Consider the following 144,179-nt stretch of genomic DNA (forward strand, 5'->3'; position numbering starts at 1 on the left):
TTTAAATAAAACCTATAAAATAAAAGCCTACCTAATGAAGAACTATATACAAGAAGTTGGGGCATTGTCCAAGCGTACCAAAAAAAAAAGAAAACTAAAGGAAACTTAACACTAAAGAACTATTTACAAGGGCAGCGGGCTAGTCAGACGGCTCACTTCTGGATGTTCTGGGCCAGGGCATCATCGAACTCCTGCTCAATGTCCCAGAGGCGGTCCTCTTCCATGGCCCCGAGGGTCCGCAGGGATGATGACATGTTCTCCTCCAACTCCCTGCGGATTGCCTTGAGGCACTCGGCCCGCCTCAGGGCCCTCCGCATGGAGTTCTCTGCCCTGACCATCGTGAGCCGTGCCTCTTCCGCCCGCTGCCGCTCCGATGGCGTGGCCCAACCGCTGCCACACGGAAGACACTTCCCGTCCTGGATCCTCCTGCCCTCTGGCCGATGCCTGCCCCTCCGATGTCAAAGGCCCTGAGCCATCATGGCTCCCACCTCGTTGCTGCTGCTGTGCCTGTGCCCTGGCTCCTGCTGCCTGCACATACTCCACCGGCCGAGGTGCAGTCGATGTGGCCACCACTGCTGGACGTCCGACTCCCGACTGTGGCAGGGATGTGTCCTCCACCAGCCTGGCCCCACCGTCAGAGGCAGCTCCACAGGGCACCCAGGTGACAAATGGGTGGAAAGATGGCACGGAGGATGACTGGCGCATAAAGTGTTCAGTTGAGGAGGGGGTCGGAACAAGCTCCAGCAAACGGAGGAATCCGGCCTGGGTGACCTGTCCCAGTAGGCTAACGCTGTCAACGAGCCATTCGAGATGACGTGCAGTCTCCTCATGAAAAGACTGCAGGTCACCTCGCATGGCCCGTTGAGGCAACGCCACACCAGTCAGGACAGGCTCAACCCGTACCTGGATAGCCACGTCCGCAGGCAGAGGAAGGCCAGTTGTAAGCTCATCCCCTGCCTGAAAACGGGTCTGGACGTAGGCATCCCTGCTGGTGCAAGATGATGCAGTGACAGGATCAGGGACAGGATTGCACACAGGTACCTCCGCGGCGGCCTGTGCTGTCTCCTGTCCCTGGTCCTGCACTGCACCGCTAGCACCAGTGGAATCCCCACCTCCAGACCCAGTCTCTGTCCCTTGCACGGCGGCCTCCTCCACCAAACCCCCCACCAACCTGGATAACTCCGTGCCATCTTCCCCCGTTGGGCCCTGTGGGGTCCCAGCTGCCCCTTCTGCTGCTGAGGAGTCCAACGCTGACCTCCGCCTCTTGGACCTCCCCCCGGCAGCTGCGGCCTGGGACGCAGCACCGGACTCCTCACTCCCCGACGAGATGACAACCTGGGAGGGGAGCCGGGCCTTGCGTCTCCGGCTGGCGGTGCGATCCCTGCCGCTGTGCTCCACAGCACCTTCTCCGCCCTCTTCATCAGTTGACGCTGCAGACAGGGAGAAATAAAACACAGGCATCAGGGCACTGTACAATTGACACATACACACATGACAGTTGTACATGAGTGGCATTTGCAAACCTCAGACATGGCATCACAATTGCCAACACATATGTCAGTTCAACTTGCACACATGAGCCATACCACAGCCATATCGCAACAGCCAGCACCATCCATACACATACAACAGCATGAGCAGGCAAAGGTGAGCCAGACATCACATGCAACACAGGGAGTGCACTACACATGCACACACACCACCACACTTCCATGCATGTGTACACCTCTGCCAACTGTTGCAGTGTTGAGATCGGCATCCATGTCACATCTGCCAATCCGTCTTCCACATCCCGGTTTCACATGCATCCATGTTGCATCACTGTTGCACCCTTGTCAAATACATGCACATGTACACAGTGCAGATACATACAGCTGAAAACCAACATCCATGTGTGACATCACGAACATGCCTACTTACATACACATTCAAACATGTGTGCCCACACATCTGCATTTGGCATGCAAGCCTACACACAAGCACCATCCATGTCTCACACATGAGAGCCCTCGCATGTGTTAGCCTCACGGCCCTGTACACCCCCCCCCCCCATACTTGGCCCCATAAAAACATGTGCAACCTGCACACTACTGGCACACCACCACACGCACAGCTTACAATCAGGATGCATGTACACTTACTGCTCGACTCCAGACGGGTCTGCCTCTCAAGGACCTGGACGTGGAGCGCTGGGAATATGCGTTCCAGGACCCTCATCTGATCTTCCGACAAGTGGCCCAGCGCCCCTTAGCATCCTCTGCCTTCAAGAGGCGCCGGGCCTTGAGGGTCCTGGACCTGAAGTCCTCCCAGTGCTTCTTGACATGATGGAATAGTCAGACTGCAACCCCCTCCGCGTTGATGGCAGTCACGATGTCCGTCCAGATCCGAGTCCGTCCTTCCTTGTCGGCGCGCAAACTTCCGAAGAGGGCATTATACTGCCCCAGGACTTGCTCCACCAGGACACCAACTTCGGTGGCAGTGAAGCTGGTGCCCCGGTGCCTCTCTGGCCGGGGGTTGCCAGTGGTGCCAGATGTTGCAGTGCCCGACATGACAACCCCAGAGGCAGGAGTGGGTGGGCAACTGGGTCCTGGGGCTGGTCTGTGGAGCGATGGAATCCCAGTCGGGAGTCTTCGGTTCCAGCAGGGGTGGTCACAGCAACAGCACCCCTGGCTGATGTGCAGGCAGCAAATGGCAGGGCACGTGGGCAGCAGCAGATGGCAGGTGGGAGCGTGCTCGGGACTCTGGGGGGCAGTAATTCGGCCTTCTGGGCAGGAGCATGGTCTTCCGTGTGCTTATGCGTGGCCAGCTTGTTATGGAGTGATTTGGCACGTGAAAATCCAGCACGTCTGCGTGTAATTCGAGGAAAGGACCTTAGCGCGTAAGCGCGTCAGCACACGTACGAGAATTCATTGGCCCAAAGGCCCACAGCGTGTAGGCGCGTCTATGACGTTACACGCACATGCGTTTTCCATGGCGCGTAGAAAAAATAAGCACGTCAGAGTGTCATAGCGTGTAATTGGTGGAAAGGGCCTCAGCGCGTATGCACGTCTGTGACGTGCGCGGGCATTTCCCTGTACACGGGTGCATGTTACACGTCCAATGACTGCACGTCAGAGTGTCAGCTCGTGTAATTGGAGGATAGGGTCTTAGCGTGTACACGCGGTAATGACGGTGGACGTGTGGGCATGTTTAAAAGGTACGTGTAGAACGCCATTTCCTTGTACGTGCTTTTCGTGGAGAGCGAGTGGGTGAAATCTGTACTTCTTGTTGGTTCACACGCGATTTACTTCACGGCGTTCCAAGTTCGTACTCCGTTACCTCTGACAGCTTTTTGTCTTTTTCCTGGGCCTGTTTTCTCAAACAGCGTTCACTTCTTCTTTTGTCCTGTCTCCTCAGACAGCATACAATTCTTCTTTTGGCGGGGGTGTTGCGAACACGCGCGTCTTTTTCACGCTATTTTTCCCGGGTGACTGAGTCGCGCACGTATTTAACATCTGTGCTTGCCCCGTGTGTCGCGTACCCGTTCAGAGGTCCTTCTAGGCTGCGTGTGACCCGCATACGTTCATTTTTGTGTTTCTGGGTGCCACAGCGTAGTGCAGGTTTATTTTTCCACGCACGTCGTCTAGGAGGGGTTGCATGCATATTATCTCCCTTTTTTGGGGTGCCTGTGCGTTGCGTGACCCGTCATCTTCCCCCAGGTGTCACATACAGCCTTTCTAGAGCACTAGAGTACGGATTCCATCTAGTACCCTACCCCTTTGACCCCCAATTGCCCAGGACAATAGTTTACTGCAACTCCCATACGCACAACAACATCAGTGCCATGGTTGGGAGGTGAGCACGCGGTAAGGGTGGCAAAGGAGGCCGAGCCTCAAGAGGTGGGCGTGGTGGATACGGTAGGGGACGTGGCCGGGACTTGCAGGGTATCCCTAGCCCCCCATGTGTGGATGACCAGTCGGACACCCATGCCTCCCCACCCCCTGGTTGAGGGTAACGTGGCTGACACCATCCCTGCTCAGCCCTTGTTGGACCAGCCCATTGTGACACCAGACCTGGCACAGGGTGACTCCATGGCTGACTTCCAGGTCAGCAGCTCTAGGCCACGTGTGGCGGTGCACGTTGGTGTCACCAGGCCACGTGGATCAGGGGCAGCTATGTCATCTGCTGCCCCGAGTAGGCAGGGTGGGGAGGCTGCAGGGGGAGCTGTGGCTCCATCCACCCCAGCTCTGAGTCTCCCAGCCAGGACAGTGTTGGTCCCAGTCCATCCTGCTGATGTTCCCCCTGACTACATCACACTTCAGCTAATGCCTGCACTAAGTCCCATGGTGAGTGTTCATTCCCACACTCCTAGTACACAGTCCACCGGGGCTCCTGCCCCTAGTGTCCAGAGCGGCGTAGGACACTCAGGATCCCCAAAACCTTCCAAGCGGAAGAGGAAGAGTGCTCGTCCAGTACAGGCTGATGCCCCAGACACGGATACACAGTCCGGCCCGCCAAGGAAGCCCAGCTTCAATCAGGCCAAACTTGATGCACTTGTGGAGTATGTGTCCGCACATGACAGCGAAATGGTGATTACTGCAGGATGCAAGACCACACCTGCACAACGTCTGGCACACTGGCAGACCATCGCAGACATAAGTGCCCTTGGATTCGTGAGGCGCACAGCTAATGATTGCTACAAGCGCTGGAATGACCTGAAGCGCAGGGCAAAGAAAAAGCTGGCCTCAAGTCATGCCGCTACTCTAGTGACTGGAGGTGGGTCTCCAGCAGAGGACATTGAACTCACTCCACATGAGTATGTTTTGCTCGGACCTACGTCACAGAGGGACAGATCCAAGGCATGGGAGACCTGCCAGATTACGAGGCATTGTCCGGTGAGTGCACATGCATGTGTGTGTCATCCATGTGCATGGTGTGTGTGAGGGCTTCTGATTGAGTGCCAGGTGAGGGTGTGTGTGCCCGAGTGGTTTGGGTCACCCATGTGCTTCATCCAATACATTCTGCGCACCAGGATTTTGGTATTGCAGTATCCCTTCTGGCAACAGTAGACATTCAGCCCAACCTCACGCCAGTTGCCCTTGAAGTGTCATCTTGCCACAACATTGTTGCATATTATTCTGTGTTCATTCAGGCTGATTGTTCGATTCCACCACTTTCACTAGGCATTTCTCAGTCCTATTGTCACATGTGTGACATGGCTATGGTACAAGCCATCTGTGTGATGGCATGTGTCATGTATGTGTATTGGACATGCCAATCACCGGCCAATGTGTGATGGCACTGCTAGCCAGCCTGCAGCAAATGTGTTGGTCTTCCATCTTGGTGTCATCAATGTGTGCCATTTGCCTCCCCTTCATACGCAGTGACGGTGCATGCATGGGAGAGTTATAGTCATGTGGGACATGCGTCAATGAAGTACTGGTTCTGTTGCTTCTCAGCCCTGATTGTGTGCCATGGTGCTAATGCCTGTTCCCATTTCTTTTCTTTCATGTCGTTGCAGGGGATGACGCACTTGATACTGCTGGGGTTGTGGAGCTGGTGCAGACCCAGGAGGGGTCTCAGGCCCGACCGGGCACCAGTGAGGGACGTGGTGTGGTGGTGGGTGAGAACCCACACTTGGGGTAGACCATTCTCTCAAGGGGTGTCTCTGGGTGCACCTCCCCCGAGCTCTATTCAGGTGTTGATTCGGATGATGAGACCTATGTGCTGTCGCAGGTAAGTGTTTCTGGGAGGGATTCTGTACCGTCCAACCCACCTGCACCAGGGGTAGAACCCTCAATGGGGATGTCAGTGTTGGCAGGTACGCCTTTGGTGGTTACGGATGCAGGGTCACACTCCGCAACATCTGATCCTGTTCCTGGGCCAGCAGACCAGAGGGGGAATGCAGTCCTGCAGCCTCAGGCAGTGCCGGCACAGCAAGGCGCAGTTCGCCTTGCCCCAGACAGGTGTGGTGCCCGCCGACGCGGTGGCCGTACGCCACCTGGCAATACTGCATGGGAGCAATCCATATACGGTATGGCAAACCAACAGGCAGCATCATCTGAGATGATGGCTCAGGCCATGGATAGGGTGGACACTTCCATTGTCCCCCAAGAAAGGCTGATGGAACAACTACAGCCGGCAACAGACTCCATTTGCCAGTCACACAGGGAGGACATGTTGGCGTCCAACAGGGACAGACGGGCGGCACTGGAAACTCTGCGGGAAGCCATTTCTATTGAGTCCCAGGGAAGCCCCGAGGGTGGAACTCCGTCAGCTCAGGGTGACTTGTTGAGCTTGAGGCTTCAACTGACACAAGGACAGAACAGCAGCTGGAGCGGCTCACACGTACGCTCTCAGCTGAGATGCAGGCAACTCGGGAGGAGGTCCGGGCATCCCGTGAGTTGTTTCATGGGGACCTCCGCACGATTATCCTCCAGAACCAGACCTTCCACACCCGCATGCTTGCTGCCATGGAGGACCAGACTAGGGCTTTGTGTGGGCTGCCTCCCATAGTACCACCACCTCCTGATGCAGCTGCAGAGGGTGAGGAGAGCGACAGCAGCGATTCTCTCACAATAGGGTAGCAGTGCAGGCCATGAGCCCATGGAGGTTTTTTTTTTTGCAAAATCCACACAGGTGGGTTTTGGTGTGCACCCTGTCCTCGGACCTCCTGGGTGGCCTCCCCATCCCCCCCTGGCCCATACATGGCCATTTTTGATTTTTTTTTTACAGTGTTGCCTTGTGTGGCTCCCGTGGGCATATGCTGTATTGTGGCTGGGCACATGCAGGCTTGTCCTGTATTTGGGTTAGATGCTTGGGTTTGTGTGACATACCCCTCCTGCTTCCCATTTCCATGGGCTTGCAAAGGGTGTGCCCAAGTGACTTTGACTTACACAGTGACGTTGGACTCCCATTTGCTGTGTGGGCAGTCTGTAGTCAATACTGTGTATACATTCCTAGTGCATATTGTTGTTGTATTGTACACTGCATGGTGTATTGATATGTGCCTCTGCATCCATCTCATCCTCCTAATTTGCAGGTCCATTCCTCAGGTCTTCACAAGGCGGTCTACTTTGGATATGGAATCCATGTTGTAAGCAGTGCACCTACACTTTTGCGTGGCGCTAACACTGTACAGTTGGAAGTGGTCGAAGTGCTGGCATTATCAGGTAGTGAGACTATTAATTTTTTAAATCCGTACTTTCATGTTTATGGTAGGTTTCAAGTTGTGTAGGTGATTTGTATTATTGCTAAATATTTGGTAATGTGTGTTGTTGGTCCTGCATTACTGTGAGCATTTCATGTGTGGCCAGTTTCCATTAGGGCCACTGTACTTTGTGACACTTGTGTCATGTTGTGGGGATTACTTTGTTTGCTCTCACATAGCATGACATGGTGTGTTGTGTGGCAGTGCCGTGGAGGGGTTGGGTGACATGGCACTGTTCTCATGTTGTATTTTGCAAGTGGGTATTCATTTTTGCTGCATAGAAGTGTGTCTTTTGATGACAATGCATTGGTGGTGTTTGTGTAGGTAGGGATGCACACATTGTGACATTTCCAGGTGAACAATCTCAGGCTGCTATGGTTCTGACAGTTGACTGTCCCTTCATTCATCATAATTGTCAGATTGAGTCATCATTGATTGTCAGATGGTATGTGCCAGGGCTGTGTGCACTCCACAGGGGTGTGATTTCTATGTGAAGTAATTAGCCACCAGCTGAGTATGAGCTGCCTCACCCCGTGCCCTTTCCCCTCCCATGCGCAGCGGTCGTGCATGTGGTTGGGGAAGTGGGGGCACCACCATGTCCACAGCCAGGCCCCAGCGTGTTGCAACATTGTGCAGGACACATGCTGCCACTATGATCCTGCACACTACTGGGGGAGCGTATAACAGCTGCCGGCCAGAACGGTCAAGGGAGCGAAAGCGTGACTTGAGCACTCCGAATGTGCGCTCCACTATGCCCCGGGTTGCAATATGGGCTGTGTTGTATCTTACCTGGGGAGGCGTGATGGGGTTCCGAATTGGCATCATGTGGGTGCTCAGAGGGTAGGCACTGTCCCCTGGGGAGGTGGTGAGTATCATTAGTGGGGTAGTGACATTACTCTGTATCTGACATGCATGCGTGTGCTGTGGCATTTATACTCACCAAGCAGCCATGCATCGCCATGCCGCCCAGCTTCCATGTCCCGGTTTAGGGTTGACATCCTGTAAATGAAGCTGTCGTGGGTGGACCCTGGATAGTTGGCATATACTGAGGTGATGATTAACTTGGCATCACATACTACCTGGACGTTGATGGAATGCCAGTGCTTGCGGTTTCTATAGATGTGCTCAGATGCCCTGGGGGGACGTAGAGCCACATGGGTGCAATCAATGGCACCTAGCACTTTGGGGAATTGTGCCACCCCGTAGAAATCCCGGATGACAGCCTGCCTTTCTGCAGGTGTTCTGGGCAGGTATATGTGCCTGCGGACTGATGGGCATGCAGTGATGATGGCCAACACCTGGTGTAGGCACCATGACTGCGTGGCCTGTGACACCCCCCCCCCCCCCACTATGGCACTTGTCCGCTGAAATGATCCGGTAGCCAAGAAGTGCAGTACATTGAGGACCTTCTCCAGGGGGGCTGAGTGCTTGGGAGCACAGGGTGGGTGATGTGAGGTCATCCTCCCACTCACTGACCAGGTCGAGTATTATGTGAGGTGGAAACCTGTACCTCCCATACACATGGTCATCAGGCATCCCAAAAAGGCTGGTTCTGGGTGTAAAGATTCTGTGCCCCGACTATCCTCCTCTTCCTGCGGTATCCCACGGCCACTGCTGCTAGGAACGGTATATTCATCCTGGCGTCTGAGCTGGTTTGTTGTTTGCCCACACTTTTATGCTGCGCGTGTCGAAGTGCGCCTGCTTCATGCTGGCGTACGTGTTTCCGGATTGGACCGTCTTTTTTGGCGCGTTATATGCGACCGTGTAAATCTTCCCGCCCACCCCAGGAATACACATACCCCACTCTCCCAGGCCCAGTGGCGTGTGGAAGTTCATGCGAGCCCCGTAATACACGTACCCTGCTGATATTGCGTGTGGAAGTTCACGAGAACCCGTAATACACGTACCCTGCTGAAATCTCGTGTAAAACTACCTGCGCACCCCTGAAATACACGTACCCAGGCCAATCGCACTTCTGGGGGGTGGGGGTGCTGGGAGACATGAGTGGGGGCCTGGTGGAGGGTGCCCCTGGATGCTGGGGGGGTGGGGGTGCAGGGGGACATGAGTGGGGGCCTGGTGGAGGGTGCCCCTGGATGCTGGGGGTGCAGGGGGACATGGGTGGGGGCCTGCTGGCAGGTGCCCTGCACTGCTGGGGGGTGGGGGTGCTGGGAGACATGAGTTGGACATGAGTGGGGGCCTGGTGGAGGGTGCCCCTGACTGCTGGGGGGTGGGGGTGCAGGGGGACATGAGTTGGACATGAGTGGGGGCCTGCTGGCAGGTGCCCTGCACTGCTGGGGGGTGGGGGTGCTGGGAGACATGAGTTGGACATGAGTGGGGGCCTGGTGGAGGGTGCCCCTGACTGCTGGGGGGTGGGGGTGCAGGGGGACATGAGTGGGGGCCTGCTGGCAGGTGCCCTGCACTGCTGGGGGGTGGAGGTGCTGGGAGACATGAGTGGGGGCCTGGTGGAGGGTGCCCCTGACTGCTGGGGGGTGGGGGTGCTGGGAGACATGCATTGGTGGGCAGTGGTGCAAGGTGACATGTGGGTTGGCTGGGGGGCATGGCCATGGTGGATGGGCTGCCTGCGGGACATGTGCAGGGGTGCAGGGTAGTCCCCTGTGGTGTGGGCTGCCTGCAGGGGCCATGGAGGGTGTAAAGGGAACACCTGGGAGGACCCACACGGCCAATTCACGTGTAGTACTCCCCGGCACCCCCGAAATTCACGTACCCTGCTGAAATTGCGTGTGGAACTTCACGCGCACCCCAAAATACACGCACATGCTATTTTTCACACAGCGGGTGTCGTCGCGCACCCCTTTGCACCTAATTTGTCCTAGAGGGCCACAGTATGGATCATTCATCATAGCTGTATATAGGTGCTTTGTAAGCGCACATTTTGGCGCACATTTATTTCAGGCACAGGGACGCTACCGCCTGCTTTCTTGTGGTGGACTTGTTTGGCCCTGTGCGCGTCTTTGCCCGTGCGCTGGTTTGCCCTATTCGATTCCATGAATACGAGTTGTAGGTGAGCGTGTGGGCGTGTGGGCGTTCCGCGCACTTGCCTCTTGTACTTCCCCCCCGTGACGCCCATATTTTCACGCGTTGTTCCCCATTCCGAGTGTTACGCCCCGTGTTCCGCCTACTTTTGTTATGTGCACCGCGCTATGTGCGATTTCGCTGTGGCCGTGGCGCACGCCGTTGGATGACCTGTGCGCGGCGCACTTTTTCAGCGCACATCCAATATTTTTCTCGCACACGAACTTCCATGAATCGATGTGCGCTGGTTTCCCTGCGATTTTCACACTTGCACTGCGATTCGCACGTTTTGGCACCTCTGCGCCGGAATTTTCAGCGCACATTAATTCCATGAATCGGCCTGAAAGTGTTTCAAGGCAAGGGAGGGAACAAGGGAAAAAACAATGACATTCTTACAAGCCATGAACAGTAAGGATGTGAAATTAACTATTGTACTCGGCCTGACGACATTTCAGATAGTGCAAGAGCTAAGACATAGATAAGGAAGGGAGGGGGAGAGTGGGAAGGAAATGGAAACAGACTGGCGACTACCGTACTAGGCCCAACGACATTTCTGGTAGAGCCGGAAAAAAAGGTTCGAACTGCTTCCAACCTTTAGTAGGATAGGTGCCTTGGAAGAGTGTCCCTTTCGAAAACAGGCTGTGTTGACTGTAAAAATGAAATTTAAACATCTAGACACTTGCTGATATGCTGTTTTGACCATCAAATATGTACATAAAGGGATATGACGGGACATTATGTATAGATTTTTTAGAGTGATCAAACGTGGTATTACATTTATTCTGGAGAGAACCATGTTTTAATTTCTTATTTTTTTATATGGCAGGAAATTACTTTTAAGATCAATGAACTAGGATAAATTGCCTTGAATATGAATGGTTTTAGATTGGTATTCGGTGATGTGTTTGACTGGTAATTGTGATATTTACAAATTATGTATTATTTGTATGATGTATAATGAAATCTGTAATGTGCGTTTGTATGTATTGCACTGGAAATGTTTAGGACTATTGCTTACTTTTCTCTTTTGTGTAGTGTTTAAAAGGTTCATATGTAACCAAGAACACTTAGCTTTCTTTTTTTTTATAAATATGTTTTAGTTGACAAGATTAGAAATTTGGGTCAGGACTATCAGCACTTTGTTGTGGCAGGTTGCAAATTGAATACATTGTCCAAAGTAAAAACATTGGGCCTCTATATTTATCAGAACATGGCCATGAAAGTTTGCATCAATTATTTGACTTCTTCAGCTGCTTACTATATCACACTTCTTACTCAGATTGGGCCATTTATTTCTAGGGAAAACTGATTATTGCTGGAGCAGTTATCAGCACACATATTACTGAAGTAGCTTACTATAGGGCTTTGCTGCTGGTGATTTGAAGAAGCTTCAAGTGCTGCAGAACAATTCAGTTTGTGCAGTGGTAGGGTTGGCCATGCATGATCACGTGTACTGTTGCCAACAGGATTTCTTTCCAAATGACTACCATAACACAGATATTTATATGGCTCTAGCCCTGCTTATCTTTCAGAAAGCCTGGTTAGACTGCCAAATCCAAGAACACTCCATTGAAATAGCAATCTCTTGATGGTGCCTAGAACCAAACTAGCACAAGTTACTAAAAGGAGTTTTCTTTTCTATTGCCTCTTCATTGTTGTACTCTTTGTGCCAGATTTAAGGAACATTGCATCTTTGGATACCTTTAAACAATCTCTGAAAACCTTTGTCCTCTCCCAGTGGATATGCCTGGTATCTATTTTTTTTCTCTGCACTCTGATTTGCTGCCTTGGTAGCGCCCTTACGCCTACAAGCCTTATTTGGCACTTTATAAATAATTTAACTAAACTAGGGTGTCCTCATTGCTGGAGTCTTCAGCAAAGGACAGACGAAGACAAAGGCCTCACCTGTTTGTGCCTGTTCGGGTCAAGGGACCAGAGAGTACATAGGGTTTGGACTAAAGACCATTTCTTTTGAACATTTTTACAACCACTATTAGTTTTAGTTTGTTAGGTAGCGAATTACCCTCACAGCAGTATGGATAGATCAGCATTTTTCTTATTATTTAAATAACACCCTTGAACATGTCACATCGTAGTCTGACTCTTCCTTCTGGTTCGCCACATCACGCAGGTATTTGAGGAATTAGAGATCTGCTAGACTGCGGTCCTTGCTCCTCTGCTTTTCAAGGGATCTGATAGTTTGTTTTCAGTGGGCTTAGGTGTCTACCAGGGTGCCAACAATGTCTTTGTTGCAACTAGACTTTAGAGGTACATTGTTTGGAATCCGGCATATGAAGTATCATTATGCCAACCACAGTAATATAAATATGATTTCTTTTAGACTAATCAACAATGCCAAACACAAACACGACAAACTAAATAATTGAAAAACTAAATAACCCAGAAAAAACCTACAAAAACTATGAAATTTTGGATACTAAAGACAACTATGAAAAACAAATAAAAATTAAAAAACAAAGACAGTGGCCCTCATTCCGAGCTAGGAGGTAAGTACAGATACTTTCCGGCATGGCGGAAAGTATGACACCGGCCTGGTGTCAGACCGCTAATTGCGGCCCTTTGCGACCTCGCGGACACGCACTTTTCGCCATGCCGGAAAAGTACCTAGCGGCATGCCGCTAAATGCCCCGCAAAACCCCCTACCGGCATGCTACAACACGTACATAACACCGCCTTGGAAGCAGAAGCGTCTGTAAATAACGGTAACCGTAATTTACGGATCCCATAAATTACGATCACCGCAAAACAAGGGAACCGGAAATTTCATCATCGCACAGGAACGGGAAGGAGCGTGGCGGCCATCTTTAAAAACACAATCCATTGCCATCCTCATCAGGCAGCACCCTTGGGAGCAATCTAAAGTCGGGGAAAGGACCACACAACCAGGAACTATGCCAAAAGCCCCAAAGAAGTCTGCGGACCGGCTCCGCAAGAAGAGATTCAGCCCTGAAGAGCTGCAGGCCAAGGTGGCCTACCTGGCAGAGCATGCTGACGCTGTGTTCAACCCCGACATGCGGGGAGAGTCAGTAATTCGTAAAAAAAAAAAACATCTGGGCACAAATCGTCCAGAGGGTGAGCGCAGTAGGCACCACCACCCACACCCCCAAGGACTGCCGCAAGCGGTGGAATGACTTGCGGTTGCGGGGCCTCCTCTCTGCCAACCGGAGTCAGGCAATGCAGACTGGAGGGGGCCCAAGTTCCCCAGTGAGACTTGAGCCATGGGAGGAGACATGTGCAGCATTGATTGGGACCGAATCGATTGAGGGCGTCGGCAAGATGGTGTTGGGCAACGTCGTCTGCCGAAGGAGGGGAGTGTCAAAAGTCAACACTGCCAATGGCAATTGCATGATGTATACTCCCCCACGGGCCATCAAAGGCACCTTGTCATGTTGCCTTCCCCCCATCCAACTAATGCAGAGCCAACTGCCACGCAATCAAGGGCCAAGTGCAAGTACATAACGCACATCAACCATAGTGCACTAACTTGCACATCCCATCATGCACACTGTGCAGCAGGTTCGGCAGTGTGCCAGCCAGACAACACATTACCAGGCCAGGATGAGTCACTCTGAAACCTGCGTACATATCATACTCATGCACATGTACCACTGCTGTTGCTACACCCAAAAGGCCACAAACCCCAAATGACTGAAATGTGAATGCACCCATGTATGCTATTAGGACATCATACAATCACTCATGTTGGCCCTCTCTTCTACCCCCACAGGCACTGATCATGACAGCGGTGAGCCACAGACAAGCCGTCCAACCACCTCCATGGGCAGTGGCAGGGTCCGGCACCTTCCAGCACCGAAAAAAACACCCACCCCGGCTCCTGAAAGGTCAGTGGAGGCTGCACCACCCCAATCACTGCCAGCATCTGCACCTGCCACAATGGCCACCCCAACCTCGACAGAGTACAGTACTGCTGGGGAGGTTGCAGCTACGGGCCCCGAGGAGAATGTGGACAGCCCTTCATCCATCTATGGGGCGTCCGAGGAGGAGTTTTAACCCACTGTCCATACCCCAGAGCCCAGCAATGTCCCCCTGGCATCATGCAGTGACTCTGGGGATCCTGAAACACCTGGCCGTAGTGCTCCAACAGACACACAGGGATACGATGATCATGGCCCAAGTTCACCAGTCCAGTCCATGCCAGAGCACGTAGGGCCAAGTCACTCCAGTGATGAACACCCATCATCTGATGCACGTCGTGCAACTCAGCTGACTGACCTCATCACTGTGTTCATGGAGGACAACCGCCAGGCCAGGGTGGAATGGCTAAATGAACTCCGGGAAATGCGCCAGGCAGTTACTGAGAGCACTAACAGGTTGTGTGACATCCTAGGATGCATAGCTGATGCCCTTGAGGCTGCACATTCCAATCCGCAGGAGGACACGGTCACATCCAGTCGTGACACACCGGCAACTCCTCCACGACGCACTTTGCGTTCCATGCGGCGCCGGGACATGCCACCCCCGGGCGCATGCATTAATCGTCGATGCTGCCACATGTGGCCTTAATGTACTACATTGGAGTACTGTTGTGGAGTTGGGGGGCAGGGGGGGTGAGGGTTTGTTGTGGAATTGGGGGGATAGGGAGGTGAGGGTTTGTTGTGGAGTTGGGGGGAGGGGGTGAGGGTTTGTTGTGGAGTTGGGGGGAGGTGGTTGGGCGGGTGGAGGGATTGTTTACACTCATCCATTCAAAATTTAAATACACCTTTGGAGTTGCAAAGTTTAACCTGTGTGGACATTCATCATTCAGCAGGTGTATCATGACGTCTGACAGTGCATGATCTACAAGTATACACACACCCAGGGCCCTGTGTGCCCATATAATGCCGACCTCTGCTGTCTTGTGTTTTGGTTATTATGTCCAAACATTGTAAGCCACACGGCATGTCCCTCCTATGCACCGCCTCCATGATGCTGTCTTGCCCCTTCCTCCTCCTCCTTCACTCAATCTTCATCTGGTACTAGCAGTCCCATGTCAGGGGACAGAGCCACATTCCAAGGGATGCACAATTTGTTGAGCTGTACACATGACATGGGGGTCTTGGACAGCACATTGCAGTAGATGGGTCCCCCACCAGTCCAGCTTCGGCAACTCATATGTGCCTTATGCAAGCCAGGTGGCTGCTTCATCTCCACACATGCACGGGTATGGCATTTATAATAGGGCTCCCTGGGCCTGGTCTGTGGGTTTCTGACAGGGGTCCGGTACCATGGTGTCAAGGGACAGCCGCCAACACCTGCATGTGTAGCCAATTTAGTTAAGTGTCTGGATTGTCATGTAGGGGAACTGTGCTTGCTTGCCTTGCTTTCCGTTTGCATGTTGGGGGAATGGTATTGCTTGCGGTTGTGATCCGCCACATGCATGCCATGCAGGTCAACCTAATCCACTTGGGTGCTGTCAGGGGCACCCATGTCATTTGGCATGCCTGCCAATGCATGGGGGCCAACCTTTGTGTCGTATATCTCCTGGGTAGTCCTGGTTAGGGATTTGTAGCCCCTTGTGTGCCTGAGGAGGTGCTCCAGCACTTTGTTCTGCGTCCGTGTACTGGATGGTTGTGACATGCCATGCATGGGTCCAACTGTGTGCTGATAGGTGCCTGTGGCATGGGTGTGGGGCACAGGCAGCACCTTCAATTGTGCCGGGAGAGTGGTGTGTATTTGTATGCTGCTCACTCATCTAGTAATTTCGCTACCAAATTATGGTGGTGAGGCTGTCACATTCTAGCGGATAGGGGGTGTGTGTCTGCTCAGGGGTTTCCTTGAGGTACAGGACCTGCTGCGTGGGAATGGGGGCTGCTGGGCAGGTGGCGGAGGCTGCACTGGTGCTGCATGCTGGGCCCGTCTCCCCCGCCTTCTCCCCCTGTGTCTCCTCAATTGGGAGGCCTAATGTTTTTGGTGTAGTTCTAGTGGTTGTGACCTTGCTGGCAGGGCCTCATGTGCTGCTACCACTATTGGTCTTTTCTTGGTGTGGGAGGGGGTGTGGTGTGTGGGTGTGATCCTTTTGTGCTGTGGCACACTCCATTGCCTCCACCTATGCTGATTGTGTGCACCTGTGGCTCTGTGGACCACTGCTCGGGGTTCTTTACTCCTGTGTGTACTCCATGCCGTTAAGATACTTTAAGGCCTTAATGAGGCCGTTATTTACATGTGCTCCATACTTGTGATCAGCTCCGGTTTACGCCATGCCGCTAATTTCGGCATGGTGGGGGGCGCGCTCGACCCAAGACCGGTATTTACAGCATCGTAGATTACAGTGCCGTAAATAGCGGTCTAACCGGTCGGAATGACCCGAAGCGGTATGCGATGCCGGTAACCTTTTAACGGCATCGTTTTTCCCTTCACTCCAACCTCGGAATGACCCCCAGTTTCTAAGAGATGAGCTGGACTACAAATTCAAAAGGGTTTATACCATTAACAAAAGATACAATTCATCAACAAAACCAGCATTTCAACCATCTAAAACTCCAAAACTAAATCCTAACATTACCTGTCTCAGACACAGATACAGTAAGCGATTCAAAATTTGAGGAAAGACCAACGCCAACAACAACAAATTTGGAACAAGAACCATCAGCACAACCATCAAAACAAAGCGGCATCCATCCTCTTTTTTAGAGGAATTCCTACAACAGAAACTCTTGAGGAGATACGCAAGAAGCGAAGCAAAAAGAGCAAATACATCAACACCACAGTCCGCCACTCAAGAGGCACCAGGGGCAAAGGATCGAAACACAGACTTCACCAAAACAGGAGTAAAAACCAGATCCCGATGCCCCCCAACAACAATGCAAAACGTAATTATCAGCCTTACAGATAAAGAAATATGAGACTTATCCAAGGAATTAAATAAAGGACTTATATTTTGCCCAACAAACCACTACGACTACTTTCAAACTACAGTTGATCTCTTCCAATTCTGCAGAAAACTAAAACGCCCTAAGAGCACGGTCACACCATCAGACCACTCGGTGGAACATATGGAACAAACCATACAACTATTGAACATACCAGAACCAAGCGAGCAATACACACTGGAAACCTTTGCTACAGAACAAAATATTACCTTAGGACTTGCATCCGAAACACTCAAACCAAAATCCACATTCCAGCCTATAGTATCTCCAGACAATGCAATTGATACCTTTATCAAAGTTACCCAGAAAGACCTCAGGCATTCTTATTTAAAAGGCTACAAAACTAAACAACGACATAAGCTAACATTTTGAACGTAAAGCATTACAAGAACTTCAAAATAACAAAGAACTACTACAATTGCAGACAAGGGGGGCAATATAGTACTGCTAAAAATGTCAGATTACGAAGAAATGGCTATGATGCACCTGAACGACCAAGAATGCTATGAAAAACTGCATACAGATCCATTACCAAAACTACATGAAAATTGGTAAATAATGAGTCAATGTTGGAGGAACCAGGATCTCATCACAGATGAATAATATCAATATCTTAATCCACATTTTCCAATCACTTCTACCATATATTTTGTGCCCAAAATTCAGAAACCACACCTCCATCTTCCAAGCAGCAGACCAATTATTAACAGTATGGGATAATTTACAGAGGATATCTTGGAATGTATAGACCACCAACTTCAGCCTCTTACAGTATCTCTTTTCTCCTATGTCCGTGATACCAAACACATTATTGAGCAATTAGATAATCTGTTTCGGGAACCAGAATTTATGCTAGTAACAATGGACGTTTCCTCGCTGTACACAAGTATTCTACATGAAAAAGGTCTGCATACTACAAATTACTTTCTCAGAACCAGATCCATATCCTAAAATGATCAAAACAATATGATACTAGAAATGCTACAGTTCACTTTGCAAAACATCATCTTCAACAAACAGCTCTACAGACCAATTCAAGGGACCACCATGGTTGCCAAGTTCGCCCCATCGTATGCCAACCTTTACATGGGGCATTTTGAGCTTGAGCATGCATGGCAGCATCCATCATTTACGGAACAAAATAACATTTTCTGGGCAAGATATATAGACATCATACTCATATGGAATGGCATTCAGGATAAACTAGACCAATACCTAACATATCTCAATGCCAACACCTACAATCTCACCCTGACGATGTAGAGTAGCAAAACGACAATCACATTTTTAGATATCAATCTACACATACAAAATAACATGATTCTGACCACTCTATGTCAAACCAACAGCAGTTAACAGCATATTGTATGCCACAAGCAATTATCCAGCACATGTTATAAACAATATCCCGTTTGGAGAAATGTTAATTAAAAAACCGCTCAACACCAGCAGACTAAAAAACATGCAGACCGAATGATAAACAAATTTATTGCAAGAGGGTACAGTAAATCTTTGGTAAACAAAAGTTATCTCAAGACATCTACAAGGACAAGAGCACAATTGCTCCAAGACAAGAAAACACCCAAGGAAGCCTCCCATTTTCCAAAAAACAGATTCATTACCACATATAGCTCCAACAGCCATATCATCAAGAATATCCTATCCAAAAACTGGAACATTCTACGGATTGACCAAGACCTACAGGATGGTTTGGATGAACATCCACCAAAAACGTTTAGAAAAGCACCAAGTTTGAAAGACAGACTAAGTCCATCACATTTTCAAGCATCAATGAACAAAACAGGATCAACGTCAACAACATGGCTACAGGCACCTCTCAAACGTAATTACAGATGTGGCCAATGCCAAATATGCAAACATTGAGAGAACGGAAAGAAAACGGTTCAACTACCCACCAGTGAAATCAAGGGGATTCAACAACTCTAACTGCAACACCACCTTTGTAATTTACGCAATATTGTGCATATGTAAAAAAATCTATATCGGAAGCACAGACAACTCAAAATAAGGATCGGAGAACATGTAAGATGGATCAAAAGTAAAGACATCCGATCACCTTTAGCAATACATTTTTCCAATCATCATGCAGATGAAGATCTACAGGGTCTTCGATTCTTCGGTCTTTAAAAAGTTAAATCACCACCAAGAGGAGGCAACACTGAACAAATCCTACGCAAACATGAGGCAAAATGGATATGTATTATGGACTCATGCCACTCAGGTCTGAATTCGGACCAAGAACTACATCACTTTCTTTAAAGATGCCTCACTTATAACAGACTATAAATGATACACTGTTGTAGGACCAGTTGTACCCCACAGAACATTTTACATACCGTAAATCCAGATACCAAATAACCACCTTTTCAACACCGGCAAGTATATTGGCATTGTAAAGCCCCTTTTTTGTCATGATGCAAGTTATCAGGTGAAAACCTTTTCTTCCCAAGAATAGCACCTTTACTTAACATAATCCTACCAACTGAAAATCACTATGTCCTAAAATAACCTAAATCATATAGTGACCCATTGCACAAAAAGAAAGGACTACAGAATGGGTCTCGCCCACAAACAGGTTAGAAAATATATCATTAGCCAACAAAATATATTCGCACTTGGGCCCAAGCTTCCATTGTATATGAAAATAGGTATTATGATCTTTAAAATATGAATTACAATCCTGTTCCTTTCTATTAAATAACTGCCTTCCAAATTACAATATTGTTGCCATAAAAATGATCCCAAAGCAAAATGGCAGCCGCAACTCGTGTACGTGATGACGTCACAGCGCGACCGATGTGATGTTGTCGTTACAGCACAATTGCATCCAAAGATGCAATGCGCGATGCACCCAGCAATCAACACCCGGAATCTGACCGCAAATCGCAGCAAACTAAGATAAACAAAGGCACACCAGGCTATTGATTTTACATCAGTACCATAGTCGAGCCCCAGCAATTAACTGCCTTGTAGAAAAGGCGCATAGAATTTACCTTAAAATCTATTCATGGAAGTTTACTCTTCTTTTTAGGATACACCATCCTCATCTGCCACACAGGAAGTTTAAATGCAAGAAAGTTACCCAACTAGATCCAAGCATACCAGTAACTATTGGTCCGTTGTACTTACAATCACTGTAGCAAACGTTACATTAATAAATCTGAAAATTCAAAGTTAAGTCTTTACTAGACACCATAATCTTTCTCCCAGGTAAACCCCCAAAAGATAAGGAAAACAAATTCCATCCCCTGAAGAACCGCCCCCAAAGGGGCGGGGAAACACGTGTTGGGAGTCAGCATTAACCCTCTCTGCAGACAGCAGAAAGGGAGACATTTCAGACAATTGTCCAAGCCTCAGTGAAGCAACTGTGATTTGAATGCAAACTAATAAGCGATAATTGAATTCCACATCTACTACGCTATACAGATAGGAGTGATAATAGCCAACACACTAAACAACAAAACGAAATTGTTTTTGTGATAGTGAAGTAACTATGACAAGTTTAAATTGAATATGCAAGTGACTCAAGTCAACGCACCAACCTCAAAAAAGCAATTTGTTTACGCCATACTGAAGCAACTGTGTCGAGATTGATTTTGGGGAAAAAACGAAACACCAAATTTGTAACCAATTGATGTGAACATTGCAAGCATACAAGTTGGAACAATCAACCAAATTCAAATACATATATGAATGTGCTAAAGAAACTGTATTGTCAACAACCTGTATCCGATTGATGTCATAAATAAACTGTACAATTTGGAATAAACTACAAGAGGCCAAGGCAAGCTCAACATTCCCCAATAGTATAAGCGCAACCAGGGCTAACGATTTTCATTTTTTAATATAAATATGAAACTAAGTAAGGGGACACATTTAGTGAGGATAACCAAGTTAGATTGCAAGTTTTGATTATATTATTGTAAGTAGTGTACAAATAATAGTGGTGGAAAAACATACCAAATGTTGACAATGCAAGTAGTTTACACCGGAAACATTCATAAACTAAGTCGTTTGGGTTTGTCCTCATCTGAAATTCTCCTCAGTCCTCACAACAACAGCTTAATGATTTCGTGGAACAGTACAGAAACTAACGGTTTACTATATAGCTAAGACACAGGTGCTCTCAACTCCCTACACATCTTGTAAGACATGTTGAGAGTTCATGCGTCTTAGCTATATGTTATAGGATAGGTTATATATAACACGCTTAATACCCATAGGTTTCTAAGCGCAGGCCCGGGGTTCGAACCTGTGGTGCTCCATTTCGTCTTGCTTCCAAGGCGAGCATGTTGCCCCTGAGATATCCTCCCAAGACATATAGTAAACCATTAGTTTGTGTGGTCTTGGGCTTAGGCCATTAGCGAAGTATAGACCACGCTAGCATCCTCCAAACTGATGTGTGCATATGGAGATTGAGTCTATTTGTTTGAAGAAGAGGTAGCTGGCTCGAACAGATAGCCCCACATACAGTACAGAAACATGAGGCCAAACAACGTTTTTGACAACACTAGTCCAGTTATCAAAGAGATTAGACAAGATAAATTATTGGATTCTGCGCAATAACCATCTCAAAGACAAAAACAAAATGGGCTAAGTATCTTAAGGAATATAAGCCGAAAACTGCGTTGCCTTATTTAGCAGAAGATTCTACAATTAACCTCACTAGAGATATCTTTAACAAACAAGAAAGAGCCCATACTATTAGGTGGAAATTAGTGACATTATCTAAATCATAAGGCAGTGGCTCCACCCCAGAGGATAGTTAGGAAAACGGAGAAAACCAGGTAACCAATAATGGACATCCTTTTTTTAGGATCAGGTCAGATGGGAGGACGTCGGAGACTTGTATTATCAGGAATTGCCCAACCCAGGCGCCCCAGAGTGTTTTGAATCGGCATGAGGGAATACCAACGGTAGAATGGCTAGTAAAAATACCTCTCTAACATTCCTAGCTATAACTTGATGATGCAAGAAACATCAATACTCGAAAGATGCCTCTCCTTTGTTACCATGAGATTGATTAATTGGCTTAACATGGAAGTGCAGCTGAGGGAATTTTGCCAAATTCGATTGAAATAATTTTTTGCAACGCAAAGAAATAAGGATATCAGTGATAAAGGACTTCAAAATAAATCCTTGTTCTACCCATTGGACCATATGGTACCTGCAGAAAGGTTGACTTTTGAAAGCAGTGTTAGAAGCGACTTTATGATATAATATGATGTGTTTCAAGACACAACAAGGCAAGGGATGAGACAAAGGGAGGACGGACAATGATCCTACTAGGCCAGGTGCCATTCATATCACGCAAGTGCATGGGGAGAGGGCAGGGATAGTACAGTACATGGGAAAAGGGAGACTGTTCCAGAGGGAGGCACCAGCCGAGGAAAGAGTTCTATCACCAACTCGTTGCTTGGAGAAGCGACTGACCCTGAGGGAGTTGGAGGCAAATGAGCAAAGGGCTCGAGAAGGAAAATATTTAGGAAGAGAGTTGAAGGTATTGAGGCCCCAGAAGGCCTTGTGGACAATGCAGAGGGTTTCGAACTTAATCCTAGCATCCACTAGGAGCCAGTGCAAAGATTTAAATCCTGGAGAGATACGATCCCTGGGCTTGAGGCCAAGGACAAGTCTCACAGTCCTGTTCTGGATACGTTGCAGAGGGCAGAGAGTAGAAGCAGGCAGATTTAAAAAGAGGCTGTTGCAATAGTACAGCCTAGAGAGAACCAGAGCTCTGGAGACAGTGAGCTTCTGGGGGAAGGAGAGGAAAGGAAGAATACCTCAGAGGAGTTGCAACTGGTAGTGTGACTTCTTAGAGACGTCAGAGATGTGAGGAGAGAAGGAGAGTGTGGAGTCGAAGATGACCTAGGTTTTTAGCCTTGTAGGTGGGAGCAGGAGGAGGGCCAAGAGAGGCCGGCCATAGAGATACAGGGAAGGAGGGAGTGGGTGTGCCGATGAGGAGAATCTCAGTCTTACTGGCATTAAGGCAGGTCATTCGTGGCACAGCAGTCCGGGATAGCAGACAGTCAGAGATGGAGGGCGAGGAGGAGGCTGAGGGTAGCCTGAAAATGAGCTGGTGTCATCTGCACAGCACTGAAAGTTGGGGCAGAAAGCAGCGATGTGGTGGGAAAGGAGTTTCAGGTATTGGTTGAACAGCCAGGGAGAGAGGTTAGACCCCAGGGGTACACCACAGGCAAAGAAAAATATAGAGCAGAGGAAGGACCCAAATAGGACCTGGGAGGGTCGGTCAGAGAGGAAAGAAGTCAGCCATGCCAGAGCCTGACCAGTGATACCCAGGTTATCACAGAGACTGTTGAGCAGGATGGCATGGTTGACAGTGTCAAAGGCAGAAGAGAGATCAAGCAGGAGGACACAAGGGGTGTTGGAGTGAAGGTTGGAGAGCAGGTCTTCACGGATGTTCAGGAGAGCAGTTTCTGTGCTTCTGGCAGCTCTGAAGCCAGACTGATGGTCATGAAGACAACCAACAGATTAATGCATTACAGACACTCTAAATACACACATAGCAATTTGAAGAAAATAAAATTACCAAGAACTCATAAAATCTGCTGACAAGGGTGGTGGTATTGTCATCCAGAATATTATCCAATATGAGGAAATGGTATTTAACCTTCTGAATATTGAAAGTAATAAAGTGAATAAAGACCCAACTCCTGACATAGAAATGGTTCAGGATGTGACCAGCTTTTCACTCGAGCGTAATTGGATTAGAAAACCGGAATCTGACAACCTAAATGTATCAAATGCAAGAACACCCTTGTTTTACACTGTGCCTAATATACACTAAGTTTTAATTAAACCCATTTTCTCAGCTCTGGCTCCTTTTTGGAACCATGAAAGAAATGCGTGAAAGTTATCCTTCAGCCTCCAAGTCAAAAGAACACCTACATTAGGGGCACCACTGAAGCAAATCAAATATTGGGAAACCAGGCGTTTAACCCATAGAAAGAACCTTCGGTGACCTTTAACATCCAAGCACTACATATACTAAAATACCACAGAAAGAGGCAATACATTACATAAAAGACCTTACTTGCAGTCACTCTTCCCAATGCTTCATATGTACATAATGTTAAAATCTTTGCAAAATAACCATTTACAATTCAAAGGAGACTTCTTAAAAAAAAAAGGGGGACAGCACTGGAGGCCTAAGGTTTTAGACATATATACATTTATTATGTGGCATGGTCCATCAGCGCAAGTTATTTTTCCTTCTCTTTTCTCTCTTTTTCTGTTTTTATTTAATTAAGGTGTGTATAATTGGAGTTGTTTTGGCCTACTTGTCGTTAAACTCATTTTTTTGACCTCTAGAGTTAACCTGGTCCTCAGCAGACATACTAGCTGAATGTGTTTTATGATTCTTTTATCTCGTCTAAGCATTAGCACTATCTTGTGGCTTTCCGTTATATGGGATTATGCACTTTATATATCTGGACTATCCAACCCAGTTATGAATAGCGATATGATATTGTGCAGCTTTGTATGCATGAGTATCTTCCTCTGCCATTTTTTACTGCACTACGCACACCTTTATTAACAATATTTTACTTATGCTCTATTTGGATTGCACTATGCATTTGAAGCTGAAATGTTTTAAGGAAGTATCTACATTTATATTCTTGTGCCATTCATGTTGCAAATGTGTTTGTTAATGATTTCACTTTGCCCATACTGCATATTCCATCTGTCACTCAGCACTAAGCAATTTTTTATCTGCAGGATCGAGATAAATTTCCAGCCGAGATTACCAAGTTGGATACCATAAAACCCTTAACATTACAACTACTGATTTCTGCATTAGCACTTGCATTTTATTTCAAGTAAACCCTGTTGGAGGGTGCAGGCATTTTTAAATCTGAATTTTGTAGTCAGTGTCCAATTGTGAAGACGGCAGACTGAATTTGCAACTTTGACTTTTCATCATACGGGGACAGAGTTAACTTTGCATTAGCACTTTATTCTGCTTTTTTGCACCGCATTTAAGCTAGGCACAGCTTTGGGCTTTAATCAGTCACAACGAAACTGCCAAGCAAAGTTGCTTTCCATGTGTGACACTCCAACATACATTCTGCGTTCACTGAAACTAAAATGAACAGTTTGCAAAATCGTTGACATTATTATTGTGAATATTCTTTCATGTCATTTATTCTGTGTAATCTGCGTTTACCAGATGAGGAATAGAGGGCTATAATTGTTATGCATGCACATGCAATATGCAAGTATAGGCATTGTAAAATGGCCGACAGCGCATATTGTGAGGCATTTGACCTTCCTGTGTGTCCAGAGTGCTGTGTTTGACTAATGACTCCTCTATATATACACACATTCGTTTTCGAAGGCAGCTCATGTGAACAAGCGATGTGCTAGTTGCGCAACGATGCTGCTGAATTTTCAGTCCTAACCCTTTTGGGAATGCTGCATTTGGATGGCTTTTTAATCTCGTTTTTGTGATGCACCAATAAAGAATTTTTGCAACTTGGACTCCGACCAGCTGTCATGAATACTTCAGAGTGCAACTCACTCTACTGTTGCCTGCTGCAGTAATTGAACATGTTCACACGTTGTGCCACAATGCAGAGTTGTCACCAGAGAAATCTATTGAGAGTGCATGCATTTTGGCAGAGAATACGTACGTCCCATGGCAGCTCTGGCTTTGTTGTTGTGTTGCGGCATTTCCTGCATGGGCGGCGCACGAACAGCTGACTACGTTGCGGACTTGACTGAGGACGATCCGGGGTGCAGTGGTGCTGTAAGTAAATACCAGTGTTGCGGCCCGCACATATGCCACATATAGATTAGAGCATTTTGTTCTATGACATAACCCTATCAGACTTTGTTACCTCATGCAATATTCATTCATGGTGAGTCTCTGGTTCTTTTTCTGAGTTGGAGAAGGCACAGACCTATGCTTGGGTGAAACATGACGAGCACCCTAGAAAATAGAGAAGCCACTTGTAGAGCACAAGCTCTTTCATTATTCAATGAGATGCTCACCACAAAGACTAGTAACATTGGGGCAGATAACGACGAAATAACATTACTTAAAGAATTGAAAAAACTTTAAAAAAGTAAGTGGTTGGAACAACATTTCCTACAAAATTACATTGATGTAGGTAGGATACCACGTGGACTATGAATATTGACAATTCCATCTTTTGAAGAGCAAGATCCGGATATGTTGAAGGAATGGGGTGATGCCACTAACGGCTGCTCTACGACCTTCTTGAAATTACTTGTCAAATACGCTGGTGGTGACCGTGAGAAGATTTTGTTGAAAATAACAGAGGCCAAATTGAAGCTGGTAGCGGAAAGCGAGATAGTAAAAAAATGTAAGGTAAACATTGAGAAGAGTCTCTCAAATCATGAGGAAGAAATTAAGCAACGTAAGCAGAGAACATTTCTAAGAGAAAAAGAGGACTATAGGACTAGAGCGGTTTATACCTTTGCCCGTAGGTTCGATCAATTACATCTTACTGCCATGAGTAAACCTGTGGGACAAGGGCAAGAGAATGTTAGCATGCTCAGTGATACTCCAACCACCTCAGAGTCTGACATCACAAGAAGTGAGAATGATGAACCCAATGTACATCTTAATTCTTTAGATGAAATGCGCCTGCTATGTCAAGATGGCAGAGCACAAAAACAGGAGCGAGGACGAAATGCAAAACGTGGGCAAGGAAGCAGAAACAAAACAAGGAGGGGACAGAGGGGGGACCGAACATGACAAACAATACATCAGCCAGACTATTACGCTCTGGAAATTGATAATTCTACGGCAGCAATGGAAAAGCGGAAGATAATTAATGTATCAGATCATATCATCAGTGCAAACCAAGAAAGAGTACTCCATCTGGGCCACAATTTCTGCCTCACTCCACATTACAATTATGTACAGACACGTATTGATTTCAATCAATTCATAAGCAAGTTAAGACTTAATTATTTTCGCTACCAATGCCTATGTGAAACCCATCAAAACTATTGCTACGGTGAAGACTCATCACCATTGCGGAACTAGATACTTTATCCACTTTAGTGGGCCTAGCAGAAGGACAAGATACTGGTGACAACCATGAGCAATTTAATCTAGCTGCTCTAGATCTAAACACAGATTGGACTATTGGACAAAAAAGAGGTCCCCTTGACAACATGCCATCAGCCAATAAAATTGCATTAAAAAACTACATAATTTACCTAATTGCATTATCAAGCCTTCCGACAAAGGATGCAACATTGTCATCATGAATAGATGTGATTACATAAAAAAAGCACACAAACAACTGAATGATGCAGTGTTAACAAATTAATTCTAATCCCATTAAAGAATTGGAAAAGAAAGTGATGACACGTATAAAGGGATGGGAACACAGGGGCATTTTGGAGGAAGAAAACTGCAGATTCTTATTTACTTCTAATTCCATCATACCCACTGTTTATTTTAACCCCAAAATCCATAAAAACAGGACAAAACCCCCCGGAAGACCCATCGTCACCCTTTCTGGGTCCCTTTTAGAAAACATGTCCAAATATATTGATGAAACACTCTTTTTGTTTACTCCCTTCCATCCTATGTGCGGGTCACCACTGATTTTCTTTCTCACATCGAGGACATACCATGGGAAAGATGTTAAATTCTGCCCACCATGGATGTGGTGTCACTATACACATCTAGAGGGCATAGTTTTAGTAAGAATGCTTGCAAATGTTAGCTTAACACCAGGTCCCTTAATTACTTACAGCACACAGTGATGATGCTGGAAATGTCGGATCTCTGTCTGACTAATAACATAGTCATGTTTGACAACCAATATTTTCGAAAACTCCAAAGCACTGTGATGGGGACTACATTCGCATCTTCATACGCCAATCTTATCATGGGTTTTTGGGAGAAAACTGTATGGACTGAGCAAAATGAAGCCATGACACAGAATATTGTACTATGGCTCAGGTACATTAATGACCTGTTCATTTGGAAAGGGACAGAACAAGGCTGGATGAATTTTGTTAAGCTGCTCAATGTCAATTATAACAATTTAAGATTCACTGAATTACACAGCCGCACTCATCTCACGTACCTTGATGTGAACCTACGAGTGGTGGACCAGCTCCTGATTACTGAGCTACATAGGAAACCCACAGGGTCTAATGCACCATTGCATGCTTTGAGCGGACATCCCAAGAGTTTCATATGGAGTGTTCCCTACAGCAAATGTATTCAACTACGGAGGAACTGCACCACTCTGGAAGGTTTTGATAAGGAAAACAGGTTAAGGGCATGGGGTTTTCGAGAATAAGAAATCATTGAGCGTGTCTACATTAAAGCACATCTATGTGACAGATTGACTCTTCTTACAGCTGCTAGTAGGAGTATGAAACCAGACTCTGAAAAAACAGTTACATGCTTGATACTTACCTAAAGCACTGCAGCCCAATCCATTCGTCACATTCTTAAGACTTTGGAAGGTCTTAATGGCCGATACGGACTTATCTGACAGACTAAATGCGAACCCTGTTATCAGTTTCAGACATAACTGCTCCATTAAAGACACTTGTAAACAGCTTTATGAAACGCGAAACAAAGCAGGATGCTCGCATGTGGATCCATGATTACAGGAAAGGTTTTTCCAAATGCACCAGATGCAGTACGTGTAAATATGCTGTGAATTCTGAGTGTCACACACATCCAGTTCTGGGATCCAGTATCCCCATACTCAGTCAGATTCGCATTTTCTCTTATCATGTTGTATACGTTCAGCAATGCACTTGTAAAAAAAATGGGTATGTTGGAAGCACCAAGTGCAAGTTAAAAGTTTGTATACAGCAACATGTCTGAGCCATTGCCACTAATGATATTAACAATCCACTGGCTAAGCATTTTGCTGATTTACATAAGGGGACATTGGAAGGCTTTGGTTTCTTTGGCATACACAGGACTGAAGTTGGACCACGAGAGAGAAATGATTCTCAGACAACAGGAAACGCGTTGCATTTTGGACCTGGAGAGTAAAAATCCACAAGGACAATATAGATGAGCTATACACATTCTTGGGATGATGATATTGACTGTTTGGAAGTATTTTCGGTAGTATATGCTCCTAGGGTTCACATCGTGTCCCTTTTCCCCCCATTTTTCTCTTACGTCTGCTCTATAATTACTTTGGTTAATTATAGGTTGTTGTTTACATCATTTTATCTTAATAGTTTTTGTTTTGCTTTCGCTTATTATGGGCCATGTTTTCTTCTATTTCTCTGTGTTTTCTTCATCTTTCCCCTTCCAAACCCCCTCTTTTTTTCTTCCCCCCCTCCTTTGCACTTTCCATTCTTCCCTTTCCTCTCCTGTCCACTTTTTCCTATCCCTCCCCAGCCTCTTTTCCTTTCACGTTTGTGGCAACAGGTTGAATTATAACTCATAAGAATTTTTTAACCCCTTTTGCTGTGTCGCATGGTCCTTCAGCGTGAGTTATCTTTCCTTATCTTTTCTCTCTGTTTTTATTTGAGTGTGTGTAATTGGAGTGGTTTTGGCCTACTTGTTAAAGTAATCTTTTTTGACCTCTAGAGTTAACCTGGTTCTTGGCAGCCATACTGGCTGAATGTGTTTTATGATATGTAATTCATTCTTTTATCTCGGCTTAGCATTAGCACTTTATCTTGTTGCTTTCTGTTATATGGTATTATGCATTTTATATCTGGACTATGCAGCCCAGTTTTCAGCTGTGATACCAGCCGTGTTGATTATGAACAGCAATATGGTGTGCAACTTTGTATGCATGAGTATCTTCCTCTACCATTTTTTACTGCACTATGCACTTAGGAATATTTTGCTTGTGCTCTTTATTTGGATTGCACTATGCATTTGAAGCTTAAGTGTTTTAATGAAGTATCTGCATTTACAATCTTGTGCCATTCATGTTGCAAATGTTTTTGTTAATGATTGCACTTTGTCCATACTGCATATTCCATGCGTCACCCAGCACTATGCAATTTTTAATCTGCAGGATCGCGATCAGTTTCCAGCCGAGATATCAGTAGTTGGAATTTTATGGTATCCAGCTTAGTATTCTGCATTAGCACTTGCATTTTATTTCAGGGTTTCCTGTTGGAGGGTGCAGGCATTTTTAAATCTGAATTTTCGTAGTCCGTGCTCGGTTGTGAAGACGGCAGACTGTATTTGCAACTTTGACTTTTCATCATACAGGGACCGAGTTGAACTTGCATTAGCACTTTATTTTGCTATTTTGCACTGCATTAAGTACTTTGTATTAGTAATATGGGTTACCCCGTTCACCTTGCATGTGCACTTTATTCTGCGAGTTTGCACAGCACCTAACACTTTGAATTTGATTTACCCATTTACATTGCATTAGCACTTTATTCTGCTTTTTTGCACCGCATTTAAGCTAGGCACAGCTTTGGGCTTTAATCAGTCCCGACGACACTGCTGAGCAAAGTTGCTTTCCATGTCTGACACTGCAACATACATTCAGCGTTCACCACTACTAAAATGAACGGTTTGCAAAATCTTTGACACTAGTATTGTGAATATTCTTTCATGTCATTAATTCTGTGTAATCTGTGCTTACCAGATGATGAATAGAGGGCTACAATTGTCTATTTATTGAGCGCACCCAACCCTGGGGTATCTGTGCGCTTTACAAGTTGCAAAAATACAGGCACAACAGTAATAAAATCACACAAAGTATTTACAAAGGTAGTTGCAGACGAGTAGGTATATACATGTAAATGCAACAAACATGGCGGTCCAGTTAGTTTTTACAAGGTAATTACAAGGAAGCAGAGATACATTCAGTTGCTGGGACATGGCTGGGTGGAAAGCATTATTTATGTATCTAGTGCCATTAACGAGGATTTGGTGATCTCTCTGAAGCTGAAATATGAGGATTCAGATCTGAGGTAAATGGGGAGTGAGTTCCATAATTTGGTGGCCATCACTGGGAAGCTACTGCCTCCAGCATTTTGTAGCTTATACCGAGGTGCATCTAGGCGGTGTGATGGGGCTGATCTCAGTGGGCGTTCTGATATTTTTCTGGTGAATTCCTCGGCTAGTTATGTGGGTGCATAGTTAGCTAGACATTTGTGTGTGAGAAACAGTGATTTGAGGTTGATTCTGTCTTTGACTACGAGCCATTTAGTGCTGTGTCCGATAGTTGAAAAGTGTTGTGTTCTGGGAATATTGAATATAGTTCTTAGCAGTGTTCCCTCTAAGCTGTGCGCATGCCCAGCTTCAGCTCTGGGTGCCACTCAGAAGAATATTTGCAGCGCACACAGACAATTCTCACCCATTCAAAAATATTTAATAAGGCACAAGCCACAGCAATTAATTGAAATTTGCTTTCTCTTAAAATAAGCAACTAGTCTTGATATTCTGATAATTTGCATTAACTACTATGCAAGGGTGACCAGAAACACCTAAAATCCCTAACAGCAAAATACACAAATAAGTTAAACTAATATGAAAAAGTAGCTCCATGAACAGAAGAATCTAACCAAGATATGCCTGCACACATGAACCAAATAATGTTGCCTCCCCACCCATGATGCCTAAGCTTGATCCTTTTGACTCTAACTTCTGCCCCAGAACATTTGTTATAATATGAATAAAATGAATAACGTTCACGTGCCAGAATTTCTGTTACTCATTGTACGTTACCAAAAGCATCACCCACACGATACAATCGAGCTACCAGCTAAAATATTGGATACCGACTATGTAAGCAGGATACCTGGATGTGTAACCTTATCCCATACTTCCTATTATTTGTACATATGTCACACAAGTACTTTGAAGCGGCCCTTTGCAAGTTAATGCATTATAAAACTCAAATATTAATTTGCCCTGTACGGATTTTGAGAAGACAAATGTGATGCTCAGTATCTCCTACTTTAGATTACTAACATTACCCTATAAATGGAAAACAACATTACAATATCATTTTCTTTGCCTACAAGGGATAATGGGTATAGACTATGCCTGGGACTACTCGTACATAGTATCAGGGCACTGGATATTCAGACAGGAGAATGCTTTTCACACGATCTGCATTGTTTCCAAGTGTTCAGAGTTCCTTTCGGCATAGACCTTCACACAGATGGTGAAAAACGGGAGGGAAAGCCCAAAACAATAGCACAGGTCAAAGGGCTATCACAGATCCACTTTGGTCACCCTCTAGCCTGGCTTTTGTCAGACCTATCCAAGGTCCTGTGTTTAGAGCAATAATTGTTCATGTTGTTTCTATTCATTTGAGATAAATGTGTAACTTACCTGGTATTGTTATTAGGTGAATTATGAGAAGAACAAGTAATGTACTAAATACAAGAAAAATCTGCCTGTACATGTGTCTTTCTCAAAGAATGTCAGCATACGGTATACTCATGTATCCATTCACCCAGGTTCTGTTATATACGTGCCGCAAAAGTCTCCATGCAGCACGCTTTTGAATATGCCGAACAATTGTATAAATGTATAAATGCAATTTCTGTCTTGCATATTGGAATTGATAATCCAATTTTTGTTTCCTTTTTTAAAAAAAAGGAGATTCAATGACTGAGAAGTGAAAATAAAAACTACTCAGGTTTAATTTAACTCACACGTGTGCATGTGTATTACTCCTTTGTCTGTACACCTATCCTTTGGATATGCATAAATTAGGCTACAATAGAGGATCAGATACACCTCACATTTCTTTTGCATACAATTAAATTGCAATTAGCTTTGACTCCATAGACAGGACTCCCCCTCTTGTTTGCTTCACACAGATGGTAGCCTGCTGCTATGCAAAAACTGTTTCAATGATCATTGTTTAATCCTACACAATGATATAAGGGTGGGGTATGTTGCAAACAACCTTGTATGCACTGCAAAAGAATTGCAAACATGCAGAGTCATGGCATTCTTAAAATGCACATAATATGCTGAGGCATTAAATATGCCTTGCTTGTAAAGTATGGTGGGTCTGCAAATTTCCCAGTGAGTGTTTACTGCTACAATCCCTCACTTTTTACAGTGCTCTATCAACTAGTATTGGAGGCAAGCACAGGGGCCGGGGAAGGGTATGGGTGGAAGAGCTCAGGTCATCACTCCTTGCGGGTGATGAACAAAGCAGCAAATTTAAAAAACCAAGTCAGACGTTTCGGGAGTACACTGAAGGAAGTGTGTTGCTTGTTTGTTAACGGATAGGAAATTCTAGTACCTGTCTAGACAACAGCACCTTTTTCTTTCTATGCTCAGCTGCTGAGGGCTTTTCAATATAACCATGTGTTCTGTGTGTATTGTCTCTAGCGTCCCCCTGCATCTTATTTAACTGATAAAGAATTACAGAAGAGGGATTCATAGTTACAGAAGAAGACACTCAATCAGTTGCATCTCTGATGAATTGATGCTACTAACTTAAAAGGCATATATATGTGATCTTCAGCAGGACTCCATAATAAACCTCAGTAAGGCTCTTATTTAATTTTATCTAAGCTGTGATGCGGAAGGGTGGGCCAAACTATAGACTTTACTATGTGCCCTGTCATTTAACTTCCTATGTCAGCGGTATAAGCAGAGCTCTAATCAGATTTTGCTCCCTACCTGGAGTCAAATGATTTTTCAGGGAGCAAAAGGTAATTAGCTTTGCCAATAGGGAAACTTTCTGCTTATTAAAAGATGTTCTTCCTCTTACAATTCCTGTTGAGATCGGGCATTAATATTAGAAGAGTTCCTTCCTATGCCACTGCTATACTAGTCACTAATTCGGAAAAATATCAGTGGAGCTTTGTGGGGTGAAGCAACACAATGTTCATTGTTTCTCGTTTTTGTTGGGCACATTTTCATTTTTAGGGAGTAAAAATGGATGGTGTATATGTCTCTTAGCTGTAAGGCTGGTGTTATCACTACCCACAGGAGAACGTAATGTGGATAGTAAGCATAGGCACAGGAATATTTGATCATCAGTTATTCTAATGCAATTTTTATCCTTAAACAAATTATTAGAAGCATGTTCTCCTTACCCTTGCATTACTTCATTAAAGTGGCACTTGAACACCTATCAGCATGTTTGACACATTGCTTTTAATTGCCATTAATCCAATCAGCAAATGTATTCTGTCTGAATTTCTTGACAGCCACATCAGTTTATGACAATAGATATTTGTGTTTTGTAGTACACAAATGATTTTCCAGTGGCATAAAACGTTTGCAAGGTACTGTGGCAGATGTTGAAGTCTTGGACTGGTTGATGAGTTTTCCGTTTAATCATATATGACATATTCCATTTTAGCCTATGTATTTTGAAAATGTTTTGTAAGATTTGTCAAGAAGTTCTGTGGCTGGGAAGAGGAAATTCCTTTCTAAACTCTTCTGCAACAACAGTTCACTAAATACGCATGGTCACAAAGTGGCTTACTTCATTAGTCAGCTGCACACATGGAAAATAATGTGTGCACAACAGCAAACCAGTTCCGCACATAGAGGAAACATTGGTTCTTAGTGCGTGTTTCTGTAAGGTCTGGAGCTCGGTGAGGTTAGATTTTCTAGAACCTAGATATAGTGCATTGCAGTAATCGAGCTTTGATAAGATCAAATCTCTAGACAATGTGATGCAGCTATCTAGAGAAAGAAAGGGATTGCAGACGTTGATGAGCTTGCAAGTGTAGGCAGTGGCAGATGAGGTGGCATTGACTGGTCTCTTTAAATTGAGTGTAGAGTCGAGGTAAAAGCCCAGGGTTTTCACCTCTTTGGAGACTTTTATATTGTTGCCGTCAATTGTGAATGACTTGAAGTGGGTACTTAAGTTGTTTGGTCTGGCTGATGATCTGACGAGGAGGAGCTAAGTCTTTTCGTCCTTCAGGCAGAGTCCATGGTTGGCCATCCATGCCTGGATGATCGGATAGATTTTATTGACGAGTGAGGAGTCTTTCATGGTTACCCGAGAGGGGTATGAGGATCTGGGTGGCATCTGCATAGTTATTGTAGAGGACGCCCAGGTTGTCAAGAGCGTCAAACAAGGGCTTAGTAAATATGTTATATATTGTTGGTGAGACACAGGATCCTTGTGGGACACCGCATGTGATGGGAATCGGTTCAGCTGCTGCCATGGGAGAGAATACTCCCATGGTACGTTTGACTAAGAAGGACTGAATCCATGCCGAGGCTTTGTTAGAGAAATGTGCGGCTGAGGTCAGGGGGTTGCAGCAAAGGACCTTGTGATCCACAAGGTTGAAGGCAGCAGAGAGGTCTAAAAGGAGGAGAAGAGCTAGTTTTCCATTGTCCTTTTGGTTGTCCATGTGGTTTTGGTTCCGTGTTTGGGTCTAAAGCCAGATCGTCTTAGTTCAAGGAGATTATTTGATTCTAGGAAGGATTGGATTTGGAGATAGGCAGCCTTGTCTAGTATTTTAAGAAGGAAGGGGACAGTAGTTGCAGGCCTATAGTTGGTGGGTATGTTGGAGTCTAAGTTTGTTTTTTTGTTTTTTTTTAGAAGGGGCAGGACCCATGTATCTTTTAAATTTGACGGGACTGACCAAGTGTCAAAGGATAAGTTTATGAGTGAGGTAATAAAAAAAGGGGCTAGTTCTCTGGCGGCCTCTTTGATGATGGGTGCCGGGCAGGCGTCACCTTCACATTTAGATGGCTTGAGAGAAGATATTATTTCTATTACCTCCTTGATGGTGACATGGGTGAACTTGGAACAGTTGCATATTTTCTTAACGATAGGGGGCAAGTTGGGTTCTGTTAAATCTTTGGCTATGTTAAGTTTTTTGATTTCTATTTTGTTTTGAAGAAGTGAAATCTTGTTGGCTAAGGTGTCTTGGATGTTAGTGCACCAGGTTTTGTCCTTGGTACAGATATCAGATTGGGGAATAGGAGACTAGTTCTTTGAGTATTGTAAATAGGTCTCAGGTGTTGGAGCTAGCTTTCTTGATTCGATCATTGAACATATTTTTTTTGTTTGGAGGATCTCTGTTTTGATTTTTTTGTTAGCAGTGACAGCTTTTCCCTGTTCTCACAAGAGGGGTTAGTCTTCCAGTGGGTTACTGCTCTTTTCTCATTGCGTAAGGCTTTGAGTTGTTGGGTAAAACCAACAATTAAGGTGGGACTTGGGTTTTTCTTTCCGCATTTTCAGCGGTGCAATTTTGTCAATAGCTGTTTTGATGGTAGCATTGTAGAATTCAACCAGAGCTGTAGGATCATTGCTAGGGTGTGGGGTGTTTGTGATAGGTTGCAGTAGGAGTAGTAGGCTATCAAGAGTGATGTCATGCTTATTTCTGTTTAGGGAGGGAGCAGCTAAAGGATTAGGGATGATTAAGGGTTTGACTGGTAGGGTGAAGGAAATAAGGTGGTGGTCGGTCCAGGCGCATTGTTCATTGGAGGTGATCTCGGTATCACAATTGATGTCAGCGAGCCAGTCAAGTATCCTTCCCTTGCTGTGTGTAGGGAGGTTGATCCGGTGAGTAAAGCGGAGTTCAGTGATAGTGTTAGCTAGAGTAGATGCATTATTGTAATTTATGTCATGGAGGCCGAGATTGAAATCTCAAAGTGTGATGATCTGAGAGTTGGGCTTGGTGTTGGACGAGAGCAGGGAGGTAATATCTTTCTCAAAGGATGAGATGAGGCCAGGAGGGCGATAGATGAGATGAATGGTTATGGTACGTGAAGGTGTCGAGGGGCAGTTTGACTGATAGTTCACCGGAGGGGAAGTGAATTTGAGAGCAGACTCTAAGACCCAGAGAAGTTCTGGCAATGAAGGCTAGGCCTTTGCCTCGGGAGGTTTCTCTGGCCAGTCTTATTAAGGTGTAATTGTCTGGGTTGAGAGAGAAGGGCCTGAGGCAGTGTGCAGCCATTTTTCTGTCACTGCTAGAAAATCTAGTTGGTTGGCAATTATGAGATCGGCAATGTCTAGGGGGTGAGCAGGTATGGATCTGGCATTTATTAATGCTCCTTTGATGTGGGGGTGGCCTGGTTGGCTGTGTGTTGCAGATGTGGGGATGGAGTGTATGTTATTAATGGGTTTTAAGTTTGGTATGACTTTCTTTTCGTGGTCTGACTCGAAGTAGGCTCGATGTATAGGTCGTATTGTAGGGGCAGTGAGGAGCCTGGAGGGGAGCCTTTAATTCCTGATGCTGGTGGAGCAAGGTTGGTTGGCGTAGGTTTGGTAGCATACTGCTGAATCCATTGGGCCAGTGAGAGTGGGCTTTGGCGATGCACAGACAGTGTGTTCTTAGCGATATTACTTATTGTCATGTTGGACTGGGACGGTTGGCACGGTTGCAGGAATATGGTGAGTTTAATGAGCTCTGCCTGTGGTACTGTAAGGCTCATGGCGAGTGAGACCCTGAGTTTGTGGGGGACAGGCATCCTGTTAGCAGGAGTGCTGTCTTGAATCCAGGAATAGGGTAAGTGGGAAGCTAGAATGATTGATAGTATTGGTATTTGTAAAGTTTTTGAACTATGTTGGTTTGGCACTCTGATGGACAGGGTATTATACATGACTGGAGATGGGTGCATGGGTCGGTGAGCTGTTCACAGTATCTGGTAGCCCTATACGGTGTATGGCAATGTTTTCAACACCAGTAAAAACAATTTAATTATGGTTAAAATGATAGCATTTGTATGGCAGTTTCAATATGGCGATTTCAGCTCTGTTTGATAGTATGGGGGCTAGCTAGTGAAAGGCACACCCAATAGTCTATGAAATGTGACCAGAATTAATTGTTGCACATGTTAGCAAGGCGTAGGTAAGGTGGAGCCGGATTGCGGGATACAGAGGTAGCTGGCAAGTGCGAGTGAGAGGCAATTAAAAAGCATGCCTATCTGGCAATGTCAGGGGCTAAGTTGCATTACTTTGCACATATAGAATCGTATGGTGCAGATTGTGTAGCATACAAGGTTGATGCTAGTGGTAGACATAGCGCAAGTTAACGGAACAGTAATGTCATATAGCGTGGCAACACTTTGGTATGTTCAAAGCGCAGATGCAGACGTTATTCCGAGAGCTAGCGAATCTAGTGTTGCAGAGAGGCTGATAAATGTGAAAGTAATGTGAGTTATGGTAATGCTGGTGCCTAGACAATTATCTATGAGCAAGATATGCATGTAAATATAAGTATTGAGTCACTTCAGTTTACATAGATTGTCCATAAGGATGGATCATGTGGTAGGGTCGCTGTAGCGAAGGGCCGTGGTTTTTAACGAACAAGTGAATGAATGGCAAAGCGAAAATGGCTTACCCCTGTGTGAGGATACGTCATGTGAGGAATGCGGGCAATGATATGGGCGCCTACACGCTGTTTCGGGTTATGCAGGAACTTGGCCTTTTTCAATGGCCTTCTGGAAATGGCCAGGTTCTGCCTGCCGGTACACCCGATTGATGTATAAGCCGTGCTGCAGACCAATTGTTATGCATGCACATGCAATATGCAAGTATAAGCATTGTAACATGGACGAAAGTGCATATTGTGAAGCATTTTTCCTTCCTTTGTGTCCAGAGTGCTGTGTTTGACTAATGATTCCTATATTTACACATTTGTTTTCACAGGCAGCTCATGTGAACAAGCAACGTGCTAGTCGCGAAACACGTAATGAGGCTGCTGAATTTTCGGTTCTAATCCTTGTGAATGTTGCATTTGGAGGGCTTTTTAAAATCGTTTTTGTGATGCACCAATAAAGAATATTTGCAACTTGGACTCCGACCAGCTGTCTTCATCATGAATACTTTAAAGAGTGCAACTCACTCTACTGTTGCCTGCTACAGTAATTGAACATATATACATTTGTATATCAGTTGGAGAGATGGCACAGATTAGGAGCCACAGTCCGAAACACATTGGCTTACTTTGTTCGTCCTTAGTTTCAAGAGGATTTAATTATTTATTAAAATATCAAATGTGAGAACTTGTACTTCTGATTTTTATGAAAGTTGGATGAAATGTAAGCATTTGCTGTTAGAGAGCAGTCAGTGCTGCTGCTGCTAATCCCCAGAAATTTTCGGTTTGGATTTACTTAACCACACGTGCATTGTGGTTGCTGGCAAGCACCTTGTAATTAACTTGGAACTTGATGGTGCCCACTTGCTCCCTTCTTGTTTAGCATAGCCTTCATTGCACTACTTAGTGGAGGCACACCACATATGAAATATGTAAATTCAATGAGACTGAACATATAAAAGGAGCAGAGGCACTAGGACAGGGGTCTACCAACTGTGGGCCTGGCCCCTCCTAGGGGGGGGCAAATGATGTCCACGGGGAGACGCAAGGCTCTTCCAAAAAGGAGTATAGGGACTTTGTTTATTAGAGAATTTAAGCATATATTCTGGGGAGGGGGAGCAGCAACAATACTTTTACTCAGGAGGTGCACAGCATAGAAAGGGCTGAATACCACTGCACTAGGATTTTCAAGTGAAGGGGCAGACACATGAGCAAATAGTCTTATGCACAAGTTTAAGCCTGCTCTGTGACGAATCTAGCAAGGTCGTCGCAACTACAATCGGGGGGGAACTTCCCTCATGTGGCCAGAGAAATGTAGAAGCTACCTGACTTTGACCCTGGGGGTGGCTATCTGTGGGAGGACCACATGAGTGAGGACCACATGAGTGAGGACAGCCCTCATGAAAGTGGAGTAAACTCAATAGGTTAGGATAGATATTTCCCTATTTATTTAGCCTCTGGTAACACCCACTTACCCCCTCATCCCTATACAGCATTTTGTAGTGTGGCCGCAGAACCTCCTGTCATGACTAATAGCCAAACGTATTTGCATTCCCCTTTGCCTGATAACACAGATGAGGAAGAGGACTGGAATAATGAAGATCGCTAAAAGCGGAAAGCAAAAACTGCGTTCTAATTGTTGGAAAAGGTTAACAGGTGCCGAGATATTTAAATACAACACACCTGGAGAGAGAATGAGCAACTCAATGCTTCCGACGTAAGTCGGGACACGGAAGGAGAGCAGGCTGCAGTGTGCAGCGGAAGGTTCGCTGCGTGCATGCCACGGACAGCCGGAGCTGCCAAGCAAAGGAGGAGACAAAGCGAGAACCAGAGAGCCAATGGGACGCTCTCCAAGCCAGCAAGCGAGCAGCAGGGAGAACGGTGAGACATGAGGGACGCCGGAACTGCCAACAGACCAGTAAGCCCAGAGAGGTTCGGGTGCCGGGGAACTTCATGGCCGATGCTGCATACTGATCATAAGCCCAAACAATGATCATAAGCTCAAACAAGGGAGCTGGGACACCAGGATGATTGGGCAAAGAGACAGACAGCAGAAAAGGGGCCGTTGACCCAATAAATGAAAAGTATAATTAAAGAATTTTGGAAATTTATAAAAGAAAAGGCGATTACTGATAAGAAGTGAGTCTGGGACCCACACACAAATGCTGAGCCAAATAAGAAAGACCTGGCAGGAGAGTAAACCAGACATATGGTGAGTCAGGGACCTGCACCGAATCAAGATTATTGAATTTGAGAAAAGGGGAAACAGCCCTCCCATCTCCAAATGTGTGGAATCTAGGGGAAGGTAGTCATTGTGGAACTTTGAATAGTGCTAGGAACTGTGGAAAACCTAAGAAAGCTCAGGGGCAGAGATACACCTGTTCAGCCTGTGAATTGTGGAACTTCTTAACTGAAGGCAACTCTGAGGAAGAGCCCCCACCCCCCACCCCCCGTGATATCATGGAGTAGATTAATGTGAAAACAAAGAACATTGAAAAGCAAGAGGAATCATGGGGAAGGGAAGACCCCTTTTCTAGTGGAACTTTTTTTTTTCTTTACACTTTAGAACTGTGTTTGAACTTTGGAAAGAATCTGCAGGGGGTTTAGCTGAAAGATATCGCCCACTTCGCCTTATACGTTATATTATCTTTACTGCGCAAAGGGTCGGCTTAGGATTTTACACAAAAGACAGAACTCTGTTTTGGACATTCTGACATGGTTGATCCTTAGTTTTGTTGAGGCAGGGAAACTCATAATAGAGTTAGGGAAAGGCAGGATTTCCCCAAACACCTCGTATGTTATCAATAACAGTCCTTAACCAACACCAAAAATGCCACTGTGTCCGAGTCTTACTCTTGATCCCTTACAGATCATATAATACATCATTCACTATGGCATAAATACCTCCGATATTGGGGGGAAGTTATATTGATTTTTACAATCTAGCATGACACTCGCAACACATTTTCTTCCATATCTTAACTTGATGGATGACTGGACCCAATTCACAGCTAAAATAGGTACTCCAGGGACACCTTTCTTAGATGTCGAGGTTACACCATATATATCGGGTACTGATTCTGCCATGCAGAATTTGAAAATATGCTCAATAGATTCATGTAAAGGGGTTACTCACAACAAGAGCTACACATAGCATATGGCAGTGGAGAAAACTAGAAAATCTTTGATTCAAGGAGATGCAGAAACCCTCATGGCTTGCAGAGATTACCAAATACCTTTGAAAAACATACTGTTACAAATTACCTGGTTATAAATGTTAAGAAAAAACGAGGGCTTCGGGACGTTAACACCCCCCCCCCCCCGCACCCCTGTTTCAGCACTAGGAACAGAGCATTAAGGCTATTAGCACACCAGGCTGCCGAAGCAGTAACCCGGGGTGCTAAAAAAAGAAAAAGAAGTTTCCTTTGTTCAAAGGGATGCCACGTGCGTTCCCTTGAACAAAGGAAATCCTTTTCCAAGATGGCTGCCATGGAAAGGGAAGGCAGGGCTCTATACGGAGCCCCTCTTACCTTTCAATGGAAGCCAGGGAGAAGGAGCAGCTGCAGCAGAGCTCGCTGCAGAAATAAGGTAAGTGGGGGTAGGAGGGTGAAAAAAAAGACGGTGGGGGAGGGGAAAATGGCAGTAGGGGAGGCAGCCATCAGGCAGCATGGAACACAGGCTTTCACCAGTGGTTAAACCCACTTTCTTAGCCACCCGATTGGCTTGCTACGCCTGCGAGGGTGCTCATAGAAAGAGTGATGACTGCCTTACATTTTCTCTGAGCTGGTTACCTCCTTGGACTTGATTCAACTTGCAGCCCTATGAGTGATCTGTCTAATAACCTTCCCACTGTTGCCATCCGGCTCTCAGGTTTTCAAGTGTCATTTGGAGGATTTGGGAGTTTTCAGTTGTCCCTGTAATTAACCTATTCCGTGGGTCAATCTTTGCCAAGATTATGGTTACTTTCCTAGGTCCTATGGCACAAGCTGCAACACACTCAAACCACTGAAAGAAACATGCAGAAGTTATCACCACCCTACAATAGGCGTTCATTATGGGAGAAACGGTCTCCCCAAATGCCCTCAGAACTCACAGTGGAAAGTCTGTATGCTGTGGTGTGCCACAAATGGATGCAGGAACTGCGACTGGCATAAGATAAGAGTAGCGATTATCCTCAGTCTGGTAACGCCAGGACAGGGACACCTCTGAGGCTGTCCATGACAGTTGCTTGAGGCGCTCAATAGACCTCAGGCCTGGGGTATGATCAGTCTCATGCTAAGAGAGGTAGGAAGTCTGCTCTGGACCCATCCCCCAAGAACAATTAATTGGGTTCTGCCCAGTACGAACTTGCGGAAGCTCTGAGGGGGTGGAGGGGACATTGCCCAGTGGAGATGGTAGCTGTCCGCTAAACCCTGGACAGGGTCCATCTTGCTTGCAGGATGCCAAGAGGAATCCTCAGTTTTGTCCAGATTGATGTTTCATCCCGATTCCAGGGAATGGAGCCCCTGTTCGCTAGCGGAGGAATACGCCAGTGCTTTTCTGTGACGCAAGATAGACTCAGTGGACAGAAGTAGGGTGGTGGCCGACTCTCCATGCCCTGCTCTTACCCGTAGGCAACCTATCCCCCCTCAATAATGCTGCATCTCAAGGCCTATCTCAATCACTAGAGCCTTCACACTCTGGGATAGTGTGGGCACTATACTTTGATTAACTTTTATGGCTCTCCGTGCCTTCAGCATTGGTATTAGTCCTAGTGTACCTTGAACTTTTAATCTTTCTTTGGCTGGGTTTGTGTCCCTTCCTCCTTGTGGGAATTTTCAATAAGGCTTGCTTGGCTTAAGTGTTCTTAGCCATTTTCGGGACACTCTGGTCCTTGCTCAGGTTGTTTAGAGGCTCACTAGCAGGTGAATGGCTCAGGGTTTGGGCTTCCCCGTAGCAATGTATCGCCCGCCTCCCTTCTTCCTAAGTGGCCTGTGTACCGGTTTTCTGGTGGTGCTTCTGCCAGGGAGGGTCAGTGATGCTGGTACCATCAGCATAAGTCTCCGCCTGCCACGTTAGTTCCTTCTGTTGTGGATGACTTCTCTGAGCCTCTCTGGTGCTCATGGCCATCTCTCCTGCGATTCATGGTGCTGGGACTGAAAGGTTTTAACCCCTGGTGATTCAGCAACGTTTCACAGACTCCGGGCCCATCACGTCCTCTCTGTGGTCTCGCCTCCAGGCGGTCTTCATTTCATGCTCTAGCAGCATCTGCGCAGCTCCTCCCCTGCCGTTCGGCTTTGTCTCACGGAAGCTCCTCCTCCAACAGAAGACTTCAGAATGTTTATAGGAGTCTCTGCAACGAGTGGCGGCCTATAGTTGATTGCATGCTATAGAGACTGCAGAGGGTCCAGCAGTGGTGTCAAATAAAAATCTCATCACCTTTACAACGTCTTTAGCCCCCATATAGGTGGAGGGTACAGTCCTTACGAAAGATCTTTCTTTACCAGGGGATTTCTCATCCACTAAGGTAGTCACTCCCATTGAGATCCCACTTGCCCAAACCCCTAGGGAAGGTTTTGCAGAGGGGCCACACCTCCCTAGCTTCAATGGGGGTAGCTCCCCCTTGGGAAAAGGGACACATTTCCCAGATTCGTCACAGTCAGCAGGACGCATACTGTTTGTTTATTTTATTTATATAGCGCTCCAGACCCTGGAGTAAAAGGGCGCTTAGGACAAGTTTCAAGGCACTATATATATAGAATTTGCAGTAATACAGTAGTAAAATAATGTACAGTATATACAGACAGAGGAGGTTAAGACTTGCAGTTGAAGCACAGGTGAGGCATGCACAATATATACAATTTTGTGATGAGGCATGTAAAATATATACAATTTTGTGATAGGCTGGGTCAAACTTAGGATTGGATTTTGGTCAATAACCAGCCAATGACAAGTTTCCTGAATAATAGGAAGGATTTAGTCGATTTAATGTTTAAAGGCAGGGTGTTCCAGAGTTGAGCGGCAAGGATCATGAAGCTTGAGCCGCCGGCTCTTTTAGCAGTGAATCTGGGCACAGTGAGGCATAGAGTGTTGGAGGATCTAGTACATCTAATGCACTGTGTCTAGGTATTCCATTTTGAGAAACGTGAATTGTGTATTGTTTCAGGATTGGCCAGTGAATGTGGAGCTCTCATTGCAGGCCCTCGCAGCCAAACTGGTGATTTGTTTTGTCGCCTGCATAAGGGTAGGTGGGGGGGGTGTCGGGGCCTTGGAACTTTCAAGAAGATTTATTTGCGCGATGGGTTTAGGTTCCATGTACATCTGTTGACAAAGTTGGGCTCACGTATCATTTCTTTCCCTTCCTTTTCTGAGTTTCCACAAATCGGTGTGGTCCTTTTGCTGCATGAATAGGCAGCCATGATCTCAGCTGGTAGGGGATGCGTATGATAAGCTCATCCTTACTTTTCAAAAGCCTCATCTGCCCGTTTCTTCTCCACCTTTGGTATGTAAAAGAGTATCCATCCAAAATAGTACACCTGGATGTTAAGAATGCCTCTGTAGATATTAGTGCCGCCATTATGCCTACTCTACCCCGCCCCAGTGCTTATTGATTCGGACTGGCCAAACTTCAAGGAACTGATCACTGAGAAGAACAAGTTACTTTCTTACCTGGTAACGTTCTTTCGATGGGATGGTCCGACAACGTATTCCATATCTATGACATGTAATCACCACAGCTGTGCTGCTTCGGAAACTTTTTTCGGCGTCTGCGTCGATGACGTCGATGCGCCGTCATCGAGGGCCTCGTCCGACGTCATCCGATGTGATAAGGACGCACGACGCCCGTAGCCTCAGTTGTAGTTTTTTCCCCCAGAACGTGTGACACTAGTCAACTGCCAGTCAGACACAAAGCCTTGCGGAACGTGAGCTGCAATCGCAAAAGAAATTCTGCAGCGGGGAAGGCAGGGCGGGAGCGATATGGAATACGTCGTCGGACCATCCCATCGAAAGAACGTTACCAGGTAAGAAAGTAACTTGTTCTTCGAGGGGATTGGGTCCTCCGACGTATTCCATATCTATGACAGACTCCCAAAGCAGTACCAGAGCAAGGAGGAGCGAAAGAATTTAGAATCAAAATTTAGAATAGCCAATCAAATAGCAGAGCAAAGGACCGCCTTGCCAAAGGCCAGATCCTGTGCTCGGATGGAATCGAGGGAATAGTGACATACAAATGTATGTACTGAAGCCCAGGTGGCTGCATCACAGATGTTGCGAATAGGAACATCCCTCTGCAGGGCAGTTGACGCAGCCATACCCCTGGTAGAATGGGCCTGCAAGCCAGCCGGTGGGTCCTTAACCGCCAAGCGGTAGCACTCCGAGATGGCCAAAATAATCCAGCGAGACAAAGTCTGTTTCGTCACAGCTTGCCCCAAATGCTTTCCAGCGTAACCAATGAAGAGTTGATCGTTGTTAGGAAAGATTTCGTAATTGTAGGTAATTTTCCTTCCATGTGGCAACCCCTAAACTTTTTGCTGTTGTTTTTCACCTTGTTCTTGACTTTGCCAGAGAAGTGCAGCCTTCTGCTGCACTCCTCTGGGCTTTCGCTCCTTTTCTTATGGGGAAACTGACATGCCCTTAAGACAGTCAGTACCGGGGAACGCTGTTTCCCGTAGTTTCTTTTACCATGTTGCGGCTTTAGTGCAACATGACACAAGAGGGCACTGTAAGCTAAGTTACAGCTCTCTTGGGCCTCTAGCCTTCTACAGGCCCTAGATACTCGTTTAGGATTGTATTTGATCGGTGCAAGTCATTCAGGGACTGGAATGGTGGCAGCGATCGTTTTGTGTATTTTGAGCTCCTTTTGGCGTTCTAAGCGCGTTTTTCGCGCTGAACCCAAAATGGTGGCCTGGCTCCCAAAATGGCCAGACCACGAGGCTCCTTTGTCCTGTCCACTGACCGTCTTGCTCCCTTCACCTTCCCCAGGTCGAGCGACCCGGGGCCTTCCTTATTTGGGCATGTACTTTCCCGCGAAACACGGATGCTTTCGCGGGCTTCTACATGTCTTTTGTGTGCCTCCAGGGTGTGGGCTGGGATGTCTGGTCCCAATACACATCCTGGGTGCCAGAGAGTCTAGGGTAGTGTGAATGCCTGGGACCACCGTGGTCCGTGATTGGTCCACGTATGGTGTGTGTTAATGAGCGGATCTCCCATTGGGTCCCCTCCGTTTTGGCGCGAAGGGAACCGTGGATAAGAGGGGGCTGGAAACACCACTACCATGTCGATCTGAGTTCTCACGAACGAAGGAATACAGGAGCCAAGTATCCTGCAAACAAGAGGCTGGACCGAGGAATCGCTGGTGACCCGCTGAAGGACTTCTGCTCTGCACTGCTGTCGCCTTGTGAAACCCTTTTCACCTTTGATCGAACCAGAAGGCCTGTACTGGTGCTTCGACCTTTGGAATAGCAGGAACAGCTATTCTCGGCGACTTCATCATCTCCTGCCAGTAAGCCTTCGGAAGCGTCTCTGGGCCATCCAGTTGACTGACCAGCTTACACGGGAGTCCTGCTCTGTAACCGCCGCCAGGTTGTGTAGTATCTCGAGTCCTTGTCACTCTCACACGCTTCGTACACTTGGCGTTCCCAAGTCTGAAGTGAGTAGTGTACATTTGGCTCAGATACACACGGCCGCTCCGTTGCCCTGCTGTGGTGACAAAACTGTGCAGGTTTCTTCGATTGGGACGTCTTTTTTTCTCTACACGACGACGAGGCATTCCCGGCTCTTCTGAACCTGCCAGCTGCTGAAACTAACGTGGAGAAGCCTGGGTCTGCTTGCATCGGGGACCGGTGAGTAGTATAGCTAGGATCTGGTCGCCCTCCTGCAGTAGCCCATTGCTTTTCCCCGCTGTGTAAAAACAGCACCCTTTTGTCCGTACTCGCGCTCTGCTTCTGCTCACTGTGGAGGCTGCGCTTGAGTCGCGGAACCTGTTCTTCTTCTGTTGTGCACTAACCCGAACTGCCTGACTTCCTCCGAAGAGCTTCTCCTTTTGCCCGTTGGCACCAGCGTGTGCAGGTACTTTGAGCACAAGGCTCCACTCTTTGCAGGGCTCGGACTTCCATCTAGTTAGGTGCCTCTGAAGGCGAACTGAGTCTAAAGCATTATCGCACTGCCTGTTTTCTTTCCCTTTCAGGTGGACTACACATTTCGTGCATATAACGCTTGCGACTGTCGTATTTGTATATATATTGTGTTGATATGGTATGTGTTGGCTTAATATTGTGATATTGTGATTTCCTCGCTACGGTCATTATTTTAAAGGCCTTAAAATAAATGTGTATATATTTTTGATATAACAACTGTTTGGAGTAGTTTGTAAGCGCTCTTGCTTTGTGTGCTCATTGTGGACTTTGTCACCCTCACCCCTCTTAAGACCTAGTCTTGACCGCCGGGATCGCTACCTTGATTGGTCTGGCTCGTCCAGAGGTTACCCTGTTCCAAGTAATTAGGTTGGCCTTCTGAACTTCTGCGCCACCAGGACAGAGTTCAGAAATCCGTCTTAACAATCGTCCACTCTGACCCGGGACATGCGTGAAACATAAAAGCTTAAAGCTCTCCTAGGATCAAGCCTATGGAGCCTCTCCTCTTCCTTACCAGGATGCGGAGGAGGATAGAATGCCGGAAGAACAACCTTCTGGGCCAAATGAAATTCCGTCACTACCTTCGGAAGAAAAAAAGGACGAACTCTAAGGACAACCCTGTCCTTGTGAAATACAGTGAAGGGTGGCTTAACTGAAAGTGCCTGTAACTCACTCACTCTGCGAGCGGAAGTAACCGCAACTAAAAACAGTTTTCAGAGTTAATAGCCTCAAAGGGCAAGACTGTAAAGGCTCAAACAGAGCACCCATAAGAAACTTAAGAACAAGGTTTAAATCCCAACCAGGCACCAGGAAAGGTGACGGAGGGAACACATTAGTGAGCCCTTTCAGAAACTGTGAAATTAAAGGGATTTTAAAGTAAGAACACTCTTCAGACGAGCGCTTAAAGATGGACAGCGCCGCCAGGTAACCTTTAATGGTACCCACTTGCAAGCCCCTGTGGGCCAAAGAAAGTAAAAAGGACAGAACCATGGGGATGTCACATGCAAAAGGATCCACATTCTGAACTTTGCACCAGTCGCAGAACTTACGCCAACGGCAACGCTCCAGAGACTTTGTTGCTGGCCTTCGGGCCGAAAGCAACACCTCCATCACGTCTTCAGGGAGGTCCCAATCCCTATACCTCAACCTTTCAGAAGCCAAGCGTGAAGGTTGAGGGATCTGACCTCTGGATGGAGAACCTGACCCCCCTCCCGTGAGAGCAGATCGTCTCGGTAGGGAAGACGACGTGGAGGGCAGATGGACAAGTCGAGAAGGTCCGGGTACCACGTCCTCTGAGCCCACGCCGGAGCAATGAGGATCATCCGGGAACCGAACTTCCGTAACCTCCGCAGCACTTGCGGGATGACGGGGACTGGAGGAAACGCGTACAGCAGCGGGAATGACCACTCCACCACGAACGCGTCTCCTAAGGCTCCTTTTGGAGGAAATTCCCGCAAGCAAAACCTTTCGCACTTCCGGTTGACACTGGACGCGAAGAGATCCACTTGAGGGGTCCCCCAAAGGGCGAAGATCTCCAGGAGAATCTCCTGAGCCAACTCCCACTCGTGAGAGATCGTTCTCTGCCTGCTCAGAGCATCCGCCATCACGTTTTCGTCTCCGGCCAGATGAACTGCCGAGATCGAAACTTCCTGCTGGATGGCCCAGAACTCGAGCTGCATCGCCTCCCTGCACAGAGGAAGTGACCCTGCCCCCCCCTTTTTGTTGAGGTAGTGCATGGCCACTGTGTTGTCCGTCAGGATCAGGAAACTCTTTCCTCGCACAGTCGGCAGAAAAGCCTTCAGGGCTAGCCTGACGGCCCTCAGCTCCAACAGATTGATATGGAGTCTGGACTCCGACGGAGACCAACGACCGCTGACTGTCAGCCCGTTGGCATGAGCTCCCCAACCCGTGAGGGATGCATCCGTCACGATCGTCACCTCCGGCCAGGGAAGCCAAAATGGAGCCCCCTTCATCAAGTTGCCTTCGTCGGCCCACCACAGAAGGTCCCGGGCGACCGAGGGCGGCACCTGAACAGGGTCCGACATCCTGCCGGAGGACTGCGACCATTGCGTCTTGAGCGCCCACTGCAAAGATCTCATCCGCAGGCGAGCCTCTGGCACCAGAAGAATGCAGGATGCCATGAGGCCGAGCAACCTCAAGAACTCGAACGCCGGGAGCGTCTGGGCATGCTGAAACTTGTGCACCATCTGCTGAATGTGAAGAGCCCTCACCTGGGGAGGAAAACACTGCCCCAGGGAAGTGTCGAGCACTGCTCCGATGTACTGGAGCCACTGTGTTGGCGTCAAATGGGACTTCTTTAAATTGAGGGAGAAGCCCAGCCTGTGAAGGGAGTGGCAGGTGACGGACAGATGATCCAGGACTTGCTCGGGAGAGCTCGCCCTGATCAACCAATCGTCCAGGTAGGGGTAGACGTGAATCCCCCCTTGCCTGAGATGCGCTGCCACCACCACCATGAGCTTGGTGAAAACCCTCGGGGCGGAGGTCAATCCGAACGGTAGGACCCGAAACTGAAAGTGCGAGCCGCCAACCGCGAACCTCAGGTACTTCTTGTGCTTGGGATGGATCGGCACATGGAAGTAAGCATCCTTGAGGTCGAGTGACACCAACCAGTCCTGAAGCTGAAGGGCCTGGAGGACTTGAGAGAGAGTAACCATCTTGAACCTGTCCTTCCTGAGGAGTTTGTTCAAACCGCGCAAGTCCATGATGGGTCTCAATCCCCCGTCTTTCTTCGAAATCAAAAAATAAGGGGAATACCATCCCTTGTTCCTCTCCGCTACAGGCACCAGTTCTATGGCGCCTTTCTCCAGCAGGGCTTGAATTTCCTGCGCAAGGAGCGGATCCGGACTCTGCAAAGAGAGGTTCCCCGGTGGATTGTCGCGAGGCCTGTGCCTAAAAGGAAGACAGTAGCCGTGGGTTATGATCTCCAGAACCCACACATCTGAAGTAATGGCTTGCCACTCTACAAGATGCTGCGCCAGCCTTCCCCCAACCGGCGAACCATGGGACATGGCCTCATGACTGAATGGGAGCGGCTGCGGCGTTACCTGAGGGCAAAGAGGCAACTGCCCGAGCGGCCTTGGCACCACGGGTACCCTGTCGTCCACCTCTGGTACCCCTGCGTTGGCCTCTTTGACTGCCAGCTCCTCTCGCTTTACTGAAGGAGTAATAGCGAAAGGAACCACCCCTCCACTGCTGCCCCCTAGGACGAAAAGGCGGAGGTTGGCGAACTGCCGTGCCCAACGACTTTGCTGCAGCTTTTGAGGTCTGCAACCTCTCAAGGCTCTCGTCAGCCTTGCTGTCAAAAAAGGTGTTCACCGTCAAAAGGCATGTTGAGGAGCCGGGACTGCACATCAGGAGCAAACCCCGACTTCCGCAACCACGCAAACCTGCGTATCACGGTGCTCGCCGCCATGGACCTACTGACGCATTCAGCTAAGTCCAAACCCGACTGAACGGACTCACACATGGCATCCTTACCATCCTGGACCATAGCAAGGAAACCATCCCGTTCGTCCCCTTCGGGAATATGTTCAGCCGCTAATGCAACACAGTTCCACAGAGTGTGTGTGAAACGAGACAAAGCACAAATGGAGTTGGCCGCCTGAAGCGCCATACCACCAGAAGAAAACACTTTCTTCGCCCAGCCATCAAAACGTTTGTCGTCCCTATCAGGAGGGATGGTAGGGTACGACGGCTGCTTTGCCGAGGCCGTGGCCGCCTGCACCACCAAACTCTCCGGAGTGGGGTGCCTGGTCAAGTAACAGGGGTCGCTACTGGCTGGACGGTATTTTCGCGACAAGGATCTGCCCACCGCCGGGAGACTCTCCGGAGCAGTCCAAGCCACCGCCACCCTTCTCTGTAAAGCCATATGGAACGGCAGTACCGGATCAGTTGGGGGACCAACATCAAGGATGTCCGTCAGATCATCCTGCACAAACTCCCCTGGGGGAGCAGACCATCCCAAGTACTCAGAAACCCTAGCCATAAGGCGCCGGTATGAGGAATCGGCATGAGAGCCAGGCTCAGGCCTACAAAACTCCACCTTCGGAGAGGTGTCCAGTCCACTGGCATCATGCAGTGACTGTCTCAAATCGTCAAACTGACTATGGCCCGAGACAATTTCATCTGGAACCTGACTAGGAACCAGGCCATCAGAATCCTCATCCGCCTCTGAAATATAGTCCAGGTGGCGAAAAGAAGGCACCCGAGAGTGCTTGCTCTTAACCAGAGCCTTCCTAGGGGGTTCTCCCGTGCCACGGGGTACCTCCGACACGAAAGGCGTCGATGGCGTCGAGCGAATCGGCGCCGGCATCGAGAGAACCGGCATCGGCGCCAAGAGGATCGGCGTCGAGGAAATCGGCGTCGACGTCAGATGCAGCGCCTCCAGCATCGGCGGCGTCGACACAGCCCTCGAAGCCGGAGCCCCGAGCGTGTCCCTCGACGACCTGAGCGTCGACGGCTTCGACGACTTCCTCAGAGCCTCGAGAAAGCCTGTCGACGCCCTCGACGCCTCAGACGTCGATGTCTTCCTCGAAGACCTCTCAGGTGCATGCGGTCTCGAACGCATCGAGGACCGGGACCTGGAACGGGTATGTCGAGAACGAGTCTCCTTGTCCGAACGGGACCTCTCCCGTGACTCGTGCCGACAACTCTTGCGAGCGGTGTCTCTCGACCTCTCACGACCGACCCCACTCGGGGGCGCGGACGGCTTAGTACCCTGCGACTTAAGAATCGCCAGCATTTTCTTCCCGAAGGAAGCCCATTCCTCCGGCGTCGCACGGCTGGTGGGGTAAGCGACGTGCCGGGCAGAGTCCTCCCAAGAGGACCTGGAAGACGACCGGTGTCGGCACTTCCGAGAAAGCCTCGAAGAGGCTGAGGAGTGGCGAGACCGACTCCTAGAAGGAGACCCACGAGACTTCTGACGATGACGCGGAAAGTCACCCCTCGAATCATCCGTCGAAAGCCCCACAGACTTCGACTTCCTGGGCTTGGACACCCGACCTACCGACAACTTCTTACGTTCGCGTAAGGCTTTGGACGTGAGCGACTGGCAGTCGATACAGTCATCCGTGTCGTGGGCCTCCCTGAGGCACCAGAGGCAGGTGTCGTGCGAGTCCGTCACCGACATCTTGGACCCACACTCCCCCGCACTTCTTGAAACCCGGACGCGGGGTCGAAGTAGAAGACATCTTCACACGAAGGATTTTCACAAAACGAACAGGTTCGAAGAACCGAGAAGAACAGAACTCCAAAGAGTCGAGGCGTTAACCGAGATTCACGAAGCAACACGTTCGCGGAAAAAACGGAACTGAGGCTACGGGCGTCGTGTGTCCTACTTATCACATCGGATGACGTCAGAGGAGGCCCTCGACAACGGCGCATCGACGCAGACGCCGAAAAAAGTTTCCGAAGCAGCACAGCTGTGGTGATTACATGTCATAGATATGGAATACGTCGGAGGACCCAATCCCCTCGAACGAGTGTTTACAGGATGCAGCATTCCATGATGAAGTTTCCTACCATACCTAATGCCCCAAGAAAACCTTCAACATGGTCAGGGAAGAGAAGCACAGGTGAAAGCAGAATATTATACAGATCTTGTATAGTTGAATGGAATGTAAACTCTCACAACCCTTCATTCAGAAGTGAGTCCCTAACAGATGAGACCCTAAGAATTCCAAGGCAGAAAGCAGGACATGAAGAAAAACCTAGATATACTGGGGAGCTGTGGTTCAAGCTAAACAAAGGGGCTGTACTACTAAATAAGCCGGGGTTCTGACAGACAGGCAAAAGAGCAACTCTTGGTCCCAACATTAGATTGAGAAACCTTAATCAAAATCCCCCATAAACATGCTCCAGGAGGACATCTAGAATCAGAGAAAATAGAAAACAATCTGTTAGAAAATGTATTGGCCCAGTGCATATGGATAAGTCATGAGATACTGTAAAAGCTGTCCTAATTGTCAACTCAACAGTGCATATATCCCACCAAAAGCCCCCCCACGGCGAATGCCAATAATCAAAGAACCTTTTCATAGGATTGGGTAGACATAGTAGGCCCCTTTAAACCAAACCGGGGTTACTGATATCGCCTGGTTATAGAGGACTATGCAACCCGCTACCCAGAGGCATTCTCTACCTCAGCAAACCAGGTGAGATCTACTCATAAGGTTCTTCTCTAGAGTTGGTATCCTAGAAGAAAATATTCCACACCAAGGAACCAAATTCATGTGCACCATCATGAAACAGAGGACAGCTCATGCAGATTTAACAGCTGCTTACATAGTTCTACCATCTTCAAACCATTGGACTGGTCGAGAGGTACAATAAAAGAAAAAGATTTAAAAAAGTGACTGACCCCACTGGAAGGAACTGGGACAGCGTTTTACCCTTGATATACACCCCAATCAACTGGCTTCTCACCGCTCAAGCACCTATTGGGCTGACAACCATGTACGTTGCTAGACGTGGTAAAGGAAAAATAGGAAATGCAAGGCAAGAAACCAATATCCAAATAAGCTAATGAACTAAGGAACAATTTGGCCAGCCTACGAGAACTAGCCTCTAGGAATCTTGGACGAGCTCAAGAGGAAAAATACAAGAAAACCTGGATGCAATGCTTTCAGGAAGGAGACAAGGTTCTAGTTCTGTTACCCATGAAAACAATGTGCTGGCAAATTGGAGGGGGGCCCCCCCAAGTGATCAAAAGAGTACTGGGACCTGTACACTATTTGATAAGCTAACCAGACCGCCAACAACCAGAGAACTAATATTAATCAGCTAACAGAAAAGGAAGGAAAAAGTAGCAGTGATTGCTCTAATCAACCCTGAAGTTAGACCACTAACTGAACTCTTCTATCAGGGAGAGAAGACCATCCTGCAAGACAAATTGGGGCAAGGGGTTATCCGAAAAGAAGGGAATCAACATCATTAATACTTTCTGTGAATGTCAGCATGTCTTCTCTAGTCTGTCTGTAAAGCACAACCTATTAAAACACTGTATACAAACAATTCCAGACAAGATCATACAGGTATGACCCTATAAGATACTTGAGGCTAAAAGTACGGAAGGAAATCTAGGACATGCTAGCAATGGGTATCATTCAAAACCTCAAAGAGCCTTTGGTGCTCACCGATTGTGTTGGTACCAAAACCCAAGGGATCTAGACGGTTCTGCATGGACTTCAGACAACTTAACCCCATTTCAGTATACAAGGCCTATCCCATGCCCCGGGACTAAAACTTCTGGAGAAGTTAGGATCTGCCAGGTATCAGAGTACCATTGGCTTAATGAAGGAGTACTGTTAGACTCCACTTAGATAAGAGGACAAGGAAAAGACGGCCTTTGCCAGCCAACAATGACTATCAGTTCACTGTGCTCCCTTTTGGGCTACATGGGGCTGCAACAACTTTTCAGAATCTCATGGACCAGATAATACGCTGCCATGGACCTTATGCTTCGGGGTATTTGGGCCATATCACCTTCAGTGAGTCATGCGTAGAGCATTTGATACACCCAAACAAATTCGTGCACACCTTGAGTAACACAGGATTACACAATAATCGTAGAAAGACAGTGTTGGGGACAACCCAAACCAAGTATTTGGGCTACACCATTGGACAAGGGGAAATCCGACCACTAGTCAACAAGGTTGAAGCCATCGGGAACATTGTGCTACCTACCTCAGAAAGGGGCATACATGGTTTCCTGGGGTACGTTGGCTATTACCGTTGTTTCATCCCATTGTTCTCAATGATTGCAGCACCATTAACTGATGCCTTGAAGGTCAACCACCAGGGCGATCTAACAGACTACATCGCCATAAAAGCTTTTAGCACCCTGAAGGGCTTCATTTCCGCACAACCAGTACTACATTGACTCGATTTCTCTAAGCATTTTAAGACTAGGGGTCATGTTATCGCAAGGGGCAGACCACAACCTACGCCTGATTGTCTTCATCACCCAGAAACTGCACCCTCATGAAATGGCACACTCCACAATCGAGAAGAAATGTCTGGCCATTAAATGGGTTGTAGAAGAATTCTGTTACTTGTTCAGACGGATATTTCGCACTCTTTACTGATGGGGCTTCTCTGCAATGGCTGGCAGTGCAAAAGGACTCTAGCCAATGGGTACTACGATGGTTTCTGATCCTCCAGCCCTTCACATTTACCGTTCATAAATCTGCTCCCTTCCAGACGGTAGCAGACTATTTGTCGCAAACACCTGATCTGCCTGAACGGCTTGATCCTAGTGAGGGGGTTTGTGCGCCAACGACAGGCTCAGGGACGATACAGGGTTTGGGGGAGCACGCTGCAACAGACTGGTGGTTGGCGTCTCCAGCCGACAGGGAGTCAGCATCATGGTCACATGTAGAGAAAGGGGGAGACCCAGCCCTGTGTATGATGGAGGTCATGTCTCCACCATATAGACATGGGAAGGGCAAGCAACAGGGAATCAGCGCAGTTGCCATGCAGAGTGTCTACACCTCGGTCTCATGGAGGGGGAGACCCAGTCCGGTGTGTGAGGGGCACAGTTCCGCACAGAGGTGTGGGAGCAGCACCGAGCAGGGAGCTGCTGCCGCTTCTTTGCACATCAGCAAACCAAGAAACAGCATCCCCAACACATGGGGTTATGGAAATTACCTTACCACAACCAAGAGTGGTGCAGGAGCGGGGCAGTCACCCTGGTGCCGCAGATGAGAACCCTAAACGCATGCATACAGGGTTGATGGAGGCATCTTTGCAGCAGCCAGGCAAGAGATCCAAACAGGGTGGGTCTACCAGTAAGAGGAGATTGGCCCAAGGAAGGAATAGTGGTGATTGGTTATCTGTCCCAACAAGTAACATAAAAGACAGCCAAACTGATACAATGCATCATTCGACATTTCTCCACTCTAGGAAGAAAATGGTGATAATGGACCCTTCCTTTTCTGCTGGGATTATTGAATTCACAAGAAAACAAGCCAGAAGTGTTCGAAGACTGCAGGGATATCCCTATCCTATTATCAACCCAGAGAGGCTGTTTTGAATTCATGATTTTCTGTTTTTGTACCTATTTTGATATGGATTTGGATCCAAGGGGACACTAATGAGAATAAACATGTAGTTACAAGCAACTAGTCCAGCGTCTGACTCAATCGCCCACAAGATCATATATTGGTGTTATGTGATTGAAGCCAAAGGGAGGGAATCGCACTCCTAGCCAGAATATGATCAGTAAGGACAACTCTATGCTCGATCCAGAGAATTGAGGAAAATTGAACGCTTCCCCTTGGGATACCAGGTATTTAGGGATCAAGCACAGAAACCAATCTTCCATTAATCAGACTAGGAAATGAAATACTCAGCCATCCGCTAGGGGGGTCCCCATGTCCCAAAGAGGGGCCATCACAGGAATAGGTGAAAGGAATCAATTCAAAATAAAGATAGAGAGTATGTAACCATTACTCAGGATCCCATGCACCTAAAGGGATCCCCAACAGTGACACACAAACCACAAAGAAGCCCCAACAGGTAAATGTGTGAGACAGAAGCCAGTGCAGGGAAGCTGCCAAGGACATCGGGCAAAAACAAAGTGATGGCTGGAAGATTTAGAATTAATCTTAAACCTCAACCCTCCAGACTATCGTTCTTCACCTGCTAAGCCATTACAGAAAGTAGAAAATCCATATGCAAATCAGGCTTGGTCCCAAACCCAATGAGCCAGTCCTTCTCAAACTGCTAGGTCACATCCCTTCTGTACGACACCACAAGAATCCCAAACATGTTTCAGCCTCATTGGGAGTTATCAGTGAGGAGCGGCTTGGGTGTCTAGGCCCAGAAAGCCACTGCAGAAAGAGGCCTGGAGACTTCCAACATCAAGATTACACAGCTAACAATATTAAAGCCCTAACAGACCTGCAAGAGTGACGGCAAATGAAGCAGTCACAGGGCAGTACCTCTCCATAGGATATTAAGATTATCTCAAAACCAACCAATCAGACCTTGGTAGGCCTGACTCTAAAGGGATAATCCTATATAAAGAGCAGAAGAGCAATGGGGCAGTCAGCTCAGAGCAAGGAGGTAGTCGACATGAGCAGCCGCAGAAACCATGAGAGCAGGTGGGCACACACGAGCTGCAAGGCCTCCTGCAAACGCTCATGGGTCTGAAAGCAAGGAAGAAGCCACAGACTACAAGCTTGGAGTGGCTTCCCTTGAATCTGGAAAGAGACAGACTGCTGAATATTGAGAGGGGCGCTATATTCATTGGGAGTGTAAGGCAACACCCTTTCACTCAGGGGCGAGAAGGGCAGTGTATCCCTTGGAACCATAGTTCAGAACCAGACATTATAACCCTGAGAGAATTACAAATATGGAGTTGGGAGCTATATCACTGGAACCAGGATTTGTGCAAAGCAGCAACTGGACAGTATAGCCACAAGGCTGTTAGGGCGATGAAGCATGCCAACTATGTAGAGTAGTAATCCGGAGGGACAACACAATCCTAGTAGAAAAAAAACAGATGGCAAAGAAGCAGGCGGGTGCTAGATCACCGATTATGCATTTGTGGCAAATCGGCATGCAATATCCCCAATTTTATGAATGGAATAAGAATACAGAGGGAAACCAGTATCTATATGCTATGGAAGTGCAAAGGTCTGCCGCCTTGGAGTCCTCGGTTGTTTTGGACAACAACTTGCATCAAGTTTTAAACAGTAGTCAAGGTTTAGCTCAAGTAGCTCAATGCTGTCAACACATTGACATCCATTTTACCCATCAATCTCCTAAGCATGTTCATTGCATGTAGTTTTATCCTAACCAACCAGGGCACTGGGTCTGTACATACAGACTATGGGTGGGCTTCTTCTAAAACCTGCCTTAAGGTAGGTCGAACACATTGGAAGATGGGACAGGCGTGGCGTGTCAGGAGGAGGATGCGAACACTGAGGACATTTCTACTGGTTATATTACCTGCCTTCGCAAATACCTAAAGGGCTCGTCAGACATCACAACTAGTTTTGAACGGAGGATCGATTAATTTGTGATTTTCTAACTGACCCTACAACTATTTTAAACAAATGAAATAAGATCAGGAGAAAGTCTCCCTTCTCACGATTATATTATGGGAATGTGTCTTCTCTTCACAATTCCATTTTAGTAGGCTATTCTTACATAGTCTCTTGCCACTTCCCCACCATGTCTTTGGATATTCCTTCACCTTCAGGGATAGGTTTCCAGTACCCCCTTTTTGTGTCTTTATTCTTCTCCGATTCAGGTTACTATACCCTTTTCAATTCAGTAACATATCTTCTTATTTGTGAAATGATACAATTCTCTCCAATATTCTCCACTTTATTTCTTGATTTATGTGGTACCTGCCCCTCTTTCCAAGGTATTTGAGCCCCAGTTGTAGAGATCTCTTTAATATTTGTGATTCTCTTTCTCACATTACAGTTACTTTATTGACTTTAAATGTCTCGTAATTTCACTAGGATGAGTTGCTCAAGCTTCATAACTATTCCTCAGTGGCCTCTCGGTTCTCCCTGTTACCTTTGATTCTGCAGGGGAGCATCACCGGGGCCTGCACTGGTACAGGTTCTTAGTTAACTGTTTCTTTGGCTTCTGAACAAGGCCGACGTCTCGCTCCTCACTTTTTCTGGGACCAGTTATGGCAGCAGGTAAACTGATGTCTCGCTGTTCCCTTAGCGTTGTGGTTTCGCCATTGTTGGATGGGCGCTTTGTCCACCACGAAAAAGGTAGTGGTCGCGCCGCCACCGGGATATGGATTCCTGTCTCCTCGACTTCACACTAGTACCATCACCATGAAGAAACAATTTTAGAGAAAAAAGAGAAACCTGTATGCGTGTTGTGAATGCAATGTATTTGTGCATGTGCAAGAAAGTTTGAATGAGCTTCAATGCATTAGTGTGTGCATGTATGTGTTTCGTGGGGAACATGCAGACAGCATGAAGGCAGCATTCGATCATATATTGGGCACAGCAAGCAAACATTCTTTACAGTGTCCAGACTTTAAAAAAAATATTTTTACAACACAGGTGTGGTATACTTTCTGGGAAATGCACCATGAAGTACTTGGCAATGGTTAGTTTTACAAGTGCCTGGTTTTACTGTGGCAATGCTGGGACAGGCGTTAAAAAGGTTATAAAATGTTCCTCATGACCGGTCAGCCATTTGATTTTGTCATGCATTAGCCTACATAAAGGATTGTTAATTGAATGAGTTTTACCTAATTTCCCTCAAACATCTTTCTAAAAAAATGCGCCATTTCAATAGATGTTTGAAAATGTTCTCGTCTGTATAAGTCCCCTAAACCTATGTAGGTTGGTGTGTGCTACTTCATTACAACAAGTCATCGAAACATTTGGGTAATATTAACCTTCATCCAAATAACAAAAATCACTAGCCACCACTATGCTTAAATTGTTTGTAAAGGAGGCTTCCCTGCATGTTCGGGCACCAAAGCATTCCTCCACCACAGAATGTAGTTTGGTGTATGGCCACAATGTCAAGCAATACCTGCCATGCAAAGCCACCTCACTAAATTGGCTTCCTACTTCCTCCCATTAAGCAGAACTCTAGGCCTTCCAGTGGGGCATATGTCCTCGAAGTACTATAGCAGCCAGTCAGTCATGTTCACCTGACAGTGCTTGTACTTCTGGTGCATTGATTGTATGCTGAAGGACCAATTGTTCTGCAATGCACAGCACTGCAGTACTTTGAGCAGGTCACCTCACCATCTGTTGGAGATATTACCCACCTGGGGCTTCTTTCAACCTCCAAAGTCGTCCAATGGCCTCCATAGAATTGAATAGAATCCTCCTCTTCGGAGAACTGGGCATGTGTAAGGAGTTAATGGACATCTCATTATTTGGCAGCGGAGTATTTCCTGATGTGTGGGGTTTCTCAAGGTAGTTTGCTGTCCCACTTGGGTTCCCATGTTGATGTATCCATAACCAAGCAGGCCTACTACTGGCTCCAGTGGGACAGTATGCTCACAAGTTATTCAGTGGGTGCTGCGTGGGAGAGGGGGTGACTTAATGAGTCCACAGTTCTGGGCACTGTGCAGTGCATATTCCTTCAGCAGACAGACACTTCATACCACCAAATGTTGTCAACCATGGGGTACAGTGTCCCTTAATCGCAGCATTTACCTGGTCTCATTATATTTTGATCACCTCAGATAACTTCCAGTGTGAGGAGTTGTAGGAACCCCTCCCACCCCCCATTATTTTCTATGAGGGAACTAGGTCAGAGCACTGGGCTGGTCCAGACAATACTGGCTGTGCCTTCCAGAGGGGCAAGAGGGATTCTGTAGGTTCACCATCCCCCGCACAGAAATGTGTCATCACTATGTTCCATGTAAATAAACAGTCAAATCATATTCAGACAAGGGACTGCAAGTCCCACAATGCCTTGAACATAGTGGACCTATGAAACAGAATCATTCAGCTATCAGGGTAGGACTAACAGCATTCTCTATTCTGTTCGAGGGGCTAACTATTACAGGGATCACAGACAATGTGTTACCCTTGGGTACATTCTGTCAACAATATTGCATTAATAATGGTTTGTAGTCATGCAAAGCAAAATTATTACCTGCAAAAAGAATATAGCAACAAGGTTGTTCTCTTGTGAACTACCTGGGAACGCAACCACACATGGGGAAATTACAAGCCAATGTGGAGCACTGCAGAACTGTTAACCCGAACCCCAGCGATTCCAAAATGCTCCCACAACCCCATGCCAACTAACACTTTTGTTGACCACTCCTGGGGATATGGCGTGTTCAAGTTTAGACTATTTAAGATTAGGGCTTGGAACCTTATGTAAGCCACATCTTTGGAAATTGTTTTTAGGGTACCTGCAGAGTAGCATGGACTTTTATCAGTTTAAGAACCTTGTGATTTTTACGTCTGTGGAGGCGGTGGAAATCCACAGAAAACCCCTCTGTGTTGCTCCATCAACAGTTTGCTTTGGGAACATTGTTATTTCTCTAGTTCCTATACTGGTTTGGTGAAACACCTTTCCTGACAATTAAATAATACCTTTTCAAATCACATTCATTGTGTGACATTGCTTGGCCTTACCACACTGGATACTTTTTCCAGACATTTTTTAATCCTAAATTGCCACAGCTTCTACAAGAACGTTAAACTCCTTTTCAGAGAAACATTTATTTTACTACATTTGACGCGCCTGGTTAAAGAATGTATTTGAACACTAGTGTTGTGTAAAAGGCAAAGCTCATTTTGTGTTTAAGAAATCTGTGGGCCAGCAGCTTTTTCAGCCCTATGTCCATTGCCAGCATGGATGGGGAGGCAGGCATGTCTCTGGTGCATCACCTGCATCGGCACACCAAGCCCTCTCCCATAAACTGCCCAGTAGCGATTATGTAGCTGGCCCAGTTGGATCAAGGAGCCACTTCTATAAACTCGATCAACCATTTTGGAATGATAAATCGGTGGTGTCAATGAATGTTAGCTGGAAAATGGGATACCATGCGCTGCAGGGTGCAGGATGTTTTACACAGAAAGAACATGAGCAATTCGCAGAGAAAAGGTGTGAGGTAACACCAAAGCACTAGCTCAAACGAGGAAACAAGTGCTAAGAAAAACAAATTGCCAACTCAAGCTAATTAAAAGATTATGTACTGTGACGAATCCAGAGATGTCAATTCTCCCTGAGGGAAAGCCCCTCCTCATGAGGCCAGGCTGGTGAGGCCACTGCCCGGTAGTCCCCCTGGGGGTGGTACCCAGAGGGAGGATCTCATGGGAAGACACCTGCCCCCCTGGGCACAAGGCAGAACAGCTCAGGAGAATGCGGTATACCCACCACCCTCCACCCATACCCTCCAACACCCCTACAGTCCTTAGACCACTCTTCCAGCACAAACTCCCATAGAGTAGACCCATGTACTTCTGTAACCGCTGCAAGGTTAACCTAACCAGAGTTACGGGGAAAAAAAAGATCATTGAGAGCCCTGAGGCTTTGCCTGACAAGTACTGGGACGAGGTCGCTAAGAAGATCAATAAGAACTGACATGACAGCCAATGCTTGTAAAACATGGTGCCTGTGTGCAGTGCATTTTGGGTACTCCAAGAGCCATAATGGGCATTTTCTCCAGGCCTCAGTGAAAGCTACATTTGATGTGAACTTGTAACGTGGTTTGTATTCTTCTACTGGCAAACATGTTTTCTTGCTTCTGCATTGCTTCAAGGACTGTTTTGAAGAAGGTGCCAGCTGGTTCTTGATAACATTGCGAGGGAATCTTGCAAAGCTGAAGAAAATATATGTAGCTGTTTTCGCGCTCTCATGAGAAAGGGAAAGCTTTGCCGCTTGGGATTGCCATGAGTCACTCTGGCGTGGGGCACATGGAAACATTAAGCAGGTAGAGATTTGAGAAAAGCCAGAATCTTCTAGAAAATGCCATCATGCATTTGCAATGGTTTACAAAAAGGGGGGAAACCGAGCAGTCAGACAGAGAAAACTTCGCTGGAGGATGGACGCATGGCTCCAGGGCCCGTTTCTGCAAAAGATCTCTTTGCCTGTGTTGGAGCTTTCCAGTGCACTTTGATGAGATGAGGGTGTACTTTAAAGCAGTGTCAACATTGAAGTATCTCATCAAAACCATTTGTATTACTTGTTCTTGTTTTTATTCATTTCCGTATGCTTTTGATGAATGAATAGGCCATATAAGAGCCACTTTATAATCTAGCTGAGTGTATGTGTGAATAATTGCCTTCCATGGTCTGAGGTTTCTTCATGTAGTGTGCTGGGGTTGTGAACATATATCCATGCACTTGTAGAGCAAAACATTACTGCAGGTGGGGACGTTGCGCCAGGCTGGAGCCTGCATAACAAAAAGGAAACCGAAGAATGACTTGTCTTCAGCCAGTGACGAACCAGGAAGTTTTGAATCTCGTCCAGAGAAGAACCAGGCAGAGTGGCGGACGCAGGTGAGCAGCTGTGGAAGTCAGGAGGATGACTGGCAGGAAGCAACCTCCCCACCAGTCCTGAAGTACAGTATGGTGGCGGGGCCGTGAGAAGCAGACTGCAGATCGGAGCAGCCAACGAACCAAGGGAGAATGGAAGCAGGGCATCTTCCTTAGGGTCATACGTGACAGGAGAGTGAACCAAGTGGGCCTAACTGAACAGATAGAGAAGCTATGGTCCTGGGCCCCGAAATCAGCAAGTAACACAAATCATCTTCCACGTTGAAGTACTTGGTTACCAAGTGAGTCCAATCAAAGACAAAAAGAAGCCAAGGTCAAGGGACCCTTCTAAAATTTACGAACTGTGTATTTGAAGCCACATGAGAAAAGGCATGGGGAAGGGATCTATTCCCCCAGGAAGAAACCAATACCTGGGAACAAATGTCTACTCCCAATCCAGAAGAAGGGAGTCATTCTGCTGAACCAAGAAGACCGATTTTATCTCTAGTTTAATATTAAGTGTTAGGGACAGAAGTGGGGTGTTTTGTTTGACACAGGACAGTGGAGACTATTGATTTACATGGACACTCTGACAGAGCAATTAGTCTTTTAGTTGAGGTAGGGAAACCCCTCTTAGAGTTACGGAAAGTTAGGTTTTCTCTTAATTTTCTTAAACAAAAGATTATATCAACAACTATACCACTTGTGTGTCAGTCTCCTCTATCTGCACCCTTACAATGCACAAAGGTTGAAATTTGCCAATGCTGCTAAGGGCATTGCTGCTTCACAGGTAGAGTTATGTTCAGCCAGGCCATGGTCACCTCCATAAATAATTTGGTTGCACCCATGTGACGGCCCAAAGCCATTTACATGGCCACTCCTCTACATTATGTCCACCATAGAATAGGGAATTTACCTACCACCCACCAAACTTCAGCTGGTAGATGGGAAACAGAGTCCAAGCACTGGCCCCTCTGGCCCCCCGTGAGCACGAGCAATCACAAGGAACCAAACCATAAAGCAACAAATTAAAAGAATAGGTACGCAAAGGTTGAATTCTGACAGGAGTGCTAAGGTCAGAGAGAAGTGAATTTAGTCACAACAGTGCATTAGCTGATAGAAGGGAAATGGGAGTCCAGGCACACTCCACAGTCCAAGAGGACCTACAAGGAACATAAATGGGCAATAAATAAAGCAAAGTGAAAATGGGCCAGGCAACCCAGAGCACTAGCTCATACAAGGAACAAAGTCATAAGGGAAATGAAATGCAAACTAAAATAAATTAAAAGAATAAGTACTCAAAAAGTTGAATTATGAAGGACTGATCAAATCAGAGATCAGTGAAGTCAGTCACAACATAACATTAGCTGGTAGAAGGGAAATAGGAGTCCAGGCACACTCCACAGTCCAAGAGGACCTACAAGGAACATAAATGGGCAATAAATAAAGCAAAGTGAAAATGGGCCAGGCAACCCAGAGCACTAGCTCATACAAGGAACAAAGTCATAAGGGAAATAAAATGCAAACTAAAATAACAAATTAAAAGAATAAGTACTCAAAAGGTTGAATTATGAAGGACTGATCAAATCAGAGATCAGTGAAGTCAGTCACAACATAACATTAGCTGGTAGAAGGGAAATAGGAGTCCAGGCACACTCCACAGTCCAAGAGGACCTACAAGGAACACAAATGGGCAATAAATAAAGCAAAGTGAAAATGGGCCAGGCAACCCAGAGCACTAGCTCATACAAGGAACAAAGTCATAAAAGAAATAAAATGCAAACTAAAATAACAAATTAAAAGAATAAGTACTCAAAAGGTTGAATTATGAAGGACTGATCAAATCGGAGATCAGTGAAGTCAGTCACAACATAACATTAGCTGGTAGAAGGGAAATAGGAGTCCAGGCACACTCCACAGTCCAAGAGGACCTACAAGGAACACAAAAGGGTAATAAATAAAGCAAAGTGAAAATGGGCCAGGCAACCCAGAGCACTAGCTCATACAAGGAACAAAGTCATAAGGGAAATAAAATGCAAAGTAAAATAACAAATTAAAAGAATAAGTACTCAAAAGGTTGAATTATGAAGGACTGATCAAATCAGAGATCAGTGAAGTCAGTCACAAAATAACATTAGCTGGTAGAAGGGAAATAGGAGTCCAGGCACACTCCACAGTCCAAGAGGACCTACAAGGAACACAAAGGGGTAATAAATAATGCAAAGTGAAAATGGGCCAGGCAACCCAGAGCACTAGCTCATACAAGGAACAAAGTCATAAGGGAAATAAAATGCGAGTTAAAATAATGAAAAGAATGTGTACAGTGGCTTAAATGTGTTAATGTTGCTAATAGCCTTGCCACTTCACAAGTAAGCAAGATAGGGCCCGCCCCCATCAAGTTTCTGGCTTCAGAAAGTCACATCAGTGCTACCAATAAGGGGGTTGCCTGTGCCAGCAGTTAGATGAGAAATTGATCCCAGGCACTAGTAGGACCTACAAAGAACAAAAATGGGACCTAAAAGTAAAGGGAAAAGGGTCCATGCTACTCCCAAGCAGGAACCCATCAAAGTAACATGTAGGGAACTAAATGCCAACTAAAATTAAATATTAAAAGAATGTGTACAGAAGTTCAAGCTAGATAATGATGCAAAGAGCCTTGCCGCTTCACATGTAACTAAATTTAGCCATGCACAGCCCACCTCTATACATGCTTTGACTTTGGACTGTCAAATGAGGGCTACAAAACAGGGGGCCACCACTCTAAATATGCCATCTGTAAGGGTGCAGAAGTACGAGTCTGACACAGTGGATGATTTTAGGTAGAGACTTATTTATATAAAAGTTAAAAAAGGAAAACCCATCTTGTCCCATTTCTATGAGGGATTGTCCTTCCTCAACAAAAATACTAAGGACTCTCTCAGGATGTGTTCTAAACAAAAAAATGTCCACCGTCCTGTGTCCAACTCTATTTCCGTCGCTTAGATGCTAAACTAAGAAAAACCTAGGTGTTTTCTTGATCCAGAAGGAGGCTTCTCTAGTTCTGGCACAGATTTTTAATGTTCAGTTCTTGATGAGAACACAGTTCCCAAGTATAGTGGGGCATTCTCTTCGCCTTGTCCCTCTCTTCAGTAAAACATGCATCAAGTCTGGTGCACCATCCTGCCAGATTTGACTGTACATCTTATTACAACACAGCACTCAAATATCATAGGGAAATCTCTTCCCCTGTTCCTTTCTCCAGAAAAATTATATTGTAGTGCCAAGCCTGGTGTACTATCCTGCCAGACTTGACTGTATACAAGTCTCATTCTTTGGTAATGGTTCCTCGGCCCCTTGTTTCACCTTCTTGCACCCTTTTTTCTTTCTTACATGAGCCCCTGGTTCATCTGGGCTGTCTCTGGGTTTCCCCGACTTGTTCTCTAGCTTCTCTTCTGTGTGGTTCCCAGACTCCCTTTTATTATCTTGGGCTCTCTACTTGCACTGGGCCCCTGCTCACTGATTGTGTGTTTCTTCTGTCTTGTATGGGTCTTTGACCAGTGTGTTTTACTTTTGTGGGGGTCCCCCAACTTCATATGAATATTAGACACTGGTGTGCTAGTTTTGCGGGTTCTCCATCTCCGCTTCATTTAATGTTCAGCTAAACAGACCTGGTGTAGTCTCCTGCCTGGTACTGTTCCATATATATTTTGTAAATTACATTCCAGCTTTTACAGTTTGTTATCCCTTTTTGCCTCTCCAGATATTGGTGTCTTTTTAATATATTTGGTGCCCTCCACCAGCTGGCCCGACCCTTCCCTTTCGGGAAATGTTGTTGCAGTGTTCAATATGTCCTGGGAGTAGAGTGGGGCTTCTGCACTGCTTCCACATTGTGTCCTGCCCACTGCGGCTCTGCAGCCGTAGGCTCCCTTTTGTCCCCTCGGCTGCGTGCCTGTCCCTTGCTTTGGCTTTGCCAGTTGGGTTTGCTCCTTGCCCCATCACCAGCATAGCTCTCAACCATTTGTGTCACAAAAGCGGGTGAAAACACCCGATTTTGTTTTTGGCGGGTGAGAGGCCCATTGAAATGAATGGGTGTGCTGGAGGCTTGGCGGGTGAGTCTGCTGTTTACAAGGCGGGTGACACCCGCCAAAAGCGTGTGAGTTGAGAGCTATGTCACCAGACATGTTCCCACTCCATGGAGCTACTTTAGACACTCATCCCTTCTCAGCAACATCTAGTTCTTTTCTCCTTGGGGTCTCCCCACAGGACAGGCATCTGGTTCCTCGCTTCTTCAGGGCTGGCTTGACAAGGTACATAGTCTGTCTTTGCTTTTTATCGGAGTGGTTTTTGGTAGACTGCATCACGTATGTTGGTTCCGCGGTGGACTTTTGCCTCCTTGTTTGATCTTTGTGAAAATGACTATGTACTCCACCTGGGTAAGCCTCACTCTTCCCAGTATGATCTGTATGATTGACATCCTCTACTCTACAGAGATAGAGGTGTGGGGGACCATAGGGAGCTGAGTGGGATGAGGGAAAGGAGGAGAGAAATAAAAAATAAGGAGAATACCGTGTTCTACAAAGCTGATAGTCACTGGTCCCATGGAGGGCTTCCCTCCCCATGAGATCCACCCGCTGAATACCATGGCGACTATCAGGTAGCGGCCTCACCTGCCTGGCTTCATGTGAAGGGTCTTATCCCCCCCCCCCCATGGAAGCAGTAACAATCCTCTGGGATTCGTCACAAAACCTAACCCCTCATGCAGGTGGCCTCTTTATCTGGTAAACAGAATCGGGACAGGAAATCAACATTACCCTGCTCTTTGCCTTTGCAATGTTGTGCATTAAAACAAAAGGGTTGCAGATCGAGAAACCAGTGCATGATTTGGGGATTTGTGTCTTTTCTTAAACTAAGCCACGTAAGGGGCGAGTGGTCTAATTAAAGTAAACTTTCTCCCAGTAAGGCAATATTTTAGGTGTCCCACTGCTCACTTTAGCGCCAGGGCCTCGAGCTCTACAGTGGCATTGTTTTTTTTTTTACTTATGAAACTATTTTTGGCTAATCTACATCACTGGAAGTTCCATTCCCTCATGTGTCTTTTGTGAGAGAAACTTGTAGGCCAACCCTGGATGCATCAGTTTGAAGTACAAACTCTTTATTCAAGTTACGGACCTTAAGAAATGGTTCACTCCATAGTATGCTTTGAAGGGTATCAAAACAGCTTTGTTCTTCCTTACCCCATTTTATCTTTTGAGGTTCAGCATTTCTCAGTTTATTGGTCAGGCTGTTATGGATGAAACATTGGGATAAAGTGTTGGTAGTATCGTACCAGTCCCAAGAAAGCCCTTTATTTTGCTTGGTTTTTGGTATAGGAATTTTCTTTATGGCTCCAACCTTTTCTACCTGTGGTTGGACCAAGCCATTGCCCACAAAGAATCCCTGATATTTTACAAAGGATTGGGGTACATTACCCTTTTGGGTTGATGATTAGCCTGGCATGTTGTAAGGGTATGGTGATTTTATACGTGTGGCATATGCTCCACCTAGATTATACTGTGGATATCATCTAAATCAACCCCACAGAAACCAGAATAATGTCTTAGTACACAATCCATTTGCCTTTGGAAGGTTGCTAGTGCACCATGAAGGCTAAACGGAAGTACCTTAAATTGAAACAATCCTGCAGGGCTGGAGAATACAGTATTTTCCTAGGGTTCAGGGGGACATGCCATTAGCCTTTGGTGAGATCAATCGTGGAAATATAAACTGTTGCGCCCAGTCAATCAATCAGGTCATCAATCCTAGGCATGGGATAGTTGTCCAACTGGGACACAGCGTTTACTTTTTTAAAATTTATGCAGAATCTCCACAATTGATCTGGCCTAGCTACCTAGACTGTTGGTGAGGACCATGAACTCAGAGGCTCTATAATGCTAGCTGCTAATATCTTTCACCACTTCCTGGAAGTTTATTTTCTGGCTTCTGGGATCCTGTACGGTTTCAGGTTCATCACTTTTCCGAGGGGAGTATGAATACAATGATAAATGCCTTCAACCCTTCCTGGTAATCTCACTGAAAACATCTTGGTATTGGTTTAAGAGGTCTTTAATGTTAAGCTGCTAAGCCAGAGGAAGGTCAGATGGTATTATATTATTTGTCTCCCCTTCTGCAAACTGGTCATCACAACTGAAGAAGGCTGTACCAGATCTTCCTTCCATTCTTTTAAGATGTTAATACAATAGATCTGGGACTTGGGTATTCTATCCAGTTAGGAGACTACATGGGCCAGTTTGTTCTAAGACCTTGTACAGACAGTGCCAATGGGACATCCTATTTTCGAATGTAGGGAGCAATATTAGTACTTTCAGTGCGATGGAGAAAGATGAGTGACCATTTTCTGGGGTTTACCCAAAATATTTGGAAAAAAATACTGAATGCGTTATTTTGCCCAATTTCGGCCGTTCAAAAAATCTGAACGGCTGAAAAGTTCGACCAGATCACGCATTCGGTGCTGGGGGCTGCAGAGGTGTCCCCCGCACCCTTGCTCACTATATTGTGAGCAAGGCTTGGCAGGAGACACCCCCCTCAGCTATCCCAAAAAAGGAAATGTAAAAAAAAGGAAAGGTCCCTACGGCGCCGGTACCCGATCACAGACGTGAAAGGGAACACTGTTGCAGGGACACAGCAAGTCGGAATGCAAGGTAAGTAAGGGGGTGTGGGTGGGGGTGTGTGTGTGGTGGGGGTGTGGGCCAAGTCAGTAATGTTCAGGGGAGAAAAGACCGAAGATTATTTCAAAAAAATTATCTTCCGTCTTTTCTCCCTCAAACATTTCTAGCTCGGTCTTTCAACCGCAATCCTTTTCCGTTCGTACAAGCCTTTTTAATATTCTTGGGTCCCTGTTAAATGGGCGTGGACTAGATCTCAAACAATCCTCATATGTTTCTTTATTCTCGCTGTGGGATAAAGGTAATGTAGCTTCCTCCCTCTCTTCCTAGGTCTCTCCAAGCATATCTAATACATCCCTCAGTTACCGTCCATACAGAAGTTCATAAGGTAAAATACCTGGGGCGCTTTTCTTACAGCAAAGAGCCCAAGGGATCAATATATACCAGTCCCTTCCATCGGTTATCCATATGCTTTATGAAAACCATTTTCAAGGTCTTAAAACACTGAACAAGTCAGTCTGTTTGGGGATGATATACTAATGCGCCGAGTGTCTTAATCTGAAGGCTCCCCTTCACCTCAGCCATTAGCTTGCTCACGAAATTGGTTAATTGATCTCTGAGAATTTCTCTAGGTAAATCTACATGGCATAGTAAGGGAATGAGGTGTTTTAGAATTTGCCGAGTTGAACTGTTCCATATTGGGAAGGCTTTGGGTAGTGGGTTGCATAGTCTAAAATGATTAGGATGTATTTATTTCCAAGACTGGATGGCTTGAGAGGCCCTACAATATCCACCCCCTATGCTGGACAAAGGTATATCTATAACAGGCAAAGGTTGAAGGGAGGCTGGAAGTGGGAAGGTGGTGGGTTATCTGCCACAATGAACAGGTTTCGTCAAACATTTTTATGTCCGCAAAAATCCCTGGCCATTAAAATCCACTCACTACCTGCAGTTTGGTCTTAGCTGCCCCTAACTGTCCCGAGGTAAGGTAGGCAATCTTCAAGACTACCCTACGATCGCTATTTGGAACCACAATCTGGGATCGTACAACACATTTCGGGGTTCCGTCTCATCGATGCAGTAAACCCTGTGAGGAGAGAAAAGAAAAAGAAAATAACAGGGCGTCGTGCCTCCCTGCAAGACCACTGCTAATGTGGGATCATTGCGCTGAGAAAAGGTTTGATTTGGCATGAGTTCTATTTCCTCAGCCTCTGCCCACAGGGATGTTTCTGGTTTGAGGTCCTCCCTTATGTATGCTTCACCGAATCCCTTTCCCCTCTTGGATCCTGGTCAGGGACTTCCAGTAATTTAGGGAACACTGCATTTTCTAATATCCCTTGCGCAATTGTATCTCTGCTCTTAATGTGGTACACCTGCTTTCCATTGTTTTGCCAAAGGGTTTCCCCTATAATCAGGGTCCACCACCCAAGCTAGTACATCCAAACCATATTTTCCAAGCTAACCCCGACTTGGATGTCAACCTAATGTAGGTACTCTTGGGATTGGATAAGGCTAGACCAGTAGATATAATTTGCCTTTCCCCAGGTTCTATGATAAGATCTTGACTACTGGATAAGTCAAACCCGATTGACTCCGAAGTGGGCACTGAGGGGTTGGAGGCCCTGTCAATAAGTTTGGTAAACTTTAGGGTTCTCTGGTTTGTGTCAGCCCGGTCAGATCTCACTTCGTACACCATATGCAAGGGTGCAGAAGTACAAGTATGATAGTGGTGGTATGCTTGTTGGCAAAGACTTATTCATATAAAAGTAAAGAAAAGGAAAACCTATCTAACCCCATTTCTATGAGGGATTTTCTTACCTCAACAGAAATACTAAGGACTCCATCAGAATGTCTTGTAAAGTAAAATGTCCACCGTCCCATGTCCAAACCTATTTCTGTCTCTTACATGCAAAACTAAGGAAAAACTGGGTTTCTTCTTGATCCAGAAGTAGGATTCTCTCATTATGGATACAGATTTTCAGTTCAGTTCTTTATGAGAAAACACAAGTGACATTGATATCTTGGAGAATCCGGACGCTCCATCCAGACCCAATAAACCAATTGCCGCAGAATGTATAGATTCTATGGGTTCTACGGTTTTGAACGAACAAAATATAGCAAACAGTATGCACTCCAAAAAAAGTAACAAACATGTAAAGGCATTGTTGTGCGAGACCGAATCAGCAGGTGTCCAACAGTTTGCGCAACCTGACAAAGTTGGTGGACTTACAGACTGCACAACCTGGTAAAAAGCCTGGTGAAGATATAATTATACTGAGGGACGGTTTTGAGGTGCAGAAAAGAAATGTGGATAAGGACAGGCAGTTAAACAGGGAAGTGGTTAGTTCACTTATTGAGGCTATATTGAACCAAAACTGAATGTTGCAAAACAGTTGTTACCCGGTATATCTGGTCTGTCTCAAGGCAAAATAGATAGTGTGAATAGCACAAGCAGTCAGAGGTTAAACAGCAGAATGCATGATGTGGTTAACACTAATGAGTATCCAGTCCATGGAACATTAGGCGGAACTGAGATGCAAAATGGTGGGAAGGAGTGTAATATATCATCTGATTATAATACCTGGGATAAAGGTGCTAAGAGGATGGACGTACAGAACCTCAGACGTCCAGTTTACCCAAAAGAGCCCAGTCTTGTGATATATTACGTGTTTGATGACCATGGTCCGAGGGCCTTAAATAGGCATCATCTATTAAACTTATTTTGTGACATGGTGGAACTGCGCTTGATAACATCTGCGGACATTCAGCTTGTTGACTATATCCACAATGAGCAGTAGAACTACGTCAGGTTAATAATAGCTTCTCCACTGGTGAGGGCATTGATATTGAAGGAGGCTGGAGCTTTGCAGCAAAGAGGTTTTGACGTAATGCAATACCAAGAAGTAACTTATAACACAGTAGCCTTTAGGAAGACGGAAGAAAACACACAGGGCACAGTAAGTCACGATATGGAAACAAGCGGGTCACAGACTTTTGCATAGAAAGGAGGTTGGTATGATGTTTATGGCAGAATCTAGGGCCCAGTTGTCTGATATGCAGGAGTGGAGGCGGCATGCTCAGTCCTTGAGAATCCATAGAGAATTTAAAATCTGTGAAGGAATCACTTTAGCAAGAAAACACCATACAGCCTTAGATCTTGGAATAAGAGGGGTTGTTCACATTTAGTCGCAAGCATCAAAATTGTGAAATTGTTGGAAGAGCATGACTTTGTGCTATTACGAGAGACTTGGGCTACTGGCAACCTGCTGTGGGACGGCTGCAGTGTTATAAATATGAAGGCAAAAAAAGGGTTAACTGGTCGCCCTGGTGGTCTCACATTGGCTTATCGGTCAGAAACCAATATAATGGTCACTGAACAGCTGTTACTGGATTGTGCAATAATTGGAACCTTTAAAATAACATCAGAAAGTGAGAAAATGTATATAATGTTCATGAATATTTATTGAAATGCAGCCACACACTAACGAACAGCTTATAAATGTGTTCAAGTTGTTAAATCTTAAGATAAGTGATTGGCTTGATTTACATCCTAGTGTTGTACCGTTGCCCTCAGGAGACTTGAATGCGGACTGTAATTTGGTTAAGACCGACGCATCATGGATCCTGGTATTAACAGGACCTGATAGTGCGGCAGCGTCCAATAAAGTGTATAGAGGGAGCCTATGGTTGGAATTCATGAACAGCTGGGGTATGCAGCCTATGCATAATATTAGTCCAACATGGCAAGCCAGAGGTCTCAATTCAATTCTGGACTACATATTTGTGAGTAACCAATTTCAAGATGTTACGTGTAATATGAAAGTGCATAGACTTGATGAGTGACCACGCAATGCTTTCAACAAACTTTCCATGGTTAAAACAAAATAAAGGTGAGATATTTTGCACAGAGTGTGTCGAAGTTAGTGTTACAGGACTCCACGTAACCTAGAGAAAATAAACGCTCTGATGTATCACGATTATATGTTGCACTCGGAGTGGAAAATGGAAATATATTCTGGAGAAGTCTTCAAGGAATATGTTTTCCAAATCTTATAAAGAGCAAATGTTATGAAATTCACTCAGCAAAATCCTTCGAAAAGATGTGCTCACGTTTTTTATATGGAAGTAAAAAAGAAAGGTTCAATTAAGAAAAGTGCGTAATTTAAATAAAATAAATCATAATCTAGAAGACATTTAAAAAAAAAAGCATTGTAAACAAATTTATAAAAATGGACTCCTATCATATCGAACAAGTATGGCACAAAAAGATGGAGAAGCAATGTTACCCTCTATGGAGGGAGCTAATACCAGGAAAATATGGTCTATTAATGGCACTGAATTCACACAGTTGCAGCCGACAATGAATCCAATAGCCGAAAATGTGTGGCTAAAGTACTTTGAGAATTTATATAGGTGTCCTGACGTTCACTTATTGGAACAATATAAGAGCAATCAGGTGTGGTCATTGAATATTTCAGTTACGAATATTTCCCGACAGATACAGAAGGTTAAGGCTTAAACTACTCCAGGACCTAATAATCTATTTTATGTTCCAATGAAACACAATGTAGCAATGTGGGCTGGTTTACTGAAGAACACGTTACTTACCTTATCTGGTAACGTTCTTTCAAGGGATGTTCCTCCAACATATTCCACATCTATGACAGGTAATGACCACAGCTGTGCTGCTTCGGAAAGTTTTCACCAGAGGGCATCCTGCGTTGATACGTCGTTCCTCGAGTGCCTCCGTCGAGGGTTGACGTCACTGGATGTTATATATAGGACGCACAGCACCCGTAGCCTCAGTTGTAGTTTTTTACCCCAGAACGTGTGGCACCAATCTCCTGCCAGTACGACTGCAGAAAACCTTGCGGAAACGTAAGCTGCAATCGGGCAGGCTGGGCGGGTGCAATGTGGAATACTTCGGAGGAACATCCCATCGAAAGAACGTTACCAGATAAGGAAAGTAACTTGTTCTTTGAGGGGGATTGTGTCCTCCGACGTATTCCACATCTATGACAGACTCCCAAAGCAGTACCAACGTATGGAAGTGGGAAAAGAATTTACAAATGTAGAATTTTAGAATGCCCAATCAAATGGCTGAATAGAGGACTGCCTTACTAAAGGCCAAATCCTGCCCATGGATGGAGTCCAAGGCATAGTGTCTCACAAAAGTATGGACAAAGCAGCCCATGTGGCTGCTTCGCTAATATTGCGAATCAGAACACCCCTCTCTGTAGAGCAGTGGAGGCAGCCACACCCCTAGTAGAGTGAGCCCGTAAGCTTACTGGAGGGTCCTTTCCCGCCAAACGGTAACACTCAGAGATCATCAAAATGATCCATCTGGACAAGGTCTGTTTGGAAACAGCCTGGCCCAAGCGCCTTCCAGCATAACCAATAGAGCTGATCGTCCACTCTGACCCGGGACATCCGTGAGATAGAAACTCAAAGCTCTCCTAGCATCCAACCTATGGAGCCTCTCCTCTTCCTTACCAGGATGAGGATAAAATGCCGGAAGAATCACGTTCTGGTTTAAATGAAATTCCGACACAACCTTCGGAAGAAAAGGTCGTACCTGCAGGACAACCCTGTCCTTATGGAAAACAGTAAAGGGTGGCTTGGCGGAAAGTGCCTGCATCTCACTCACTCTGCGTGAGGAAGTAACCGCAACTGAAAACACAGTTTTAAAGGACAACCGTCTCAACGGACAAGCATGTAAGGGCTCAAACGGAGCTCCCATTAGGAACTTTAAAACCAAATTCAAATCCCATCCCGGGAACCTGGAAAGGCGATGGCGGGAACACATTAGTTAGCCCTTTTAGAAACTGAGAAATCAAAAGGTTCTTAAAATGAGAACATTCCTCAGACGAGCGCCTAAATATGGACAGCGCCGCAAGGTAACCCTTAATGGTACCCACTTGCAGGCCCTCGTGGGCTAAAGAAAGTAGAAAAGACAAAACCAAAGGAATGGAACATTGGAAAGGATTCACATTCTGTACACTGTACCAGTCACAGAACTTTCGGCAACGGCACAGGGATTTCGTTGTGGGCATTCGGGCCGAAAGCAACACCTCCATCATGTCTTCGGGGAGGTCCCAATCCTTATACCTCAAACTTTCAGATACCAAGCATGAAGGCTGAGAGACTTGACCTCCGGATGGAGAACCTCAACCCCCACTCTCCCGTGAGAGCAGATCGTCTCGGTAGGGAAGAAGGCATAAAGGGCAGATGGACATGTCTAGAAGGTCCGGGTACCACGCTCTCCTGGCCCATGCCCGGGCAATGAGGATCATCCTGGAACCGAACCTCCATAACCTCCGCAACACTTGCGGAATGTCGGGGACTGGAGGAAACCCATACAGCAGTGGGAAGGACCACTCAACTACGAACACGTCCCCTAAGGCTCCTCTTGGAGAAAATTCCCGCGAGCAGAATCTTTTGCACTTCCGGTTGACACTGGTGGCAAAGAGATCCACTTGTGGGGTTCCCCAAAGGGCGAAGCTCTCCTAAAGAACTTCCTGAGCCAGATCCCAATCGTGAGAGACCGTGCTCTGCCTGCTCAGAGCGTCACGCCGCCGCGTTTTTGTCTCCCGCCAGATGAACTGCCGAGCTTCGAAATTTCCTGCTGAATGGCCCAGAACCAGAGCTGCATCACCTCCCTGCACAACGGGAGTGACCCTGCCCCCCTTTTTTGTTGAGGTAGTCCATGGCCACTGTATTCTCTGTCATAATCAGGACATTCTTCCCTCGCACAGACGGCAGAAAAGCCCTCAGGGCTAGCCTGACGGCCCTCAGCTCTAACAGATTGATGTGGCGTCTGGACTCCAATGGAGACCAACGTCCGCTGGCTGTCAACTCGTTGGCATGAGCTCCCCAACCTGTGAGGGATGCGTCCATCAAGATCGTCGCCTCCGGCCATGGCTGCCAAAATTGAGCTCCCTTCATCAGATTGCCTTCGTCGGCCCACCATAGAAGATCCTGTGCGACCGAGGTCGGAATCTGAACAAGATCCTACATCCTGCCGGAGAACTGCGACCACTGCATCTTGAGAGCCCACTGCAGAGACCTGATCCGCAGCCTGGCCTCTGGCACCAGGAAGATGCTGGATGCCATGAGGCCAAGCAACCTGAAGAATTCGAACGCCTGGAGACTCTGGGCACGTTGAAACTTGTGCACCATCTGCAGAATGTGATGAGCCCTCAACTGGGGAGGCGAACACTGACCCAGGGATGTGTCGAGCACTGCTCCGATGTACTGGAGCCGCTGAGTGTCAAATGGGACTTCTTTAAATTGAGGGAAAAGCCCAGCTTGTGAAGGGAGTGGCAGGTAACGGACAGATGATCCAGGGCTTGCTCGGGAGAGCACGCCCTGATCAACCAATCGTCCAGGTAGGGGTAGACGTGAATCCCCCCTTTCCTTGGATACGCTGCCACCACCACCATCATCATCAGCTTGGTGAAGACCCTTGGGGCGGAGGTCAATACGAACGGCAGGACCCGAAACTGAAAATGTAAGTCGCCAACTGCGAACCTCAGGTACTTCCTGTGCTTTGGATGAATCGGCACATGAAAGTAAGCATCCTTGAGGTCTAGAGACACCAACCAATCCTGAAGTTGAAGGGCCTGGAGGACTTGAGAAAGTTACCATCTTGAACTTGTCCTTCCTGAGGAGCTTCTTCAACCAACGCAATTCCATGATGGGTCTCAAACCCCTGTCTTTTTTCGGTATCAAAAAATAAAGGGAATACCATCCCTTGTTCCTCTCCGCTACAGGCACCAGTTCTATGGCGCCTTTCTCCAGCAGGGATAGGATTTCCTGCGCAAGGAACGGATCCTGACGCCTCAAAGAGAGCTGCGCCTGTGGATTGTCGCGAGGCCTCTGCCAGAAAGGAAGACAGTAGCCGTGGGTTATGATCTCCAGAACCCACACATCTGAAGTAATGGCTCGCCATTCTCCAAGATGCTGCGCAAGTCTGCCCCCAACCGGCGAACCATGGGACATGGCCTCATGACTGAGCGGACGCGGCAGTGCCTGAGGGCAAAGAGGCAACTGCCCGAGCGGCTTTGGCACCTCGAGTACCTTGCTTTCCACCTCTGGTACTTTTACGGTGGCCCCTTTGACTGGCAGCTCCTCTCAATCTACCAAAGGTAGGGTAGTACCGAAAGGAACCTCCCCTCCATTGCTGTCCCCTAGGATGAAAAGGCAGAGGTTGACGTACTGCAGCACTCGGCGACTTCGCTGCAGCTTTGGAGGTCTGCAACCTCTCAGGCTCTTGTCAGCCTTGCTGCCAAACAAATGGACACCATCAAAGGGCATGTTCAGAAGCCGGGACTTCACATCAGGAGCAAACCCCGACTTCCGCAACCACATAAACCTGCGTAGGACTGTGCTCGCAGCCATGGACCGGCTGAACAGTCCGCTGTGTCCAAACCAGACTGACCGGATTCACACATGGCATCCTTGCAGTCTTGCATGAGGGCTAGAAAACCATTCCGTTCTTCCCCTTCGGGAATATGCTCAGCCGCCAAGGATACACAATTCCACAGAGTGTGCGTGAATCTCGCCAAAGCACAGAGTTGTCTGCCTTCAAAGCCATACCCCCAGATGAAAATACCTTCTTCGCCCAACCATCAAAGCCCTTATCGTCCCTATCAGGAGGGATTGTAGGGTACTCTGCCTGCTTCGCGGGGGCCGTAGCCACCTGCACCACCAAACACTCCAGAGTCGGGTGCGTCGACAAGTAGCTGGGGTCACTACTGGCTGGGCGGTATTTTTTCGGAAGCAATTTATTCACCGCCAGGAGACTCTCCGGAGCAGTCCAATTCGCCACCACCGTTCTTTGCAAAGCCATGTGAAATGGGAACACCAGGTCAGTAGGTGGACCCTGGTCCAGGATGTCTGTCAGCTCATCCTGATCAAAAACAACAAGAGGAGCAGACCACCCCAAGTAATCCGTCACTCTTGACATGAGACGCCTATAAGAGGATTCCGCATGCGTTCCAGGCTCAGGCCTGCCAAACTCCACCTCCGGAGAGGTGTCAAGACCAGTGGCGGCATGCAAGGACTGACGGAGTTCCTCCATCTGGCTGTGCCCTGACAAAAGGTCATCAGGGACCTCAGGAGGCACAACAATCTCAGACCCTTCCTCCACCTCTGAAATATATTCCAAAGGTTGGAACAAATCCAATCTAGGTGGAGGAACAGAAAAGGGCTCTAAAGCAGGCCTCACCGACTTACTGGGAGCCTTCCTCAGAGTTTCCACAGCCCTCAGGGGCATCTCTGGCAAATCCTCCACAAAAGGCGTCGAGACAACTTCCTCGAGGCCAGAGCACCGAGAGTGTCCTTCGACGGACTTGACGCCTTCTTTGAAGGCTTCACAGGTTCAGACGGTCTTGGTGGCATCGAGAACCGGGACCTGGACCTGGAACGGCTATGGTGATCTCCTTTGTCCGAGCGGGACTTCGACGGCTCCCGATGATCACACCGGCTGCCCGAGCCCGAAGGCGTGCGAGTGGTGGACCGAAAATCGCCATCATCTGCTGGCGGAATGCATCCCATTCGGCCGGCGACAAAGACTTGGTGGGACAAGTCAACTGTCTGGCGGAGTCCTCCGACGAGGACGGGGAAGGCGACCGGTGACTGCGCTTCCTAAAATGCCTCGAAGAGGCAGAGGAATGGCGGGATCCACTCTGACCAAGACCCCCTTGCAGCTGCACACAAAGCTATGACAGTGGCAGGGGAACAAAGACTATGCACCGTGCCCTTCTGGGTTTGACGGGCACCGTCCTATGAGTGTTTGGTGCCCGATAACGTTATCTCCCCAGGATCTGTTTGGGAGGTTGAGTCTGCATTTAAGAACAAAGTACATTATTTTTTTTAAAGTATCTTTTTTTAACATTGTAATGGAAGGCATGAAGGCTAAAGAGTAGGGGAGCAAAACTATGTTTAAAGCAAAATCCAAGCGCAGGAGGTCACAAGCCAAAATAAATCCTCTACTAGGGCCTAATAAGAGGGGAATCAGGCCTTTGACAAATGACAATAAAATGGCCTCTTTGGAGCCAGAGGCTGTGGGTGAATGATAGACCCAGAGAGCCCGCGAGACAAGAAAATCTGGATCACATGGAGCCCCTCTGTGGAGCTGATCAATACAACCAGTCAGATCTTGAGGGAGTACCGCTCAAATCCTCAGCTGTTATCGTGGACCCAGAGTCAAAAGTCTTCCAGGTGAGGTTCTACCCGGAGGTGGCCAACTGCCCTCAGGATCTTGAGGCAAGTGGACATCCTGTGCCAGAGTGTCTCGAGTCTTTAGATGGAACATCTTGCGCTATTGGACTCTGTGGGACCTCAGTCAGAAGTAACAAGTCAGATGGCCATCTCTGATAAATAGATTTTTGAGGTATTCGAATGATTCATAGATGAAGAGAACTGTTTAGGACAGGCTCATGTTTCTACTCCTGTGTCAGGGGAAGAGGCACCTATGGAAGAGTTATTCCACAGGAATGGTGGTGCATGTTTTTTATGTCGGTAGCAGAAATCAAGTCTCTGGGATATTCAAAGTCTGCAAACTCCAACTTAGTATTTCCACCAATCCCCACCATCCGTGGTGTTACTACTGATGCAGAGTATCTGGGGAGACCAGGCCCCAGTATCCCAGATCAAACCGTAAGCCAAAATGACATGAAAGCCTTCTAATCTTTAATCAGGGTTAGAGCCCTAGGTGAAGTACAGTGTGCAGGATAGAAAAGTCGAGTCCCGATTTAATTACGAATTGTATCATTTACTCAAAGTACACTCATACTTGTTTTGATAACTGTGTGCAAGCAAATAAGCATTCAATAGCTGTCCCTTCAGAGGAGAGGTTGTCACCTTATCACATCTGGAGGTGTTAATAAAGGATCTTAAAAAAAAAGTTTGTGGTTAAAAGGTGAACCTGATTGAGAAACAAACTATGCTTTTGAAGTCACTCTGGATTGAAAAGAATATAATATTCCTGGCAATTTCAGCCACCAATCTATGCTTCCGAAGGGAGGATGTCTATCATGAAAAGCCAGAGAAGAGTACCCCACACACAGGGGCCCTGGAACATGCAGGTACACAGGGATATTCGGCAGGTAGGCTTTTGTATCAGCAGGAGTTAGTAAAACCTGCAGATACTGGTGAGGCAGAAGATTGCTGCTATCTCCTACGATGTGATATCCTGGCATGGGGAGTTTGAATGGTTTTAGAGACTCCCCCAAAAAGTGTCAAGAGCATATACACCTGCAACCAAGAGAGGATAAAAGAAATGCAAGAATACCCACAAAAAAGAAGACACCTTCAAAGAATGGAGACATTTAGACCTTTTACGTACACTTAGGAGAGGACATACAACTCCTACAAACATCAATTGCATAAAATTATTACCTCAAGATCTTGTCTGATTTTTTGATTTGTTCTCTATGTAAAAATCGAGGTTGTGCCACATTCATGATGCTTAGTGTGAAGTACTTCTCCCTGACCTAGGGTTGGATACATAGACTTGTGGTGGTGCAGGGGTTGCAATACACCAGGTGTGTTCATATGGAATCGAGCCCTCATGTATGTAGATAAAGTGGAATTGGACTAGGGAGGCCCATCATGAAGGGGGAAGGGCTTACCAAAGTTTCTTTGTCAAGACAAGCATCTGAAAGGGTTTACAGGTATCTGAATTGCTAAAGCTGCCCAATCCAAACAAGATAGATAATCTTCAGCTGGTGATACGGGTACCCAAGGGATCAACCCAGAGTCATCTATAAATTGTCTGAAGATACTCTCATAGAATGTCGCTGGGATTAGGAATAAGTCCTTTGATCCCTATTGGGTAGCATACTTAAGGAAATTTCGTATAGTGGGTCTTCAGGAGTTTCTCGATAAAGGCGGAGAGAAGCCTGAGGGGACGCTAAAAGGGAAGATTGGCGATGCTGATAGGTCAATCTTCATTGTTTTGATTTGAGAGGATTGTCCCAGCCTTGAAAACTGTAACCACTTTGCTAATAACTTCACGATAACCACCAGAAATTGCTTATTGTTAATATCTATAACACTCCAAAGGCAAATCTCTATTCTCTTATTTGGAAAAAGTGATTACATATATGTTACATAAAGGGTAAAGCACAAAGTGGCGATTTTAACTTTAAACTAGGTCCATTCGATTCTGAACCGAATGAAGGGAGAAACTAGAAGTTGTGTTAAGTTCCTTATTAAAACCTTTAAATAAGAAATATGATTCCAGTGGCAGGACTCCAGATACATTTATGAAACTTTGCTCTGGTGGAAATGAATGGCAGATGCAGCTCCTTTGCAGATTGTGTCCACACAGAACTAATGCATCCTGACCAGGATAAAATTGTCAGGGCTATTCCATGGAAAGTATCGGGTCGTCAGTTATATTTTATTCTCCCAAGACGACACCGACATCTATAAAATATTTTTAAAATGGGAAAGTCGCTGGGCCTGATGGCTTAGGAGTGGAGGTCTGTACCTTTATCTACATTGGTCACAGAGAAGGACACATTTGTTTGAAGCAGTAATTGAAACAGGAGAGAGCAGCGTGATTATGCCAATATTTAAAAATGGATCTCATGCTGAACCGCATTGCTTTAGGCCAATCTCAATAACAGATATCTCTAGTAAGATGTTTACTAAGTGTGTTAGCCAGACTGGAGGAATGTGCAAGTTGCAAAAACATCCTTAATCCCAGACAAGCAGGTTTTAGAAGAGGACATAGCACACAATATTTTATCTTGAATACAATTAGAGAAAAATACTTTAAGGGGAGGCAGAGTACTTGCTTTTCTGGACTTTGTAAATGCGCAAGTCAATTGATGGAAACCGCTTATGGCGCGAGATGCATTTAATTGAAATGTCTCGGTCTATTAAAGTTGGTCCAAATGTGTTATGTAGAAAAATTATCCGTTTGCTACTCAAGGTTAGGTAGGTGTAAACCAGCCTTTTCTACTACTGAAGAGGTTAAACAGGGATGGCATTAGCCCCACTTCCATTTATTATATTTGTCCGAATTAGACACTCCTGCATCTGGATGGAAGGATAACCCCACTAGCCCCGCTCCTTAACAAGGTATTGTATTTGTGCACGGATGATCCTTTTACTGGATTTATCAGTGGGGTTGCAAAAAAAAGCTTTATGCAAATTATAATTTGGGAACTTAGTCTGAAATTTAACAAAGTCAAGACTAAAATAATGGTCTTTGGGAAGCTGACAATATCCAAGTGGTGTCTGAATGAAACTACAATTGAGGGGGTTAATTTTTTTATTTTTTTTTACAAGAAATGCTCCTTGACATTGCACAAAGAAGTTAGAGGAAAGGGTGTCCCTTCGACTCAAAGGGTTATTACAATTCTACTCTAGGTGTGGAGCCTATAAATTAGATCAGTGGTCTGCAATCTTTGTATCTCCGCATGTCTTAAGACTACAAGTCCCATGTACCCTTGCCAAGGATGGGAGTTGTAGTGCAAAACATTTGGAGAGCCAAAAGTTGTGGGCCCATGAATTACATAAATGCCTCAATTTGTATAAAATTAAGGCATCCTCAATTATTGTATATGGGGATATTGTAAGTGTGCAGCTCTTCAGGTGGTTCACAACAAATTGTTCTGCCAAATAATTTGCCTGCCTTGCACCAGATACCTCAAGATGTGCACCAAGACAAATTGAGGATCCAGAGCATTAAGTCCATGGTAAATTAAATATTTTTAGTATATTTTTAGTTTGGCTACTATAAGTGGAGCAAGCACCACCTAAGCCAAAACGTTTGCATTACAGTACAGATAGGGAGAAAAGGCATATGAGGGGAGACACAAAGCATGTAGGTGGTGTTTGGATATTTGTCCACCCATTGACTGTCCATGGACATGCAAATTCCCAAGGACATTCCCACCCAGTTCCTCCCCCACTGCACCCAAAACACCTTCTCATGGAAACTCTTTGAGCTCACTTTCAATCAAGACTTACCATTAAACTTTGCATTCTAAGTGACTGCCAGTGTTTTTTAAAGCAGTCTCAGAGATTACTTAATTGGAGCTGTAAACCCGCTACTGGACTAATATAAAACGTCAACCAGGCCTTCAGCACTTTATCTATAAGCACTATGCGTGTCCTTCACTGAAGTCTAGGTAATAACAAGCATTGGCAAAGCCAAGAGCTTTGGCTTGTGTATAATTATTAGGCATTTGCCAGGCACAGCTATTGGATGCCCAGGCACTGCTATTGGATGTGCAGGTACTCGCACCATTTTGCACCTGCTACCGGCAATGGCCAATAAATACCAGAAAGGCAGTGCATAGCAAGTGCCTTTGCCCATGCCTACACAAAAACCCCAAACTGTTGGCATTGCCAATGCTCGTTTAAAATTACATTTAGGCTTTGCTGTAAATTATCTTGCGAGGTCTGAATGAGCACAAATGCAGGTCTCACCAGGCAAGGATACATTTATCTGGCTTAACAAAAGTACTAGGTTATGGTCCGTTTGGGGTAGTAGAGACTGGGATTCATCACTTTTCCCTTTCTTAACTCATCGCAGGAAAGAAAGTGTGAGCATCCACCACCTATTTTTGTTAGTGATGTACTTTGAGATCCCCTCTCACTTAGGGACAGTTTGACAAATTGAATTCCCTGATTGTAGGAGGGTAATGCTATTCATCTGGTTTCATCTACCACTGAACAGGTGGATGCGTAGATCTAAGAAGTGCGTGTGTGATATAGGAAAGGAAGATCTTCTGCGCTTGTTAATCTGTCCTGGTTATGCTGATATGCACAAATAGCAGCTAAGATTGATTTGTGTGCAGAAGGCAATTGGGACATGCAAAGGAGTGCTGTTTTATGTAATTAACTGAATACCGAATGTCAATTTATAGATTATACAAATATGTTAAAACTGTTCTTTTATTACCGAAAAAAATATATTCGTATTTTACATGAGTCTGCGTGAATTCTTTCCAGTATAGGCAATTTAGAATATAATCTTTGAGGTATTGTAATGTGATTGAAAGTATATATTGTATTGGATTCTTATGAACTATATGAATGTAATGTTATTTTGTGGAGTGCCTGCAGAATGCTGTTAGTACCGACAGGAAAACTTACCTCAGATTACGTGACACTCGCCTTCTAAAAAACATCTTGGGTGGCGCGCAGTGCCTGCAGAGTGCTATTAGCACTGCTGTTTGCAGTGCACGAGCCAGACGAGTGCCCAATCTGTGACCGATAACTTGCAGCTCGCAGTGCTCTGGTGAATCGGTCCTTCAGTGTATTTGCTTAAATGTATACTCTAAGAAGCTAATAAAAGCCGAACAAACTTCTCACTGAAGTGCAGATGTTCGAAATGGTGCATGCCCTCCCTTTACCAGCATCACCAGATGAGGGTTGAAACAGGTATAGAACTTCAGTTCGGTAATCTAATGAGCTTACTAAAAATAAAAAAAGGCAAAAATTACATCTTTCTTACCTCTTTGACGAGAGATAGGGTGGATGAATTCAGGAGGAGGTGGCTTTCCGGCCGCTAGTGACTGATGAAGCAGTGTTGAAAACCTCAGAGACTCACAAAAGGTTTGGTTTTGCCTTAAATGCCTCAGGTACTAATACACCACCTATTTTCTTGGAAGGTGACAATGACAAGTGAAATTTCAATTGCATCAGATGTATCCAGTCCTCGGCCGGATCAATGTAGGCGGCATCCTTCTCCCTTCATGTAGGTTGATTTTGAATCCAATAGAAATGCCCAAACATCCCTGGTGGCTCTGAACTATGTGCTTGTGTCTTGTCTTTCTTTACAAGAATACAAAAACTCAAGTGAAAATTCATGCTATATTGCTTAGCAATATACAGAGCAAATTAAAAAATCCAGCTAAAGCGTCTGATCTGAAAACTTTGAACTCAACCTCTGTGAAGTCCGATATTTCGCACGTTATTCTACTATTGCAGAACTCCATCTGCCATTCTCAAAACAGTGCCTGAGCAGCAGGGATGCTCCGGTAGCAATAGGGAAGAAGACATCTTGGTAATCCCTGCTATGGCTCAAATCGAGGAGTCTGCTGCTTCACTACCATTTTCAAAGGAGATAGATAAGGCAGTTAAATTACGTGTGCCCATGGATAAGAAGTGGCCGGACTGATTAACACCAGCAAGTCATCTAGGCCTCTGGCCCGGACGACCTCTGTAATCTACTGATAAAATCTGATGCCGGAATGTGGGCAGATGTTCTAGATCATCTTTTCAGTTCCATTGCTGCCAGCCAAACCCTTCCCTGGCATGATAGTATTTTTGTCCCGGTCTTAAAGAAGGGTTCCCATACGAACCCACGTAACTATCACCTATTGGCGATATTGAATGTCCCTACCAAGATATTCGCTAGGATCTTGCTCGAAGAGCTGACTGGGCAGAGACAGCTTACATCATTCCATGGAACCAAACTTGGTTCAGAAAAGGGTGCTCTACCTCAGAATGTGCAAGCCCTTACTGCCATTATCCAACAATCATGGCAGATCAGCCAAAGTACCATCTATGCAGCATCTGTTCACTACAGTGCAGCATTTGATACAGTCAACCGTGCAAGGCTGTGGGCTCAGCTGGGAGATTCCTACTGGTCTACTGAAGATGATCATGTTATTGCGCGAAGAGAGCAATGGGGACAACTCCGGCTGGATTGGTACAAAAACAGGTCTAAAGCAGGATTGCGTATTGGCAGCCCTGCCGTTTAATTTGTACCTGTCCGACATCGGGCTGGCCATGATGGAACCATGCTGCACACCACCAAAACTAGGAGATCAACACACACAATGGTTTGGATATGCTGATGACATTGTTGTCCTCGATCTCACTCCAGGTGGTCTTGAAAATAGATGAAGATTATCCAATGCAGTTTAAAGAGTCAACTTCCTCAAAGTGAACTCTACTAAAACCAAAACTATGGTGTTTAAGCCCTCACGTAAAAAGGTGGCCTATATTGCTTGGAGCCTCATGGGAGACCCAATTGAAGTAGACCAATGCATCTATCTGGATGCTATGTTTGATTCAAAACTACTGCCCTCCTTCCACTTGAACAAACTGCGCCGTGCCCAAACTTCCGGGTCTATTTGCTCCCAAAGGTGGAGGATACTCTGTGGGTTCCCTAATCAAACTATAGTCGATGAAAATAGCTCCAATCATTTGCTATGCTGCCGAGGTTTGGGCTTGTGGGTCCCTGGAGGCCGTCTCTAGTATTGAGCTGATTTCACTCAAATGCATACTAAGACTTCCGCAGTATGTATCATCTGAAATGCTTTTCCTGGAGTTTGGCTTACTATCGATATCCAAACGCATAATGCTGTCCTGCCTCACATTGTATTGGAAGCTAGCTCATGCACCTAGCAATACTCATGGGGCTGATGTATGAGGCCCTTTCCAAAAAAAGGTAATTTCTGAAATCATCCACTCTTGGAACTCTTAAACATCTGTGACTTATGGCTCTAGAGATCTCACAGGGCGTTCCTTGAAACTAATATTAATCAGTTCAAGAAGGCCATGAGGGCAACACTTGCGTCATCTACCGCAGATTTTTTCCGATACATTATGGAAAGATGCCTGGATCCTGCCTATATTCAGAACTATATTGGCAATCACTCCATCTGGGACTATCTACGCCTCAAGTTTAATGTAGCCAAAACGTACGAGATTACTGGGCGCTGGCTTAAAGTTGACAGAGAACACAGACTTTGCCGGTTTTGTGGCGAACCACCACTTGAATCTGCTAGACGACACCTCTGTGATTGCCAAGCAATTCTGACATTTCAATATTAAGGCATCAGAGCCGTGGGCCTTGACTTGGGCACCTGCCCAAATGAACTCTAGGCCATATTTATGTCCGGGACCCATGAGGGAATGATCATTTTCTTTGTGAAACTGTGGAAAGAAATCCATGAAACCATTGTAGACATTGAAACATGACATTGGTTCTGAATGAATCTAGTGATAATGAAATGCTATCTATTTGAGTAAGATGGTTAGATGTATGTATTAGAAGTTATTGACTTAACTGTGCGCATTTGAATGAGTGCTGACAAGTGAGTTAGCAGCAGGAGAGGCTCAGTGCTTGGATCTACACACTTTGCTGTGAACTGTATACAGAACTTTTATAGAACGTTTCATTTGTGGATGTTACCTTGTTCCAAGCATTTGAAATTCACTTTGGAGTATTTTTTCCCTTTCTCTTGGATTAGGCTGCCAGCTCCCGCCTCCTGACATCACTATATATGGTGTAGGCCATGCGCATTTGCGCGCGCACATTTGACTGCATGCTGATGAGTACAGTTGGCAGTTAGCAGTCTAGCAGATGTAGCGGTCTCGATCAGGATCTTCGTCATCCGCTAAGAGGGATAAGTAATATATAGTTCTATAACTTTTTTGTTATTTTTAAGTGTCATTTAGCAGTGGGCCAGACTGTTCAGGTAAGTCTTTAAATCAATGCAACCTAGATTGAGACTTTAATTAGCAGCCCAGGCACCCGACGATCCAGAACCCTAATAGCTCTTTACAAATCATTTTAATTGCAAATATGGACTGCTTCAAATAAGTAGCCATGTGCAGCATCTCGTAGCTGCCCAAGGAACGATGGCTCCGATGTTTAAACTAGACTACCAGTCTACTTGAAACACATAATTTGTCTGTCTTTAGAACCTTTTTCCTCTTATAGAACCGGCTATTATTAAATCAAACATAACCGTTAATCTTAGGCACTTACCTGACCATGTCCAAGGGGCTCTACACCCTTAAGACTGCCATGCCACCACCTAAAGAAACAAATTAAATTACGATGCAACTTGAGCGCACTCCCCACAGGACTCCTATGGCCCAACGGCGTGTATAGCTGAATCACCAACACAGAAAAAGATAAACTGTCTACATTTGCGATTTCTACCACCCTGAAATGGCAAAGCTCACTCCGCAAACATTGCACAATAACACCCTTCGTGAAATAGGCACGAAACCTCCACCTTCGCACACTTCAAATATAGATTCCAATTGTGTGAGCCTAATAAACATAACAGACTCCCAACTAACAGCAGGCTTTACCATGACTCCACGACCCTCCTCTTCAGGCTTGACTGCCATGGTTATGCCCGCTCTCTCTATAAAGTGAAAGCAGATCTAACCTCTCAATGGTTATGCTGGCTAGCCACATACACCCAGTTCATGAAAACTTGCTTTTAGTACAGAATAAGAGGGGTGAATGTAGTCCGCGATACCGTAACGCAGGATTGGAACTAGTTACACACACGCGATGTGATTCTGCCAAAAGGCAGAAGCAAGAGTGTTGGAAATGGCATAATGGTAGCTAATAGAACAGAGTTATATTCGAAAGGTCAGAAGTGGGAAGTGAAATATTATGAAAAAACAGATGAGGAATTCCCTTCCATTTGATTACAGGGCAACGTGGCCCTGTGATGATGGAATAATCATCAATACAAATGACACAGGAGAAACCAAAAATTAATATCCCATGGATTGGTCGCCCAGTGCGGAGTAAGACTTGGTGAGTTTCCCCTGGTAAAACAAATGGAATAATAAAAATACCATCCAGAATGACGCCAATGTGTAATTGCTGGATACAATACAGTTGACTCACAGATACATGTTCCTATGATGTTGTAGGAGGAACAGGCAAGAAGGAGATATACTTGTGTGTCGGGACAATTGAGTCTATAAAATAGAAGCAATTCCAGAACCTGACCCACATCGAGCTCCAGGCATTGGTGGGCAATGGTTGATGACAATATGGATATGTTACAAAGAAGTGTAAAGATAAGAGTGAATATATTGGTGATTCTGTGTATTTATTTTGATAGGCCCGTGGTGAAGACATCACTGTCAGGACCTAGCAAAGGATTTATTCCAGTTCACCTTTTCTTGCATCTCCTATATTACATGTGGAGGTGAGTCAATGTGGGGTAACTATGTATAGAGTTGCTGTACACAATTGTATTGTCTATATAAAAAGAAATGTGAATGACAAGGTGAAGGTTTTAAAATAGTGTTTATATGTTTTTGTGTAGGTGGAGTGGCTCATATCAGTCTATATAAGATAGAGAGAACAAGATCTTTGTTCAAACATCCTGAAGGTCGAGAATTTGAGGGCTGTACTTTTAGCGCCTGAAAAAAGAAACATATGTCGATCATAAACGGCTCAAAATGAGAATGACAGTGAACACCACTTGTTGTCATGATAGGGTTGAGCAATTTATAAAGAATACTGCAATAGTGATAAAAAAAAGTATATCATCACTGGAAATTCTAAAAGTTTTTGCCAATGGGGATAATATGGGAATACATGAGTGACAGAGAGAAATGTGTGTGTGAGTTGTACTTTGGTTGCGAGTTGATGATTAATATCAATGACTATTAGAAATTGGTTAAATGAATTACGAGAACTGTTTTATATAAAGATTTTTGTATTGGATTGAATACAAAATATTTTTAGAATAAAATAAAAGAATTTCTTGTGATCCTGTACACTCTGGTTCAAAACCCCTTATATATTTTGATTGATATTTGCCTGAAGAGCCAGAGAGTGAATAATAGGTACTCCCTTATATTTTTCTACTGGTTAGCACAGCCCGTGGCTGCAGGGGCAGTGTTTTGCCAAATCAAAAAGCTACAAGAAGAAATGAAGAAGGTGAATATTTTCTCATTCACGGTTGAGCATTTTAAGAAATTGGTGGAAGCTCAGATCGTCCCATTTGGGGACATGCCTGTAACTGAGAAGAACAATGAAGGGATAGAGATTGATAAAATCTTACAGAAAATGAAGAAACTGACAAAAGACCTTTGTGGTATATTTATGCTCCAATACTTGAGAGCTGGGATTATCCCCGATGGTTTGCAGGTGAAGAACATCCTGAGAATATTTGTTGACAACCCCAAATTTCCCAAAAATATTAGTGGGGTTGGCAACAAATGTTGTTGGGATTGGATTATCCTCATCATAGAAACTGCAGAAGAGGAAACGAGTGAAGTGAATGACTGCCACTTGAACTGAACGTGTACCTGATTTGAATTTCCAGCACACAGCACTGCGAGCTGAAGCTCTTGCTGTGAATTTGCCTGCTTCCTGGAGGAGGCGGGATTAGTTCACGTCACGTGACTGATCACGTGACACTTGGCGAGCATTTATTGTGGCTCGAGCCACCCTTGCGGCGTTAAGCCCATCGGAGTAAAGTCCACCTGCTGTTGTGCGGCTGTTAGGCGCGATAAGGGTAATAAAGTAGCAGCCTGTACATAAACCTGGAATACTAATCTCTTGATGTGGGGATTCTCATCTCTAGCACCATAACAACTCCCTGCTCTGATAGGGGGAAGGAGTCATCATAGGGAGGTTTAAAATTGGGAAAACCAGGAAGATGGTCTTTTTACCTTTTTATAAACAAACTAAATCTATTAAAAAAAATGTTTTCTCTTAATCCCCCTCCAATACGTCAGTATCCTCTGGTGGTATTAGTTTTTTAAATATCAACCATCAAATTCACCAAATGAGACTTCGTAGCTCACCTGATATAGAAGACATGCTTGATCAGGAAGGCTCATATTTGGGCGAAGGGGAAAGGATAGGGAGTGCCGCCCAAAATACCCCCATCCAAACTCCAATTTTGGAAGCCCCAGTTGTCACACAAGCCCTCATTCATACGAATGGGCAGCAAACAAAGGAGGAAATTGCCCCCATCTCCCTCATTCAGAAAGTATGGAAGTGGGGATTGGAATTCGCAATCACAACAAAGATACAGAGTCGAGTTAACGACCATTTTCCTAGGAGAAAAAAAAAAGTACAAATGACATGGCTGATTTGTCTATTAGCACTTGGCAGCCCTTTGATTATGCCCAACAGGGTGAAGAAAGGATATCCCCCCTGGAAAGAGCTCAATAGCCTCTCGCCTGTAGATACCAACATACAAAATGAGGCATTATCTGCCTCTCCTCAAGTTCTTTTGGAAGGCCCTGTGATTTCCTCCAGCAGAGATTCCTCCCAGACCAGTGATAGCACATTGGCAGCACTCAGTTTCGTATTAAACTCCCTGATTTCAGTTTTTGAACTTTTAAAAATGGAGGTGCAGACGCAGGCTGGCCTATTGTTGGAATTAACCAATGAAATGTCCAAGAATGAGTCAGCCATGGTGTCTCTTAGTAACATCATGAACACCATTTTGGTCCCCACCTTAAAAGAAATGCAAGTGGAAGGTGTGAAACAAGGGTTGGATATCACCCAAATTTACAGCATACTGAAGGAGGGTACCAAGGGAAACACTCACAAGAACTATTAAAAGATCTCCCAAGGAAAATTTCAAAGCTCCAAATCTGGAGTCAGCCTAGCAGGAAGAGGCCCTCAAAGATTCTACAATTTTTGACACCCCATTATCAGACTCAATCCTAGACGAATTTAGGAGATTGTCCAGCATGCACATTGAGGTGTTGGAAGAGATTCCTGATGATTCTCTGGATGGGAAGGATAATGCCCAAAAAGGCTTGTCAAGTAAGGAAATAAACTGGTTCCCAGTGGCCTCTCAAGATTTCAAAGGTAGAAAGAGGCAAAAAAGGAAAATAGGGCACAGTGCAAAACCTGCAACGTCATTCCGCAGACAAAAAGAGCCCAAAAAAAAAAATCAAAGAAACAAAAAAAACAGTTATGAAAAATATAGGTACTAATTCGTTTTTAAACAATCTGGCTCTGCCAACTGATCAGCAATTGTCAGAAACCATTGCATCTGTCACATCTATTTCAGATTTACCACAGAGCTCTAGTCCGAACCAAACTTAGCCTACCAAATCAGCTACAGGGAAAAAGGAACATAAAGCGTCTTTTGCACCAAAATACTGTTCAGAGTCCAAAAGCGCAAACTTCAAATGTCGGTCTGCAAACAGACCCAGTAACATCTCCAAAAAAGGATCTGAAGACACAAGGTTAAAAAACAGGGCTTGGAAACATGAAGATTGCCCCAATATTCATAAAAAAATTAAGATACTGAAGATCCATCAAGAAAACTTCACTCCGGAACCTATAAAAGTGTCTTCGAAATTGGCACCGATATTCTTGAAACCTATGCAAAAACCAGCTCCATTATCAGCTCAGACTGTCTCCCATTCCTTGCCCCATACTCAAGAAGTGGGTTTAAGATCTATGCCAAATGAGATTGAAAGTCAGAACGGTGTGGGGAAACCTAGAACACTCGCATTTACCCCACTCAGGGGAATGAGGGATCCATGTATACTACACCTGTTAAGAAAAATGAACAGGATGTGGGAGATTTTAAAATCCCAAAAGCATGGTTGAGATTGGTCAAGCAAAATAAGAATAAATCACTTTGTAGATCTGTGCTACTATCCGAGATGAAAAAAAATATAATGTATTCCTTTTTTCATCCAAGGTGACCGAATACCTTACATTTCCACTAAGCGAAGACTTATTTTTTGTGGAAATTGGATTAAACTTGAGCAGAGCCCAACAAGCCTTGTTTAACAAAAATGATCTTGCCAAAGAGGGCCTGATTGTCTATGAGACCAGTGAGTAGGCTCAATCTGAGACTGTTCTCAGAACAAAACAAACAGGGGTGGTAGAAGCCCAAAAAAATGAAGCATCAGCGGAGAACACGAGAGTTGGGCAGAACCATGGTATTGGGTCCAAGTATAAATGAGAATCTTATAGCCAAACTACCAGAGATTATCTCCAAATATATTCTGAAACTGGGTGCCACGGTAAATAGTCTTTAGGCAAAGGGGTTTAAGGGTAATCTCCTGCAACACAAGAGGACCAAGCTTTCTGAAAAGCAAGAAATTGAAAGAGGAACTTTTAGGTCCAAATGACATTCTTCTACTCCAGGAAACATGGCTTGTAAACCCTATTGAGATAGAGGGCTTCACAAATCTCCAAGCCTCTCAAAACCTGAGCTCAGGTAGGAAACCACCCAGCACCCTAACAGGCACCTTTTAGTCCCTGTAGAGATACCCCGCGTTTTAATCACTCCTCACTTACCTTTTAGATGTCCCTCACCAGTGAAGCTCGGTGACATCATCACATCCACTACAACTGTCCTGAAGACGGCACTAGAACTCTAGCAACCTTTTCTATGCCAGAAACACGAATCAGTGCCAACTAGATAGATGTTAGGTCACTCTGACCACATTCTCAGTCACCAATATGTACTAATCTACACTGTAAAGAAATCATATGTACAAATGGCAGTCTGAATTCAACTTGAGAAGCCTGAAGGGCAAGCAAAAAAGTGATGGCACCACTAGCTATGTCATGCTAGTAAAAAAAGTGTTTGGTTTTTAAAATCATATGAATAAAATGTGTATTTGTGTTACATGTTGTTCGGGGTGTTCTTTAAACATAGATCACTAGCAGTGATCTGTCAATAGTGTGCAGTTTCCTTTCACGGCCAGTGTCCGCAAGGTGGGGTAGCCTTAGTCCTAGTTACAGTAAGTTATACCCCCTCATGACTGAGGCCCCCCGTAACAAAAAAGAGGGCTCCTAACCCCATACACAACAAAACGTCCTAGGACAACCGTACCGTTGGTGGGTTCCACTAACGTAGACAAAGAATCCATGGAGAATGTAAATGTGGTATCATTTTCTGACGATCAATATCGTTTATTGTTAGACAAACCATTGCTGCTGGGACAGACACCGCCCACAGCAGCTGAGGCAACAAATACTTCCTCAACAGAATTAGATATACTGTTGCAAAAGAAAAAGAAACTAGTACGCACGGAGTCGCATGGGCTCCTGATGCTAGAGTACTTGAAGGCAGGGGTCATCCCAGAAGGCCTCCAGGTGAAAAACATACCACGGGTGTTCATCGATAACCCCAGATTCCAAGCCAAATTCAGCGGAGTAGACAAATGCTCCAGAGATTGGGTTCTCTTAATAATAGAAACAGCAGAGGAAGAAAGTAAACAGCAAACAGAGGACCTAAAGAAACTAGAAGACTAGATCAAAACAGATTCTGTGATCAAAAAACAGCTGGAACAAATAGAGGAAGAAATCAAAAAATTCAAAGAGTTTACACTGAACAAAAAGATTTGGAAACTCAAAAAGGATATACAAAACTACAAAGAGGAGCGCACATACCCCTACTTAGTCCCGGGGTATTACCAACAACAGAACAGTGGTAATAACAACCAATCAGGTGGTAGAACACAGAGGAAATTTGTATCCTTCTCAAACTCATCTAATAGCAGTGGGTAAGGGTCACCACCGAGAGGCGCAACATCCAAACCAAGAGGACATCAACAATTTTTTCAAGGACGAGGCAAACAGGGCAGACCAAGACAACAAAGGCACCACGGGATGCGCACACGCCAGTGGGCCCCACCCCCTCAACAATCATGGCGATTCCTATCTTCAATTTAAGTGAATACTCCTTGACACCAGAAGACACCGAACTCCTCAGTTAAGGACTTAGTTTTGTCCCAAAAAATAAAGCAGATCGCTTTACCACCAAAGTAGAAATTAGGACATTTTTCCACCTCATTCGACTACGATATTTCTTCCGAGATTCCACTAAAGAACAAGAAGTAGATCCCCACGACGACAGGCTTGAAACCAAGATCAACATTTACACCTCCAACATCAATGATATGTCCAGAAATCCAAGCTTTTGAGAACAAGATCCTAAGGAAAATGGACAACATCTTTAAAACAAAAAACCACTAGAGACAACCTAACAACCACTGAAAGAAAAGCCTTAAAAAACCTAGAAATGAACGATCTTTTCTTGGTCAAACCTGCGGACAAGGGAGGTGGCATAGTTCTTTGGGGCAAAGAACTATATGAGGAAGAAACCCAAAAACTCAGTGTGACACGGTTTTACAAAAAATTGGATAATAACCCTACAGCTCGCATAGCGGAAGAGATTAAAAGCCTCATGCTCTATGCCACAACACATGGATGGATCGATGAGGATGAGAAGTCTTTCCTTACAAAAGACCACCCATCAATACCAGCCTTTTATTGTAACCCAAAGATCCACAAAAATACCACGAGACCACCAGGGTGACCCATTGTATCAGCTATAGGGTCCATCTTAGAACCCCTGTCTATATACACAGATGTTTTCCTAAGACCGTGTGTGAGAAAAATGAAATCTTTCATTCAAGACACTACCACCATGATTCTCCACCCGAGTAACATTGCAACCTCACAACAAGACATACTGGTGACTTTCGATGTTGAAGCATTATATACCAGCATACCACAAAGGGAATGCATTGACATCCTTAAAGAGTACCTGGACAAACGCATAGACCTCTCGACATCCACCTCATTTATTCAAGAGTGCATCCGCCTGGCCCGGACAGAAAATTACTTCTTATACAAAGGACAATTCTACCAGCAAATAAGAGGCACGAGTATGGGCTCAACTTTCGCGTCAGACATCGCAAATTTGTACATGGACAATCTAGAAAACTCGTTCATATATGATGACATCAACCAGTACAAAAAAAAACTAGTCGGATGGGTGAGGTACGATGATATTTTCACCCTTTGGAAAGGCACGTTGTTGGAACTACAACAATTTCATGCATGGTTGCACACTGTAGACCCATGCATTAAATTTACGATGCATCATGCCACCAATAACCTGGCCTTGCTGGATTTCATCATCAGAGCACCAGACGGGACAATTACGATGACATTATATCGCAAGCCAACAGATAAAAATACGTTGTTACAATTCTCCAGCTTTCATCCGCAGGCTCTCAAAGAAAATTTACCATTCGGACAGTTCTTAAGAATAAGAAGGAACTGTTCTTCCTTGCCCGAATATGACCACCATGGAAAGGATCTCGCAGATTGTCTGAGAAACAGAGGATACCGAGGGGCGATCATTAGAAAAGCACAAAAAACGGCAAGACACTGCAGTAGAACGGATTGCTTGACAAAACAGATGAGGACAGAGCACAAAGATAAGATGACGTGCGTAACAACTTTCTCACCGGTGAGCAACGCACTTAGAAAAAACATCCTGTCAAACTGGCACCTGCTGCAAACAGACACCTTTGAACCAACACCACCAAGGTTCGCTTTCAAAAGAAGCAAAAACATTAAGGACCACCTGGTACACCCGTACCCCACAGAAAGGCTCCCAAAACCTGCTCAAAATACACTCTGGAATCTTCCCCCTGTGGTAGGACACTACCGCTGTGGTAAATGCTCGGTCTGCCACTTAACACAAGACCAAAAAGAGGTATCCCTAAATGGCATTATATGGAAATACAAAACTTTCTCAAACTGCCTGACCAAATGGAGCATCTATATGATTCGATGCCCATGTAATTTGCTATACGTAGGAAAGAGTAAATGTGAAGTGAGACAAAGAATATGTGAGCGCAGGTCCTGCCTGAAAAATAAAGTAGAGGATAAGCCGATGGTGGCCCACTTTGAGAAAAAACAACATAAACACACAGAACTAAGGTAGTGTGTGCTCCAAACCATAGAAGCTAAAACAAGAGGGGGAGACACAGATCTGGCATTAAGAAAACTAGAACAAAAATGGATACACCGCTTAGACACGGTGAAGAACGAGTTAAACGTAGCCATAGAGTGGAACTTGTTTTTCTAAGTCTTTTTAAGTTTGTTGAAGTACTTCTATGTTGATTACCCGAACTATCTACTATGAGTGTCCAATGATCTGTCTACATGCAAAATGTCCCCCAAGCTAAAGCCAACTATGAATGTTGAACTCTGGGAACTTTATCCAAGACATGTGTTTTTCCAGTTAGTGTCCACTCACACAATTTCTGTCAATTCTGTCAACAAAATGTTTCATTGTGCGACCTTTCCAAGACATGAATGAAGTGCCACACTCTGATAATATGCCTGTGTCATTATAAAAAGACAACGATGTAAACTATGTTATACACACGCACCAGAAGAACAAGTTACTTTCTTACCTGGTAACGTTCTTTCGATGGGATGGTCCGACGACGTATTCCATATCTATGACATGTAATCAGCACAGCTGTGGTGATTACATGTCAGATATGGAATACGCTGGAGGACCCAATCCCCTCGAAACAGATGTATTCTCAGCCCTGTACACACAATATCCTTATCTGTCTTACTGGCACACACAGTAGAAGCCATACACTCCCACAATATCAACATGGTCCTTCAGTTGTCAGTATTACTCATATGACATTTTGCATTAGCCCACGGTCCGGAGGCACATCACGTCTCCAGCGCGCATGCCCCGGACAGAGACACTATCACCCAGTACAAACAAGGAGACACCGCTCCAACGCGCATGCGCCGCGGAGCGCAAAGGTGCGCAGTCACACGCTAGTGCTGCTTTAAAAGGCAGTACGCATGCGCGTAGCTACAGACTCTGCCTCTTCCACGGCGATCTGCAGCTAGGCGATTCTAGAGGTAAGTTACACGCTGACCCTCCGTGGCCCACCCGATTCAGCACATTGGCCCTCATTACGACCCTGGCGGAAAGCAACTGACATGACCGCCATAGCGTAAATAGCGTTTCCGCCATTACACGATGGAACAAAGTGCGGCTAATTCTGACCCATCGGGCACGAGCATTACGCCATGGCGGTAGTGCAAAGTCTGCGATGGTGGAAATGACCCCAAAACGCCCCTTACCGCCGTCGTACGCCGCCCTAGGTTCAATTCCGCCACCCATCTTAGCGGTCACCGTAATGAGCGGTCAGCGCAAATTACGGTCACCGTAAATATACGGAAACGGAAGTAAAAACATGGGGCCGGAACGGGAAACAGCACGCCGTACACCTATAAAATCAGAATCCCAACACAACCATTAAAAATCCGACCCTGAGACACATCCCAACCCGTTAGCCACCCCCGTTAAAAAAATAAATATGGGAAAAGTTGCTAAAAAAGCGTGCGATCGCAAGCGGCAGGTCCACTTCTCCCATGAGGAACTCACCATGCTCACAGAGACCCTCCAGGAGAATACTGCCGTCACCTTCGACGCAAATGACCAGGACGGCACTTGCGAACAAGAAGGCCATATGGGCCCTGGTGCCACAGCGGGTAAGTGCGGTGGGGACCGCACCCCGCAACCCACAGCAATGCAGAAAGCGATGGGATGACTTGCGGATACGCGTCCGGAGCATACTTTCTGCCAACCGAAACATTGCCACAGCTACCGGGGGAGGATCGGAATCACCCATCAAGTTGACCCCCTGGGAAGAAATCTGTGCCTCCACCATTGGAATGGAGAGCATAGAGGGAGTCGGAGGGATGGAGAAAGGAGTGCAGACATCCGAAGAATCAGGTAGGTGGCCCAAATAAAACAATGCCAAATCCACAATGTCCAATCATGTGAAGTACCATGTGTCCCCATAGTGCAATAGAAACACATGTCCAGGAGAACGTCCACATACATTGCCATGATAGCGCCCTTTAAAAGTCAGATCAAATACATAAGTAAAAATCCTAAAAACACCCTCTACATGTGCAGCAAGCACACCCTAACTGCAGGCTGCAAAATAACTGCATCCTCAATCCACACAAAAATGAGACCACCTCCAAGGCCCTGACCCAAATCACCCTCAGGTACCACCCCAATGCATGTGATACATTGCCATTCCAATGTCCACAGACCCATAAATAACGCTCGCCCTCCTCTACTCCACCACAGGGTCCGATTCAAACGACGAGCTTCAGGACACCCCTACCAGCACACCTGCAAAGAGGGCCAAGACCAACAGCCAAAGACCCTCCACCTCAGCTGCACGGATCAAGACACGGCAGCAGCACAAATCAAGTGGCAGCACACTGGAGGGGACTTCAACAGGCACCCCAGCAGCCAGCATGTCCACAACAGCAGCACCACAGGTCCCCCCAATGGATGACACAGAAGGCACTGCTTCTGGTGGCAGCAGCACCATAGGTGACACTGATTTCATGCCAGCATGCTCCGACACAGAAAACGGTGCTGTCGATGTAGGACCCCATCCACGACCTGTCTCAATCCCCCTGTTTGTTTCATCCCGTACACCATGAGGAAACCACGCAGGGGCACCCACAAGACGACGACTGGCCAACCACCACAAGGCCTGTGGCAAGGCAACATGAGGTGATCAGCCCCTCTGTGACACCACCGCAAATGGGCATGGCCCAGCAGAGGCAACAGTCCCTCGAGCAGATGATTGTGCAACAGCAGCAACTGGCCACGCTCCTCAAGGAGCATGCTGCTGAATGTGGGGGCTCTAAGGCAGCCATTGAAACATCTACTGAGACACTTAGGGCAGAAATGGAGCGAAGTGCAGAGACACTAAGGGCACAAATGGAGGGAAGCACCGAGAGCCCGAGGGGACAAATGGAGAGAAGCACCGAGAGCCTGAGGGGGGAACTGCATGCGACGTCCAAAGACGTATGTGGTGAACTTGCCGCTGTGCGCCGTGTGCTCACTGAGCTCTCACAAACCCTTAGGGACATGAATGGACGTTAGCAGGCAGAGACATCATCCGTTGCAAGTTCCGTCCAGGGAAGCCCCCAACGTAGATCTGGGAGGAACCTGCGCTCCACAGGCAGGGGTGCCCCTGATACCTGGAGAGGGGGCTTGCAATAGCGTCTGCTCAATGACAATGAGCATCTTTGGACACTGGTGTTCGGGGGGGAGGTAGGAGGGTGGAGGGGGTGTGTTTGGCTTTTTTGGGTGGCGGGTCGATTGGGTGTGTAATATTTCACAGCTGCAGCCACATCGGGAGAGGAAGGCAGGAGCCTCCTCTCCAGCGCCACGAGACCAGCCTAGCATATGGGGATCTGCAGGTATCGATCGGAACTGCAATATTGAGTCTCGCCGTCAACATCCACCTTGTTGGTCACCTTGCTCTAATTTCACCACTTGCACCCTGCAAAGATGCTGTGCAATATCAAGGTATCTGAATACCTCTATCCCTTTGCCCCGTGTGAATCTGCCCATCGCCTCCATTGCCATCAATGCGGTCAATGGCCGCCACGTCCTTTGCATCATCTTCGGGTGCATTTGCCTGACCAGCCTCTCCTAGAATCGGATTGGCTGCGGCGCACCATTTCCGCCCAACACCGCTACCGATAGGCAGAAGCCGGAGCACGGAAGCTCCTCGCCGAAGGGCCGAGCAAAAGGGCCTGTCCTATGCCTGCTACAGCTACAGCTGCAGCCACATCGGGAGAGGAAGGCAGGAGCCTCCTCTCCAGCGCCACGAGACCAGCCTAGCATATGGGGATCTGCAGGTATCGATCGGAACTGCAATATTGAGTCTCGCCGTCAACATCCACCTTGTTGGTCACCTTGCTCTAATTTCACCACTTGCACCCTGCAAAGTTGCTGTGCAATATCAAGGTATCTGAATACCTCTATCCCTTTGCCCCGTGTGAATCTGCCCATCGCCTCCATTGCCATCAATGCGGTCAATGGCCGCCACGTCCTTTGCATCATCTTCGGGTGCATTTGCCTGACCAGCCTCTCCTAGAATCGGATTGGCTGCGGCGCACCATTTCCGCCCAACACCGCCACCGATAGGCGGAAGCCGGAGCACGGAAGCTCCTCGCCGAAGGGCCGAGCAAAAGGGCCTGTCCTATGCCTGTCACATGCCGTACTAGCCGCCTCCGGAAAACCCCACTCGCCTTATTCAGTGGACCAAGTCGTGAGTAGACTAACTTTCTAGATCTATAATCACATAACGGACCGAGTCTCTCATTCAACCAAACTCCATTACCTTATGTGTGCAACAGTGCACTCCCTGCCATAGCGCCCCTGATTGTACTCGAACTGCCTAATGTTTTTGTATTAACTACCTCTGCTGCACATTGTTCATATTCTGCATTGCCAACCCCTGCGCACCCGTAACCGTGCCAGCACTGCCTGCCATAGCGCCCCTGATTGTACTCGAATTGCCTAATGTTTTTGTATTGACTAACTCTGCTGCACACTGATTGTTCTACACTGCGCATCTGTGATTGTGCGAGCACTACCTGCCACAGATAATGCTCCCCTGACTGTGTTTGCACTGCCTGCGGACCCGCTTCACCTACCCCACAAGTAACTAAAACACGCACCTCTAATGCATACTCCCCCAGCCACCCACACTTCCGCACATCCGCCCCCCTCCTCCGATGCTCCTACCCACCCCTCTGCGCTCTCATTCTCTGCTCCATCTTTAGCCCGCCACTCATCCTTCCAGAGCCTAGACCATCAGCTCTCATCATGTACTCCACCTCCACCACTATACACCATATCACACCTCCTCACAGTGACTCCAACCCACCCGGTCTCCCCCTTTGGAGACACAGACTAAGAACCCGCACCGAGTCATCTCTCACCTTTCGCAACTCTCCACCATCCACCTTCAACAGGAACTCGAAGCTTAGCCTCCGCACCCACATCACTCTCCCACACTCACACCAACCTGTCCACGCTCATATCCCACATCTCCCCTCCCCCAAACTCAAACCTCATCCCTTCTCTCTCACTCAGGCCACCATCACATCACCTACCCTGAAAACCAACGCTCTGCCTCCACCACCAGGCAAACCCACCTTAAAATGTGCACTCATCAATGCACGCTCTATTCACGCCCATGCTATTGAGATCAATGACCTCATCACTAGCCACAAACTAGACATACTTGCCATATCTGAAACATGGCTCCATGAGGCCTCCAACCCATCCATACATCTCGCCCTCCCCCAGGACTAGTCCATCCTTAGACAGGACCGTAAATCCTCCAAAGGCGGGGGCGTAGCCCTCATCTTTAAAAACTGCCTCTCCATTAGGTTGTGTGACCAACAATGGGACAACAACGCCGACCTTCTCTACGCCAAATTATCTCTCTCCCCTAACTGTACCATCAACCTTCTAGTCACATATAGACCACCAGGCTCTCCACCAGAATACCAAAAGCAAATTCTTCAAATCATAGGTAGTAACTTGAAACACTCCACCAAAACCATCCTACTTGGTGACCTTAACCTTGGCTTAAACGATCCCAAGGATAAAACTGCCGCACTCTTGGCAAAGGATCTTTCCCACATGGGATTCGATCACAAAATCACCAGCCCGACTCATTGCAAAGGACGGTCCATTGATTGGATAGCAGATCACAACTGCTTATCATCCATCACTTCCATTGCACCCCTTCCTTGGACAGATCACTATCTCATCCAGTTCTCCATCCCTACGACACCCACTCGCAAAACCACCACTCACGCCCCCCCCACCAAAGTCAGAAGTTCAAAAAAACTCACCGCCACTAACCTGGCCCCGTTCCTTGATATCCCTGAACTTAAACATCCGTTCAATCAAGATCCCACCTCGCTAGCCAACACCTACAATAATGCCCTCGCCCAAGCCATTAATTCAATTGCCCCACTGGAAGCAAAAAAAAGCCAAAAAATCTATGCACTCCAACTCCTGGTTCACAGAAGAACTAGCCGTCATACGACTCAAAAAACGGAAAACCCTAACCAACTGGCAATCCAATCCCAACCAAGCCTCCCTCGACGAGTTCAAAGAAATTGCACGGTCCTATAAAAGCGCCATTTTCAAAGCCAAATTCGAATCTTTCAATCAAAGAATATCCAAAGCTAGCTCCAAATCTAGAGAAATATTCTCTATCTTCAAAGAACTCACCTCCCCGCAATCCAGCCCCGACGAAATCACCAAGGACGAAGCCTGGTGCACAAGCATCCAGACAGCACTCCTTAGTAAAGTCAAAATGCTCCAAGACAAAATTGCAGCCCAACGAAAAGCACTCAACGCTTGCCCCGCACCCCCCTCGCACTCCCCTCTCAACACATGCCCGGAAATACCCCTCTTTGCCTTCAGAGAAGTCACAGAGCCAGAAGTCTCTACCCTACTCAAAAACATCAAACCTTCAACGTGCAAAGGTGACATCTGCCCGCCCTCCATCACCAAAGAGTGCTCGACAGCCCTCACACCTATCATCACAGCATTCATCAACGCCTCCTTCTCCTCAGGCTCGGTACCCCATTGCCTAAAAGAGGCCTGGGTCCGCCCCCTCTTAAAAAAACCATCCCTAGACCCAACCTCCCCCAACAACTATCGCCCCTTCCTCCTCAAAATCCTTGATAAAGCCGCCCACAGCCAAATACAGCAGTACCTGGAAACCTACGCCATCCTTGGCAGAAGGCAATCCGGATTCCGCAAAGGACATGGAACTGAAACTGCCCTTCTAGACCTGAAAAATCAAGTCACCCAAATAATGGACACAGGCAAACCTGCTCTCCTCCTTCTACTCGATCTGTCCGCAGCATTCGACCTAGTCGACCATAACATCCTCACATCTCACCTCTCCAATGCAGCCCACTTCTCCCACAAAGCAACCCTCTGGATCACCTCATTTCTTGAAGGCAGGGCCATGAAAGTCTATTCTGACCAGGCCAACGCTCCCCCCACCACCATAAGCTTTGGAGTCCCACAAGGCTACTGCACCGCACCAACCCTCTACAACCTCTTCACTAAACCCCTCTTTGACTAACTGGACGCTCTCGGCATAGCCTACACCAACTACGCCGATGACACTCAAGTCCTACTCCCACTCTCTGGAGACTACGTCAAAGACTCAGAAGCTCTCATCAACATCTACTCCACAATTCAGACTTGGATGGCAATCAATGGTCTTTGCCTTAACGCAGACAAAACTGAGATCATCATCCTAGCACCCAGCGAAACTCTCTCCAGACTCAGCAAAGAATACTCTCACATGACCGTTGATAACATCATCATACCGGTCTCCACTGCTGTCAAAACACTAGGAGTCTACCTGGACACCACACTCTCTATGACAAGACAAGTCAATGCCATCTCCTCTTCATCCGCAAACTCATCCTTGCCATAAAGCCCTACCTCACCACGCCTAACTGCCTCTCCATCGCCAGAGCTACCATAGGAGCCAAACTAGACTACTGTAACGCCCTCCTAGCCGGCACACCGGCAAAAAATCTAAAAAAGCTCCAAATAGTGCAAAACAATGCGCTCCGCGCTGCCCGGCACATCCCCAAATCCGACCATGTATCTCAGGGCCGGAGAGACGCGCACTGGCTTCCAGTCAAGGAAAGGATCAATTTCAAAATACTCACCCTCACTCACAAATGTATCAATCATACTGCACCATCATACTTATCAGAAACCATAAACAGGAAATCCACGCTCCGCCCAACAAGAAGCCAATATGACAACCAACTCCAAGTTCCCTCTATAAGAAGAGCTAAAGCTGGAGGCATTGGCTTCCCACACATAGCTCCCAAGCTCTGGAATGACCTTCCCATCTCCCTCAGAGCCGAGCCATCCCTACTATCCTTTCGAAAGGCCCTCAAAAACAAACTCTTTACATAACCAGCGCGCTCCACCCCCACCCAAGCTGTACCGCAAACACTTTTGCTGACGAAAATGTAACAAACACAATGCAACAAAATAACGCTACTGTAAACGTAATGCCTTGTAAATATCACCTTGCATGCACAGACTGTAACCCAAAACGCATGCATAGTCTGTAATTCATAATGCCTGTACCCTAATCTACCTTTACTCTCTGCAACCAGACAAGTGTCTTCTGGAATGTAACAGCGCCACGATGCTCTCGGGCTGATCGCGCGCTTTAAAAATCCGAATAAATAAATTTGCTATACATTTCTTCATATTCATCCAATGAGATGTGTGGACATTGATCTTTGTGTACGAGGCCTTTCTTGGCGTACAGTCCACATTGTGCATGTTCCAGACGCACAAAGTGCCACAAGTCCCGTGTCCATGTAACAGCCACCAGGCGCGAGTGCTAGAAGCATGCATCTATGAGATTCTGACGAATTTCACGGGCCTCCTGTGCCTCGCGGACTCCTGGAGGTGCTGCCACATCCCCACCCTCATCATGACCATCTTCAGGTGCTTGCAGTTCTGCGTCAGGGGGGATGGCCACATTTCTACGTACGCACATGTTGTGTAGCATGACACATGCCATGACCATCTTTGCAACCTTCTCATGGCGGTACAGGAGTGCCCCGCCAGACCTGCTGAGGCAGCGGAAACGAGCCTTCAGTAGGCCGAATGCCTGTTCTATGACTACACAGGTACGTGAGTGGGCATGGTTGTAGTCCTCATGCTGGTTCTGTGGGTTCCGGATTGGTGTAAGGAGCCATCTCTTCAGTGGATACCCGGCATCACCTGTATGTGGACAATGAAGGATGTTTGTGGAATGAAATTGCTACGTACGCATCCCCCCCCCCTTCCTGCCAGGTCATTGACGCATCACCTACCCCACATTCTCATGCATTAAATGAGACTCACCGAGTAGCCAGGATCGGTGCCCTGCGTGTCGCTCCATGTAGCGTGGTATTGTAGAGTTCCTCAAGACCATAGAATCATGGGTTGATCCTGGAAATCGGGCACAACAATGTGTAAAGATCCTGTTGGAGTCACACACCATTTGTACATTGATAGAATGATATTGTTTCCGGTTGCGGTACTGGACCTCCATGGCATGTGGGACAACCAATTCCACATGGGTGCAGTCGATGGCACCAATGCAACCCGGTATGCCGGCAAGTGCATGGAATCCCACTTTTGTGTTTGTAAGCTCCTGCTCCGAGCGTGGTAAAGAGATGTAGTCGTCTGTGTGCTTCAGGAAGGCATCAAGCACTTGGAATAGTGTCCGTGACAATAGTGGCTGTGAAATGCCATGCAACTGTCCGACTGTGTGCTGGTAGGTGCCTGTGGCCAGGAAGTGGAGTACAGACACCACCTTCAGTAGGGGTGGGATGGCGGTTGGGCTATCTATCATGCTGACAAGGTCAGCGTGTGTCATGTTGACAATGGCGGTTATGGTGTCCCGGTCCAAACGGTAGAGGGTGTGGATCTGCTCAGCAGTGAGGTTGAACGGATTAGCTCGGAGGCGTGGGATTGCAGGCTGCCTGCGTGGTGGTAGTGGCTGTGCTGGTGGGCCTTGCTGCCCCTGCCTTGCCCTCCTCCTCCTCCTCCTGCGTCTCCTCTGTGCGGCCGGTTGTTGTAGTAGTTGGTGTTCGTCTTCTTCTTGGAGTTGGAGTACTTGCAGTGCTATCAGGTCCCCCAGGCCCAACATCGCTAGTCCTGTCGGTAGCATTTTGGAGTGGGTGTGGTTGTGGGAGGGGTTTGGGTGTGCAATTTGTGTGTTTTCAGGCTGTATAGCCTCCACCTGTGGTGATTCATTCCACCTGTGCCAGCTGCAATAACTTTTGGGCGAGCACGTCCCGCACACAACGCATCTTGCAATTACAATCATGTATTTAATCCCGATGGCAGTGAAATATTGGTTTATATGTTAATTCTGCTATGGTCCCATTGTTTCACATACTATATTTGCAGTCGCGAACAAACTTGTGAAGGGTCAGTGGAATGTAGTACTCGATCAACGGTGGCCCCTCATGCAGCACTGTACCGACGTTCACCTACGGCCGGGGAGTCCCATTAGTGATTGAAGCCAGTTACCATTTTCACACACAGCCGCACTACATAGATGTATTTGTGAATTCAAGCGTTCACAGATGCCTTTTCGACGTGATGTTGCAAATGAGGAATTCGAAGGACAGCGCTTTTGGTTTTCAACTAGCGGCGAGGAGACGCCCACAGGTCTGACTTGAAATATAACGTCCTATTGTTAAATGTCCTTGGGACAGGGCCCATGACGAGAATGCAATGATTGATATGAATTGAATGGGATGCGCAATAGCGTAGTGGACGATAAGGCAGGACGTTCCCAAATACATGTTACTTCACTACACTATAAATCCGGCCAGGAGCACAGTGGATTTTGCAGACTGCATTACGCACAGGCTCAATGGAAATTTCAAATGTTATGTGAGTAAATATTCAGGCGTTTTTATACCGGGATGAGGGAATGATGAATGGATGCATGGACAGATGATTTAATTGAGAGTTTGCCATGTACATGGCTTTTTGGAATCTATCCCCTTTCCCTGCGCTATGTGATGCAAAGCTGCCATAGTGGGACCATCGTCTATCTGCCCTTGTTGAACCCTCCCTGTCTCGACGCGCCTTCAAACACTTGTGTCTATGCACGTTACTAATCCCATCTAATGGATTCTGTTTTAACAGCCGCATGCACACAAACACTCGTTTGTAATAGTGTATTCACCTCGATTTATATAGTTATGATTCGCAAGTGATTTTTGGGTGAAATTAATCCTTTTGAGTGGGCTAGCATGCATATGGTTGTAGATTTAGTGTGTTGAATGAAGTGAGTAATACATATGAAGTTCGGATGCCCATACTATTATTTTTTTTTTCATTTGGGTGACAGGTATCTCCTCCCCTTTTGCTGCTGCCATCTGTACGCCACTCCTGCAGATGGCTTTTACAGTCGACACCTGCAGCTTCGAGTTAATCAGTGGAGCACCATTACGATCTTATGGGACGATCGCCAATGGGCCACATGCCCTTACGCAGTACTAGTGGCTAGGAGCAACATATCAAACTTTCAGCTGGACTAGTGCCTACTTCATGGGACGGCCCTGCGGTTCTAGGCGCTTCCATGTTGCCTTTTTGAACGTAAATGTAGCCCCTGTGTACCATGAAGGAACAGGGCGTCACACAAGAAGAAGCTGGTCATTTATTGCGGATGCAGCCCACAGTAATGAAAATTATTTGGGAGTTTATGAGCAAATAGCTGTATGGGCTTGGTGATTTTGATGTGCATTAAATTTGTATTCAGATATTAACCGTGTAGCGTTATTCTTTGATAGTAATGTAGCATATTCCGATTTGTGGCGCGATGTATTGTGAGATGATCTGCATTGGGTTCCGGCTTCTGAGTAGAGTTGTGTGGTACTGTACTGGCCGCGTTTGCCTACCAAGCCTAGTAAGGTCAGGGATAGGGGCTGCCATTATGACTGTTTTTATGATGTCATGCTCAGGGGCGGGGGATTAGCTTTTGTGCAACAGATGCCGGTCAGCCAGGTGGATTGGTGGAATGATGGGATTATCAGAAAATGGCTGGTCACAGGTGCCTGTGTTTGCGTGCGTTTCTTGGAGGGAGACTGAGGTCAGGTCCATTGGAATTGCTTCTGTATTCGTGCCATCTGTGCCCTACAGCTCCCATTGACCCCTCTTGAGATGAGCCTGGCTGCTCAGTCACTGCCAACTTGTGTGGTACATGCTTATGCTGATGGTTGGTTTGTCTACTGGCAAGAGTACAGGGCTGGTGCAGTCTCCCTCAGGATACTGCTTTGAATGTTGATTTACACTGGTGGCAAGCGATGGGGGACTATTGTTGTTTTGTCTCATGGAATATTTGTTCATTTTGGTGTACTTGAACCTTCACATGCCTGTGCTGCATCAGTACGGCAATGGTGACATGCCAAATGTGGATGGCCACTCACAAGGCACTTGGAGCCCCTGCATGCATTTGTTCGTTGGAATGCATGGGTGACTTGTACATTTCACTGGTTGCATAGTGTGACTACATTGCGCCTACGAGGAGTTGTGCAATGTGGGCAGGGAGTGGAGTACAGGCACTCAGTAGGGCCATTTACGGTTGGTTCGCGGTGCCGTAATTCTCACCATGGCGGAATGGTACTTTCCGCCATGCTTGATGGCGTTAAGTAAATGTCCGCTAGGGTCAGAATTCGCGTACCGTTGCGCCATGGCGGAAATTACGGTTTTGCAAGGCGCGCGTGCGCGTACTTGGTGCAGTTAGCGTTGGCGTTCACTACGGTGTTGCTAATGGCATCGTACTTTACGGTGACGGGTCATAATCGCAACGAGCGGTATTCGATGGCAGTATTGCATTTCCGCCATCGTTTTTCGAATTCCGCCAGGGTCGTAATGAGGGCCATTGTGCTCTAATACACCAGGGGAGAGCACGGCAGTAATGGCAGGGCCTCCATCCTACGCATGCCCACTAGATCATTGCGTGCATCACTGGGTGATAGTTTGTTGATATAGGGGCTCACTTTATTAGCCATACTAAGCACACTCCCGTAAAAAGTAGATGGAGACAACACTACCAATGCCAGTAATATGCACAGGCTTTTTCCAGCAAGACCACAGTTAAAAGGGTGGTGGTGGCACACAAGCTAGTGCGCACCTACCCGTATCTAAGTAGATAATTATTATCTTTTTCACAGTTATTGAACTGGAATCCTGATCAAGCCATTGCAATATCAAATTACACCATGCGCACAGTAGGCGCATGGAGCGAGAAGCTCATTGTTTCGTCGCTCGACCTGGGACACTGAAATCACCCAGCTCAGGTAGGAAACCACCCAGCACCCTAACAGGCACCTTTTAGTCCCTGTAGAGATACCTCACGTTTTAATCACTCCTCCCTTACCTTTTAGATGTCCCTCACCAGTGAAGCTCGGTGACATCACATCCACTACAACTGTCCTGAAGACGGCACTAGAACTCAAGCAACCTTTTCTATGCCAGAAACACGAATCAGTGTCTACTAGATAGATGTTAGGTCACTCTGACCACATTCTCAGTCACCAATATGTACTAATCTACACAGTAAAGAAATCATATGTACAAATGACAGTCTGAATTCAACTTGAGAAGCCTGAAGGGCAAGCAAAAAGAGTGATGGCACCACTTGCTATGTCATGCTAGTAAAGTGTTTGGTTTTTAAATCATATGAATAAAATGTGTATTTGTGTTACATGTTGTTCGGGGTGTTCTCTAAACATAGATCACTAGCAGTGATCTGTCAATAGTGTGCTGTTTCCTTTCACGGCCAGTGTCTGCAAGGTGGGGTAGCCTTAGTACTCTTTACAGTACAACTTCTATTTCCTGACATACAGAAGCCTAGACATTCAAACAGTACGCAGGAAATCGAAGGTCAAAAAGGAAAACAGTAGTAAAATACAAACAGGGTGGAAAAACACTGAATAAACTCCTTGAAGCAGTTCCTCCCTCAATATGGCAGGATGAATTTCATCCAGAGAATTCAGAAACTTTGTTTGGTCCATCTGTCCGCCAAGCGAATTAAAAGTTGGAGATAAAGATCTGCACCCTTTTGATGAAGAGAAACAAAAGAAAAAAAAGTTTACGACAAACTCTTCGTCGTATAAGAAATGGACAAAATGATCCAATCTTACGTAAAGAACTAAGATGGGCTAAGCAGACCTACAGAAATTGGTCAAAAAACCATAACCAGAAAATTCAAGAAGACGGAGAGAAAATGCTCTATCTACTAAATGCAAATAATTGTAGAAACTTCTGGGCGGCTTTGAACCAATTAGAGAGCGGTCAGAACAGCTCTCTTTGTAATTTGGTCCCAGAGAAAGAGTGGGTGGCATATATGTCCAACAACTTCAAACAAACAGGGTCCATTGACTTTATCTTACCATCAGATATACACTGGTCTCTCACTCTTGAGGAACAGGATATTGTGGAGCTTATTCGATCGTCCTCCACATCGAAAGCGGCAGGCCCCAACAGACTCACCTACCAGGTCCTTAAAGATAACCCAAAAATGTGGACTAAACTGCTCTACTGCCTCTTTAAAGAAATCCTGCAAAACAGGGTATTTCCACCATCATGGAAGAATGCATTAGTATTTCCATTTTTTTAAGGGGGTGATTGGTTAAGTCCGGCAAACTATCGCCCCATTGCCCTCCTGGACATTGACAATAAAATGTTCATGCGGCTACTACTAAAAGATCTTACTCTCTGGGTGGAATACAAGCAGATTCTCCCTCAACATCAAACAGGATTCAGAAAAGGTCTATCCACCAGCCTCAATGGGCTCATCCTGAATCTCCTCAGTGAAACACCAGTGAGAAAGAAGGTGTCCCCCTCTATGGTGCTTGGGTTGATCTGTTTAAGGCATTCGATCAAGTAGACAGATCAGGCCTGTGGCGCAAACTACATAGTTGGGGTTTTCCAACTTCTCTACTTGTAATGCTAATGGAGTTGCACAGGAATACTACCATCAGAGTGAGGCTGGATAATTTGGGTAATCTGTTAGACAAAATACAGGTCTTCAAAGGGGTAAGGCAAGGCTGTCTTGGAGCCCCCTTGTTCTTCAATTTATTCCTATCAGATCTTGGAGATTTTCTGGAGTCCTTCTCAATGGCCAGCCCGAGGCTAAATGGGAGGAGAATTCATTGGTTGGCATATGCGGATGACCTTGTCCTGTTAAGACAGCTCGGTGATTGGTCTGCAGAGGCTTCTGTCCAAATTAGGGGAATATGCTACACAAAATGGGTTGCTAATCAACCCTTTGAAATACAAGATTCTGATCTTCAAACATCCCAAAAAAAATCTGGGCTCTAGAAATTGTGTCCTGGACGGAAAACTAGTCCCCCTTCCCCTTCTCTGAGCAAAGCATCAACAGTTATTTTCAACAAAGCCACAAATATGATCTCCCAAATGAAGAAATTGAACAGTAAATTTTGCAAATTCTCACTCCTTCCACTTGTTTAATACTATATGGCCGAAGCAGTCCCGGTTCTCCTGTATGGGCTAGAAGCAAAGCCCCTGCTCTGGCATTACAACTGGGACAAAGTCGAGGGGCTCATGTGGAAAAAAAATCATTAAACCTCCCAATGTGCACCCCACTAGTAAACCTCAGATTTGAGCTGGGATTGACTTTGCTGGATTGTCGAGCTGATTGGAAACTTCTTTCCCTGTATCGTGAAATAACAGCTGGTCAGTCCACTCTTTACTTCGAGGTAAATGAACATCTCAAAAAATCTAAATCAAAGCAACTCAATGGTTTGAAGAAGAAAGTGGGAAGCATTTTGACTGGGCTCGAAACAACGCCAGAAATCCTTATTTGCAACCCATTGAAAGTAAAAAAGCTCCTGGAAACAAAAGACTGGATCACCACCATTGACGGAGTAAGAACCTGAAACCTCCAAATCTTTTTTTGAAAGTAGACAAAAAACTGGGTTCTCTTCCTCGTTATCTTCAGAAATATCCAGATAGTACTATAAGAAGTAACTTTATGAGACTAAGACTCAATATTGCACACTCAGGGGAAATACTGACCAGAAGAAACCAGGGTGACAAAGCTATTATACTCTGCAGACACTGCGACCCTCCAAGCCATCAATCCCTCAAACATTTGCTAATGGAGTGCGAGAGCAACTGGGAAATGAGATTGCAGTTGCTCGGAAGGTTTCTAGCGAAAGAGGGGAGCTTAATTTGTGATCTGTTTTGGGATAGACTGATTGCAGCCTAAGCAATTATGCTCACGGCTACAATAGTAAAAGTTCTGGAAAGACACTCGATACTATTGAGCCCCGCAGACCTGAATAAGTCTTAAGAGCACAATGAGGTCTGAGCTAGATCCTAGGCAGGTCACCCCTGGCTACTTCTGGTCATCTTTGGTTATTATCTTGGGTTTTGAACACTTGTTTGTGTATTAAGGAGATTTTTCTCTTTTTGTAAAGGTTTTTCATTTAAAACCAAAACACAAATAATTTAAAAAAAAGGAAACGAAAAAACCGGGTGCAGAGGAGGTCCTTGAAAAGATGTTCCTTGAGATGTTCCTTGGCAATTAAACAATTAAAGAACCAAATAAAAAGCTTGAGGATCTGAGGAGGAAATAAAAAAATGTAAACAAATGAATCTGGATCGTAAAATAAACAAAAGGATATTGCAAATTATAGTGAAGAAAAAATATATCCCTATTTAAGGACAGGATTCTTCACAGATCCACCTATAGGGGGGAGGAACTACCGTAGAAATAACAGATGTCTCCTTCTCCAAAACATCTGGGTCTTCCAGTGGGTCTGATCAATTGTTGAATAATCAGGCTGGGACAAGTACAGGAGAAAGATGACAAAACCAGACCCAACAACAGGGTTTTCACCGTGGGTGGTGGGGACCAAGAGGTCGTCCCAGAGAGAGACGATAACAGTACAGCCAAGGACAGGGGATGCGAACCAGGCGATGGTAACAAACATCTATGGATCGAGATCGAAAACCCATTGTCAACCTGTCCACTTACCATTTAGAAAAAGCTGATTTGGGTTTACTCTCAAAATGCCTCTCGTATGTTCAAACAAACTAGGCTATTCCTTTTGATACATAATTATAATTGCAAAAATTCTTTAGGAACATTCGCCTAAAGCACTTCTTTGAAATATCTCCCACAGCACCAGATAGAAAGAACCAGTGTTGCGGTACCAGTGTTGCGGGAACTGAGGAAGAAGTACCCAATGTAAGTGGACTGAAAGTGAGGTCCACATTTATACCTCCACCTCACACTTGTGCCCCAGAAATTGTGGAATTTAAAAATAGAGTTACCAAACAGGTTTTGGAAGCAATACAGAAGAGGAATTTCAAACCAGACAACCTAACTAGGCTGAAAGAGATAGTCTTAAGAAATTATGTGGGATACAAGAGAGAACCATCAAACCCTCGGACAAGGGGAGGTAGGATTCTAGAAACTAGCGCTTATGAAAGCAAATGTATGCGGTGACTAGGTGACAGGAATGCATACAAAAAGCAAGATCACGACCCAACAGCTATATTACAGGAGGAGATAAGTTTGACAAGCCATGCCATCGCAGAAGAATGGATCAGCCAAGAAGCAGCGCAGTGTTTGGATAAAAAATGGCCTAAAAAAGACTGCTTTTTATATCCTTCCCAAAATACAAAAAAACAACAAAGTACCGCTGGGTAGACCAATTGTGTCTGCTATTGATTCTTTTAGAACATTTATCTGTGTACTCAGAAGTGTTTCTGAAACCATTTTTATTGATAACTCCATCATACATGCGGGACTCGACAGACATGATCCGAATTGTGCATGATCTGCAGATCACCAAAGGATATAAATTGGTGACAATGGATGTCGAGTCCCTGTACACGTCCATACCACAGATGAATTGTCTTGTGGTCTTGGGGGAAGTTTTGGACAGATGCATTTTACCTCATCAACCACCGACGGGCTTTGTGCTCGAATGTATTCGCCTTGCAATGACAGAAAACAGCTTTCTTTATAAAAACCAACTATATAAACAAGAGAAGGGAGTCCGTTTAGGGGCAACATTTGCCCCGATGTTGCAAATCTGTACATGGCAGATGTCGAGAAGTACATATCTGGCACGCATAATGCCCTGATACCACATATACTCCGCCATCACCTTGTGGTATGGCGGAGGTATACAGATGATGCGTTTGTGGTGTGGAGAGGAGGTTTGGCTTTGCTCAATATGTTCCATGAATGGCTGAACTTGTGTGATAGTAACATCAGGTTCACTATGGAGCACAGTGTGCAACAAGTGAGTTTCCTGGATCTGCTAATAGTTAAATCTGAGGGCAGACTTATTACAACTCTCTACAGGAAGCCAAGCGACAAAAACTCATTGTTACACTGAGTTTTCACCCATCAGGGTTGCGTCAGAATCTGCCTTATGGGATTATGGGAAGTTCTTACGCATTAGACGTAATTGTATAGAGAGGAGAATTCCTGAAGCATGCTGACCAACTCAGAGGCAGATTACATGATCGAGGTTATCCCAAAAAACTAGTAAAAGACCAGATTAAAAGGTCCCTGAACACTGATAGGGAAATATGTTTGACAGAATGTGAAAAAAGATCAAATGACAGAATAGTCTGGGTCACTACCTTTAATCCTGTAAATTGTGACATTAAAAAGATTATAAATAAAAACTAATCTAGTGAAACAGACGGAGACACAATCAAAAAAACAGATGTTCGCCTTCAAGAGAAGTCAGAACTTGAGACAGAGATTGGTCCATACACACAGAGAAGTGACAAAGGACCAGACAGTGTTGAACCAATGGGGTTTACCACCCATCACTGGATACCACAAATGTGGAAATTGTGTGGTTTGTCCACTAACAGAAATAATGCATGAGTTCAGGTGGGGCAGTAATGTGTGGAAATTGAAACATCATACTAATTGTTTATCCAAAAACTTGATATATATAATCAAGTGCCCATGTGCACTGATGTATCTAGGAAAAACAACCAGGGAAGTGCGCCAACATATAGCGAAGCATAGGTCATGTATAAGAAGGGAATAGTTTCTTACCTGTAACTCCATTTCTCCAGCATTGGTATCTTTCATGGATTCACATGCTTTGAATATTCCCCGTCAGGCTGGGAATCCCCGGTACATTATATAGACCCTTTCCCGTAGGAAAACTTTTGACGCTTATGCGTCCTATCCACCTCGTTTTGTATCATGCGTGCCCGTGCCGTCAGGACGTCATGATATAAATACAGGCCCCGCCCCCGCGCTCCCTCAGATTTCGGCCCCCAAAGTAGTGGGGGAACCGGTTTGCATGATCAGGGGAGGCAGGTGGGCGCATGTGAATCCATGAAAGATACCAATGCTGGAGAAATGGAGTTACAGGTAAGAAACTATTCCCTTCTCCAGCATTGGATCTTTCATGGATTCACATGCTTTGAATAGATTACATAGCAGTACTACCCCCAAGAGGAGGTGTGCATGCAAACCCATATACTTTCTTCGCAAAAGGCCGTTCCCTATGATCATGTATACATCAGTAATAGTTTACATAGGAAAAAACGGACCACATACAGTCATAAATTCCACAGGATGCAACCCCGCAGCCGGGGCTTACCTTACTGGAATAGGTGTCGAAGCACTGCCTCTCCCATCCGGGTGTCTTCGGCATGTTGCTGCGACAGGCAGTAATGGCGGGTAAAGGTGTGTGTAGACGCCCAGGTAGCCGCCATGCAGATGTCCCCTAGAGGGACTCCGGCCCACAGTGCCGTCGACGATGCCGCTGCTCTAGTTGAATGAGCTCTTGGCCGTCGTAGAAGAGGCTTTCCTGCCCTGGAATGGCAGTACGAAATGGTAGATGACACCCATCTTGATAGTCCTTGCTTTGAAATGGCTTTTCCTCTAGCACCCAACCCATAGGCCACAAACAGCTGTCTCGTTTCTCTGAACGGTTGCGTACGATGAAGATAAAACTTGAGAGCCCTTTTTACATCCAATGTGTGTAGCATGCGCTCCGCTCCCGAGCATGGCTCCGGAAAAAACGTAGGCAACACGATAGAAGAGTGTTTATGAAACACCGAAGGAGCTTTTGGTATGAACTGTGGGTTAGTGGCTAGGACTACCTTGGTCTTGAAAAATCGTAAGTATGGTGGGTCCACCATTAGAGCTTGAACTTCTGAAATACGTCGGGCTGAAGTGATGGCCACCAGGAAGGCCAATTTCCACGACAGAAACTTTAGAGACGATGATGACATTGGCTCAAAAGGAGGTTTCACAAGAGACGTTAAGACCAGATTGAGGCTCCACTCCGGTGGAAATTTCTTCTCTGGAGGGAAACTCCGAAAGAGGCCTTTAAGGAAGTGTTTAATCAGGCGGTCGCTGAACAATGGTGCCGAGTGCCGTCGACGAGTAAACCTGGAAATGGCTGCTAGGTGTACTTTTATTGACGACACCGACAGGCCCTTTTGAGCTAATAACAGCAAGTATGGAAGGAGCTGTTCCGGCCTAATCGATTGTGGGGCCAAACCTGGTTGATCCTCACACCATTGACAGAACCTTTTCCATTTGTACGCGTATGAGGCGTTTGTGGAAAGTGCTCTTGCCGCTTGCAAGATACGTCGACAGTCCTCCGGAATCGTTAGCCTACCAAATTCGGCGAAGTCAGGAGCCAGGCCGTCAATTTGAGGCTGTCCGGGTCGTGATGCCAAACGACACCCTCCTGTCGAGACAGAAGGTCGGGGGTCTTCTGGAATCTCATCGGTTTCGCCGCCGCTAAGTGTAGTAGGTCTGAAAACCACACCTGTCTGGCCCAGTATGGGGCCACCAGAATTACCCGACATGGGTACCTGAGGATCCATTGCAACGTCCTCCGGACAAGGGGAAAAGGAGGAAATGCGTACAGGAATTTGTTCGTCCATGGGAATGAGAACGCATCCCCCAGTGAGTCCTGCTGAGGCCATCTGCTTGCGTACTGATGGCATTTCTTGTTGTTCTTCGTTGCAAACAGGTCTATGGAAGGGTGTCCCCATTCCTTGAATACTTGTTGAAGTTGTTGGTCGTTCAGCACCCATTCGTGAACTTCGTTCATTTCTCTGCTGAGAGCATCGGCTTCCACGTTTTTCACTCCTGGTAGGTGAAACGCTAAGATTTGTATGTTGTGTTGCAGGGCCCAGTGCCAGATTTTCTGTGCCTCCGTCGATAGGGACCTGGAACGTGTCCCTCCTTGTTTCCTCAAGTAGAACATCGTAGTGGTGTTGTCCGTCATGACACGCACCACCGAGTCCCTCAGTTGCGGAAGAAAAGACTTCAGAGCCCATCGCACTGCTCTCAGTTCTAGCAGGTTGATATGCAGAGAGGACTCCTGCAAAGACCACTGGCCTTGTACCTGTAACATATCCAGATGAGCCCCCCATCCGCTCAGCGATGCATCCGTCACCACCGTCTTTTGGAACTCTGGTTCCAGTAGAGGCATCCCTTTCGTTAGATGAGTAGACACTTTCCACCAGCCGAGTGCTTGAACTAGTTGTTCGTCGACGACCAGTCTGTCGGACCAGCGACCTCTGCTCTGCGCCCAACGGTCCGCTAGAAATTCCTGGCAAGGCCTCATAAACAGACGGCAGTTGTTTATTAACGGAATGCAGGACGACATGGTCCCTAGCAGGGACATGTACTTGCGCACAGAGACCTTGGTACCGCCTCTCCATTCCGACGCCTTGTTTTGAAGTTTCTGAATTCTTTCGCTGGATGGTTTCACCAGGCTTGTGTGTGTATGAAACTCCGCTCCTAGAAGGACCAAGGTCCTCGAAGGCTCTACTGAGGACTTGTTGAAGTTTATTGCGAAGCCCAGTTCCTGTAATATGGACATTGTGGCTCGTAGACTGTCTCGTGTTTGTTCCCTGGATGACCCTCTGACTAGCCAGTCGTCTAGATATGGATAGACATGATGACCATCCTTCCTTAAATGGGCCTCTATAGGGGCCAAGCACTTGGTGAACGTCCTGGGGGAGGACTTGAGACCGAACGGGAGGACCTTGAACTGAAAATGCTTTCTCCCGACGACGAATCTTAAATATCTCCTGTGTCGTGGGCGTATTGGGATGTGAAAATAAGCATCCTGAAGGTCTAGTGATGATAGATAGTCCATGGGTTGCACCGATCTGATAACCTCTTGGAGTTTTAGCATTTTGAATTTTTGGCTCTTTAGCCACTTGTTGAGTACCCTTAGGTCCAGAATGGGCCTCCATTTGCCGTTTGGCTTTTTGACAACAAAGAACCTGGAATAAACTCCTTGGCCTTCCTGTACCACAGGAACTCTCTCTACCGCCCCTTTTCGCAACATAAGCGCCGCCTCTTGTCGTAGGATTTGGAGGTGGGGCTGTGCCGAGAATAAAGGAGGAAGACGCGGAGGCTTGTCTTTGAATTGTAGCGCATGACCCATGCGAATCGTGTCTAGGACCCATCGATCTCTGGTGATGCATTTCCATCGGTCGAAGTGATGAGAGACTCGACCCCCCAGGACGTTCCGAAGGCCGTCATTGGTTGCTGGTTTGCTTGTTCTTCGTTGACGACGGACCTGAGCCTCGCCGCCTGGAGGATTGATAGTCCCTGCTTCCACGTGCCGACTGGGACGCTCGTCTGAACCCTTGTGAAGAGTACGAGGGCCTGTTAAATCCACGGTCCCTCGAGGCACCAAAGCGGGAGTTTCCAGAAGCACCTCTGAAGGGGCGAAAAGAGCGAAAATTTCTACCCGTTTGAAGGGCGCCGAGGGACCTAGCAGTATCCGTGTCTTCTTTCATCCCTTTTAGCGCTTCATCAACCTTTTCGCCAAACAGGTGCTCCCCTTCGCATGGCATGTCCAGGACTTTGTACTCTACTTCAGGACGGAAAGTAGTACATTTGAGCCACGCTTGTCGACGAAGCACTACTCCATGGTTGATTTGTTTGAAACCAGACTCTGCTAGGTCAACTGCGATATTAATAGCGTGGTTCGAGGCCTCTTCGCCGTCCCGCACCAGTAACATAGCTGCTTTCCGGTGTTCGTCTGGCAGGTGTTCTAGGATAGGGGCTAATTTGTGCCACATTTCCCTATCATATCGTGACACGATTGCTAAGGAATTGGCTGCTCTTACTGTCGTCGCTCCGACCGAGAGCACCTTCTTTCCAAATGCGTCCTGCCTCCTAGCCTCGCTTTCCGGTGGCGTTGAACATTTTTGCTGGACCCTGGCCTTCCTAGCCGCTGCCGCCGACACCACCGAGTCAGACAGAGGCTGTGATGTTAGACATTTTGGAGTGGACTCCGGAGCTTTAAACTTTTTCTCGATCCGTCCCTTTATGGCTGGTTCCGAGAATGGAAGGCGCATCGTCTTGAGACCTTCTTGCCACACGTGGTCAAGGATTGGAATGGCAAATACCGATTTTCTCCTTTGACCCATATGGTCAAAAAGGAAACAGTCTTTCCTCTGCTCCTCAGGAATCAAGCCGAATTCGGAACACGCTTTCCCCATCATTGCATGGAAGGCTCCCACATCATCAGGGGGAGATGGCTGTGTCTGGCTCCTCGTAGACTCCAATTCTACATCCGAATTCCATGTCGGGTCCCTCGACGGTGACAGGGAGATGTCTGACCCCGAGTCATCACGTATAGAGTCGGACTCCGACAACTCACCCTCCTCCTGAGCTCGAGGACGATCTTTCGCCGCCTGGGGAGCCGATGGGTGTTTCGTCGACGAGCGAGCAATACAAGTTTGCTCGTCGACGGAAGGTACAGACAAAAGTGACGATGACGTCCCAGGTTGAGGGAACTGCGTATCCATCCGCTGTAGTAGCTTCTGAAGAGTATTAAGCACATCCAGAGACAAAACCGTTTGGGGGTCAGTAACGTGGATGATATAGGTACCATACCCCCGCTCGCACTCGTCGCCGTCGTCGACGTGGAAGGCCTTAAGCCTAAATCCGATGGCTGCAGAACCCTGTCACCTTCCCCTTCCGCCAAGCAGGCCGTGTCTGGCTGCAGTAAGACCTCAGGGGGGATCGGGTCATAGACCTCAGGCAGCCAAGCCATAGACTGAGTCTCCGTCGACGAAGGAATCCCAACCGCTGCTTGAACGGTAATAGGCATCGTCAATGACACTGAGGTCGACGAGCAAGTCGTCGTCGTCGAGCCCTTAGACTTCGTCGTCGATTTCGATGCCGACTTCCCGGCTGAAGCTTCCCGACTCACGGAAGACCTGGGACGGTCCCCTGAGGAGGATTTTGACAGCGCTAGCCTCTCCGTTTTAGATGAGGAGGAGGAGGGCTTTTTATGTGATGAGGAGGATCCAGCCTGTTTCCCCTTATGCTTGTCCTCAGCGCGAATTTCTGCTGGCCGCACCTTCTTCGATGGAGGCTCCGACTTGCTCCTGGAGGCCGTGGAGCCAACTTCCGAAGCCGGGTAGGCACCCGCTCCGTCATTAAGCCAGTCGACCAGCCTTCTTTTTCGGTCCTTAAGGGTTTTTTGGGAGAAACCCTGGCATATCTCACATGTATCCGCCGTGTGGTGCGGGTGGAGACAGTAGATACAGTCCATGTGGCCGTCTCCTTCATAAACCTTTTTGAGGCCACAAGTTGCACATGGGCGAAATAACGCCTTTCCAGACATAATTCTCCAGAATTTGAACTTCGCTTACGCGAAACAGATAAAAAAAAAAAAACAACCTAGTTTTCACTAGTAGTAAACACGAGGATCCCACTACTTTGAAAGACGGTTGAAATCTGAGGGAGCGCGGGGGCGGGGCCTGTATTTATATCATGACGTCCTGACGGCACGGGCACGCATGATACAAAACGAGGTGGATAGGACGCATAAGCGTCGAAAAAGTTTTCCTACGGGAAAGGGTCTATATAATGTACCGGGGATTCCCAGCCTGACGACGGGGAATATTCAAAGCATGTGAATCCATGAAAGATCCAATGCTGGAGAAACAAAGTGACCGATAAGCCACTGGTTGAACACTTTGTGAAACAATCACCGAGATGTGGACTTAAGGTGGTTTCTGTTGCAGCAAGTGGCAGCAGATAGGAGAGGGGTGACATGGGCAACATATTACATCACATCGAACAACGGTGGATCTACAATTTGAATACTGTACGACAAGGACTAAACGTGTCTGTAGAGTGGAATGCCCTGGTTACTAGGTGAGCATGCTCTGGTGAGAATTATGTCACATGGAATAGAGTCTTACTTATACACAATGTGCACTCCCGATAAGAAGTCCTTCCTCTCTGTCCGACAGTCGAGCTGGAAAAGAAGGCGAGCCGCCATAGGAACGGGCGCGGAAAAGTGATTGCAATCGGTGACAGAGGCCCGATTCAGGTAAGCGGAGTGTTGGCTATGTTTTGGCTGCAAGATCTATGAATGAAGCAGCAGGGTGGCACTAACATGATAAAGAGATCAGGGAATATAGTTTATGACTTCGAGGTGTAGGAATGTAATGAACTGGATACACGCAAAGTGATTAAGTTGAAAGATATAGATGGGATGATCTAAATGCCACATTGTTAACATATGCAAGAGAGTCACTTGGAAGAGTGAAAGATGGCCCAAACAAATACAGGGTGTTGAACATACACCGCTATGATGAAAAGGGTGAATTTAGTCTGCAATACCTTAATGCAGGATTTTAACGAGTTAGACGCACGCGATGCAATCCTGAAATGGCATAATAGTAGCTAATAGAACAGAGTTATGTTCGAAAGGGCAGAATTGGGAAGTGAAATATAAAAAAAAAACAGATGAGACGGAATTCCCTGACAATATGTTGCCATTTGATTACAGGGTAAACGTGGCCCTGTGACGATGGAATAATCATCAATAACAATGACACAGTAGAAACCAAAAATTATTATCCCATGGGAATGGTCGCAATTCCAGAACGTGACCCACATAGAGCTCCAGATATTGGTGGGCAATGGTTGATGACAATATGGATATGTTACAAAGAAGTGTAAAGATGAGTGAATATATCGGTAATTCCGTGGATTTACTTTTTGATAGGCCCGTGGTTAAGACATCACTGTCTGGACCTAGTGAAGGATTTATTCCAGTTCACCTTTTCTTGCATCTCCTATATTACATGTGGAGGTGAGTGAGAGACAACAAGATCTTTGTTCAAACGTTCTGAAGAAGGTTGAGAATTTGAGGGCTGTACTTTTAGCGCCTGAAAAAAGACCGAAACATATGTTGACGATCATAAACTGCTCAAAATGAGAATGAACAGTGAACACTTGTTGTCATGATAGGGTTGCACAATTTATAAAGAATACTGTAATAGTGATACAAATGTATGATATCACTGGAAATTCTAAACTAGTTTTGCCAATGTGGATAATATGGGAATACATGAGTGACTGAGAGAAATGTATGTGTGAGTTGTACTTTGGTTGTGAGTTGATGAATAATGTCCATGACTATTAGAAATTGGTTAAATTAATTACGAGAACTGTTTTAAACAAAGATTTTTGTATTGTATTGAATACAAATTTTTTTAGAATAAAATAAAGGAATCTTGTCATCCTGTACACTCTGGTTCAAAACACCTTATACATTCAGAATAAAGCTATGCCATCTTTGACCTCACTGCAATGACAGAACCGTTTCCTCAGGTTAATAAGCAAATTCAATTAAATAAAGAACAACCTGAAAAACAATCAATTGTGAATACCTCTGTAGATCTGTAGACTCGCCTTCAACTATAAAGCACTTGGGTCTAAGTTAACCGCCACCAACTGACACACAACTTCTCACAATCGCCCATCATGTTTGTCCACTCATCACAATTCCGCTGCGCTCTCAATAGCTTTCTCCCATCCTACGCCCCAAACAGTACCAAGTGTGCCACCGCTACAGTCATTAATGCCATGTAGGGCACAGCCATCGCCTTTATTAGACATTACTTTAACCGCCATGAACACTGCGCTTACTTCGCTATCAAAACTATTTGAAACACTAGACGCAAAAATAAACTATTGGACATCTTTTATAACGCAGCAGTTTCAAAACAAGGAGCTTATTAATGCATGACAAAATCTCTGCACACGCCTCCACTTTTGACAGCCCAAGCCGAAGTCCCCTCCCAACTTTTGATACCCCCTAAATCATGTCATTTTGAATACTGACCCGACTAATTCAGTCAATACAATAGTCAACTCATTGCCCACCTTTGAGCAAATGTGTCCGTATGAATCTGAAGGTATTCAAGCTGAGCATCCGGACGCCACCCTATCTCTTGCAATAATCGCCAAAGATGTTACGATAATGGAACCTAAGAAAACTAAAACATCTTCCAACATTTTTGCACCAAGTACGAAAAATAAATCTAGTATTAAATCAACTGAGAACTGAAAAAAACAAAAATATAAAAATGGCCTGCTTGCAAACCATTTCCATCTCCAAGTGATTCATACGCACCATCTCATCCCAATAAACTAATTGAAATTGCTAGTTCAGCCATTTCAAAGAAATATGTAAAAATTGCACAAACTAAAAAAGCAGGAAAAAACACAGATAATGCCGCAAATCTAATTAATGAAACCCTAGATCTGGTCTCAGAGCACCAAAGGACGAGCCACACATGCCCCATTCCTAACCAGCCGTCACAGAATCTGGGCCCTTCTCTAGTCCACTTCTCCCATAGCTCTAGGCAGAGAATGCCCTACATTAGAACAGAGCCTTAAGGAGATTAAAAAGTCTGGACATCTATCTTGCAGCCCAACACAAAGAGACATGCAGCATTAATGAAGTCCCAAACAGATGGCATAAGGGTCCCCTAAAAGATCATGTATCTTCCATCGCCAGTGCAATTAAACCCTTGCCGTTGATGTCCCTAGGTTCACGATTAGGGTCAAGCACAGCAGCGTCTCTAATCTAGCCTCTAGCCAAAGTCAAAGATGGGCCGCAAACACGTAACCAATGTAAACATCGCCAACCTCATTACCATCACTTGCTAATAAAGTGTCGTGCTGTTCCATGTGCGGTCTATGACCTCAATAGAACAAGCATCCTTAATATTTTCAGCAACGTTCCTAGCTTGGAGTATGTCACCACGTCAGACATACAACAGGTAGAATTTGTGGAAGAGACAAATCGATCACTAGCAAGACTGTGGATCCAGTCAGGTGTTGTTCTTAACACAATATGGCAAACTAGAATGGACTTTTATGTCCTTGGGTTCATAATCACCGACATTGCACACTAATCCGAAACAAGTGGCCAAGCTATCCACTAGCATGACCGTACCATCTTCTTTTTGCTCCTCAAATATTCAGCAGGTTGTTCACCACAGAGATTGGGTAGGGAGCAAACAGTCACCAAAGCATCTGATCTAGTAATCGTGCATAACTATGCAAGTACCCGCATAATTGCAACATCCACTCGCAACTGGAATACTCCAGGATTCACACACTTAATGGAAGCTAATAATAATCTGAATGATTATAACATGGCCCTGCAGGAGACTTCGTACACTGAACCCTCCACTATAGGACGACCATCTCATTTTACATCTGGCTAGATTACCAACAAAGGCAATGCCATCATCTGGCCTTCTAGTAGCAACTAAAATAGGCTCTGGATTTACAGTTAAAGCTTTGGCCGCTCCACATCCATACATTCAGCTGGTCAAGATCAACTCACTGGTAAAAGTAATTGATATTGTAAGTATTTATTGGAACCATGTAGGAATTAATCGATCAGCACAATGTTTGCATCACTCGTACTGAGTTTTTACAGGACCTAGAGGCTGTCCTTGATCTCATGCAGGATCCTTCCATTGTACACAACATCTTAGAAGGGGACTTTAATCTCCATTGCTTCTCAGAATGCTCCACAAATGAATCCTTGCTACGATGTTGGCAGGCCCTTATGAAAGCAAGAAGCTTTGTGATGACTAACTTGAGCGCTCCAGGAGACATTCCCCCACAAAGCACGTGGAGGAGATACCACTATTTATCTAGACCAAGACCTCTTCACCCAAGCAACTAACTTAGAAATCAAAAAGCAAAAATATAGTGACCACAAGATGCTATCCTTGAGCTGGTCGTGGGCCAGCACTGTTAATAAGACCACTCAGATGAAATATGAAGGCAGCATCAGTGTCACGGGGGGCAGAAACCGCTTTCGGTGGAATGCCAAATCACAAATGCATTTAAATAAATGCATTTTAAGTAAACAATCCTCCACACACGGGCCCTTGATTAACTCAGGAGGGCATTATTTTGCAGCCCTATTACTCTTTTCTCAGCAATCATCAACATCAAGGCAAACAATTCACAAAAATAAATATTTACGACCCAGACTTACATGAAAGCCACTTTTCATACTTGTACTAGATCTATTTTCAGACCATTTTTCATTAGTGTGAAAGTTTGAAGAATTATCTATTTATTACACAAACTAATGTTCAATTATTCTCATTTGACACCCATCACTCAACCCCTTTTTTCTTCTTTGTTAGTTTTGCCCAAGGTGTCAGTGAGTTAAGGGGCCTACCCACCTTGTCCATTAGTTTGTGGAGTAAATAGATAATTCTTCAAACTTTCACATTAATGAAAAGTGGTCTGAACACAGATCTAGTTCAAGAATAAGTATGAATTTGTTGGTAAAAAGGGTTGTTGGATGGGATCCTTAAATCCACCAGTGTATAAAATACTTGCAATTTAGAAACCGCAATTTGTTGTGTTCATACAGTCACTCTGCCGAATCGCACACTATCAAAATTCAAAACACAAACGTAATAACAAAAAAATCGAAACAAATGATATCGGACAGATGTTTAAGACTAGACATCAATAAGAAATTCAAGGACAAAATCCCCAACCTATTATTTAGTAAATCCTAAGGGTTGATGAACTAAATACAGTGGTAATAAATCAAGCACTCAAAGCCAAATAATGAAAACGAAAACAGTCAATGCGTATCGTCTTAGTATTTGAACATTGAATATACAATGTAGTCATTTTATGGTATAGTAGCTGAGGTGAACAATAGAATACAAAAATATACGATATTCTTCCACACGCCCGTCCAGAAAAGCTAGTTTTGACTGTATGGGAATAAATCCCTCTTTGACAACTCTTCTTCAGGACCAACACAGACACTGTAAAACAAACCGACATTACCATCAAACCCCAGACCAGAACAAGTGAACCAGACCAAACCGCATGCATGGTCAAACAAATTACCACTATGTAATTGAAAGAGTGGTAATTCAACTAACTAGGCATAATAGCCAATTCAACTTTTCAGGAGACTTCATTTGTGCCTGTAAAACCAGTTCAAAACAGGGAATCATGCACAAGGCAATGACTTCCTTGAACATGTTAATCACACTATGCCCAAGCAATTATTTGAAGTTTCCTCCTTCGGTCCCTATGGATTCTCCACAGGAGCGTAATCTTGTTTCATTCAATTGATCAATAAAATCACGTCCATAAAGGTTTACCGCTCTAGGTCAGGACTGTCAATTTAATTTATGCCCATTACTGGTGTATTCTTCCCGTGACGTCCTGGACAAGTTCCTAGGACACCAAAACCATACACCATTCTTAACCTCCATTATCATCATAGCCAAACAGCTATCTCAGCCCATTTTATCTTTACTCTTATCAACCAGTGCCGACTCACCTGTTGTGCAGTAACCTGTCTTTGAAAGCTATGATGTTCCTGAGATCACACAGCAGCTAAAAGGATCACACATGACCTTACGCTTCTTCATAACGTATGACGTACCGACATCCCAAATGTGACTCCAAATGGCCAATACGTCCGTTACCATAGGGATCAAACTACTAATGGCCCTTGCACCGTAATTAGGATTGTATAAACAGTAGTGTGTATCTCATCTCAATGGACATATAAATCATGACTAAGTGGGCTTCAAATGATCATCCACATGAAGGAATAAGGTGGATTGCACAGAACTAATGCAATTCACGGGCAACCGAGCTCCTGACATTCATGTTGGAGATCGAGACCACCAATGTAGCTGCCCGTTAATACATCCAATGTTCTCTCGCAGCGAATTTGGCCTCAATTGCATGCACATCTTTACATTTTACTTTTTCACTATGCCCCATCTAATGTCATCAGGTCAGGAACGCCATACATAGCTATTGCATCAGATGTTCTTGGGTACTCATGGAAAAAAGCCATTTCTTGTACCATGGGGAAGGATGGGGGACAGACAAGTACAAACAACGTCCAATAATAACATAGCAACTGAAATGAATGATTGAGCTTTGTTGCTTCCCACTGACTAATAAGAGTACCACTGCAAAGGGTAAGGATTTTCAGCAAAAAGGATATCTCTTATAACGTGAGACTGTCAGTTTTTTACACTGCAATTCAAAAATCATGGACCCCCACGTTTTTTTGTTAAGGGATGTTTGGCTGTTGTCTACCCCCTCTCTGGGTGGGTACAATATATTATTAAAAAAGGCAAAGCAAGGACTTAAAGGGCATTCCAAATGGGGACGGCAGGGCTTATTATTGGAGCGCATAATTGTTTGAGTGTGTCCCTTAAGGAATGGCAAGTAAACTCAGACTCCATTTTAGCAGCTTGCCTAAGCTGGGGTCATCATGTGGGTTCTACAGAGATATATACTGGAATCCTATGTGCACAAATACCACAGAGTTGAGGCAGGTGATCCTAAATACGTCTGGGTGAGCATACCCCACACAACCAGCAAAATAGGATATTGCCACTCTTCTGCAATATCTTCCAGGGGCGTCATGTGGGCTACGTTAATGAAAATAAACAGCAATATATCTGGGGACATCCCTGGCACAGAGGAGAAAACTTGTTAAATCTAGACTATTGCTATGTGATGACAAGTGTAGTAAAGCTGGTCAAAGGGTTTCAGGTGCAATATACTACCAGAAGTGATCACATGTAGTTGATATTAAGATTACATTTCACATTTGTCGCCAGACTAAGCAGCCGCTCCCTAGCAAATCTTGCTGTTAGTCTTGGAATTAGCTAGAAGTGTCTACCTCCAAAAAAAACTAGTCTCTATATATCTAGCGAGATGGGTAGAACAGGGTGACCTTGCAACTACTCCAAGAGACTGTCCTATAACCAACTACAATAAAATATTAAATTATTGAAATCCCTTTTATGACCAGACAGAAGTTCAGACAGATGGGGGGGAGGCCAAAGGCCCCTCCTCAGAGCTCATACATATGACATACAGGTAACCAAAGCAAAAAGATTACAGGAAAGATGAGGAAGGTTAAGAGGTCCCCGTACCGCCTGTAGCAAGCAATCTTGTATAGCCACAACTATTACAAATATATAAACCGTACACGGCCTCAATTAAACTAAAGAATATTTGTCATGCTACAAACACTCATATCGCACAACAGTCAGCGTTTTGGGGCTTTAATCAACCCAGTGGAGGACATGCAGAGCAATGGTCAGAAACATTCCTTTGATGAACTCACTTGTGATTATCATTCCAAATTTGGGCAGGCTTATCAAACAATTCTAAACTGACATTGTTGCCCTATAAAATTGGGGAGGAAACTTCACAAAGTTTAATATTGCAAACAAAATATCAAAACTGAAAAACTCTCGCACGATGGGTCCAGATGTGTCAAATGTGGTTCTCAGACAATGCTGCCATCTGGGCAGAAATCTTACATCAGTAATCGGCCCAGATATGTAGCGAAGGGCGGACCCGGATTCTCTGTGCATGAGCGGTCTTGTCTAGATATACAAAAAGGGAGACCAGGCCAATCCAAAGAACTATAGGCCGATTGAATTGCTAGACTCGATCAGCACAATGTTTGCATCACTCGTATTGATGAGTTAGCCAAATATCCCAACTCCATTAACTATCCATATTTTAAAATGCTTTCCATAAAGGAGCGGGGCTACATTGAATGGTCTAATGTTAAAACTACTGAAGGACTAAACACGCCAAAATGGTAGTCCTCCATTATATGCGACATTTGTCAAAGTGCTGCTTTTAACCAACTAGATGGAGACTTTGAAATAAACTCTGGGAATGGGACATTCCGCCAGGGCTACTCCAAAATGGTATCCTGTTAAATACAGAGACCAAAATATGTCTACGCTTAAATTCCAGCAGGGCCCACTCAGAGTTTGTTACAACTAGAACAGGCCTAACACAAGGCTGTGTTTTGGCTCTGAGTTTAAAACATACATTTCATATTTGATAAGAGTTAATCGCTTCTGCTCGTGTCTTTCCTTCGAAGTTAGGCAATTTACACAATGCGATCTTTGCAGACGACATTGTCTCCAGCACAAATTAGTGAAAATTACCCATTACGTAAATGTAAATTGTTTAGCAATTAATACAAATAAAACATTGCTGATGGTATTTACAAACAAAGCCAACAGACTGAATTGGTACATAGAGGGGATCAGGCAGGAGATTACACATCTTTATGTACCTAGGGTTCCCTATAAGCTGCAAAGTTGGGTCTATGGACAATTTGGCAAGGATGAAGATCAAAGCAACCTCATTATTATATCAAATGAGGGAAATGAAGACACAATTCTGTGCCTTTTTATTGGTTCCTCTACTCAACTTTTACAATCTTAAAGTAATCCCTAGCATCACTTATAGCTTAGAAGTGATGAGGAGGATCTGACTAGGTTGGAAGGATACATCTGGGGAAAAACATCAACCTTCCTTCAGGTTCCCCAGTGACACTAATCAGGTTAGGACTTGGCTTGCAATCAATATATTCGATAGTAAATTATAAGAAAAATGAATGCTTCGGTTTAAGATACTTAACCCTGTAAAAGGTATGCTAGATATTGCCACAATTCATATAATCCACTGCAAATCAGCTCTTTAATTATTTCCTGCTAGGGAATTTGAATTACGGTTACAAGGTTGCCATGAGAATTAATTTTATGAATTGTGAAAAAATGAAAAGGCAAATTAAATTATATGATTGGATGACTCAATATGAAACCTTGAATGCATATTGCCTCTACAAAGAATGCAATAATGTATTTAGATAATAGGAAACAATACTAAAACATATAGAACATTTTCCAGATATTAGCTCTAGGGTGGCATATATGCACTTTAGGTTCCACTTATTTCTAACACAAGAAAGTTATGGGTCCTGGCGAGGTCGAAAACAAATGGAAAGATGCAGTCGATTATGCCACACTGACAGTGGAAACTCAAACATCTAGTCCGTGATTGCAACAGCACCTTAGAAATCAATGAAAATATCCTTCATAATTTAAATTGAGTAAAAGATTGAAACTCCTTACACTTCTGGTATAGGATGCCGAATTGTAATTTTACTGCACAGACAATTGCACTTCGTATTTTAATGATATTAATGTCTTGGTGAGAATCCGGAGTACAAGTCTGGGTATGTAACAAGCCCTTTCTCCAGCCTGCGGGTAAATATTTCAAGTTGCAAGCTACTAGCCACCCATAAAATTAACATCAATTTTGCTCATACACAGCAAACCATTTTTACTCGCTAAGAGTCAATTATCACTATCCAATGGCTAGAGGCGAGTACACATTTTGTATCCTGATCTAGCCCCACTAGAAGGTCCTTTACTTTATAATACTTCTACCTGGTTTAGTACAATCAGAGAGGACACAGCAGTCAATTGTCCCAATGTTTCAGCCCTTGGATGTAGAGGTTCTACTTACATCCTTCAAAGGCAATTTTTTCCAACTGAAGAATACTTCTGGCAGCACAGTATGACTAGAGGTGCATGCTGAAACACAGATCAATATTAACTACACCCTATGTGACTTGTTTGAGGAGCACTGTAGGACTAAGACAACATTTTATGCATTAAACATGTCCCTGCTGATATGGTATGAGCTTTAAAATGCATGATAATTACATTATTGTTACAGTAAAACCCTGCATCGTCTGTTTTTCAGTAAAGTTTAGGTCAGTGTATCTAAATCTCAGTGTCAACTATACTTCATTTTATTGGGGAAGGTGCATAGTAAACACTTTTGAAACTGTATATGATCGCATGGCCAAAGGATCGCATGGAGAGGGAGGAGCTCTGGGGAAACGAGTTTGTCTTGGAAGCAAGATAATGTGGCGCAGCACAGGTTTGCATTGCGATCCCGCACTCAGAAACCACTCACTGGTATGAAGCGTGTTATAAATTAACAAAACTCTATATTTTTTTTAATGATTTTGATGGCAATCTCAGTTTGGTGACCAGCCGGTTGCAAACCTCTGCAACAGGTGGTCAACCCATGAGCAGATCCCATACTGGCATTCTCATCACCTTTTTACCTTGTACCAGCTACAACATGAAAGTGAGATGACCGTATATTCTAATAGTCCACCTAGTTTACATAATGAATACACAAAGCTAGCTAGATGTTTAGGCAAAGTAGTGAAAACAGTTCCACCCAGTCTGTACATCTACTGCAATACCATACACTTTGGATAGCCTGCAGGGCTCGCTTTGCTCTACGATTATGTTTGTACTATATATTACCACCTGTGGGAGATAGCTAGCCAATCTGGATTTGGGGAACACACGCGGAATCTGCAGTTGTCACCAGCATTCCATGCCAGGCCACTGCCTCTGCCCAGCCTTAACTCTGGCCCAGGACAAGTCTCCACTAGAGTGCCACATCTCAAACCACCCCCACCCACTCACCTGTGCACCTCCAGATCCTGGAAATAGTTATTTCCAATCACAGACCTGTGTACGTTCTGTTTTAAGGGAAGCATGAACTGGACAAAGTCTGGTTCTCTTAAAAACAAAAAGTAGCAGCACCCCAAATGGCAGCTCTGCATGCCACCAGCGATAGATAACGCTTACATGGATGCAAAAGGCTGGAATGCTGCGCTTGGACCGGCCTCACTCTGGCTTAAGGACCTTAAGCAGCCCTGCCCTCCCTCAAAGGGGTCTTTAATGCTATATTGAGAACAGTAGATAAATAAAGTGGGAATAAAATCTAAAACCGGCGCTAAGCACCTGGGAAATGTAAATATATTTGAGTCCCAGTTAAGACTAATGGTGACTCTTCCCAAACATCAACCAATACATGTTCAAACCAAAGCACTACCATTATCAAAATGCACCTTATAAAGAACTTGGTTGAAGAGCAATAAGTAAATACTTGTGCAGTGATTAAGGTAACACTAAACGTGTATTAAAGTTAATCAACAGTATTTGACAATTGCGTTGTGAAGTAGCAAGCCAATACGTGTTTCGAGCTTAGCTGTTGAATAACTAATACACATTTAGTGTTACTTGAATCAATGCACTAGTATTTACTTACTGCAATTCAACAAAGTTCTTTGTGAGGCGCACTTTGAGACTGTTTTGGTTTCTATATTGAGAACAGTTGAATTCTATGGCAAGAAAGCGCCATATTATCCACCTAAAGTGGACCATTACCCTGCCTGCCGCAACACCATACTACGTACTTGATGTCAGGCTATGACTTTACTTTAACATTGCAAACGTGTTTTATGGAACTTCACCTTGCAAAGCAAATGATGGGGGGGGAAGTATAAAATAAATGGGGCACTGACCTGTGCAAAACAGACTGCACCTCCTTGCACTGAAAAATGTTTTGAGCGCCTTTTTATCATATCTATGTGTTTGTGTCCATTCATGCAGCTAACCGTTACGTTTTGCTGGCACTCTTCTCACTAATATCTTACTTCAGCGGTACACAACAATCATGTATTCTCGCTCATTTATGGGGTAATTGATAGATTTCAGCGCAGAGGCAGCACACGCGAGCAACACAGAGGGAGCGTGTGCCAGCCGTGTGCGCTAAACAGCATTCTGGCGCACCGCGTATTCATGGAATTTCCAAGCCATTTTGAGCGCTGGCGCAGAGAACATCCCGCAGTGCCAGTTACACCCCCAAGAACACCCCTTGCGCAAGGAAAAGCCTTTGAAATCCCCAATGCAGCGCAAAGGGCCGCGCTAACCCTGGACCAGCTTACAGGGCCGCTACACTGTAATCGTGTGAAAATAATATGCGTACCCCGCTCACGGCAGCCAAAATGCGTGAAAATGTACTTGTGCACCCCTCGGAATCTGCGTACCCCGCACGCGCCAGGTAAATTGCGCAGAAAAAGCACCCCCTGTGGTGTGGGCAGCCGGTGGGGCATGTCCAGGGTGGATGGCCTGCCTGCGGGGCATGGGGAGGGTGAGTCGGCTGCCTGTGGGGCATGCCCAGGATGGATGGTGTGCCTGCATGTATTTTGTGGGTTCACTGGAAGTTTCACACGCGATAGGCCTTGGGCGAGCGGGGTATGTGTATTTCTGGGGTGCATGGGAAGTTTTACACGATTTGGCATTGTGGCCCCTCCCGGGTGTGCTCTTTCCCCCCTCCCCATGCCCTGCAGGCAGCCCACACCACAGGGGACTACCCTACAACCCTCACCATGCTCTGCAGGCAGCCCACATGGCACCATGAACGTGAGCCCCGACTCATGTCCAACATATTGACGGGCACCTGCCAGCAGGCCCTGATACATGGCCCACCAAACACCATGTTCTAACAAAAGAGACCCATGGGCCTATTGCCTACACACATCCCCTTCCCCCCCCCAGTGCAAGAATCAACTGCACCCACTCCCAAATGACCCATGCTATGAGAGCCTCAAAAGAACCACCATGGCCATGCATAAATGTACAACAGAGCCACACAGTGGCAACACATGACTGAGGCAATGCTCATTGAGACATGCACAAAACCAATGAGAGTACACAACACCAATAATGAAGAAATATGATTTTATTAAAATATGTAATGAAAAAACAAGGAAAATCAAACTTGTAAATTAAGAAATGATTCAATCCAAAAAAAATATAAAATCCAATGTAAGACAAAAATCCACAAAAGGAAAAAAGCGAAGTGGTCCATTTCAAATGTCCAAATAAAGTACATGAGAACATTTTAAAAAACCATTGATCCATGGGGTGACAAAATAACCAAAGTATGTACAAGTCTGTGAAAGTCAGAGGGGTCCATGATGCCCAAACAAAATGAAACCTACCAAAATCCTATAAAAATAACTATGTACATAAAGTGGAGCAAAGTCCATGGACTCCAAAATAAAGAAAAAAACTATGTACAAAGGCGGCGGGCAAGTCCAACGGCTCACGTGTTGATGTCCCGAGCCAGGGCATCATCGAACTCCTCTTCAACGTCCTGGAGGCGGGCCTCTATTCTGGCCCCAAGGTCTCACAGTGATGCAGCCATGTCCTCCAACTCCCTGCGAGTTGCCTCGGGGCACTCAGCCCACCTCAACGCCCTGCGCATAGAGTTCTCCGCCCTGACCATAGTGAGCTGTGCCTCTTCCGCCCGCCGCCGCTCCGCATCTATTTGCCGGCCTATCCGCTGCCACACGGAAGACACTCCCAATCCAGGGTCCTCCTGCCCTCTGGCCGATACCTGCCCCGGTGATGTTGGTGGCCCTGAGCCATCATCGCTCCCTCCTTGAGCCTGCTGCTGCCGTGCATGTGCCCTGCCTGTCGATGCCTGCACGTCCTCCTCCTGCTGGGGTCCAGTTGTTGGGGTGACCACCCCTGCAGGACCTCCGACTCCCGACTGTGGCAGGGATGTGTTCTCCACCAGCCTGACCACTGAGTCAGGGGCAGCTCCACAGGGTTCCCAGGTAATATCTGGGCAGGAAGATGGCACGGACTGGTGCATAGGGGGTTCAGTTGAGGAGGGGGTCGGTAGGAGGTCCAGCACACGGAGGAACCCACCACTGGTGACCCGTCCTAGTAGGTCGACACGGTCAACGAGGCATCTAAAATAACGTGCATTGTCCACACGGGAACCCTGCACGTCACCCCGAATGCCACGTTGACGCAATGCCACCCCAGCCAGGACAGGCTCAACACGGTCCCAGATTGCCATGTCCGCAGGGAGAGGAAGGCCAGTTGTTCGTGCATCCCCCTCCCTGAAAACCGGTCTGGACGAAGGCATCACTGCTGGTGCCGGATGATGCAGTCACAGGATTGGGGACAGGATTACACACAGGCACCTCCGCGGCCGCCTGTGCTGCCTCCTGTCCCTGGACTGCACCATTAGCACCGGTGGAATTCCCCCACAGGCCCTGTGCATGGGCCTTCCATGGCCGCCTCCTCAACCAAACACCCTCATCCCCCCCATCCCATCCCCTCCCCTCCCCTCAACAACCTGGATGACCCCGTGCCATCTTCCTCCATAGGCCCATGTGGGGTCTCAGCTGCCCCTTCTGCTGCCGAGTCGTCCACCTCCGCCTCTTGGACCTACCCTCGGCAGCTGCGGGCGTGGCACCAGACTCCTCGCTTCCCGAACAGATGACAACCCGGGAGGGGAGCTGGGCCTTGCGTCTCCGGCTGGTGGTGGCATCCCTGCCGCTGTGCTCCACAGCACCGTATCCGCCCTCTTCATCAGTTGACGCTGTAGACGGGAAGAGACAGTACACAGGCATCAGGGCACTATACAATGGTCCGATACACACATGACAGTTGCACATGAGTGGCAGTCTCACTTCACAGATGGCATCACACTCCGCAACACATTTGAACCCACACACATGCGCAAATTAACAGGAATGATGCAGCAGGCAGCACCATCCATACACATACAACAGCATGAGCATCCAAAGGTCAGCCTGACGTCACATGCAACACGGAAAGTGCCAAACACATGCACACACGGCACCAGACATACATGCATCTGTACATCACCACCTATCACAGTGAAATCGGCAATATGCCACATCTGCCAATCAGCCTCCTACATGTCAGTGTCACATGCATCCATGGTCTATCACAGTGGCACAAATGTCAAATACACACACATGTACACCGTGTGTGTACATGAAGGTGGAACCAGCATATGTCACACGCCAACCATGCCATAGTAGATACACAGAAATGTAAATGTGTGCACCCACACATGCATTTGGCCATCATGCATTTGAACACATACACCATTGATGTGACTCGCACATGACTGGACTCGCATGCGGCAGGCTCATGTCCCTGTAAATACACATCCATACATGGGCCTTTCAAGACATATGTCCAACCTGCACACTCCTGGCTCGCCTCAACATGCACTGCATCCAATCAGTACGCATGGACACTTACCGGTCGACTCTGGACGGGTCTGCATCTGAAGGACCTGGAGGTGGAGCGTTGGATGTATGCATTTCAGGACCCTCATCTGGATGTTGGTAAGGCGGACCCAGCACCCCTCTGCATACGCTGCCTTCAAGAGGTGCCAGGCCTTGCTGAGGGTCCTGGACCTGAAGTCCTCCCATCGCTTCCGGACATGTGCTATGTCGCGGGCTGCCACCCCCTCCATGTTGATGGCAGCCATGATGTCCTTCCAGATCCTCTACCGTCCTTCATTGTCGGCGTGTGCACTTCCAAAGAGGGCATCATAATGCACCAGGACTTGCTCCACCAGGATACCAACTTCTGCGGCACTGAAGCTGGTAGCCCTCTGCCTCTCTGTGGGTTGCCAGTGGTCTTTGATGGCGTTTCCCCCTCCTCCCCCCCGACATGGCAACCCCTGAGGCAGGTGTGGGTGGGCAACTGGGTCCTGGTGCTGGGCTGTGGAACGATGGAACTTCAGTCAGGAGTCTACTGTTCCAGCAGTGGTGGTCACAGCAACTGGACCCGTGCAGATGGCTGACGTGCAGCACCAAATTGCTGGGCACGTGGCCAGCAGGCAGCAGCAGATGGCAGGTGGGAGCAGGCTCGGGGCGGGCAGGAAAATGTCCTTCTGGGCAGGAGGTGGTCTTCCGTGTGTTGTCGCGTGGCCAGCTTGATACGGAGTGATTTGGCACGTGAAAAAACTGCATGTCGGCGTGTAATTCGAGCAAAGGCCCTTAGCCCGTAAGCACGTCCATGACGTAACGTGAATGGCCGTTTCCCTCCACATGGGTGCATGTTGATTGTACATGTGCAAAAACTGCACGTCCGGGTGTCACTGCGTGTAATTGGAGGAAAGGCCCTTAGCGCGTAAGTGACGTCGTACGTGTGGGCTGGGTTAAAAGGAATGCGTAGGACACCATTTTCTTGTACGTGCTTTTTGTGGAGAGCGAGCGGGTGATTCTTGTACTTCGTCGGTTCACACGCGATTACTTCACAACGGTTCCAGTTCGTACTCCTTGTATACTCAGACAGCGTTCAATTCTTTTGGCAGGAGGGGGTTGCCAACACGCACACGCGCATCTCACGTTCTTTTTGCAGTCAGACGAGTCGCACACGTATTTTTCAACTGTGGTTGCCCCGTGTGTCACGTACCCATTCAGAGATCATTGTAGCCTGAGTGTACCACGCGTACGCTTATTTTTGTGTTTCTGGGTGCCACAGCGTAGTGCAGGTTCTTTATTCCATGCATGTGGGCTACCAGGGGTCGCGTGCATGTTAAATTTTTTTTTGGGGTGCCTGAGTATTCCGTGACCCGTCATCTTCCCCCAGGGGTCACAGACAGCCTTGCTAGAGCACTAGGGTATGTATTAGATCTAGTACCCTGCCCCTTTCACCCCAATTGCCCTGGACAATTGTTTACTTCACCTCCCATTCGCACAAGATCAGTGCCATGGTTGGGAGGCGACCAAGTGGTAAGGGAGGCAAAGGTGTCCAACCTCCAAGAGGTGTCCGCGGTAGGTGACGTGGCCAGGATGTGCAGGGTGGCCCAAGAGGCCAGTGTGTGGAGGACCAATCAGGGACACCTATGACCCCCCCTATGGGTCGGGGAGATGCAGCTGACACCATCCCAGCTCAGGGCCTGTTAACCCGGCCCATATAGTCGACCGAACCGGCACAGGATGACTCACAGGCCGACTTCCATGTCACCAAGTCAAAGCCACATGTGGCGGTGAAAGCTGCTGTCACCAGGCCACGTGGATCTGGGGCAGCAATGTCATCTGCTGCCCCAAGTAGCCAGAGTGAGGAGGCTGCAGGGGCAGCTGCAGCTCAATCCACTGCAGCTCAATCCACCGCAGCTCCAAGTCACCCAGCCGAGACAGTGTTGGTCCAAGTCCATCACACCAAGGTTGGTCCTGCCAACATCAGCCAGCAGCCAATGCCTGCAGTGAGACCTTTGGTCATCGTGCCTTTGGCTACTTCCAGTGCCCAGTCCACCTGCGCTTCAGCCCCTACCGACCAGTGTGGTGTAAGCCACTCAGGGTACGCACCACCTCTCAAGAGGAAGAAAGGTGCTCTTGCGGTACAGGCTGGGACCCCAGACAGGGCTCCTCCCTCCAGCACGTCAAGGAAGCGTAGTTTCAATGATGTGGAACTAGACACTTGTGGGCTACGTGTCGGCCCATCGCCGTGAAATGCTGGTGACTGCAGGGTGCAAGACTACAACTGTTCAACGTAGGGCCCACTGGCAGTGCATCGCGGACCAGATTAGTTACCTTGGATTTGTGAGGCACACATCTGCTGATTGCTCTAAGCGGTGGAATGACCTCAAACGGAGAGCAAAAAACAAGCTGGCTTCCAATCATTGCTTCTACTCTGGTGATTGGCAGAGGGTCTCCACCAGAGGAAGAGAACATGTCAATCGCTGGAGGCTTCATCAGAGAGGATCAGATCCAAGGCATGGGAGACTTACCAGATCTTGAGGCAATGTCCGGTGAGTGGGCATGCACGTGAGCGCAAACCACGTTTATGTTGCTTGGGTGATGTGTACTGACTGAGTGCCAGGTGAGGCTGTGTAGTTATGACTGCTAGGGGTGACCCATGTGGTGCCTCCAAACCATCCCCCAGATGTGGGTTTGGGTTTTACAGTATCCCTTCTGACCGCAGTTGACAATTTGCACCCGATTACTGCACTTGCCCTTCAACTGCCATCATGCCACAATATTGCTCATACTGTTTTCCTGTTCATTCTGCCAGATTGATGGAATCCTCTGCATGTTTAACACACATTTGTGTGCTGTTCTGCCCCAAATCGAACATACTTCAGACATATATTACACCCCACAATGCCCCACATTTGTTTACTCAATCAGCCTGATTGATAAAATCATTCGCATAAAAAGTAATGTGCACCTACACATGCCCTGCACACAATCACTTCGGGGGCCTGTTTGAATGTTCAACATGACAATTGTCTTCTGTCATGTCCAAGTGACCAACCATTGATGTATCCATGTGCCGTCCATCACTGCATTAGTGAACACTGGCTTTGTTGCCGCGTGTGGCACATGCGTGTTTTGTCACTCTTTTGCATGTTCTATTTCATGATGTCCATCTCACATGGATGGGTGACAGTACTGATTTGCTACCATATGGGTGTCCTTGTCAAATCTGCCATGGCTATGATACATGCCATCTGTGTGCTGGCATGTGTCATATGTGGATTGTCCATGCCACTCGCAGGCTAACGTGTGATGCCGGTTCTATGCAGCACATGAGTTGCTTTTCCATCTTGGAGTCCTCAGTGTCTGCTTTTAGGCTACCCTTCCTCTTCATTGCCAGTGCATGCATGCCAGAGTTATTGTCATGTGTGACATGTGTCATTCATGTATTAAATGTGTACCTCGTGATGCTTATGTGCGTGGGCTTTGCTGCTCATGCCTGTCTTCATTACTTTTATGTTTTTGCAGGTGATGAGGCACTAGATGCTGTTGAGGAGGAGGAGATGGCGCAGACGCAGGAGTATTCACAGACACAACCAGGCACCAGTGGAGGACGTGGGGTGGTGGTAGTGGTGGGTGAAAATCAATTACTCCTACAGACCATCCTGTCCATGGGTGTCACTGGGTACACCTCCGCAGACCTCTATAGCTCAGGTGCTGAATCTTACATTGAGACAAATGTCCCGTCGCAGGTGAGTGTTTCTGGCAGGGATGCTGTTCTGTCCAACCCACCTGCACTGGTGGTAGAATCCTCTATGGGGCATTCAGTGTTGGAAAGTCTGCCTGTGGGGGTTACAGATGCAGGGTCACACTCCACTATATTTCCTCATGGTCCTGGGCCAGCAGATCAAAGGAGGAATGTAGTCCTGCAGCCTCAGGCAGTGCCAGCACAGCAAGGTGCACATCACCTTGCTCGAAACAGGTGTGGTGCCCGCCAACGCGGTGGCCGTGCGTCACCAGGCAATATTGTTTCGGAGAACTCCATGTATAATATTGCAGCACAACAGGGGGCATCGTGTGAGATGATGGCTCAGGCTGTGGATAGGGTGGCCACTTCCATTCCCCCCCCCTGAAAGGCAGGTGGAGCTCCAGCAGCAGGCAACAGAGTCCATGTGCCGCTCACACAGGGAGGACATGTTGGCGTCCAACAGGGACCGACGGGCTGGACTGGAGACTCTGCGCACTGCCACATCTGCAGAGTCACAGGCCCACATGGATGCCCCGAGGTTACAACACAGGTCCCTCAGAGATACTCTGGGTGCCCTTGAGGTGTCCCACAGTACAAGGTCAGAATAGCAGCTAGAGCAGCTAACAAGCACACTCTCAGCTGAGCTCCAGGCAACCCGTGAGGAGATCCAGGCATCACACGAGGCCTTGCAGGCAGAAATGCGTGCTACCCGTGAGGTGCTGCATGGGGATCTCCGTACCATCATCCTGCAGAACCAAACCTTTCAGACCTGCATGCTTGCTGCCATGGAGGAGCATGCCAGGGCTTTGCGTGGTTTGCCTCCCATATCATGCGCACCTTCTAATGTACCACCAGAGGGTGATAACAGCAAAAGCAGTTCTCCCACTGTAGGGTAGCCATGCAGGCCATGAGCCCACAAAGTGTTTTTCTTTTTTCCTCAACATCCATGCATGTGGGTGTTGGGGTGCACCCTGTACCTCCTCCACCCTGGGTGCTGGCCCCCCCCCCCCCGGTCGACACAAGGCCATTTTTTATTTTTATTTTTCTGGTTTTTTCATATTTCTTTCAGAATTGCAAATCAGAACTGGAATTGAATATATTTATTATCTTTTTTGCTTCTTTTTTCTATTTCTTTTTATTTTTGTTTTTTTAATTTTAATTTAATTTTTTTTATTTAAAATTGTATTCTGATTTTCACTTTTTTTATTTATTTGGTTTACTTTTCTTTTACTTTTTCTTTATTTAATTTGCATTTACTTTTTTTTCATAACCATTTTCTTGCAGATTGTGAATTCATGTTACAGTGTGTTGCTTTGTGTGGCTCCCGTAGGCATCCACTGTGTATTCCAGCTGGGCACATGCAGGCTTGTCCTGTCTTTGGGTTAGAAACTTGGGTTCCTGACACACACACCCCTCCTGCTTCCCCTTTCCATGGGCTCGCAAAGGGTGTGACCAAGTAAAAGTAACTTACACAGAGGAATTGGGCTCCCATAAGTTGTGTGGGTAGTCTGTAGTCCAAACTGTGTATACATCCCTAGTGGGGATTGGTGTTCATTTCTCCACTGCATGGTTGATTTGTATATAGTATTACACACAGGACTTTTTCCATATATACATGTAGCTTCTTCGTGTCTTAAGGAGCCCCTCTCCATTGCAGATGCAGTTCATGTTGTATGCAGTACATGGCCACATTTGCCTACCAGCAACACACTGCAGTTGGAAGGGGTTGATGTGCTGCCCATGTCAGGTTGTTGACACTTGCACTACTTCCATTTTTTACTGTCATACGTTGCCACTGTTGGATCCTACACTAATGTTTTGTCTTGCTGTTAAGTATTTGTTCATGTGTGCTTTTTTTTCATTAGTGAGAGGACATTGTCTCTGGCCCGTTTACATTTGGTACAGTGCACTTTGTTACACACTCATGTGTTGTACATTCATTGGTTGCTTTCACATAGCATGCCATGCAATGGTGTGTTGGGTAGCTGAGATGGGGTTAGGTGACATGCCAGTAATTAGTTGTAGTATTTTGCAAGGGGGTAGTCCTTCATGCTGCATGAATGTGTGCCTTTTACTGACACAGCATGGGGTTTGTTTAGGTTGCTAGGGATGCACACAATCTAGCACTTCCAGGTCAACAATCTCAGGTTGGTATGGTTGTGACAGTTGACTGTCCCTTTTGTCATCATCATAAATTGTCAGCTGGTATGTGCCAGGCCTGTGTGCACTCCGCAGGGGTGGGATTTTAGGTGAAAATATTTGCCACAAGCAGGGTGTGGGCAGCCTCACCACTTGCCCTTTCACCTCCAATGCACAGCGGCCATGCATGTGGTTGGGGATGTAGGGGCACCACTGTGCCAACCGGCACACCCCGCCAGGTTGCAACGTTGTGCAGGACACATGCTGCCACTATGATCCTGCACACTATTGGGGTGCATATAGCAGCTGCCCACCAGAGCGGTAAAGGGAGCAAAAGCATAACTTCAGCACTCCGAATGTGCGCTCCACTATGCCCCGGGTTGCCATATGGGCTGTGTTGTATCTTACCTCGGGTGGTGTGGTGGGGTTCCTTATTGGCATCACGTAGGTGCTCAGAGGGTAGGCACTGTCCCCTGGGGAGGTGATAATGATTGTCATTAGTTGGGTTTTCCCATTTCTCAGTGTCTGACAGGCATGCATGTGAAGAGGCATTTGTACTCACCAATTAGCCATGTGTCGCCATGCCTCCCAGCTTCTAGGTCCCGGTTTAGGGGTGACATTCGGAATATTAAACTAACATGGCTGGACACCGGATAGTTAGCATATACTGAGGTGATGATTCCCTTGACATCACATACAACCTGCACATTGATGGAATGCCAGTGCTTGCGGTTTTGATAGAGGTGCTCAGTGACCCTGGGAGGATGTAGAGCCACACGGGTGCAATCAATGGCACCTAGCACTTTGGGGAAGGGCGACACCCTGTAAAAGTCCTGGATGCCGGCCTGCCTTTCTGCAGGTGCTCTGGACATGTATATGTCCCTGCGGACTGAGGGGCGTGAAGTCATAATCGTCAACACCTGGTGTAGGCAGCGTGACTGCGTGGCCTGTGAGACAAACTATGGCACTTGTCCACTGAAATGACCCAGTAGCCAAGAAGTTCAGTACATTGAGCACCTTTTCCAAGGGGCTCAGTGCTTGGAAGCACAGGGTGGGTTATGGGAGGTCAACCTCCCACTCCCTGACCAGTTCTAGGATTATTAGTGGTGGAATCCTGTACCTCCCATACACCTGGTCATCAGGCATCCCAAAAAGGCTGGTCCTGGG

The sequence above is a fragment of the Ambystoma mexicanum genome, chromosome 5q (genome assembly GCF_040938575.1).
Source record: "Ambystoma mexicanum isolate Mex_15411 chromosome 5q, UKY_AmexF1_1, whole genome shotgun sequence".
Classification (NCBI taxonomy): domain Eukaryota; kingdom Metazoa; phylum Chordata; class Amphibia; order Caudata; family Ambystomatidae; genus Ambystoma; species Ambystoma mexicanum.